General features: G+C 39.8%; 1 protein-coding gene across 2 annotated transcripts; it reads right to left on the reverse strand.

Moving 5' to 3' along the window:
• Positions 1-61,862: 61,862 nt before the first annotated feature.
• PLOD2 (procollagen-lysine,2-oxoglutarate 5-dioxygenase 2) lies at positions 61,863-121,550 on the reverse strand. Of its 2 annotated transcripts, XM_034063757.1 has the most exons (20): positions 121,148-121,550; positions 104,730-104,821; positions 103,132-103,268; positions 97,503-97,666; positions 96,138-96,250; positions 94,071-94,134; positions 93,264-93,361; positions 89,882-89,983; positions 80,757-80,882; positions 79,870-79,991; positions 73,591-73,695; positions 72,147-72,272; positions 70,858-70,999; positions 69,623-69,685; positions 68,137-68,250; positions 67,671-67,736; positions 66,618-66,722; positions 64,486-64,632; positions 64,128-64,253; positions 61,863-63,074 (listed from the first exon to the last, which is right to left on the reverse strand). In XM_034063757.1, the coding sequence occupies exons 1-20, from the start codon at positions 121,266-121,268 to the stop codon at positions 62,919-62,921; spliced, it is 2,289 nt and encodes a 762-aa protein (XP_033919648.1). In that variant the 5' UTR covers positions 121,269-121,550; the 3' UTR covers positions 61,863-62,918. The 2 variants fall into 2 exon arrangements, with proteins under 2 accessions (XP_033919648.1, XP_033919649.1); XM_034063758.1 differs by lacking the exon at positions 69,623-69,685.
• Between the last annotated feature and the right edge of the window lie 346 nt (positions 121,551-121,896).

The following is a 121,896-nucleotide window of genomic DNA, read 5'->3' on the forward strand; positions in this document are numbered from 1 at the left end:
AGCATAGCATTTTATTTTTATGAGCAATTCATCAATAGGGATTGAAGTGTGCAAGAAATATCAATACCCACAAGTAAGACAGATTTCCTGCCTGTTTTTTCCTAGCCTGTTTTTATGGCTACTACAGATCACCTTTTTCCTGTGTTTCCAAAGTAGCTGTCTTCTAGCAACTCATTATTCAGATATCCAGTGGAAAATGGAACCCCACCCACTGTGATGACAGCTAAATGAATATGCAGTATAATGCAAATAGCTCCACATGTTAGCTGGAACAAAATAATCTATTCCTATATGTGCCAGGGTATTTTCAAGAAGGTTTCACCATTACAGCAGAACAAAACCAGTAATTCTTTCTCATAGTTGAAAAAATATCAAATGAAATTTCACCATAATACCCTCAAAGTATTTTACGTAGAAATCATGTCTTGACCAAGGCTACAGAAAGCAGAAAGACAGCAACACCCAAAGGTTGAAATATCAGTGAAAATAAGGAGATAGTCCTTCCCTGGGCAGTACATGAGAGGAAAACATGGTCCTTGTACTTGTACTGCTGACACCCGTTTTGTGATTATATGTATTTTTCTGAACATGAATTTATGCTGGGGTTTGCTTTCTTCTGATTTGGCTGTGCTAACAGTGTTGAACGATCACTTAAGTTTTAACCCTTTTCTGATTGACTCAGAAGACAGAAACAGCAGTGCAACTTCCCTACATTGCAAAAACACCGAAGCTTTAACCATGGGAAATTGTGGAGCATTCAAAGCCTTTGACATCTCTTCCCTGCTGGAGTGGTGCATTTACACCTTATAAGTAATGCCAGAAATTTATGACCAGATACTGTGCTCATTTTTCTCCTCAGTCTCAACAATATAAAAATAGAAATAGAAATTCTTCCTATAATAAGAATATTTTGGGTTTTGTTGTTTCAGTTTTTCATAGGTTCTTTTTTCTCATTTGTCAAGAAAAAGCAAAAATCAGGAACATAGAAAAGAAGAAAATTTAAAGAACCCAGGGGATGTAAATAGAAGAGGAAACACAACTGTTTTGGGGGGTTTTGCTCCTAATACTTTTCATGTTATTTTTTTCTGGAAAGTAATGTTTTAAACATTTCTCCCTCTCACCCCTTTTCATTGATTTCCAATTTAAAAAATAAAATAATGAAATGATCAAGCAAAGTATCTCCACAAACATTACTACTTTTGTTTCTCTAACTTCAATTTATCTTCAAATCTGATCTTCGGGAGAAAAAAATAATTAATGGAATGATGCCAGAATTTTCCCAACATTTTTCATAAATATCAAACTGAAGATTGTTTGATTTAAAAAACTGCTCATTCACTGTTCAACAGACTTGAGCAGACATGTCTACATTTTCATTGTATTTATGGTTTTTAACTTTTTGGCTAACAACTAAAATACAGAGGGGTTTTGTTTTTCTTGGAAATAAAGGAGATTCTCGTATTAGAAAATCCCTAGAAAAGTAGAAACAGCATATGCTGTGCTGGCCTATTCTGAATCCTGCTGTACAACAGCCTTAAAGAAAGACTTTTCCTTCTCTGCATAATGGGAGAAGGAGGATTTCCATTAACATCTCTCACAAAAGAGACTAGTGAGCAGTATCACACTAATTCAAAGGATATCATTCGTGTTGATAGTATTGTGGCCCAGTGTTTTTCAGGAAACTATTTATGATAGCTATTCTGTTATAAAGTAATTCTGTAGCTGGAAATTTCACAGGAGACAGAGATGTATTCAGTTCTTTGATTTTCCATATATAAAAGTTAGTGACCTTGAAGCCCAAACTTAGTTTTCAAGACTGGATGCATCCAAATCTAAGTGTGTACTGCCCCATTTATATCACCAGTGTGAAAGCACCCCTGGCTGAGTTCGGCATTTTCCTGAGGAGGTCAGTTGACTTTATAACAGTGTCTGAATACACCTTAGAAAATACTGACCACAAGCCAAAAAGAGATGCTAATACCTGACTGGGAAAAGTGAAGTATAAAAAAAGAAATCTGCTCTACAATTTGAGTTCTATGAATGGCAGGGGGTGGGGGGGAATCAAATCATGGGTGGATCTAAAACCAGTGAGGTATGCAGTATAGTTCACCTTAGAATGAAATTTTGGTTGTAATCCCAAATCTGATGAATTCAATGGAAGGACTCATATTGACTTCAAAGGATGTTGAACTGTGGCATGGTTCCTCAGCTGCCTTTGGGTTATGGAAATCACAGGAACATATGACAAAATTTCAACCATCTGCTGAAATCATTGCTGCAACAGAAAAGTCAAGGGTGCATTTTAAACTATTTTCCACTTAATACAGAACTGTTTCATACAGAGTGCAATCTTTTAAATAAGGTGTCAAAAGTGACTTTTTATATGTATCAAAGAAATGTCTCCATAGAAATACATGTCAAATTTCAGAATGGCACAGAGTTGTTCTTCTGTTTCAACTTAGAAGGTTTCACAGTTTTTCTCCAAAGTACTCATTTATGTCTTAAAAGTCACAGACTGCATTTAAGTCATTTTGACATTTGGTCTTTTTTTTTGTGAATGTATAAAGCACATTTAACATAGTTTTGAAAATTTATTGTGTGGCTGGCTTTGACTGTAAATGATTTGTTTCTTCTGCAAAAGTAAACTATACTGGGATGTACCTTTATGTGTGTTCTGCAAAGCTCACTTAGTTTTACGACTTTAGCTTTTAACTGCTCCTGGAAAGAGGTCACAGGGAGCCTGTTCTCTGCCCTAAAAATAAAGACAACTGTATGTAAGGGTCAGAAGTCTGTATCCAAATGCTAAACTGCATGCAATTAGATTGAAACCACCATATCAAATATCATTTTGGTTTATATCAAAATGAGGACTTTGGAACACTAATCTACTATTTTAATAATAGTTTCATCACAGAATCAGCTAGGTTGGAATTAAGATTAATATTATCGAGTCTAGCTGTTAGCCCAGGAAAATTAATATAACTAATATAATATAAATCTACTAAAGTATAATATTACCATTTTGGAGCCTTATATTAACACTTTGAGCCTCAAAGTTAACATTATATGGACATGGTGAACATGACTTTGGTGAGGTAGCTGGTCCCCATTTTCACTTAATATGCTTCCAAGTATTAGTAAAAAAAGACACAGATACTGTCAGAAAGTAAATATGGGAGCAGGTAGTTAATTCTGGTTTTGAATCTAGAACGTATGCTTCCAGGCCAAATTATATCATTTAGTGGAGCCATTGTTTTTCAGTTTAAGTGTGTTGATTAAATATGCATTGGTTTAAATATCAGCTAGTGGGGCAGAGCTGAGGTGCTGCAGTCCAGATTTCCTATTTTAGTGAATCAGGCTTTAGACAGAAGAAACTTGCAGCTGTTTGCAGGGACATAAATATATGATTTTAGATTTATTTTAAACCTTTAGACATTATAAACTTTTCACAATAAACCCTTCTTTGGTTTGGGAGGAATCTGCCATAGTTTTAGCTTAATGATCAGGTTCTTTACTCATTTAGCCCTTTTGATGTCTCTTTTACTCTGTGGGAAGTTTTGAAAACCCAGAGAAAACAAGAGCAGTTATTTTAAAAAATAGTATGATTTACAGAGCTACCTCACAGTGAGAATGAAGAATGGCCATCAACCACCATGGATTTCAAATCAGGCATTTATGCACAAATCATTTTTTTTTCCAGGCTTATTCCCTTCTGCAGATTGGATTTCAAGCAACTGATCACCGATTGAATTCAGTAACATGACCTCAATAAATTTCTGTCTGAAACCTGAACCATTCAGTTAAGTTTTTACTGAAAATCAAACTTGAAAACTGCTCCCATGACCTATTTCAGTGGAATACCAAATGATGCCTCAGTTACTAGGTACTGGTAGCCCCAGACACTTTTTTCATGCTCTTTAACACCATGCCTGGTCCAACCCAGGCCTGCATTGACTCCCATCTTGTGTTACAGACACACTCCTTCTCTCACCAAGCATTTAATGTTTCGTGAATTGTATGTTTTCAAAAAGAAGTTTATGATATCCAGAAGAAGCTTCCACTACTGCACAAACCTTGTAGGGTTTTAAAGGAGGCAGTATTTGCTGCATAACCAGCAGAAGGGTAGTTTAATGAAATGGGTGACACAGCAGCTGTGAAAAGGGAAGCAATCAGGTCAGGGTTTATATTAGTCTGCTGAAGAACTGTTCCTGGGATTTTTCACAGAAATTGTCACAGACAAGCTGAACATAAATGACTATCAAATCTCTATTTCTTAACTTTTGTTTTCTTTTACATCCGACTTTTAATTTCTCATTCTCTAGATATAGTGTTCCATCTTCTGTGGCTGTTACTCTGTGTCTTGAAAATTCTTTTCTTCTGTTTGTTAAGAAAAGCTATTATGAAAAAAGCTATTAAAAAGCCCTATAATTTTGAAATTATTGAAGTTTCAGCCTTTTACAAATGTCTTTTAATACCTCAAAACTATGAACTGTTATTAGTAGCTCTTTACTTGTTATGAAGTCCACCTTAGTTGTCACTCTTCACATCTTCCTTAGGTCTCACTTTTCTCTCTAGATCTAGACATGCTCACTGAGCAATATCCCCTGGAGATGAGAAGCACTCACTAATCAGATACAGTAGTGATTGGGACTATATGGGTATTTTTACTAATTTATTTCATTAGCTAGCATGGGCATCTCAGTAGTTGTTTCATTTTGTGATATTCTACAATTCTTATATTGTGATATAAGACTTCAAAGAATTATAGCTGGCCATTAACTATTTAAGCTTGTTTCATTAAAAAATATCCTTGGCCTGAGTCCAGTTTGTCTGGAAATCTTCTTTGTTTAAGATCACTGGCTTAAAGATACTATAGGCCTCAAGCTTCCCAGGTGGTAAGGCAGCAGAGCAGATCATATTGGCCAGTTTACAGAACCATGCTCAAAGCAGAAGAAATGCACGGCTGTTTGCAGGAACCTAAATATTTCTGGGTTGGTTTGTTTCAGTCCTTTGCTCCATTACAGAACCTGGACAATAAATAGTCCTTGGTTTGGAGTGAGCACTTTTTAAATCACCTTCATTAATGTCATCAGATGTTTGTAACAGAAATGTGTTAAATTCAATAGGACAACCTGAACTAGTCCATTTAGTTAGAGAAGGACTACAGAGCAAGTGGCCTGCTCTGTGGAACCCCATGATCCCACTTCCACACTGATCAAAATAAGGTAAACCTTCCTTCACTTGCTCAAGCAGTACACCCTGTCAAACCACCTGCAGCTCATTGATTTCGCAGCATATACTGAAAGCGATGAGTCTTGTGTGAGGCTTCCTGAGTAACTATTCAGGAAAAACTGAGCATTCTTTAGTATTTCAATAGTACTGACATCAACAAAACCATGAGATATATCTTTGCGTTTAGTGTGTTTCTTAATGTGCCTTATTACTTGGCTTTGTATCTCAAATGGGCTCTTTTTCAAACAGAATAGCTCATAGGTCACAAAGTAATGTGTTTAGATAACAGAATATTTCTAATGATCCTGTGTAATAGCCCTCCCAGTCCTCTAAACTGTAGCTGTCTCTGGGGCTCATGTTGGGGGAACAAACTCACTTTGCATGTTTCATATTTCCTATTTTGGTCAATTGAGTTTTATCATTAAAAAAAAAAAACATAATTTTCAGGTTTCTAAAAAGCTACTCTAAACTGATCATGTGTTAAAAGAAGTGGGACTAGTTTGCAGAGGGACAGAATATTCCCTGATTGGCAAAGTTTCATTTTGGTTCCCCTTCCCCATTTTGGATTTGAATCAGCTCAACACATAACAAGGCGTTGAAAACAGAGATCATATGCCCTGGTCTGTCTTCTCCTAAAAGACTGTTGGACAGAGAGAAAGCAATTGTCTAACAACAATCAGTAACCTCTCACACATGGGTACAGTATCATTGACAAGTGTAATAGTATACACATTTTTGCTGAAGCGCTAAAATTTTGGCACATTCTCCGTAACTTGTGAGTTCTAGTAACTCTATAGCGGGTTAGCAGATGGTGAGCTGAGTGAGACAGTGTGCCGTGACTCATATATTTTTAAATAAATGAGAAACATATTCTCTGTTAGTAAAACAGAGCAACAATATTTTCATTTGAGGCAAATTCTGGTCTTTCTAAATGACAGCATGTTGACTGAAAGGAAGGAGTAGAAGAAAATAAGACATTACATAGTCCCTACATCACTCAGGAGCACTCCATGGGCTACTACTCTATCTTAGCTTCAGCATGCCAAATCACATCTTTCCAGCATTATTCCTTATAATCCTATTCATATGACACTGACAGGCTTTACAGACTGTCACTGACTATACCATTTTCAACCCTACCTTCTCAAGTACTGAAAAAAATACACTGTTGGTGCTATACATGTGTAAACATGCAAGGGGCTACAGTTAACCCAAAGTCTAATAAAAATATACATTAAAAATATACTTCACTGTCTTTTGAGACACCAATATGAAAAGCTGTTAAAATTAAATGCATGGGCCAACTGTTTAGACAATAAAGTATGTTAAAGGAAAGTGTCTTGCCAAATGCTTTAAGAAGAAACACTGGCAATATAATTAAATAGCTAAGCATTCATCTTCCCATACTTCAGTGCCTAAACAACTTGCTTAAAAAATTAGTAAATATCAAAATAAAGGCATAGTATGGAAGTAGCAGCTTTCTAAAGTGGGTACAAGAGTACATACATCCATGTCATGGGTTCAGCAGTAGCTCATGCTCTGCCAGGGAGGAGGGAGAGATAGGGCGCCTGGTCTGGGCTAGTCGGGGAGGTATTCCATACCACAGCATGTCCTGCTCGGGGAGGGGACTGGAAACTGGTCAGAAGGGAAGGGGTTAACATTCCTCTGGGCTGGGCTCAGAGAGGGAACTGGAAGTTGGCCAGGAGGGGAGGGGTGAGCTCTCTCTTCCGGGCTGGGCTCATTTCGGTGGGTGGTATCGTATTCTCTCTCCTTGTTTATTTCCTCTAACATTGATTTGTTAGTGGTAGCAGTAGTGATTTGTGTTATACCTTAATTGCTGAACTGATTTTACCTCAATCCGTGGGAGTTGTATTCCTCCGGCTCTCCTCCCCATCCCTCCGGGAGTGGGAAGGGGGGGGGGGGGCTGACTCTTGTCAGCCTACCTCAGGGACAGCTTAGCATGCTGTATTATAAAGTTCCCAAAACATGAGAAAAGAATGAATTCACATAGCTCAGCACTGGTCTAAAATGTTTCAGACCTGAACAAAGTAGTGAGACAAACAGGTCTCACAGTCTTTTGAAAGAAATACATTTTTAGCCATTTCAGTAATGTTCTGATTCAGACAAATTCAGTCTGTTTGTTTAAATAGTTCAACAAATTTAGTAAGAAAGTTGAAGTCTTTCTACAGAGTTTTAATGGGTACATAAACCTGCTGAAGTACAGCATGATAATCATTAACTAGAGAAAACAGAAAAAGCAGGAAAATATTCTAAGAAAGAAAAGAGCTTCTCTTAAAGAAACAGAAAACAAGGTGGAAAAGGAGATAACAGCTGTGACAAAGAATTGCAGACCTTTGGCAGTAGAGTTTAATCTACTTGGTTGCAGTCTGAATCTAAAGCAGACTCCTTCAGGCTCATTGTGAAATATTTGCGTTTCAGGCCTAGCTAAGCCTAGAAGTTGCTATTATACATATCTGATTGGCAGCTTTCACAGCACAGGGAGTAAATCAAAACAAAACCCAAGGAAAGATAAGTAGTGTAGATGTTCTGCTGCTTTTTATAATACCCCTGTGTAGAAAAGAATTATTTCAGTGCAAAAAATTGAATCAAAATTAAAACATCACAAAATAATGATGAATTTATTGTGTTGTCTAGTTGAGTATCATTGAAAAAAAATGCAACATTTTCCAGTAAATTATTGGGCTATTTATTGCTGCTACTATAATTCCATGTACTCAGAGATTTCCTACAGAGGATATAAAGCTATCACCAAACCTCACCAAAGGCAGGTAGCCCAGAGAACTTCACACCAAAAGACTCTACTTACTTTCTCTTTGTCCTCCAGCACCTCTTCATATAGCACAGCCTAAAATTTGTCATAAGAAATCCACAGCTCTGTAAAGGACTTTCTCTCTGCTCTCTCTGTAATGCTGAATATATAGTGTATGCATAAGCAGGCAATAGGCTAGTTAACATTTCTGCTTGATACCAGTATTGTCATACATGATCAACCTTTCATAACTTTCAGAGCAGCAACACTATGTGATAATGCCAAAACAGGAAAGAGCTAGGAAGGAATAAAGATATTTGTGTAAAAGCTGATGCACTGGCTCCTGAGTCCAGTGCACTCAACGGTGCAGAAAAAAAACATGTTGAAGAACAGGTCAGCAGACAAGAGGCAAGCAGCTAAGTAGGAAGAAAAAGAATTTGGCAGACCAGACAACTTCAAATAACTAAAATAGAATATGACTCCTGAAGTGAAACTGTAGAAGACTCGTAAGTGAAAAAGCTGACCATGAAATAGATGGTCTTAACTGCTCTTTACTGTATGGGCCAGAAAAGTAACTAATGTGATATTAAGTAAAAGATCAGGAAAGCCCTTATGTCTTTAGTATGACAGTATTTCTGTATCATGTTTTGCATTAAACTGAAAGTGTGAAAAGCTCTCTGTGATGACAATAAAGATAATATTCATCAGTGTATAGTTTGCTGAACTTAGATACATTTAGATTGCTTACTCAGGCTCACAGAAAGTGAATGTCAGCATTAATACGGAAGCCCAGGAGATAAGACTAGAGTGATATTCAGAGACTTCAGACAAGATGACTGTCCCTTTGCCTCAGGTATAGTGTAAGAAATAACAGGATGTTGGGACTTGGGATATGGAATCACAAAAGGAAAGTCTTTCTAAGAACACAAAGAAATCACAGCCCCATTTCTCGGTCTTAAGAATTTCACAATTTCATATCACCCCTGCTGTACCTTATTTTGTTACATACTTTATTCAGATGCCTTCAGGTAGAACTCAGTTGATGACTTTTCTACTGGCCTTTTCTTGGAAACCTTGTTTCTAAAGCTTTTTCTTTTATATTTTAGTATCTACCACAGCAGATCATGAGAGCTATAAACAACAAATTTGTTTTGAGAATGTCAGGTGTGTTCATGAACATTTCAAGAAGATACAAAAAGATAATACTATGTAAAATCATGTCTTTGCTGTGTGTTTTAGTGAGAAGCAGGCAGTCATCTCAGGTACAGTGAGAAGAGCATACATCTTTACAACTCTGACATTTTGCTGAAGAGTTGCTTTTGTGAGGAGTTATTCTAGTAACTGCTGGCACCAAAGGGCAGGTCCAGCTTTTGAATACACGTCTTTGTCTGCTGGCCAGAGGACACTGGTAAGGCCAGCATAATCCTTGGAGGTTATGCAAGGATAAGATTCATGTCCTTAGCCAACATCCAGGAGCTGTAATACTGGAGAGAGTAAACAGTATTTTCACTAAAAAGAGACTAATTTTGGTATCTGTTTACAGCTGTCTCACTTCTCGGTAAATTCACAAACCTCAAACCTCTCCTGTTTCTCTTCAGCCTTTTGCAGGTGTTAAAAATGAGCAATACCTTTGCAGCTGACAGGATTTTGGCATGAGTACATTCTAAGTCCATTGGCTGAGTCCATTCTGTCAGGCTTAAAATATTTATTGTGATTATTTTTTAAAAATAACAATTAATTTTTATGACCAGTAACACATGGGGGTGGGGGGGAAATTGCCCTCTTTTATTGTTTATTTTCATAACTCCAGAAAGGCTATTTTTAGCAAGAGGACTAAATTTTTTAGAAAATTTTATCAAGTACTTTACAAACAGAATTCACAAAAATGTCAACTTTTATAGTATAGCTTGTACCTCTCCATTTCTATTACAAATGCAGTGCGAGCATGTCTTGTCATCTTTCTCAAAAGAGAAAGAGAAAACACTTGCAAAAATATTAATTAGAAATTTAACTCCTTAGTGAACTGAGAGGACAAATATTCCCTGTTTAAAAGAGCCTTAAATTTGTATTCTGAAAGCTCTGTCCTTGTCCATTGACAAGATTAAAAAATTAATGTTTTTCTTATTTTCCTCTGTTTATACTTAGTGAAATGGTATCCAGCAATTGCATATAAAAAGCATTTAGCTTCTGTGTGCCTTTTCTACAGCTCCCCTTTACTGCTAATATCCTGTTGATTTTCATTTTCAAAATGAAAAATATATTCAGCTGCTTCTATGTAGTAAGTAAGTGCAAATTTTCAACAAATATATGCAGGACAATGGCTCTGCTGTACTTATGAGTCTTGTTTAAATTAGTGTGCAGGTAAATAGAGACAGGCTGGAAAATAAAGTATTCAAGTTGTAATGGACAAAGACCAAATTAATAAAATTAAGTTTGCCAAAATTCGTGGTCAGGTTGAATTTGCAAATTCAGTTTAAAATGTGCATTCTGAAAGGGTCATTAGACAAATAAATAGAAAAAAAGAAGCAGGAAAAAAAATGAAGCAGAACTGTTATACAGTAAGGATGGTAAAAAAAATGAAGAATTTTAAGTCAAAAATTAAATGTAACCTATGCTTACATTTTTAATAAAGATAATAAAGTAGAATATGGGGACAAAACTGTAGTTGGCTAATGAACTGCAACTATAGAAATTAAAATTACCATATCCATAGTTCATCGAAGGCTGAAATTTATGTGCTTGCACAAGGAATCTTCATCCAGAATACTAAAAGAACTGGCACAGGGTCAAAGAAACATGTCATGATCATTGAAATTAAAATGTTCATCCTTAAAGATGTGAAATCAAGGAACATTCACCTGTATCGGGAAAGGCTCTGTAACTGCCATGCCATATCCCCTACTGTTTGTAGCCACAGTGTTTACATAAGAATGGGGCAGCCTTGGTTTGCCTCTGTATTCTGGAGGAGTCTCCTGGGGCTGCTGAGAATGCCTGTGGAAACCAGGAGCATCCAAGCCAGGCAGCTGAACTCTCTGCATCCATCTGCTCTTAGGTCTTACAATCTCCTTCTTCCATGCTGGGCAGCTCTGCAGATCTGTGAGGGCTGCAACTTCCCTGTAATTAGAAGAGAGAAGTAGAAAATGGGACCACTAAGATAAACAAAATTGAAGAGGTCATAGATACCATTTAGCTATTGGTGTATCAAAATGTATCAAATGTATCAATGTATCAGCATGTATCAAATCCAGAGACTTGTAAGATTAAATTGTGTTGTGACACTTTGTGCATATTGAATAATTTTAGCTTTCTTGACCTTTTATTTGTATGTAATATGTGGAAGATACAGCAACTTCTTTTTAAAACCCACAAAACATAAGCTTCATTTCCTCTTACTTATAAAAAGATCTTGGTTCATCCACTTCTATGGAAATACAGTGTTCAGCTTCCTGCTACATTCTTACCATGCTTCTGCCAACTTCATAAAATGTTTTCCTTCAGCCTTGTTGACTGTGAAAACAACTCCAAACCAAATCCTGAGGCGAAACACACTGAAATAGAACAGAGGTTAAAAGTGGCCAGTAATTCATTTTAGATGTTGTGAATGGACATATATGGGCTTTTTTCCTAGAGGAGTGAAAGCCATCAAATCAGACTGCAGGAAGGGAAAGTCTGGCCCTGCCCAGCAGAAACCATTTCATGCATTAGACAATGAATTAAACAATTTTCTGTGGACCATAAGCCCATCATTCCTGAGAAGCCTCTGTCAAATCTCCTGTAAACTGCAACTGCATTTCCTAACTAAAGACTCTTAACCTGGTGCTCTCCTAGCATCAGGGTAAGCACAAACTGTATGAATTGATGTCCTTCATATAAAGTTCATATATGATGGACTTTACTATGGGCCCTGTATCATAGCTTCTCAGCTACTGAAGTTTACTGATGGGGTAGCTCTCCTAGGGTCATATATGCAGTATGCAGTATTTTTCATATGGTCAAATATTTACAATTACACTTGCACTGAAACCAATTCATTTTTTCTAAGTAAGTCTTGTCTGTGTTGGGGTCACCATCCCACACAGGGGATCTACTTTATTCTAGTACAAATGAAAACTTAATATTGAAATACTCATGGACATGGGAGAGTGTTGGCAACTCCAACTTATGCTATTTTCACTGCCTACCCCTATCACAATTTCTCACAACTGAAGAAACAGAAATGAAGGAAAAACAAACAAACAAACAAAAAAAAAAAAAACTTAAATTCTGCTGCCCAGATAGAGGAGGGGGAAAAAGAATAAATAATTCCAAGATCCACAAAAATCTTTGATGCTAAGTTTGGAATAACCACCATTTTCTTCACCCCTGACGTAGTAACGTCACTTTTAGTGAAGTTGCTTCTTCCTCTTTTTTCTTTACCAGACGCAAACAGTGAGTTATAGCAAAATAAAACCAGAGCTTTTTCTACTTCAAGCCGTTTTTCCTGCATGCTCCTTCATATGGTTTTATTTTTAAATATTTTCTCATAAAGATGTAACTTACTTTAGGGCTTACTTCGACAAGTTCCCATATGCTATTGTTTAACCCAGAACAGCTGATCTTTGTAAATCAGCAACAGACCCAGCAGCAGTATCTGACTGTAATAGCTTGATGGGGTTTGCCTATTTATAACACAGTTTAATAATGAGGAGCTGGCAAGAGGCACAATGCCCCCCAGACCTCATTAAATAGGCTTATTTTGGCATGCTGAAATGTTACCTCAGGACTTGAGTACAGAGGCTGCAGAAACGGAGTTCCTGTCTCACCAGTGGAGGTGGTGTCCTCCTGAAGAGTTTTAAGTCAGGTTTCCTGCCTGTCACTGTCTCTCTACATATGACATAAGCATACAGTGATGACACTAATGAAAGTAAGTTTCACGCAGAGGCCTGTCGATGTTCACAGTGAAGAGGCTCATTCCCATCCTGGGACCCACTCTGCAGTTACTCCCTCTGCATAATGACATGTCCCCACACTGGCAGTCTCCAAGCATGTGCTGGCCCTCCTGAGGCTCCTCTGCTTTTCTCTGCAAAATTGAGCAGTTTTAAACTTACTTATTTAACAAACTGCACAGACATCTTCCCAAAGTAAGGGAAAATACATAAGTGGTAGGGTGCCAGCAGAGCCCGCCCTCACCACACTCTGCCTCTGGGCAGGGCAGCCTCGGGGCTACAGAAGGGAGAAAGGCACAGATGCATTAATGTTACACTAGTCAAAACTCATTAATCAGTTGTCTCAGGTATGGTGGGAGTCTGAGAGTGAACTGCAGTCATTAGTGTTTTCCTAACCTGCTCTCATTTTCCTAAGCTGTCATGTCCAGGTTTCCATTTCTAGATCAGACATGCTGGCAAAAGAGATGCTTACAAAATGAAGCTCAAGTGCCAAGTCCAAAGGTCCCCTGAGGGTGCAGATTATTTTGCTTGGAGGCTCATCTCCACTCTGGATAAGCAGAAGAGTAAAAATAGCAAACCCGATCAGTCCTTTTTCAGCCCACAGGTATGCAACTTCTGCTACTGTAAAAACCAGAAATCCAGGTTCCAGTTGTGCAAAAACCTCAAAATCAGTTTAGAAGGGAAAGAGCTACCTGCAGGAGCACTTGAGCTGTAACAGCAGTGATTTTCACCCAGTAAAGGAGAAAAATTGTAGACACTCCATCCCATGCCAGGGTTTGATGCACAGTGCCTGTTGACTGCACCGCTAGTGGCATGTGCAGGAAGCTCATGTGAGTATGACAGGAGTATTAGGCTAGTCAGGGAAGCCTTTGTTGAATTCTGACTCCTCCCATGTTGAGCAATCTCTGGGACTCGTACAGGACTGTCAGCAGATGTGGCCTTCTCTAGTCAGATTTTTGCTTGTAAGTCAATAGGTGTTGGATTGCACCCAAAGTTTCAGAAGTATTTGAGAAACAGGAAAAAGACTTAGGATCATAGCCACAGATTTTCATTAGCAAATATTTTGAGAAACAGGAAAAAGACTTAGGATCATAGGCACAGATTTTCATTAGCAAAGATTAACAGCTACTGTAAATTAGCCTAAATAGAGGCTTTACTTACTAATATAGCGTTATACATTTCCAAGTCCCTCTAAGTACAGCTAGAGGTGCAGTCAGCTGCTTTGCCTGCATGACTACAGTTGTTGTCTGGAGATTGCCTGTGACTTTTTGTTGATGCAGTGGGAGGTTGTTAGGCAGGCTGCCGCAGGTGGTTCACAAGATGTCCTGCTGCTTAGCTATCACCATAGAGGCAGATTTATTTAAAGGGATATATGAGACATGTTTTTCTAAATTAATAATGACTTTATTAATCTAGACAGGAATATTCTGGTCATGGACATCTAACAAGAAATGACAGTACTATTTTTGTTCTCATGGGTCTGTGCAGAAATACATTTCATAATGCTGGTAGCAGCCAGCTTGCCGAGACATCCATCAGAGGTGCTGAAGCTCATAATTACAGTGGAACGTTTGTCCATGACAGCACCCCGAGACACCTGGTTTCTTTGGGAAGTTTGCATTGCTTGCTGGCTCAGTGGGGCACAATACTGGCTTGCTGTTGTCATGGCCCTGGTTTTGCTACCAGCTCCATCTAAGCCTTTATTCATTTGATTGAAGCACGATGTACTGAAAAGCAGTGGTGAAATCTCAAGCTTTGTGGTGCGCCTTTTTTGACAAAGCTCACAGCTCTGCTACAGCTCCAGTTTATCAAGTAACTGGTTCAGTGTACACAACAGGGTGTTTCTTTTTCCTTTCAGTCTCCCTTGTTTCTGATTTATTGTGGATCCGTTATGTGTCCCTAGGAGCTGTTCTCACCACATTTTCAGCAAACATGTCTTGCAGTAGATTGAAATTTAAAGGTGAGCAGTTATTCCTATTTCAAGATTTGCTGTGAGAAAACTCCCATAAATGAAGGAGAAAGCTGAGTGTATACAGCTCCTCATGTTCAGAAGTCAGACTGGAGAGATAAGCACACTCCTGCCTTCATAGTCTGTGCCATCTGAGAGGCTTCATCAGTGTTTTCCCTGGTTCTCCCCATGAGGTGGGGGGTGGGACAGTGGCTCAGGTCCAGTGTGGCAGTCCCACATCTGCTCAAAACAGAGAGAGAAAGACTGGTTTTGCTTGCACTGTTTAATTTATGATGGAACCCAAACCAATGTTTTCTGTTCCTTACATACAGTTCATGTCTTAAATACAGAGACAAGTAATAACCAATATTCCTTGAACTCACTTGCCCTTATGGACTCAATTTCTTTAGAATCAGAACTTGCCCTTATGGACTTTTTTTTTGTTTTAATGTAATTTTAGCCCCCAGCCTCTTGACTGAGGAGGATTTAAAAAATAATAAATACAGGGATATCATGTCTCTAGCACTTAATATTTCTGCTTAGCCTGAGATAATTTTCATCCCAGCTGTCTGGGTTCAGCAGTAGCAGTCATTTTTCTCCTTCTTAGTAGCTAGTGCAGTGCGGTGGTTTTGAGTTTCAACCTGGGAACAGCATTGATAACACCGATATTTTTAGTTACTGCTCAGTAATGTTTACTCTGACCAAGGACTTCCCAAGCCTCATGCTCTGCCAGGGAAGGAAGGGAAGCCAGGAGGAAGCACGACAGGACACCTGACCCAAACTAACCAAAGAGGTATTCCATACCACAGGATGTCATGCCCAGTATATAAACTGAGGGCAGTTACCTGGAAGGGCTTGATCACTGCTTGGGTCAGGCTGGGTATTGGTGGGTGGTGAGTGGTTGTATTCTCTCCCGTTGTTATTTCCCTTATCATTATTACCACTGGTGGTAGCAGTAGTGGTTTGTGTTATACCTTAGTTACTGGATTGCTCTTATCTCAACCCATGGGAGTTACGTTCTTTTGATTCTCCTCCCCATCCTTCCAGGAGCAAAGGGGAAGAAAGGGGGGAGTGAGCGAGTGGCTGTGTGGTTCTGAGTTACCAGCTGGGCTCAAACCACATCAGCTCATTCAGTTCATTACTGGGCAGAAGTCAAGACTGACTTTTGCTGTTATTGATTTCTGTTTGATGAAAGACTACTTGTTAACAAAGCTGCATAGAGGTTTTAGAAACATTTAAATGCAGTATTAGAAAACCACCTCACAGGTGTCTATAATTTGAAAAATACGCTTTTGTCCAAGTGACTCACATCTGATGTCTGTTATCTTCATAAAATAAAAGCAAAAGTAGAAAAGTTCCATCAACTCAATTCCTAATATAGGGAAGTTCCCAAAGGACATGTAAGGAGCTGTTGCTTTCTAAAATTTACCCATCAGAAGTGGAATGAAGTAGACAGCTAAATTTTTGCTTGGGCCCTTCTGTCGAGGTACTGACGCAGACAAAAATAATATACCTTAAAGAAATAAGTAGCAAGGGCACTTAAAAGAGAAGTATATATATGTTTACAGTGGTCTCAGCTATGTAAATTTCCACTAAAATTCAAATCCAGTGGTGCATTTCCCAAGCTTACTTATAGAACCTAACCCACTTACTTACAGAACCTAACCCACTGCTTGTACTTCATCAAGACTGGGTATTAATTGCTCACATCCACAACAGGGTAACACCTTGATCATTACTTAAAAACTTTCATGCTTTTTGTTCACCAAAACCCAGTTGTGATGCTAAATTATATTACTGGTTTAATTACATTACATTAGAATCTCTTCTGCTAAAGTTTAGTCTCTAATAACTTTTACACATATTCTCTGTAAGATTTCTCCTAAAATTGGCAAAATTAGTTTAGAGTCTCTTACCAATCTTGACTGGTATATATCTGAGGATCATCAACACCCTGCCAGCTGAAAGTGTATAAATGCTGAGTTGCAAAAATGAAACTGTAGGGTTAAACCATGCAGCAATACTCACAGCACAGAATGCAGGGAACTGTGAAAGACTGCAGAGTTCCCCTTGCCATGAGATCCTGAACTGCCAGGAAGCTTCCCAGCCTGCCCAGTTCTAAGCTGAGGGGAAAAACTTCCATGGGTTTTCCTGAAGTAAAATTACAGTGGTTTACTTCTGACAGGATCTGTGGAAAAAATGACAGCAAGAGTAATTTAAATAACTGTTTTAAAATACTTTTGCCTGAGAAATATCTTTTTAGATGAACTCTCTCAATAGGAGAGTGACTTCAGACTGAACTGGTAAATAGCTTAGTTCTAGATGGGACCTAGCACTACCAATGCAAAGTGTTTACACTTCAGCTACAGTAACTACGTCCCAGTGGAAATGTTTATTCCTAACTACATCCTTCAAGCAGGGAACAAAAGGGTAAAGCTGAATTATTTACCTTCCATTTCTATTTACTGTATCAGTTAAGCTGTGCAATGGATCCCAAGAATCATTGATCTGTTTAAATAAACAATATGACACACGCCAACCTGCAAGGGCCATCTGACACCGAGTTCTTTTGTTTCCATTTGTGGAGCAGGCAAATTATATATTGTAGAGTTTGAACAAACCTATCCATGTGATTTTCATCAAAGATCTTCATTTGTGGCAGTAAGTTTCACCACACCACTTGATGGTCTATTTTTCATAAATGGAAACATTTCTGTCTCTGGGAGGATGAAGGAGATGACATTTCAGTTAAAAGAGTTGGTACATGTACATTTGTGGTTCTCTCATTGGCATAAAGCTAGTAAATGCCAAACTCACAGGGTTCAGGATTGTATATATGTTAACCACAAACTTGTTTCTCCTCTGAATGAATTGAAAAGAAGCTTGCTAGAAACAGTTTTCTACCCATTTGTGATACATTTTTGTCAGGGAACCAATAAACTGAGGCCAAATAAGATTTATCATTCAAACTCGATTAAAGCTCCACCAACATTAACTACAGATTCAGGATGCCACACGGATTTGTCACTTCACTGCTGAATCTTAGCATTTATGGACAATGATCCAAAATGCACAACCACTAACCTAAAAAGGGAGGGTTCTCAACCCAAATTCCTCACTCCTGTCTGCTGGCTGCACCTGACAGGGCTTTTGTCAGAGCAGGTATACCTGCTACACTTTTACATGTTAGGAATGCCAACTTTATGGTACCATTCACTCTCATTCAGCAAGATTGTTTACATAAGTGGCACTATTCCCTGGCCTAAATATACATTAAATAAACAGACTTCTTGCAGCCAGAGTTAAAAATTGCCCTGACATTGATTGAGCAATTGGGCCATTGTTTAGCCCCTGAGACTGGAGCACACTGGGTTCTGGGAGGAGAATAGGCATAGATTCCATTTCAGGAGCATGTCTCTCCCTCACAGCAGGAGGGATGCCTTGTAACAGAGGGCTCCTATTTCTGCCTCAAGAAAGTGTCTCTTAAGATGCCCCTCACAACCACCCAGAGGCCACCCAGGTCCAATAGACTCGAGTAAAGGTTGCACCAGCCCTATTTCCTTCTTGGCCTTTAGGTTCAGGTACTTAAGTCTCTGGATTTGGCTTGTGTTGCCAAGCCCCCAGAAACAGCAAAGCCAAGCTCCTACAGGCAAAGCCTCTCAGTAGCCCTGAGTGAATGAAGGATAGAGGAAAATTAATTGCTCAGAAGAAAACTTGTGAGGGATCTCCAATGGCTCCCTAAGACCAAGACTTAAGAAGCCTAATGCCGGGTTCCAGCTGGTTATACCATCCTCAGCAGCTCACCCAGTCCTTTCGCTATTCAACAGTGACATTGAATATGGGGAAAAGTATTTGAAGAGCAAAGCTTAAATTTTTCTTCGATAACACTTTTTACATGCCAGAGAAATTTTTATATTTACAAACAAGGCCTTACTGCCAGAAGTGTTGATATTCAACACAAGTACTTTGTCATTTATTATGATGAAATAAAGGGTAAAGTTTTTCTATGTATACTTTATTTTGTTTTCTGACTGTTACTTTGGACTATTGGCAGTCTAACTGCCTACTATTAATCAGAAATCTAATTTGATCAATCCCACAGCAGGCAGATCCATGGCCCTCCTCCAGACAATATTGAAAAAGCTGGTTTAGCACCAAGGAGGTTATAAATCCACACTATGCAATCAAGCTGAAGGTGCAAGGAACAGCTATATTGAAAAATAACTAGTTATGTTCTTGCTACAGCCTTGAGAGAATTTCTAAGCTAACTGGTCCCTCTAGAGTCTGACTTCATGCTAGATAAGCATATAAACTCAAGCAATATTGTAAAGCAACCCCATAGACTTCTAAATTTTCTAACATTTACAGATAAACATATAGATTTTCAGAGCAAATTAAAAAAATGTTTGAGAGGAAATGAAACCTTCTGGGCCCCGGAGATGTAAAAAAAAAAAAAAATTAACTTGCCCATATTTAGACATCCCACTAGAGTTTTCAGTCTATGTGATTCCTGCAGTTGGGAAGCCCTTGGTAACCTGGGAGACCACTAAATGTGACTTGTGTTAAAGATCACATGTTCTGTCAGTATAACTTACTTTCCCATTAACATCCTCAGGAATATTGTTTTATCTTGAGGACTGATGTGTGTGCATACTTCTGCTTGGTCTGACAGAAGCTGCAGGAAGGAACTGCCCACTTCTGGACAGAGTTGCTGGTAACTTCCTTGCCTGCATTGCATCTCAAGTAGCAGGCTCTCTTCATGCTATGATAGAGGTGCTAATTTCTATGTGGAAGTGTTAATTGATAACAATACATAAGGTCACCTCTCTACAGTTAAAATTCCTTCCCTATGGAGAAGAACAGATAGTGGTGCAAAAGAGCACACTAAAGCCACTGTGAATATAATGAATATTCACAGGAATAATACTCCATTCCTAGAGCTTCTCTCACAAAAATAAAAAATGAACTATTTGGATGCTAGAATATAAATTCTCACAGATTACAAGCACAGACAGGTCCTCTTCTGCAGAACCAGCATCTCAGTTTACCTAATAACAACTTACTGATTTGTAGGAAAAGCTTGTAAGTTGGTAACTAACACAGTGGAAAAGGAATGCAATAAAAGTCATGTAAAAAAAATACATGAGACAGTGTACAACTCCTACAATTCTCTGAGAAAAGTGCTTGCAGGACAGAAGAGGAAGGAAGATAGTAATCCTGTGGAATATGGAAAGCAAGGTTTTCCTTAAGGACTCCCTAGACTCTGGGATCAGTTTTCACTTGCAGGAATTTGTCTTCAGATCTGCCTTCTCAAATGGCTTACCTCAGTCAAAAATTAAACTCAGGAAGGATGGTAAGAAATTACTTGAGAATGTAATAAAAACTATGAAAGAAAGGTACCTTCCCTGGTCTCTTCTCCTGGGTAAGAGGGTACTAAATCAGGTAAAAGAGCAAGCAGAGACCTGGCTTTGTTGAATTATGTGACAGAGAAAAGAAAACCCCCTGTGTAAGCAATTTTTCTACAGGGTGAGTCAGGGAATTTACGTCCCATTATGTGCTCAGCAAGAAGTGTAAAAGTACAACTCCTTCAAGCAAGTGTGTATAGATGCTCAGTATCAATCTCCATGATGAAGTGTCTGTCTTCAGTATCCCATGTGATAGACCTTCACATAGATGATGAGTCAGGAAAGGCAACTACAAAAAAAATTAAAATAGATTTTATTTTGTCAGATCTGTCATTTTGTTATGTCAGATCTATGAAAGATGGATGATCTCAGACTTGTAAACAATATGATGAGAATATCCTATTATATATCTGCCACTGATTTTTGTTGCATGATTGAGACAAACAGCCAGAAAAGCAGTGGTGCTGCCAGCAAACACGAAGATGATGATAGGTGAGGAAACTCTGTGGTCTGGAGTTAGGCTATAGTCAAATTACTCAGTCTCTCAGTTTGGAGAGACATTTAGTCACCTCTTTTGTGTGGATGTCCCTATGTCCAGAAAGCAGCTTCTTAGGCACCAGGCACCCTTCCCCACGTAGGAGCAGCTGGAAGAGCCCTGCAGCCCATATGAGACTGTGCCTGGTATGACTCTGTGTTTACCACAGAGTCACAGGTTTTGCATGCAGGTTTGACTTACGCAACTCCTGAGCAAATGGAGTTGCAGCTCCTTTATCCATAGTGTGTGTTAGCTGTGCTGCTATAGATCCTTGTATTGAATTTAGCCCTAAAGCTATCAGAGTTTCACAGGTACTAAATTCTCCAACATCATTTTTAGAAATATAAAATAAGGCAGTAAAGTTGTTAACTTAGAGCTCACTTGATATATTCTCAGCTCGAGGCCTTTCTAAGAAAACCCATGGCAGAAAAGCAAAACAAAACTAAACAGTGACATAAATTCTGAGTTCATAGAATGTTCAGTGCAATTTGCAGCATTGATAGTTGTTACAGGGCTGTCTTATACTGCCAGGAAGTATTTAAACTTACTTAAATATATATGCATGATCCACCCTGCCAGACAAAATATGTGCTACATAAAGACAGATGGGAACAAGCTGTGTATTCTGTACTTGACTGCTGGATTGTGTCATACTAAGAACAGTTGTAATTATAAAGTTGGTTCATAAAACTATTCATGTTTATCTAGAAATTCCTAAGACTGTTACTGAAACAAAAGTTCTTACCCAAGAAAACAGAGAGTGTGAAAGTATCCGAGATCCCCTGGAAGATGCTACTGTAAGCAAAGCTTGCTTAATTTTGCCTTCTTTTCAGTTGCACAGGGAGATCGGTGGACTGTAGATGTCACTGGACAGAAAATAAAACAAAGCACTCAGTGCTGGGAGCCAGACCAATACAATGCAGCAAAAGTTGGAGGAAAAGCCTGTGAATAATTCCAGAAATAAAATGGTAGGGGTTTAAGCTTTGGACAAATCTACCCAGCAGTAAAAATATGTGAATCTTCATCAAGAAATAAATCTCAAACAGGATTATGTTCTTAAAGAATATCAAAATTAAATACCTCTGTCGGCCAGTAACTCTGGAGTTTACAAGAGAAGTATAGACCACCTGTTCAAGAGACCAGTAATACAACCTCTGCAGCTAATCAGCACGATAGCAGTAGGAAATGATTTCATAGGGGCCTATTACATCTGGTTTTAAAACTAGTAGACTTTTTTTATTTTTAAATGCCTTCTCTGAATCTCTCACAAAACCTCTTTTCTGATATGAGTTTAGCTTTAGTAGACAGCTAAACCAAGTACGTGGACATTCTGCAGTTGGAAACTGAATGTTATTTTCTTCCTGACAGAAAGGCACTTTGGAGTATAGAAAATTGATTTAATTATTTTTTGGATGTATGAACTTGAAAAAAAAACCACTTGAAAAATCTGTTAATAGAAAACAGACCTTTTGATTTCACACAAAAAGTAGTAGGAATGCTGTTGTCAATAGCAGTATATGTCAGTAAGTTGGAAAGTCAGCATGACCAAATGAAAATATAGCAATGTGTTTTGCAGATTTATTCCAGCAGAAATATTGGCTCTGAATACTGTGTCTCTAGATGTGCAACTGGGATTTTTATGAGTGGCTTATGGGATTTTTCACCTAATTTCTCTAAGTCATCATATCTCAAAACGGCTAAATCAAGCAGGAAAGTTAAAGAATACAAAATAGCTAATCTTTCATATGCAGCAAGAATGGCAAAGCAGTAACGGTTACCTAGAATAAATAAATATGAAAGAACTGGAAATAATTGAATGACCTCATTATTGAAAATACTGTTTATATATCTTGGTCCTGCATTATTATTATACACAGGATTTTTTCTCCTTTCACACCTGAAGAACTTCTCCTTGTGTTTTTTCTGGCAGCATGAAGGAGTTAATAGTACTCAAAGTGCTTGGAGCGCATTGTGGTCTAATAGAAAAAAAGAAATACGTGCTAGGGAATAAACTAATGGCCTTCCCTCCCACACCTCTGTGCTCATGCCAGCAATTCCCCAGCAGGCTGGAATTTACTTTTCTTGTGGAAGCTAACCCAGAGCTCAGAACTCCAGCCTTGGGACCAGGACATTCCTGTGTCATCTGCTGAAGTGTGGCGCTTACACAAAGGGCGACTGCTGTAACCTAACAGGACCCAAGAAGTCCCGTTTCTCTGATAGCCTTACGAGTTTATTCCTTTCCTCTTTATTCCACAGAAAATAAGACCAGAGGAGACTTCTGTCTAACAAGGTCTGCTCCTTTGCTGCTGTACCTTAGCAAGCTCTACCATAATGATAACTTGCCTCAGTTCAAAGGTGATCAGTCTAAGCAGTTAGTGTTTCTAATGGGGGCATTCAGAGTAGATATTGACGTGGTTCAAGAAATTTAAAGATCCATACTTATGGGATAGGGTTTATTCTAGGGCCTTATGCTCCTTCCCAGAGAAAACTAAACACTGTCATTGATGGATTTGGAAGCAGGACTGCATTTAAGTATTCTGCTTATCTCAACGTTAAAATTCTGGTCAGTTCTACTGATAACAGGGATGCAGCTGAATCTGTAAGAAAATCAACAGGTCCCTGCTAAGTTATAAGCCCAGTAATGGTGAAGTTTCATCCAGGATAGTTTGTATTATTCATGAAAACAAATTTGACTTGTTTGTTATCCTCATCTATTTACAAATGGTGTGTGCTGTCAATGTATTGACTGCACTTGCTCCAAACATATGAATAGGCTTTCAGGGAGAGGTTTTCTGCAAATGAACTCCACTACAAAGCAAGGGTGGCCAGAAAGGATCAATGTACCATTGCAATTTATGAGCAGTTTTCAATTAGCTTAATTTAGGTGGTCCTTGGACAATGTAGATTAATATTTAAAGCCATCCTAATAAGGTTAGGCTAATTTAATTAATTTTGAGCTACAGATACTGAGTTTTAATAACAGACCATTGATGTGCAAGAAAGTACGTTTGGATTTTGATTCCAGATCTGATCTTTGCAAGATGGTGCCTAAGCAGGGAACTCCTGAGATTCTCATCTATTTTCTGCTCCCACCCTCCCTTATCCTTATCATAACAAAAAAATCCATCTGTGAACAGTTTGAGGACTGAGTTGTTTATCGCCATTGGTCTGTAACCAGGGCTTTAAAAAATACGAATACAAACAACATGAAGCTTACACAGAAAAATAGATCACTTAAACAATATAAAATCAAATAGCAGGAAAATGTAAGTGCAAGGTCCCTATGTTATCTACCAAATTACTAGGACTTCAAAGTGTATTTAGCAAGGTATTAAGTGCACTGGGGTTATAGAGTTATGCCTGCAGGTCAACGGATATAAGCAAAGGACTTAATTCTCCTCCCAGCTTCCCTCCACTAAATTTATTGAAGTAGTAGAGTAGCTTCTGCAATGCTAGCGTAAGCTTCAACAATAATGATGCAGTTTAGTAAGTATAATGACAAAACCTGTTCGATATCTAGGCCCAAAACTCAGGTTTCTCAGATTTCCTTGCAGATTTCTAAAGGTTATTTTTTGTAAAAAAAAAAAAAAAAGAAAAATTTGAATGGTTGAAAAAAAACAAAAAACCATGATTTGTAATTAGGCACTTCCTGCTACATTTGCAACTAATAATTGCATTATCACATAAGCAGCATAGAAGGGCACGGATGACAACCAGCTACAGTGGTCATCACTGAATTCAAACTGCCATACACCTATTGCCTCTGAAATGACTATCCCAAATACACATTGCAGATACACAGAGGTCAATATTTTAGATCTGCACCTAACTTTTTCAAGGCACAGGGAAAGAGGGGATGTTTTGGCACCCATATCAGAATGCAACACTCCTGCATTCAGAGAGCAAGACCAACCTCCAAAACAGGGAGATGCTTAATTTGTTTTTAGTCTCAGGTGTTTTTCCAATCTGTTTTTTTCCACACTGAACACCAGGCAGCTCCTCAGGAAGAAAGGAGTAATGACTCTCCTTCAAAAAGAAAGTGCTTCAGGTAATGATGTGGTTTACTAGACATTGTACACAACACAGAGTGCCTTCTGTCTGAAGATTTTCAAAGCAAGCACCAGATTCCTTCTCAGCACTGCAGATGCTTTAGAGTGTCCAAGTGGCAGCACCTAAAAGTAAAAGTGAATCACTGTAGAATATTTTCCCAATGCTGCATAATATCACCTAACTTAGAGTATAACATAACTGCGTAACTCACTGCTGCAGTGACAGAAGCTGTTTGGCTTCAAACAGTTCATTTACAATATTGATCCTGAAATAAAAGGTTCATGTTTTAAAGCCTTCTTACTGCAACCCTCTCAGAGTATTTCAATAAACTTTTTATACTACTAAAATAGACCTAATATGTCCCAGCCTATTGATCAGGTACTGAAATTGCTGTATTAGGCAGTTTGAGGACATTATGATGCTTATTTGGTACCTAAGTGCTATTTTTTTCACCATGATAAAGATTCTGTGCTTTGACTCTATCTTGTCTTCGTTATTAAATAATCAGTAATTCTGTCTGCCACAGAATCCACCTAAACATTATGAGCTTTATGAGCTGTAGGTGTGCTAAAGGAAAAGCAACAGACATCCACAAAAAGACATTTTACTGATCCTTTCTACTGTCATGGAAACAGTGATGGAGCAATTTGCATAACACAGGATCACTGAACTTCTGTGGCAAAACGAGCAACATAAAGAATAGATAGGGCAGGGAACAGTGGGAATAAATGTATCTTTAATACTGTCACAACACTTTTTATCCCACCCAAATCTTCCTAGAAAGCTTTATGCAGGAAAGAGGATATAGATTTCAGAGCACAGCAGGTTATGTTACAAAAAAAATGTATTCTGTTCAACAGCAATACAGAGGCTTTTTGGGTAGCAAGAATTTGCTTCTATATTTAGGAAGGCAGTTCTGAAACTGCAGTAATAATGTGGGAGATGATTGAGAAAACTAGATTATCATGGGATGGTAGCTGGGTTATGTTATGATAGCAGGGAATGCTGCCCTGCTGGTTTCAGACACTTTTCACTAGCTGGCACCACCATTTCAGCAAAGGAGAAGTTTGCACTAGGTGGACTTACTGCTCTTAAGCTAGACTGAAAAGAAAACAATTCTTACAGTTAAATGGAACACCATGAGACAAGATGCATACCTCTTGACATGTGAACACTTTAAGACCAAGATCTCTTTGTTTTGCCACAGAAGAACCTTCTCATAAGGGTTCTGGCCAAACAGCAAACCACCTGTGGAAATGAAACAGAAGTCTCACCAAATTAATGATGTATAATCATCAAAGATCGCAGAGCAATTTCTAAAGACAAAACTATCTGAAACCTGTCTTTGTTTGGCCTCAGCAACTTCACTGCTTGTCAACAAATGAAACTCAACTTTGCAGCTTTTGACAGATTTTTGATATTAACAGTGAAAGGGTTTTACAAGCATCATCCCCTGCAGTTTTCTAGTCTACTTTTGCTGTATAGACCATGAAGGTTAATAAGCTAAAAATTTTACTGACAAGCAATTTGTTTCCATCAAGAGCTAAATTATAGACAACTTCTTTGTAATGAGCATGGCAAATTAAAAAAAAAAAAAAAAACAAAATGCAAGAGTGATTTGAAATATGAGCAGGTCTACGATGTTTTAATGTACTCTGGAAAGTTATAATTGCAGAAATTTACTCTAAATTAAGCATGTATATATATATATATACACATGGATATAGATCTAACTGACAACATTATAGTTATAAATAACAATGCTAGGAAACCCCGTGATTCAAATGAGGAAAATCTGGAAAAGCAGCACTCAGGTTTTTCATCTCTAAAAGATGTTGAAATCATGTACAACTTTTTTCTTTTTCTAAAGCCAAGGCTTTTATGACTTTTCAGATTTGCCTGTGTCTGTCCTTAGGTAACCTTGAGGACAATGAAGGGAGTCAGAATACCTGATTGATAGGTTTTTTTTGGACAACAGCTATTTTTTCTCACCTCTATCAAGAATGGTAATCTTTTAAGACTCCTAAATTTCCTTTGCCTGTAATATTAAAGACTACATCCAGGAGAAAATTTTCCTGCTAAAATTTCCACAAGTTGTTCATCAAATACATGTCTGAAAGTCAAATAATACAAGTAGTTTCTAGAAACTTTATTCAAGAGAATGATTACTTAACAGTTTGCAAAAATAAAAAAAATCAAATATGACTTTTCATTCTGAAACAGAAATAAGGACTCTTTTACTCATTTATTTAGCTACTTCTGACTATATTCAGATTACACATGATTGTCCTGACTAGAAGAAAGTATAGCAGGAGACCTCCTTGGATGGATAAGGAGCTGCTGAGAAAAATTCACAAGAAAAAAGAGGCTTATAAAAGGTGGAAGCAAGGACAGGTGGCCTGGGATTAATACAGGGATGTTGTCTGGGTAGTCAGGGACCAAGTTAGGAAAGCTAAGACCCAATTGGAGCTAAACTTGGCAAGGGATGTTAAAGATAATTGGAAGGGATTTTATAGGCATGTAGCAGCTAAAAAACAGACTAAGGACAATGTAGGCCCCCTCCGGAAGCTTTCGGGACAACTGGCTACACAGGACTTGGAGAAGGCTGAGGTTCTGAATGGCTTCTTTGCCTCAGTCTTCACTGGCAAAGGCTCTGACCGCAGCACCCGAGTCTTGGAAGGCGGATGCAGGGACTGTGAAAACCTAGACCTTGGGCCCACTGTAGGAGAGGATCTGGTTTGAGACCATCTTAAGAACCTGAATGTACACAAGTCCATGGGACCTGATGAAATCCATCCACGGGTCCTGAAGGAGCTGGCAAATGAAGTTGCTAAGCCACTGGCCATCATATTTGAAAAATCATGGCAGACAGGGGAAGTTCCTGATGACTGGAAAAATGGAAATATAACCCCCATTTTCAAGAAGGGGAAAATGGATGACCCTGGGAATTACAGACCAGTCAGTCTCACCCCTGTGCCTGGCAAAATCTGGGAGCAGATTCTCTTGGAAGGCATGCTAGGGCACATGAAAAACAACAAGGTGCTTGGTGACAGCCAGCATGGCTTCACTAAGGGGAAATCCTGCCTGACCAATTTGGTGGCCTTCTATCACGGGGCTACAAAAGTGATGGACAGGGGTGGAGCAGTTGATGTCATCTATCTGGAATTGTGCAAAGTGTTCAACACTGTCCCACATGACATCCTTGTCTCTAAATTGGAATGTCATCAATTTGATAGGTGGACCACTTGGTGGATAAAGAACTGGCTGGATGGTCGCACCCAAAGAGTTGTGGTCAACGGTTCAATGTCCGGCTGGAGACCAGTAACGAGTGGTGTCCCTCAGGGGTTGGTGTTGGGACCGGTCTTGTTTAACATCTTTGTCGCTGACATGGACAATGGAATTGAGTGTGCCCTCAGCAAGTTTGCCAATGACACCAAGCTGTGTGGTTCTGTTGATACGCTAGAGGGAAGGAATGCCATCCAGAGGGACCTTGACACACTTGTGAGGTGGGCTGATGCCAACCTCATGAAGTTTAACCATGCCAAGTGCAACGTCCTACACCCGGGTCGGAGCAATCCCAAGCACAGCTACAGGTTGGGCAAAAAGGAAATTCATGGTAGTCCTGCGGAGATGGACTTGGGGGTGTTGGTCAATGAGAAAATGAGCATGAGCCAGCTTCAGTGTGCGCTTACAGCCCAGAAAGCCAACCGTATCTTGGGCTGCATCAAAAGGAGCGTGACCAGCAGTTCGAAGGAGGTGATCCTGCCCCTCTACTCTGCTCTCACAAGACCTCACCTGGAGTATTGTGTTCAGTTCTGGTGTCCTCAACATAAAAAGGACATGGTACTGTTAGAACAAGTCCAGAGGAGGGCCACGAGGATGATCAGGGGACTGGAGCACCTCCCATGTGAAGAAAGGCTGAGAAAGTTGGGGCTGTTCAGCCTGGAGAAGAGAAGGCTGCGTGGAGTCCTCATAGCAGCCTTCCAGTATCTGAAGGGGGCCTACAGGGATGCTGGGGAGGGACTATTCATTAGGGACTGTAGTGACAGGACAAAGGGTAATGGGTTGAAACTTAAACAGCAGGGGTTTAGATTGGATATAAGGAAGAAATTCTTTACTGTGAGGGTAGTGAGGTACTGGAATGGGTTGCCCAGGGAGGTAGTGAATGTTCCATCCCTGGCGGTGTTCAAGGCCATGTTGGATGAAGCCTTGGTTGATATGGTTTAGTGTGAGGTGTCCCTGCCCATGGCAGGGGGGTTGGAACTAGATGATCTTGAGGTCCTTTCCAAACGTAAGTATTCTACGATTCTATGATTCTATAATCAGAAGAGCTGGAAGAAATTTTTATTCCCTTGGCTAAACTTGAAGTCCTAAATATGTAAGAGCAATTTAAAAAATTGCCTCGTAGCCTTAATCACTGTAAAGGAGGCCTAAAAAATATTGTGTGACTTGTATTTGCAGATTTTTTTTCTCCTTAAGGAATTAGAAATATCAGCAATACCCATTTTTGAAATTTCAGCATCAAGGATGACTATTACAACTTCAAATCCTGTGTTCTGAATGCATGAACACATAAGAAATTGTTCCATTCTTGATTTCTGGTCTAAAATGTTATTTAAAAAACAATTCACCCTGAATTTTATTTAATAATTTGATTAAAACTCTCACTTGCTCTTAGTGAGTAACAGTTTGTTCCCTAGTATCTCTGATGTCAGTAATGCCTTAGATTTTTAATTAGAGCACACAGCAGAAAAAGAGGGGACACCAAAAAGCCTCTAAGAAAAAGAACTAAGAAAAACATCTTTTCTGGAGCTTTAAGTTCACCTTTAAATTAAGGTCATCTAGCTTTTACCAAGAACATAAATTGTATGTCTTCCTTAAATATAGGCATATCCTTCCTATTTTGTACCAAAATCCTTCTTGGGCTTCAATACACATTACATTTAAACCAAGGTATCAAAAGTAAACAAGCCTGATGATATCTTAAAATTCTGTGCAGGCATTTTTCCTGTAATAAATAATGAAGTATTTTGATTAATCACTACTCTTGAAGCCAATGGGGGTTTATAATCAGTTTGAATTGTAATAAGCACACATCTGAAATTTTAAAACACATTAAATAAGGAAGTTTTAATAAAAAGACTGGATATTTAAAAGCATTTTATATAGATTTCTACAACTGAATTTTTACACTTAGAATAGATGATGGAAAAAGGCTGGTTACTCTCCCAGCTTTGCATAGCTACCAATTCAGATTCCTTTCTAAGTATTCCAGCATGAAAATATTGCAGACTCTGAACATAATGGCTAACATCTGTTTCTTCTGGGCCTTTACATCTCCAGCTCAGAGTTAGAGAATGAGACTACAAAGCACAGGAGTAAGGGAAGGCCACTGCTCATGGATCTCGCAGGACTGTGAGCACTTCTCCCTCCATACCACTCCTCCACACAGTGCTAGACAATCCCCAAATGGTGACATAGGCTTATACATTTAGTCAGACATGTCCATGAGCACCAAAAAGACAAGCTTAGTTCATGGCGGCTTGCATCTTGCCCATGGGAACAGAAAATGGTGCCTGGCAGCAGCAGCATGGTCTGGGGCTGACCATGGGCTCAGTGCTCCAATGCACAGCTTGGAGCCCTGGAAGCTTCCTTCTCTCACTCTCTCACAGCAGACCATGCACAAATAATGAGAAAGAATGGAGAGACTGAGCTTGAGGAGTGCTAAAAGAAGAATAAAATTTGTGTATGTAAAAATCCAGGTTAAAAGTAAAAAAAAAAATATATATATATATATAAAAAAATCTCTGGTGGATTTCCCTGCCTATTCTCAAGCTATTGAGCTGTGCAAGCAGGAGATGTGATATCACACTTCACCTTGGAGAAGAGCAGGATCCGGCTATCACTTTCAGAAACATCTTTCAAAAAGATGAGCCTAGACCCAAAGGCATTTTAACCTGGGAATTACAGAACTGAGAGGAATTATGCCTCAAAGGAAGCCACCCATGTAGTTAATTAGCAATGAGTCCTTCCATGACAGGGTGTTTTTCATAACTTTACTTTCATTGAACTCAAATGAATTGTATATTGGCTTTTAAAATGCTTTGAAATGAAGGGTTTGGGACTTCATATAAATAGGCATAAGAGACTGTAAAGGGGGTTAAAAGTTCAGTAAGATACTTTAGGCAAATAATAGCATAAAATATGTCAGTACATTCTTGAGGTGGAGAAAAAAGCAATGGTCTTTTATGAATGTTTAATGATTTTTACTCCAGGATCAGCAAAGTCTTAATCAAAGCGGGATGCATACTTAACCTGATCAAACAAGGCATGAAGATTCAAACATTCTTTCTGAATACTAATGCAGTATTATACTCACACTTTTAAGTAATCAAGATTTGAAAAATGTCAGAAGATCTCCAGAGCACATTGAAGAAATACATGATTCAGTTAAACATTTTTAATTTCGTGTCTTAAACATGAATATTACCCTAATTGCTGAAATTAAAGTGTCTACTAAACTTCTTTTCAAGCAGACTCAGGAATGCTAAATGCCATTTGGCAAACATAACCTCAGAAAGGTATCTGAATATTCTCTTTAGTATCTATTTATCTTTTCTCCAGAAAGTACAGCAAGCAATAGTAACACATGCACAGAAATGGTGAAAGTTAGGAAACTCCACCCTTCTGCTTTATAGCAAAATCCACTATATTTACACCACATCCAGTTCGCACACCCTCAAACTCTTCCTTCAGTGGGAGAGGTTTCTTTTCTACCTTTTATATGGAATCTGCAATACAAATATACACATTCACAGGTATAGGTCTATAGAGGAAGTCACAAAATCACACATGTGCCTTTAGATGATCATAATACCACGAACAACAACAATTAAAAAAAACACACACAGTTTTTCTGTTCAAAAATCCTCCTATGAAATTTTGTGTGCTATCTTCAGAATAATTCAGATCTGAATTTATGTTCCAGGTTTGTATGCTGACACAGTCTATTCAACCAAAATAATAAACTTAATTTCTAGATTTTTTTTGTTGGAGGTTTTTGTTTTGTTGTCTGGGATTTGGGTTTTTTGTTATTGTTGGTTTTTTGGGTTGTTTTTTCTTTGTTTGAGGAGGAAATAGACTTGATATTAAATTGAAAGCTTTCATAGTTTTGGATTAATCATTTCCTCCAAAAGTACACATGCACAGTATGCAAATCTGCGTATGTGGCTTCTCTTTCATGTCATGAGTTTCACTGCGGAACACTGAAGGTCTCCTGAGTCATACCTCTCTCCAACACTGTCAGATTGTTAGTAGACACAGCCAGGTAGTGGCTTGTGCTAGTATAAGGACCTTGTTCGCCCCAAAAAGATGTGAAAATGGTTATTTCCTGGGAACTAACATAAGTGCCAGGAGAAACATGATGCTGGCTTTTTTTGTAAAATTTTTTTCTATTTTTTTTATTTAATACTTTACTTTCTATTCAACATTATTGCATTTAACTGCAAATGTGACCTACCGGTTTATTAAGTTTTGTAGCGAATTAAGGATAAAGCTACTGCAAATATGGTTTTGACTCATCTCTGCTAAATTGGCTATTCTCCAAACATAGCCCAGTAGGAGTGCTTTCTGTATTCCTGGGCTTTGCTTTTATTATTTTCACTTTTATTACATATGTACACATACATTGCCTAAACATGAAATAGGAATGATTATGAAATCACAGCTAATAGAAACACCACTCATTCATAATTTGTAAAGCTCCCTGTAAGAGCTCTTTATATCGGAAGGAGATTGCTTAATCAGTTTGCTGATGGTCAATAATCACAAGCCAAACTCTCTTTCTCTTCAAACTCTCATACTCTCAAGACATAAGGTATATACAAAGAAAGTCAACAATATTTAACAAACTAGACAACATATGCATTTAGTTTAATAAAAGAGAAGGGCTTGATGCTAAGGCACCAAATGTAGAAGTACCGTTACATAACGTATGTCTCTCACAAAAGCACATTGATATTTTAATATGTATTTGAATTATATCTACAGGAAAAAAAGCATAGCATTCCATTGAAAAAGAAATAATGGATTGAGCTATGCAATTATTTTTAATGAGTAAGGTTTGTACAGTTTATTTTAAGGGGCTGAAGAGGTACTTACGAAAAAGGGTAGTACTCATACAATTTTACTGTAGTGTGACTACCCAAAACCCATTCCTTGCTAAATGTATGCCATATAAATGTGTGGAGAAGATAGATAGCAAGCAGAGAGTAAACTCAGGGCATGTATGAAGACCAATGAAATTCATAGGACAAGTAATCATTAAATCTTAAAATTTGGGAAATGTTTGCCCCTTGTTTACTTTACTGAAGAGACAGGATTAGCAGTTCCTCCTTGTATATACACTGAAATAACATGTCTTTTTGGGAAGGTGACTAGGTTCCTGCTACTAACTAAAATTAATATATGCAGTACTTTCTGCTGTCTCTGCAGAATACTCTGCATTAGGGTTTTTGCTTCCATCCAAAACAGTCATGAGAATTTTGAAATAAATTCTTCTAATATGTAGAACTGCTAGCAATCCATCCCCTTTGGTTGTCCTTTTCCAGAGCCTTTTAAAGTGTTTGCTGGAAATATTTCCACTACTATGATAGTTGGAATGCCTTGCTTTAACCATCATAGCTGTGATGTAAAAAATGCAAACCAGCCATACCCAAGGAGAGCTGGATAAAACCAGAATATTCTGACATTTATGTTGGTGGTATTTCCTTCTACAGCTTGATGGAATGATACATCTTGGAAGTATGAAAATCAACAGCACTCACAGTAAAATGGAAAATATTATGAGAGCCATGTAGCTGAACTTGTCTTCTGCTCCTGGAGGTGGCCCTTTCAAAACACAGCTGAGCACCATTGCCAATGCTCAGTGCCAGTGCTGGTATTGCTCACTTTGTGCATACACTGAACTCACAGTTTCCAGCACTGCTGACATTTGGCAGAATTTTTGAGGAACAGAAATGAAAGAGAAATCTTTTTTATTTCCAATGAACTATCTGAAAAGCAGCTTTTCAAACAGCAAAAATCTAGCACAGCTTTCTAGATTCAGGAACTCTAAACAGAGGCACCTAAGACAAAAGGATCCAGTCAGTTCAAATCAACAGCATGTGGTCCCTACAAGGTTTTCAGGGATATCAGGTTTGTGGGATAGTGGTATTAGTTGTCTAGCCAAAATAAATACTACAACTTACAGTCTGATGGACCCCTTGTTCAATAAGGGAGTTTGGCACCAAATATTTGATCCTGCAGTCAAGAACTGATTTGTGGTTGCCACTCCCAGTGGTTAGAAGAATACCCAGAGAAACACAAACACCAGCTCTGAGGACCTCTGCTCTTCAAGACAGCATTAGCTTATTGCTGGATCTCAAATTTGACAATTGAGAGCATAGACTTATTTATACCTGCTATGCAGAGAATTGCTCCTGGCAATCAGATTGATAGATCATAAAAAAAAAAAAACTTTAGATAATCTGAAATTTAAAATAGCAGTGGTTTTATTTTCTTTTATTATACTTATTAATGAAAAATTGCTTTCTCACCTATCAATGCAGATATTTTGAATAAATTAAAGCAAACATATAGGACCATCTATACTGCTGCTTCCCCAAAATGAGAGTATCACACACTCCTTGTAATCACCATTTCTAGATATACTGGCTCCTTGACTGTTCACTCTAAAATGTTTTCATAAGCATTTTCTCCAAGGTGACATTTCTTCTCAAAATACCAGTAAAAAAGGCATAAGAAAAGGCTGATTTATTATCTGTGGCCCTCTATTGGAGGTTTTATTTTCTGGCCCTACACAAATGCTAAGTGTTTTGATCTTAGAAGAGGTATCAATTATTAACAAAGATGGTAGAGAAAGAAAGCAGTTTTTCATGACAGATTACACCATAAGCACTGTTCCATAATCTGGCATGCTGCATTTTCATCCTTCAGAAGACAAAGAGCAGAATGACTAATACATCAATTTTAGTGCTGTTCCCTTACTTCTGTTGAAAAGCACCTTGCTATCTAGGATCACCATTAATCTACCATATTTTGAAGACAGAAAATGTAATGAAAACATTCATTTCTGTTTTCTGCTAGCCTGTAATAATAAACATCAGAGTAATAGTTATTCTCCAACCACCCATCAATCATTCTCCTACTCCATGCATACTTGTCTGCTCTTCTGACATTTCCTTTACACTACCTAAAATGGACATCTCTCCCTCTGCTTAAAGAAATCACCACTATTGCAGAAGGGAATGAAAGCTCTGAACTCTATGAAGTTAAGATATACAGTACTTTCTTTACACTGATGGCTCAGAGCTTAGATTTGAATTCCTTAGTGCCATTAGGGATTTTAAAATTCCTGGACTGCAACTCATCATGATGCGCCAAGTGCCGAAGTCCCAAAGCAAGAGGTTTGTAGGAGATACGTAGCCAGCCATTTCAGGAGAATTAAGATATTTATTCTCACCTGAGAGCTTCCCATCCTTCTTACAATTAAACAGATTGTCTTTTACCTACATACGACATCACAGCCAGCTTGGGTTCACTCTGCCTGTGCCCTGGAGTGGAAGGACACAAGCTAGCCTTTATATAAAAGCCACCTGCCAACATGAGTGTGGCATAGAGCCCACACTTGTTTCTCCACAGGGCTTATTGGCTCAGTAGTGCCATGCTAATACTGTGATGCAGCTCTCCACTGGATGCATCAGGCTGGGCTTGTTTCTGCTTCGTATCATGTCACCATACTCATCTAGGGAGTAGGCTCCCTGGTTTGTGAAGCACAGATGCTTTATGAGATTTACAAGACACAACTGAGCAACACCAGCCTGTCTTGTAAAGATCTAATAGTGATTTCCTTTTTATCTCATTACTAGGGTCCATGCTTTTTAGCTGCACAAGCTCTATACGCTCTCACTGTTGCCACAAGGTTCACTGTATGAAGCCTCCTACCAGCCAATGTGTCATCCCAAGCCTCCTGCAGCCCTGCTATAAAAAGCTCTCTTCATAATCCCAGCCATTCAAAGGTGTATCTGAGGGTTTCGCCTATAGTCACTCAGTACTGGTTCCAGAATATTTTGTAGAGTACCTGACTCCTCCTCCACAATAGGAATTCACTGCTGCGGAGTAAGTTTCAAATAATTAATGAATGTTCAAAGGGTACAGTGAATGCTGAGCACTTTTCACGGAGAATAACTGCGTGTGCAATGCAGGGGTGACCTGAACAAATTTTTCAGTGACAAAATTTGGAAAAACTGGTTATATTTTCTCATCCTTTCATCTACTACATTGACCTAGTCAGACTCTGAATATCCTGAATAAGACAATCACTACAGCTGTGTGGAATTCTGTCACGTCCTTTGTTAGTGAAGAAGGTCTCAAGAGCAGTGAATCATAGCCTAGCTCTTGCATACATACCACAGGCCCAGAGGCCAAGGAACTAATTGAAATCAGTGAGTTTATACACAAATACACATACATACATACAAAAACACATGCATCACGTTGAAATGCATGAATATTTTTCAATTGAAAAATCCAACCAAGCCAGAAAGTACTCATAAGTATTTGATAGCAGCAAACTACTCGGTTGGATACATCCTAACTGGTACATCTGATATGTGTAGCTTTCTCCAAGAGGCTGTCAGTGTTGATTGTTGTTTAAGATGTTATCTGAAGTTTTTTATTTATCAAAGCTATGGAATAAGGAAAAGAAATCCTTCATGTTTACAGAATCATAGAATGGTTAGGGTTGGAAATGACCTTAAGATCATCTAGTTTCAACCCTTCTGCCATGGGTAAGGACGCCACATACTACACCATGTTGCCCAAGGCTCTGTCCAACCTGGCCTTGAACACTGCCAGGGATGGAGCATTTAATACTTCTTTGGGCAACCCATTCCAGTGCCTCCCTACCCTAACAGTAAAGAACTTCTTCCTTATATCTAACCTGAACTTCCCCTGTTTAAGTTTTAACCCATTACCCCTTGTCCTATCACTACAGTCCATCCCCAGCATTCCTATAGGCCCCCTTCAGATACGGGAAGGCTGCTATGAGATCTCTACACAGCCTTCTCTTCTCCAGGCTGAACAGACCCAACATATTCAGCCTGTCTTCACATGGGAGGTGTTTCGGTCCCCTGATCATCCTCGTGGCCCTCCTCTGGACTTGTTCCAGCAGTTCCATGTCCTTTTTTTGTTGAGGGCACCAGAACTGAGCACAATACTCCAAGTGAGGTCTCATGAGAGCAGAGTAGAGGGGCAGGATCACCTCCTTTGACCTGCTGGTCACACTCCTTTTGATGCAGCCCAGAATACGGTTGGCTTTCTGGGCTGTGAGCACACACTGAAGCCGGCTCATGTTCATTGACCAAGACCCCGAAGTCCTTCTCTGCAGGGCTGCTCTGACTCTCTTCTCTGCCCAACCTGTAGCTGTGCCTGGGATTGCTCCCACCCAGGTGTAGGACCTTGCACTTGTCTTGGTTAAACTTCATGAGACTGGCACTGGCTCACCTCTCAAGCATGTCAAGGTCCCTCTGGATGGCATCTGTTACCTCCAGTGTATCAACCGAACCACATAACTTAGTGTCATCAGCAAACTTACAGGGAGCCTCAAGTTCTCGACAGGACTTGCCCAGGAGCTCAGCTACCGTGAGGAGGTGACTCACCGGGGGCGGAGACAGGAGGCTCGGTGGAAGATTCAAACCAGCGGCCATTGTTAGTCACTTGCTGAGGGGAGTAGCTTGTGAAAGGACGCCTGTGGCACCGGAGCGGAGCCGGGGGAGATCAGCGTCCAGAAGCCTCACCACAGAGCGACAATAGCCACTGAGGGGGGAGCCTCAAGTCCTCGACAGGACTTGCAAAGAGCTCAGCTACTGTGAGGAGGTGACTCACCGGGGGCGGAGACAGGAGGAGTGGCACCAACTGTGAGTGGTTAAAAATCTACCCAGGGAGCGCGGCGACCAGGAGTGCGGCGAACAGAGCAGGCAAACAGAGCAGGCATACAGAGCGGGTCGAGGCAGTTTGGGCGGCAGTTCGCACAGGCAGGCGAGCGGGATGGTGAGCACTCACCGTATGACCAGGGTCCGGTCTGGGAGCTCTGCCCTGGCCACCCCGGTGGTGGCCAGCGTAGGCACCCAGACAGAGCCGGTAAGTGGGGAGGTTGCGGTGCAGAGCTTGGAGTGTAGAGAGTGCCTGCACTGGTCTGGTGAGGGAAAGGTGCAGAATGGGCAGGGCTGCGCTCGCTGCTCCCTGATGGAGGTCCTCCTCCAGCAGGTGGCTGCGCTACGGGATGCTGTCAGGAAGCTGCAAGATGTCAGGGAAGCTGAGAGGAAGCAGGACTGCTTGCTCCAGGCCCAAACAGCACAGGGGCCTCAAGATTCCCCTCTAACTCATGGAGGAAAGAATGAAGCTGTTGATCAGGGAAGCTGGGAATTAGTAACAAAAAAAAAACAACCAAAGGAGGAAGAGAGCAATTAAAAGCAAGGGGGCTTCCTCCTAAATCTGCTGTACTCACCCAGAACCGCTTTGCTGTCCTGCAGGGGGCTGATGAGGAAATGCACTTGCATCAGAAACAGTCGGCTGGTGCACTGGTACAGAAGATCTCTACTGGTGCCGCCAGGAAAAAGCGGCGGGTTGTAGTAGTAGGGGACTCTGCCTTGAAAGGGACAGAAGCGCTCATCTGTCGCCTGACCCGGTTGCAAGGGAGGTGTGTTGCCTACCTGGGGCACGGATCAGGGATGTTGCGGAGAGGCTGCCTGCTCTAGTAAGTCCTACAGACTATTACCTGCTTCTAGTGATACATGTGGGTGCTAGGGATATAGATAGTAGTAGCCTGAGGAGTATAAAGAAGGACTACAGAGCTCTGGGAGAGGTGGTCAGGGGTTCTGGAGCTCAGATAGTCTTTTCGACAATTCTCCAAGACACAAGGGAGGACCTTCCAAAGGCAAGGAGGATTGGACAGGTTAATAAACGGTTAAAAGGGTGGTGTCATAGCCAAGGGTTTGGGTGTCTTGGACATGGGGCCCACATTTGTAGGCCAGGCCTACTGGGGCCTGGTGGAACTGCTCTGATAAAGAAAGGGAAGAGTGGCTTTGCTGGGAGGCTTGCCAGACTTGTCAAGGATGCTTTAAACTAATTGTGTTGGGGGAGGGGAGCATCATTCCATCCCAACACACCTAGTCAGTTGCCAGCACCTATAATAAATACTCTGAGCAATGTAGTAATATTCTAGCCGCTCCAGCCACTGAGCCGGCTTCATCTGGAGCTCGGATCAGATGCCTCTACACAAATGCCCGTAGCATGGGGAATAAACAAGAGGAATTAGAGATGTGGGCTATGGGCCGTACATCTACGGGGCTATGATATAATAGGCATCACGGAAACATGGTGGGATGGCTCCTTTGACTGGAGTGTTGGAATGGAAGGTTATAGGCTTTTCAGAAAAGACAGGCCCGGTAGGAGGGGAGGGGGAGTTGCCCTTTATGTTAGGGGTAGGCTGGAGAGTATGGAACTCTGCCTGGGGACAGCTGATCAGTTAACAGAAAGTCTGTGGGTCAGGGTTAAGGGGAAATCGGTGATGGGACACATTACTGTGGGGATATGTTACAGACTGCCTAATCAAGAGGAACCTGTGGATGAAGAACTCTACAGACAAATAGGAAAAGCCTCACACTCGCAGGCCCTTGTTCTCATGGGGGACTTCAACCACCCTGACATCTGTTGGGGCAACAGTACGGCCCAGCACAAGCAATCCAAGAGGTTTCTCAATTGTGTGGAAGACAACTTCCTTCTGCAAGCAATAAAGGAGCCGACGAGGAGAGGTGCCCTGCTTGACCTTGTGCTCACCAACAGGGAAGGGCTTGTTGGAAATGTGACTCTCCAGGGAAGTCTTGGATGAAGTGATCACGAGATGGTTGAATTCGAGGTCCTCAAGACAGTGAAAAGAGCGTGCAGTAAGCTCACTGCCCTGGACTTCAAGAGAGCAGACTTTGGCCTCTTCAGGAACCTGCTTAGCAAGGATCCATGGGATAAAGCCCTAGAGGGTAAGGGGGCCAAAGACTCTTGGTTAATATTCAAGGATCACCTGCTACAAGCTCAAGAGTGTTGCATCCCGACTAGAAGGAAGTGCAGCAGAAGGGCCAGGAGACCTCCTTGGATGGATAAGGAGCTGCTGAGAAAAATTCACAAGCAAAAAGAGGCTTATAAAAGGTGGAAACAAGGACAGGTGGCCTGGGATTAATACAGGGATGTTGTCTGGGTAGTCAGGGACCAAGTTAGGAAAGCTAAGACCCAATTGGAGCTAAACTTGGCAAGGGATGTTAAACATAATTGGAAGGGATTTTATAGGCATGTAGCAGCTAAAAAACAGACTAAGGACAATGTAGGCCCCCTCCGGAAACTTTCGGGACAACTGGCTACACAGGACTTGGAGAAGGCTGAGGTTCTGAATGGCTTCTTTGCCTCGGTCTTCACTGGCAAAGGCTCTGACCGCAGCACCCGAGTCTTGGAAGGCGGATGCAGGGACTGTGAAAACCTAGACCTTGGGCCCACTGTAGGAGAGGATGTGGTTTGAGACCATCTTAAGAACTTCAATGTACACAAGTCCATGGGACCTGATGAAATCCATCCACGGGTCCTGAAGGAGCTGGCAAATGAAGTTGCTAAGCCACTGGCCATCATATTTGAAAAATCATGGCAGACAGGGGAAGTTCCTGATGACTGGAAAAAGGGAAATATAACCCCCATTTTCAAGAAGGGGAAAATGGATGACCCTGGGAATTACAGACCAGTCAGTCTCACCCCTGTGCCTGGCAAAATCTGGGAGCAGATTCTCTTGGAAGGCATGCTAGGGCACATGAAAAACAACAAGGTGCTTGGTGACAGCCAGCATGGCTTCACTAAGGGGAAATCCTGCCTGACCAATTTGGTGGCCTTCTATTACAGGGCTACAAAAGTGATGGACAGGGGTGGAGCAGTTGACGTCATCTACCTGGACTTGTGCAAAGCGTTCGACATTGTCCCACATGACATCCTTGTCTCTAAATTGGAATGTCATCAATTTGATAGGTGGACCACTTGGTGGATAAAGAACTGGCTGGATGGTCGCACCCAAAGAGTTGTGGTCAACGGTTCAATGTCCGGCTGGAGACCAGTAACAAGTGGTGTCCCTCAGGGGTTGGTGTTGGGACCAGTCTTGTTTAACATCTTTGTCGCTGACATGGACAATGGAATTGAGTGTGCCCTCAGCAAGTTTGCCAATGACACCAAGCTGTGTGGTTCTGTTGATACGCTAGAGGGAAGGAATGCCATCCAGAGGGACCTTGACACACTTGTGAGGTGGGCTGATGCCAACCTCATGAAGTTTAACCATGCCAAGTGCAACGTCCTACACCCGGGTCGGAGCAATCCCAAGCACAGCTACAGGTTGGGCAAAAAGGAAATTCATGGTAGTCCTGCAGAGAAGGACTTGGGGGTGTTGGTCAATGAGAAAATGAACATGAGCCAGCTTCAGTGTGCACTTACAGCCCAGAAAGCCAACCGTATCCTGGGCTGCATCAAGAGGAACGTGACCAGCAGGTCAAAGGAGGTGATCCTGCCCCTCTACTCTGCTCTCACAAGACCTCACCTGGAGTATTGTGTTCAGTTCTGGTGTCCTCAACATAAAAAGGACATGGTACTGTTAGAACAAGTCCAGAGGAGGGCCACGAGGATGATCAGGGGACTGGAGCACCTCCCATGTGAAGAAAGGCTGAGAAAGTTGGGGCTGTTCAGCCTGGAGAAGAGAAGGCTGCGTGGAGTCCTCATAGCAGCCTTCCAGTATCTGAAGGGGGCCTACAGGGATGCTGGGGAGGGACTATTCATTAGGGACTGTAGTGATAGGACAAGGGGTAACGGGTTGAAACTTAAACAGCAGGGGTTTAGACTGGATATAAGGAAGAAATTCTTTACTGTGAGGGTAGTGAGGTACTGGAATGGGTTGCCCAGGGAGGTAGTGAATGCTCCATCCCTGGCGGTGTTCAAGACCAGGTTGGATGAAGCCTTGGGTGATATGGTTTAGTGTGAGGTGTCCCTGCCCATGGCAGGGGGGTTGGAACTAGATGATCTTGAGGTCCTTTCCAATCCTAACTATTCTATGATTCTATGACACCTTTCACTAGACCAATTTACTCTAGGCCCCATGCAAAGATTTGCAGTACTTCAGTTTTAGGCAAGTCAGGGCAGATACTGTGCTCATTTGAATTAATGTCTTATCTACTCTTGTGTTAACCTAGGGTTTTGAGGTAAATCACAGAGTGAAAGGGAGGACTTTGCAGGCCTGGGGTTGCTTCACCTATTGTAAGCATGTCACAGCTGGCTGAGGACTGGCGGCTGCCTCTGTTATGGGGACTCTCATGGCCAGAGAAAACGCTGTGCTGGACACAAACCTGAGCCCATAAACCTACCCATCCGCAGCATGTCCACACATGCATATTTCCATGTGTATACCTCTATGTGCTTTTTTTGCATCTCCCACACCCTTTTTTTTCCTTCTCCTTGATTTGATATACTTGACTGCTCTTATCTTTATTGATAAGTCCTCCTCCTGTAAAGATGGATGGAGCATCTTGCTCTTACTGGATTTTGACAAAGCAGTAGGATGAGGTAATATGGATTGGGACAACTCCCCTGAAGCTTTTCTACATAAACCATCAAAACCAAGTCAAATGCATATGCAGAAACTAGAATTACTTTCCCTGCTAAGCACCTGGACTTGTTTGGGTTTTGGGTTGTTTTATTGGGTTTTGTCTTTTAAGTTATTTTATTATCATAATTGAACTTTACATAACACTATGTGTTTTTACTATTTACCTTGAAACAGACCATTCTGATTAATAGTATCTGTACTTACCCTTTATTGATAATGAGTTGAGTAAATGCATCTGAAGACCTACCGTTTTTACTGGAAAGGTCAGGACAGCATAAACAAATCCGCTGTTACACAGCCCAACAATACAAGGCAAACAGAGGAGGCCACATCACTTCCAGACTTCTTTTTTTTTCCCTTCATTAAAGCCTAATGATTTGGAATGGTTTGCAAATGTGTTTGTCTCCGAAGTATCCAAAAGGGCATTTGCTGTTAAAGAAAGAAATGGACACAGGCTTTTTCTTCTACTTGAGTTTTTCTGAGTCTTTGCAAGGCTGCTAGTTTCCCAAAATGTTAATCCACAAAGAGTGGCTATACGAAACTATGTATCTGCCTCTGGCTAAACCAGAAGTGATGCACATCCAAACAATTACTTTTCTAATAAAATACTAGAAGGTATCCTTCAAACACCAATTCATCTTCTAAAACGTCCCATCAAAAGCTAGTTTAAGATACGCCAATATACTTTGGGAGTCCATAAGGGAAAAAAAAAAGGGGAAAAAAAAAGGAAAAAAAAAGGGGGGGCTGGGCAGGAGGCTTAGCACATTCTTTCCTGCTTCAAACATCAGAAAGGGACTTGAAATATTACCCACTTGCAGAATGATGGGACTTGGCACAAAATCCACACTTTGTTACAGACTCCTGGGTTTCACTTTCAAAAATGCTTTTACATTATATGGTGGGGTGGAGGGTGAAGATCTTCCAAACTATTAATTTTGTTTGAATTGGCAACATGTCCCTATGAAACTGCAAGGCACCTCACTGAAGATCTTTAAACCACATCATTACCTCACATCGAATATGGGAGTAAAACCTGAAAGCTCCCTCCACCTGACTATGGATCAGTTAATCCAATAAAAGACACCACTTTTTAGTAAATAACTTTGCCTTGTTTGTCCCCCCAGATCATTTTGGATAGTTAACACCAATGTTATTAGCTCCTGGTAAACCACAACCTCCACCTCAGTCTCCACGCTCCTTGCAGAAAAAGGCCTGAATGTTCAGGCACCCTAGCAATTCCTCTGGCAAAAAAAGCTTCACCAGCCAAAGAGATACAGCAGAGGTGAGGTTTGAAGAAAGGCTTGTACCTTTCCTTTTGCAGTCACTGGCCCTCCCTTTCTTATCTCTCACCACCAGCTCAGCCATCACCTGAGGCCCAAGCATCCTTCAATGGAAATGGATTCCAAACTCTAGAGGAAGGCCCTGCATATCACACCTTCTTAGGCATCTCCTTACTAAGTCTTTTGTCACTTATTTTTTAGGATTTTTCCCCATTTCATCTATACAGAGTGGTTGTGGCAATAATGGTCTTTATGTACCTTTTTTTAAATAAACAAAACACCCTCAGGAGCCCTCTTCATTCAGCCTGAGGCCATGGCTCATGGGTTCCGTGCTTGAAGCAGCTTGTTTGTCTTGCCCTCCTGAAGGCCTCTGCACGCTTTCATGTATCAGCATGATGCCCAGTGCTCTCATTCCACCTGGCCAGCACAGAACTTCAAGGTAGGTAAGGTTCTGTACATGCTTCTTAGACTATTCTGCTGTGCTCCAGCTCTGAGCCTACTCACCCCTGTGTGTAATGCAGGCAAAGGTACCAAACATCTGCTCCCATTCCTGACCTGATATGCCTTTGCACTTGCATACTATTTCTAGAATGTTACAATGCCTGTACAGAGGAAGAAATGTTTTATTTTACTTACTGACTGCAACATGAAAACACCACATATCCAGAGTCTTAGAAAGCATGAGTGCCAAGCTCCCTTTGATCTGTCTTCTCAGCCTCTTAGGATCTGGATGTGTACTAATGTCTCAGCTCCTCTGGAGTCGAGCTTCTCTCGAAGTACCTAGATCCATACTTTGGTCAGAATTTATGGAGATACAGATTATTGCAAAACAAGAACCCTTTGTGCAGCTACATTTGCTATACTACCATGACTACTGAAAACTACCTTCATGAAACACTACAGCTGATGTGTTGCTCAAATAACTTCAAACCATTAGCATCATGCAATTCTCAGCCTGCAATCCTTCTAACATAGTCCGTAACATACAAGTACTCTTAGGTAACTCAAAAATTCAAAAATCATAACCCTAATAGTCCATTTTCTTCAGCACAATACTTAACTAATGCAATACAGTTTGGGAAAGGAAGCATGAAGGAAAAAACAGAGCTGCCATCTAACAAATATCTTTGCCTTACTCTTCACAACACATTCTTGTTGGCCACAGATGACAAAAAGCAATGCAGGCCAATTACAGATTAACCACAAATACAACAAAACACAAAGAGTGGATGCAGACAGACACACCACTAAATGGCCACAGTCTATAACATTTCTGAATCAGCTAATTTGTTTCAATTTATTAATTCTCAAATTAGTAAACTGTACATCTGCTTTGGCAAAGCCTATTCGTTTCAGCTGCAGCTCGATGTTGCCCTCCTGTGGGCCAAAAAAAAGGGAGAGCTGTTGTGTTGATTCACACCTTCACCGTATCAAGAGAAATCTGGGAACGGTCCACTCCTTTCCAGCCGAGACAGAGTAAGAACAGATGAGTTGCGTCACTGTAAATCATGTAAATGTAACATTGTTCTGCACGTTTAATCACTTCTGGACTACATCTGGTAGAAATTTACTCCAGATCAGCCATAGGAATAAACATCTGCATCTTGCCAAATGAGCCACAGCTTACACTAGCATTCATGCTGACTTTCTTCCAGCTGGGGTAAGAGGTGATACATGAAGTTTGCTGGAACAAAAAAAAAAAAAAAAAAAAAAAAAAAAACCAAAAAAAAAACCCCAAAAAGCAAAACCCAACTACGATTCAGTTATTTCAGTAGGTTTGAATGACAGACTGATTTTTATTCTTTTTTTTTCCATCCTTTGCCTCATGACAGTATGGGTGTCCCACAATAGGTCTTCAGTCTTGAGGAACCACAAACAAAAACTATTTTTGCTTCCAGTTTGATGAATGCCTCTCCTTTGCCTAGGCTGGGATGGATTTCTCTGCAACAGCCTCATTATAATGCACTTAAATGTCTGTCATTCATACAGTTCCCATGTTTTTGCCACTTGGGAACTGTAGGTCCCTATTTCTGTAACAGACTGCATTTGGGACCCATGTGAATTTTTAATTGTGGCTGAATTGATTTGGGGATGGCAGGTATTTAAGTTGGTCTCCAGCTGATGCTCCACTTCATAAGGATGGGATAAGGGGCAAATTCCCCACCAGCAGGAGGTAGGAAATGCTCCAAACCCAGCAATCTGTGAAACACAGACAGCACTTAAATACTGGTAAGCTAATAACTGATCTCTTCATGCTTGAAGCAATGGCCAGGAGACAGGATGGAAATACCTGGGCTATGTAAGAAAAAACAGTACTCCTTTTCTTGTGCATGATGCACAACTAGTGAGAACCCTGATGAACACAGGAAGTAGGGCTTGTTTTGTTATTTAAATTGATAATTAATCATTTGTCCTGCATCAAAGCACTTAGGGAACTTTTCATAGTGCTGTCACTGCTGTCACCCCAACAAGGTTGACTCCCCATAACTCTTCTAGGACCTGCAGCCTGCACAGTGCTAAAGGAAGGAAATGGTGCTTGAGGCAGCCACAGGCAGAAACTGAGCTTCAGTTCCTGTTATCAGAGCAGCACAGCTCAGTTCTGTGCCGATGTCACTGCAAAACTCAGGGAGAGATGGTCTTACTTCCAGCCTTTGAAATGAGACCGTTCTCCTTCCCAAGATGACATGTATGGCACCCTGGAGCATGGAAAGGCTCAGATATCCAGGTAATTTATTTTTACTGAAGATACAAGTTTCCCATAGCATTGCTCCAAATGAAAAAGGGGGTTAAATCCTTAGCAACAGTTTGACTTTACATGTAGCCAACACAAAGCAAGAAGTTGAGTAGTCTTGGATTACTGGCAAAATGAACCTTTGAATTCAGAAATGAATTTGTGGCTGTGTTTGACTGTTGGTATAAGTCAAACCAACTTCTCAAATCCAAACATAACCTCAAACTGAGGAAACTGAGGTCAGACAGTTGTGGCTTGGGTTCATGTCTAGTTGCTACCAACTCAAAGGCTTCTCCTCTCGAAAACAGAGTGCTAATGATCAAGCAACAATCCAAATGCAAACAAGAAAGAAGCAGCAAGAAAACATCTGGAAGCAATACTGGTAGGAAGAGAAAACGAAGACGTGGCCAAATGCTTCACTGCCAGAAAGGAAGAAAAAAAATATTTTATGACAAGGGGCTTTTCCCTGCCTGTGTTTAAATATCACCAACAGAGCATCTGTGTAGAATAAAAGACTAGGAGAGAAAGTACATATGTGGTTTCCAAATGAGGAAAGAAGAAACTGCTAGAAAAACAACTCCAGAGTAGCTAAGGAAAAGGCAGTTGATTAGCATGCAGTCAGCTGTGATCTCCACAATAAATAGCATAATCAACATTCATACACATCTGTCCAATAAGGCCTGTAAGAACCACCATTTTTCCATAACAATAGCCAAGTTTATATTAGAAATAACCATGCACCAGCAAACTAGTAAAAAAAGTACAATTTCTGAAATCTTTCTTGCCACAATCAATCTGTTGATTAAGCATTTGGATAATGCGAGTAGTCAATGAAAGCCACTGGAAACTTTAACGCTCAGGCTATGGTGGCTGCTGACACAATGAATTTAAATGAATTCCAGAGACCGTCTGGCAAAGAAAGTATGTTGAAGCAGATGGAAATTTTTAAAGCAAATCTTTGCATTTCCTGAAAAGGTAATTCTGCTCAGGCAGTGCAGGGGGAGGGGGGGAAAGAAAACAGCTACATTTCACTCTCCTGCAGCAGCTTCAACAGTACCATTGCTTCATATTCCCCAACCAGTTCTTACACACACATCCCTTCAGGGCAGACTTCCAAACATTAGGAGATGACAGAGATACAGCACAAATATTTACTCTGTTCTGCGAGGCAGAAAGTGAGGAGCAGTAAAACGGAGGCCTGTTACGTGTCAAAAAAAAAAGAGAGACTCATGTTGCCAAGAGCAGCCAAAGCTTGGTTTCCACTTCGCAGATCCCAACACCTTTCTACAGGAAGCCAAAGCTCCCATCAGGGTGGGGAGAGCTCCCATCCAGCTGCAGGCAGGGCTCATGGCAAGTGTCCAGACACACATGCTTTGGCCATGCCTTTGAGCTAAGATTCTTCCTCATGGGCTGCAAATACTGGAGCTAAGACCCCACACAAAAGTCAGGATGCAGGAAAATATGTTGTCTATACAAACCGCTTTTAGAAAACCTGGTTCTGCAACTGAAAGTCCTTTTAACCTACTGTCAAATTATATAATGGAACTAGGGACAAATTACTCCCTCTTTCCAGTCCTGCTTCAAGTGAGTTTCACAGGCTTTACTCTTCCTCTGAATCACTTCAGCTCTAGGAGAATCTTCCAGTTAAAAAGCCATTTCTGAAAATGCCTTCAACCAAATGACAATTCAAATACTACATGCAGACATTTATTTGTCCTTTATAGCACCTGCCTTGATAGATATATACTTCCCATACATCTGGGAAATAAAACCTGACCAAAGAAGTGAAGAAATTGTGAAGAGGTGAGATCCAGTAAATAAGCAGCTGTTTTACTAGCAGCCATACAGCTCTTGATTTAGAGGCCTCATTCACTCAGAGCTGAGCATCACCTCTGCCTGGTGTTATACATGTCAGTCAGGACTAAAATAGCAACAGGACATTTTTGTTGTAGCTTCCCAAACATGCCACCCGAGTTCAATGAAGCTGAATGGGTGACAAAGTGGATCCTCTGGCAGCAGTGTAGCAGTCCTGTCCCTCACATCCACACCTCCTCCTTTGCTCCTGCAGCAGGGATGATTGCCGAAGGAAAGCAGAGCCATGAAAACAAATAGGTTTCCCAGTGACTGACCAGCAGCCCCACATGCACACCAAGCCTGCTCTGCAACTCTAAACTTTCCACTGATTTGATGAAACCCTGGTTTCTCCAGAACTGCTTCGTACTTTCAAAACTATCTGGATTATAAGATCAATATTCATTCCTGGCCAAGAATGACCTCTTAAGATAAACACAGCATGACTTACCTGGCTGACAGCCCAATTGTGGTTGAAGAGTGCTGTAGGATAACCAGAGCATCCAGTGGGACACTGGAGAAGACCAGCCGTGTGGCCTCTGTGAAACAGTGCTGACACGTGGCACAAGAGCAACAATACGTACCTTCAAATTCCAGCAACAGTTATTTCCTCCTTACTCCAGAAGTCTGCTTTAACCTGACTCAGTACAAGCAACCACAGAAGTCTCTGGGTAATTAAAAGATACATGCTACATTTTCCAGTCTTATACAAAAGGTTTTTAACCCTTTATGGTCCTTTGGATTTTAGGACAGTTAAAAGGAGCAGAACTTTAAGTAGCCACTAAACAAGATAAGGATGTTTTGCTGTATCAGTCTCTAAGGCTATTTTACAATTTTCTCTGTTTTCCAGTCAGTATTTTAAAAATGCTGTTCCTACTCACACCTAAAAAGGAAATCCCACAGCACAAAAAGGCTCCATGTGGGTAGAAACAGTAACTTTTCAGCTCACATAGAAGAGGAAGTTAATAATCTCTGATAAGAAAACAATTCTGCAGCTGTATTTTCTGATCTGTCACACCCATAAATTCAAATGGCAATAAAAAAAACTTGAACTGGCTTTATTCAGTGAGAAACTGCCTCTTCTTCAGAGGACTTCGACAATAAAATTATATTGAAATAACTGAACTCTGCCAACAGAGAATTTATGAGATAGAAAGTGAAATCTCTGTGCTATCAGAGTCGGCAGCTTAAGATCCAGTCCAGAGCAGGTGAGGGAAACAGAATGATTATTAACAATTAATAGTTATAAAACATAATAGCCCTAGCATTTTACAGTTTTAGGGTGTAAAATATAAGTATTTTTTCCATGTTGTCTTTTCCTCTGCAGCCTGCAAACCACATAAGCAGTTAATATACTTACTGAAGTATATAAAGAGTTTCCATTTGACTTTTCACTATAAAGTTGGCTAAAAAAAACAGTTTACTACTCATTTTGACTAAAATGAGTAGGCAAACCCATCAAATTAGAGCTGATAAAAATGGCTCTATCCATCTACCTCTTGTTGTTAAAAGACTTCAATAAATGGTTCTGTGCAAATGCATTTTTAATAAGGTCTTAAGAAGTTCTATATTCCTTTTTTGACCTGGCTTTGCAACCAAACATATATGTCAGTTGTCACTTGGAATAGTTGACGGTGATTTTTCAGGACTAGAGATATCAAACCAGGAAAAAAAAAACAAACAACAAAACAACAAAAACTAAAACCTGGGTTTGAATTTTTGGAACAATAAGCAATTTCAAAGAAACAGAAAGGATGACATTTTAATTCCAGGCAGTAACAGTTATTTTGTCACATCTAAATAATTAGCATGAAGGCTTGGAAAAGGGGTCCCCTCCTTCCAGGTATTTCATACTTAACCACCAGCACCATACTGAAATAGCATATCCAACTGACTCCTAGGAAAACAATAAGCAAGTTATTTGCTCCATCATGTAGTAAATCAGCCTCTATATATTAATATTCAAACAACAGTACACGATTCAGAAATAACATTTCATTAGAATGTCAAATGTGCACAAATTCCAGGTGTAATAGAGATTGTGCAGAACAGGGAGATGGAGGGCTCCCTGCAGAAAAGACAATGGAAGGGATGCTCCCACAGCATTGCATTGGCTGGCGTCACTCTTGGCTCCCAGAGTCTATGAGATCTTGGTTTCATACCAGAAGACAGTTTTAGAAACACACAGAATAGGACCAGGGAAGAGAGCCCACACGACATCAGTTTGTTGGGAAGGTTTTGTTTTACTATTTGCTCTGCACATCGAGCTAGGAGAGAGCTCTGTCTGGTATTTGAAATATGTTCCCCCTTGCTGCCCCCTCCTGTCATGCTGCCCCCAGACTGGAGGAGGGCTGCTGGGAAGGTGGTCTGATGAATCATGGATGCTCGTCTGGCTACTGAGTCACTCAACCAGAGGTCAAAGCCAAGACTGTAAACGGAGACTCTGCAGTCTCTTCCCAGATCTGTTGCCAAATGGCATAAACAAATAAATTTTCTGAGCCTCAATTTTCTCATCTACTTGCAAAACACTTTGATGCATTTAGATGAAAGTCTATACAACTACTGCCCGATTACCAGATACTTCCATTCTCTCTCAGGTTATAAACTGCAATTTCTACTTAAAAATGAGGGCGTACATAGTTTTTTATGTATACATGTACAAATGCACACAGGCAAATATAAACATTACTAGACTTGAATTCTAAAATTATACCTTAAATATTATGGCTTGTTGCATCTATTATTTCTATCCTAACTAATTTTTATTATCCATGCTCCATTCTATCTTTAATAAGTATTTGTAAAATTAGATTTTGGATGCAGGATGGCAGACAGAGTATAAAGACACTATTTTATCTTCAACTTTCACTCACCAGGGAAGAAGTATATACATATATAAGGCAAAGTATTTTTTCTTTCCACTGTTTCCATTTGTTCATACTTTTATTAACTAGGTTAAATACTTTAACCTCCCCAGCAAATTATGGAAGAGAGTTTATAGAACAGACATGTCAAAATTTAAATTGAGAAAGGGCATTTCCAAGGCTCAAGTCAGATGTGCAGAAATTCAGCAACCTGCAGGCATGGCCCTACAACAGATCTCACAATTTTATTGTTCATACATAGCACTATTTTAATTATGCTACAAGTAACGTTACCTCTGTTTTATTTAACAGAGTTTTAAAAATCATTCTTGCAAGCAGCTTTAAGTAACCACGAAACAAATTAAATTATGTTGTTGCCATATATTTAGTCAGTACATACCCAAGATAGTAGAATAAATGATCAGAAGCTTAGCAGACAGAAGGCTATTGTGGGACTACCCAAAATTCACTCCTAAATTACAAGCATTTTTTTGTTGCTGTTATTGTTGGTTTAAGTTCAGTGAATTTGGAATTCTTAACAGATTCTTAACAGCCTTCTGCCCCCAGCTTCTAAAGAAAATGAATACAGAAAGAACCATTAAATACTGTAGAAGGCTTTCTTTGAGCTTTATGTGTTATCATTTAATCAAACCATAATGCACTCCAATTTGTAGAGGGCAGCAGTACAGTTCAAAGAGTTCTAATGCTCCTTCAAATAATTTCCTGAGCAATAAATAAGTACAAGATTGACACTGTGCAAATTCATTAGTTCACTGCCTATGCAAGTCCTTACACAGTCCTGGATCGATTAGTATTCTAAAAGGGAGAGGACAGTTTTTCCCTTGTATTTAGTTTCAATATATTTATGGCTGAACTGAAAGAGGGATGGAGACAGAGAGTGGAACTGGAGCTTGAAGAAGCATACCATGAAGAAAACATGTTCCGCATTTAAGTAGCATTTATATTGCCAATGGTACTGGCTGTGCTATTGGAGTGTTTTCTGTTTTCCCACAACACTCTATTATAAAGAAAAACTTTCGTAATTCAAAACTTAGGAGGAGCTTGGAAAGCCAGCTGAAAAGGATGAATATCCTCTTTATCAAGGTTCATTTTACACAGAGGGCTACCTACCACCATGCTGAACTAAAGCCAGGCAGGAACACAGAGAGAAGCTCTGTATCTACAACCAATTTCCAGGAATTCGAGAGGAGAAGTGAAATGTTTAATAAAGTGGTAAGGAAGGACTACAGGCATCTCTGTAACCGCTTTACCAGTGGACCACAGGCATTTAGGAAAATATTGGATTCAAGAAAGAAGTTGGCAAAAAGTATGGATAAATGCCATGTCTGAGTACTCTGCTTGTACCATGAGACATTCCACCAAGAAACACACACAGAAGGCTGCACTGTGAAGTCAGAAAATAACAAAAGTTATCTAAAAGCTGTTGACAAGGAAACTTAAAAAGTAAGCTTAAGTTTGGGGTAGGAGAAAACTAGGAGTTCCTATCAGTTGCCTTTCAAATAATCCTGTGTTTTGTGTGGCCAAATGTGACAAATGACAGCAGAGACGTCTGTTGGGAATTCAGCCCCTTAGAGCAGAAAATAGAAGACAGCAACATACCTGATCACTTCTAACATGATCAATGTATTTCATTGTCCATTATGGCTTGGCAATGGGATTGAAAAAAGACACTACACTTAATGCTATTTTTATCATGAATCATAGACCATAATATGTAATGTTGTCACTAGCTTTACTCAATTCCACTGCCTTGCACTTCTTCTAAACTTGTTACCTATACATGAAGATTTAAACTTTATTTTGTGTACAATCACTTAGGTCCATTATGGGGAAAATAGTTTTACTTCTTTCCTTGTGAAAAGCAAAACTGAATCCCGAAACCACTCTTCTTCGGTAGTTTTTTTCAGATCTGCAAACTTCATTTGCAGAATGAAAAATGAAAACATGATTAGCAATAAATACTCTTTATCTCTTCTTCAATATTTAAAAAAGATAAAAAAACAGTAAAGTTTGCTATAAATTTTTAATCTGAGCAAATATGCTGCGGAAGGCATTCAGTCTGGAAGAGCTTCCTTAGCTTGTCTTTGAAGTAGAGAAGTAGCATTTTAACACAGCATGCCCCACGTAAAATCTTCAGCTTGAAGATAAACACATCAAACTGAAAGAAGTATTTTTACATACAGGAAAGATAAAAAACAACCCACATTTATAAAATAAAACTAACTGCACAGTGGCGGTCTTTATGTATGAGTTCCTTGTAATACATACTAGGGTATCCTTCTCTAAAGTTTCTTTGTGAAGTAAGGAAATACTTTTCAGCCTTGTGAGACCAATTTCTTTTGCATTAGCAAAGAGCTACAGTTTTATTTTGTGCATATTTAGCTCCATTATTCAAAGAATTTTTTTTTCTGGAAATTTCCTTACAGAATTAATTTTGCTTACTGCAGACCTCTTATACAGGAAATTTATATTGGAACACTCAGATTATGTATTTTATCTATTTTCCTGAAAGAAAGAAATGTCCACTTCTCATGTATTAACGCATTTCTGTAATTCTATTGATTTACATTGCTCAAGAACTGTATTAGCTTTCCTCATTCCCCAAGTTAAAAACAAAGAAAAAAACAGAAAGGGTGTGGTAGAACACTCCAGATCAATGCTGTGGAAGAACCACACAGAATGCGCTATCAGCCCCCTCTTTCTCAGGGACTTTGATCCATATCAGTGCCTCTACTTGGATATGCATCAAGCCTACAGCTATTCTACAGTTGCCAGGCTGCTCCTACACAGAAACAGATGATGTTTCTTGTGCATCAAAAACAGAGTGCTCTCACTGGATTTCTAAAATACTAAAACAAGAAAAGCTTCAGTCTTGCCCATAGGCAAGGAGGATGTCAACCTGTAAGAGCCAGGTGGTATGTCAGCATCCTTTGGGATAAGTCTTTCATTCAACAACTGTCTTATTTATCATAAATATGGAGCTTGTCCAGGAAAAACAAGAGAAAATTATGGTGGACATATGGTCTCTCAATCCTTGGCCTCAGTGGTTTCAACATAAAATTGTGAGACCTGTTTTGAAAGGAGATAAATTAGCTCTTTAGGTAGCAAATATTCTGCAAATTTGCTATCAGCTCTCAGATATGTGCAAGCAAAGGATACTCAGAAGTCAGACACACATTCTCATTCCAGCTGAAATTAATACTTACATCAGTAACTTCCATTCACAAATGCAGTAAGTTTCAATTCCTACATGAAATCTGTCAAAAAACTACTTGTTTCTTTCCTGTTAACTTCCACAACTTAGTTGCCATAGAGTTTTAATGCCAAGCATAAGACTTGGCAGGCATTAGAGTTACATGCAGTATTGCATGCTGGGGGCCCTCTCAGCTAACGATGACTAGGTTGGAAGTTTGGCCTTTTTTCTGAACATATATGCTTTAATGTTACCTTTCATTTTTGATTGTACATGAAGAAAAGACCCTTCAGGAACAAAGTCTGCAACTAGGAGCTCTTCCCATTTGTTTCTTTTTTTAGTATAAATAATGGAAAGTTAAATGTGTACTGAAATTAAAATAGGTCTTCAGGCTGCGGTATTTTGAAGACATTCCTCAAGTGCCTCTTTGGGGTTCTGGTCATAAAATACTTCATGTAGCGAGTAGTTTTGTTGTCTTAATAGCTGCAAAGCTTTTCTCTCCTCTGCAACATAATCTCAATTTATTTTAATTTTTTTAGGAGCTTCTGATTCGCAGCATTTGAATGCTGCTATAGCTTTATAATGTGATTTTGCTCCCTTCAGACTAAAAGTAAGTAAGAATGAAAACAACTTGCCAAAAAATGGATGCATTTATTTGCTGAACCAATATTTCAAGAATACCTGCACAGCTATTTTGGAAACATACTGGTATCTTCATTCAGCCTTTTAAGTTTGTCTTATCCAGTTTCAGGCAGATTATGTCTACCTAATGATGAAAAATGTATAGTGTTTCCCATATCCCTGTGTTCAGCTAAAGAACATCTCATTTTCCTACTTTTGTCACCTGAATGACTTATATAGATCAATTCAATTCATGGAAAGTTCATATTTCCTTTGTGTCAATGACATTTAGAGAAAAATCAAGCCTTGTCTGTATATTTTTCCATGCACCATTATTTTCAGAATAAGGGAAACACTTTTTTTCAAGTCAGAGCAGCTCAATGAAAAACATCTGCTTTGTACAGCAAGGCCAAGATACAGACAGGCTATGAAAAAGATCAAGCTTCAGTTTGTGTTTCTACACACACACACACATACACATATATGTAATGATGAAGGCTAAAAAGCTCTGATTAAATACATATGACAACAGCGAAACATTGCAGCAGTCACCTGCTCCAAAAGCCACCAGCCATGCCACAGGTTGGGATGAAAGACTCACCTGTGGGATCTGAGAAACTGCACTCGCCAGTGGCCCTCTATCTCCATCTCAGACCATTGGCTGTATAAACTACAAGAAAAAAAGTTTAATTGGGAAACACAATCTGTGCTTTTTTTACAGAGCATAACTCAGTTGTATGATATGCAACATCTCCCTAGTTCTGATCCTAAGGCACCTCTCATTACCACTGTAGTTTAAAATTTACACTTCAAGAACACTTTAAAGTTCCCTTGTCTCTGCCTTTCCTGCTCCTGCCTGCATTTATGCAAATGCCATTGGCCAGACCTGCCTGGGTTTTGGGTTTTTTTGGCTTTTTTTTCATCCCTGCTGAAAAGCTGACATTTGGCAAACACATGAGATGTGAAGGAAGCAATTTGGATGGAAAGTGACATTGCATGTGTATGTATGAGTGACAGGGGCAAGGGCAAGGAGTCTAGAATAAAAAGTTCATACCTCATATGGCCAAAATGCTCTCATGCAGATTAACATATGTGATTGGAAGTACAAGAACTCAGAATTTCCTCTTTTTGCAAGCAATGCAAAGATTCTTTGCAATGCTGTCACGATCTCCATTCTACAATTCATGTTCACACAGTGAAGGCAAGTCTGAGACAGTTGGATCTGGAAATTTTAAGGCAAAGCACTGTTTTATATATGAGGACCTGTCCTACTTTACATGGCACATGTTTTAAAGAAGGACCAAACACTTGAAACAGTTCCCTGGTGAATCAGTTTGCAAAAGTGATTCAGAGATGACAAGTCTCTAAATTTGGATGTGCCAGAAGTTCATTGTTGCATTGTGTACCTTCCTGCCTCCTACACTCACTCAGTACTTCCAAAGACTAAAAACTAGCTTTTAGCAGCTTATACATAATACTTTTTGCCTCAGCTTCTCATACATCGTGTTTATGTTATGCTAGAGAATTTCCCTAAAATGATGCACTGGTCTTGTGCTTCTGAGACTTGAAACTCATTAAGGGACACCAAATCTTACAGAAATGGCTTCAGTTACCACCATGTCAAAGTTAAAAGTCCTTCAGGGTGGGTGGGGAGGGGAGAAGGAGGAGTTAAATCCCCCCAAATCCTTATCTCCTGTAAGCTCAGAGACTTGCTAGAATTCAGGAGCTAAAATACCAGAGGAGTTCATCGTTAGAAAGCACACACCATCTCCAAGCTCTTTACACACATACTGGAAGCAAAAAGTCGGAACCAACAATTTCTCTGTAATCAGTGTGGCAAGTGCAACCTGGGACTAGAGCAGGATACAGCTGGTCCTCTCAGGTATACTCACCAACTCCATCTCTCCATCCTCACTGCTGCCACAAGAGGATGGACAGAGACCTATCATTCTCATATTAACAGCAGCAGTTGGAAGCACCTTCCCCTTGCAATAGAATAACAACTGTTATCAGCCACCAAGTTACTTTAAGGAACAAAGACCTGAGCAGATATTCTGCTAGTCTGTTGCTGTTACACACTGAGAAGACAATTTACTTTATATGCATGGAAGAATATCCTTTAATTGAAAACTGGAAATTACTTCTTTATAAACAAAATGGAAAACAGTGAGGTTGCAAACCTTTTCACACACTGCCAGTGGATGACTGCATGTTATGAAAGATTAGCAACCCAAGTCTGAGAAAGCTTAAAGCCTTAAGTATTAGTCAAACACACCCTGACAGGTAGGTCATGATATCTTAAGGTATTAAGGATGGTAAAACATCTCAAAAGCATAAAGTACTGCTCAAATTAATTGCATTCCAAATGAGACGTGAAAATGCAATGTTTTCATGCCCTGTCTGTACTACAGATTTTGAAGTAAGAGGCTTATACTAAATTTGCTTTGCTACCTTCCTCCTCTCTACTCCGGGCTCCCAAAAGAGTGCAGAAACAAAATGGTATAAAGCAATTAGCAGCTGAGCAACTCCTTTCCCAAGTAAGCAAAATTCTTGGAAATCGAAGAATTCTAGTTTCAAGCCAAAAGACTAGATCCTGAAAAATCTGTTACTATGCAACTACGCACCTTCCTTGCCAACTTCGGACACCCTGAGACATTCAACAGCTGTAAACCAGTAGTAAGTAGTGCAGGCAAGCGCAAAGGGAACAACATTCAGAACCCAAAACACAAGTGATTTTTTTCCCCCCCAAGAAAATGCAGTTTTCTTAACTGCAGAGTTGCTGTGGCATCACCCAAAGCCCTGCCTGCAATACGGCAAATATCCTCCACACTGGCCAGGCTCTCAGCTTTGCTACTTCTGAAGTCACATTGATGCCAATAAAGCTGTAATCATGATGACTGAAATCCTACTTTTGAACTGTTGCCTTACTCTATGAAATATCTTAAAACAAAAATGCTTTTGTTAGATCACTGACCTTGTATTTGATACATGTGCAAAATAATCCCAAGGGGCATAGCTTTAAACACTGCCAAAACAGCTTTTCTGAAGTGAAGCTTTAACAGCTCAGTGTCCACGTGGAGATGAGCAATGAGCAATGTTCCCTCAGGGGGAACCAATCCTGTTCAACATCTCTGTAGGTGACACAGACAGTGGGATGAGTTGTTGAAGTAAAATGCAAGGCCTTACACATGGGCCGAGGCATTTCCAAGCCCAGTTACAGGTTGGGCAGAGAAGAGATTCAGAGCAGCCCTATGGAGAAGGACTTGGAGTATTGGTTGATGAGAAAATGAACATAAGTCAGCTGCAGTGTGAGCTTGCAGCCCAGAAAGCCAACCGTATTATGGGCTGCATCAAAAGGAGCATGACCAGCAGGTCAAAGGAGGTGATCCTACCCCTCTATTCTGCTCTCATGAGATCTCACTTGGAGTATTGTGTGCAGTTCTGCTGTCCTCAACATAAAAAGAACATGGAACTGTTGGAACAAGTCCAGAGGAGGGCCACGAGGATGATCAGGGGACTGGAGCACCTCCCGTATGAAGACAGGCTGAGAAAGTTGGGGCTGTTCAGCCTGGAGAGGAGAAGGCTGTGTGGAGACCTCATAGCAGCCTTCCAATACCTGAAGGGGGCCTATAAGGATGCTGGGGAGGGACTATTCATTAGGGACTGTAGTGATAGGACAAGGGATAATGGGTTAAAACTTAAACAGGGAAAGTTTAGATTGGATATAAGGAAGAAGTTCTTTACTGTTAGGGTGGTGAGGCAATGGAAGGGGTTGTCCAGGGAAGATGTGAATGCTCCACCCCTGATGGAGTTCAAGGCCAGGTTGGCAAAGCCTTGGGTGACATGGTTTAGTGTGAGGTGTCCCTGCCCACGGCGGGGATGTTGGAACTAGATAATCTTAAAGTCATTACCAACACTAGCTATTCTGTAAGTCTACTGTGAGGGTCATGAGGCACTGGAACAGGTTGCCTAAAGAAGTGCTAAATGCTCCGTCGCTGGCAGTGTTCAAGGCCAGGTTGGACAGAGCCTTGGGTGACATGGTCTAGTGTGAGGCATCCCTGCAACCAGATGATCTTAAGGTCCTCTGCAATCCTAACCCTATGGTGCTATGATTCTTGGCTCAATCCGGCTCCCAAACTCTCCTGAGCTTTGATACTGCCCCCTCCTCATTTCACCCTCCCCCTTCAGCCATGAAATGCACTGAAAGACAGCCATCATCCTGTAAGTGGGATGTATTGCTACAGGCGTTAAAAGCTATGCCAAATGGGAAGATAATTACAGAAAGAAAAAAATACAACAGAATGTTTAGCTGAAGATATAAGCACCTCTTTCCAGTTGTGTTTAAAGACTGAATAGTATACAAGAACAAGGTTCTTCAGTACTGCTGAGAGAGACTATCTGCTTCATTAGATTCAGAATACCTTTTTACATTAAGACAAAGAAAGTACTTGGGAAGCCATGTTGGAAAGTCATTTGTAGTGACACTTCTACCATATGGGTACAACAAAATCCTGCATCAACAGTTCTCATTTCAGTTTTAGTGTTGGCTGGAAACTTAACTTTCTGTCAGAGACCATCTTTCTTGGCACAAGCTAGAAGGAAGAAACAGAACAACTGTGACTTCCTGGCAGTCATAAATCAATTCCTTATTCCTGCAACACTACTGTTAACTCTACTAGCACAAATCTCATCTCTTAGAGTTGCCAGTATCAATTCTACAGATGCATTTTATAAGGGCTCTGCCCTCTAATTCATGCTCTGCTATGGAATAACAAAAAAAAAAAATCCGTAATTAAAAACAAACAACTGTAGTCAAGTAATTTATCTGACATCTTAGTCACGGGGGGCTGCTGAGACAGGCACTGTCTTCCCTTTCACCCACAAAAAGAGCAGAGCAGTCTACTCTGCCATGCAAGAAAGTGAGGATTCAAGGGAAGTGAAGATTCAAAAAATGCTTCTTTCAGAACTGAATCCACTGAAGACCACATCAGAAACAAATCAAAGGAAATGCATATATTCTTTAAAAAGCTCATTACGGTAGCTGAAAAGAAAAATCTGAACAAATCCTTTTAAGTAGAATAACAAAACAAAACCAGTACTTGCGCATGGGAGGAAGGAATTATAAGGGTCCTTTCTAGACTTTTCCACCTCTTTAAATGTCTTGGTCTCCTTATGGCTTTCAGGCTGCAAAAGAGAAACTGTTGTGGAGGTCCTGCATTCAATTAATGTTTATTTAATAAATACAGTAGATGTGGGGGGATATCCATTAGATAAGAAAAAAGCATAATCAAACTCATTTCATTATTATTGCCTCACTGAAAATAAATCTTTTTGGGTTTGTCATAGCTTTACCCGAAATGAAGTGACAAATATATATCAAAATTATTAGTTGCACAGTGATGTTAAAAAGAAGATGAAATGTGTAAAATCTACTCAATGCCCTGAACATTGTTTAGTAGTAGAGTTGGAATTGTTCATGGATAAGAAATAAAACCAAGCTGTACTCAGTTTCTTTTAGGTAAAAACTATTAAGAAATCTTTTGCTCTTTCACCTTTTACCCACACCACAGTCTCTTCAAGTACTTAACAGTGAATAATAAAGTTAGATGAAAGTGGAACAAATCAAATACTTTAAAAACATCTCATTTGTTGTAAAGCACCTTTATAGCCTTGTACTCCAGAGGTTTCTCAATACACTGCTGAAATTAAGGCTGCTGCTTTCTTCCTGACAGAGATACCTTCATCAGGAAGGTATCAATGGCAGGGGGAGGGGGGAAACAATCTGCAAAAGAACTTCCCATGTGCTACAGGATTGTATTTTTGTGGAGTTTTTCCCCAAGAAAGCTCCTCATAATAGTAAACTAAAATATTATTCTGTTCCGAGTTAGCCTAAGAGATCAAAAGCAAATGCTCAAAAAAGAGATTAACAAAGGTCACATTCATTCTGAAGGCCTGAAGATCTTCTTATCTGTACATTTACCTAAGCACAGGCAGCACACAGAGAGACATCCACTAAGAGATGTTCTATGTCTGCAAAGACAAGGGATATCAATCTCCAAATATTAGCCTGAAACAGAGAAAAGCTAACAGTATAAACAGAAATTAAAACAAAGCAACTTCTTGTGAAAAGCCATTCCTTTTCAAGCCAGCCCATTTTAGTACATTATTGAAGTTACTACATTTTGACACATTTACTTCAGCATAATTTCAAGTATAATTACAACCTCTTCCTCAAAACAGCATAACAGGGATATATGCAGACCCTTATTTATGGTAAAAGAATAATATTTGAACTCTGCTCTGAATCCTTCCAGCTCCAAATAAAGCTTCTTTTTAGGGGATGTGATACAAAGCTTCTTCAACTATTAGCAGGTAAAAAGTGAATTACTGATCATCAAAAAGCCTCTATGTAAAAAAGAAAGGTTGGTATAGAAAACAAGAAGCATTCATCCTGCTGAAGTAATTTTGAAAGTGTAATGCAATTTTGGTATGCCAGCACAAACTCACGTAAAAAAAAATTCAAGTAACACAGCAAATAAACCAGGAACTGACACTTAAAGAAACCTCCAATTTAAATGTATCAACACTGCCTTAAAAAGTATTCATCAGTAAATATTATTGCTGTAACAATGGCAACATGCAAAGAAACTACCTAATACAGCAAAATAAAAAATACCTAATAAAGCAAAAGCTGTTATATTAATTTTAAATTACCCTTTATTTTTCACAAGTTTTTTCAACACACTGTGCCTTTTGGCACAGTAGACTTTGAGATAGTCAGCTTCAAGTTTCTTTAAATTACAAACAGCAGATACAGTAGGAATATTTAAAACCAATTTCTTTAAAATAAATGGCAAGTTAAGACCCTTAGCTTTAAAACAGACTGCAACCATTTCATTTTCCTGATAAAAAATTCAAGTAAGTTTAAGTAAGAGTAGAAAATTGTCTTTATAAAGCATCCTATTATTAAATTTTAAGCAACGTTCTTAAAATAAACATTAAATTTCAGTATCAGTTGGGTGCAATTACACCTTTAGAAAAATAATTAATTTTAAATGAAGGTCACTTGGTGAAGATAAGTAAATTTTCAACATGATGAGTTGTCGAACAAAAAGATAAACCATGTTTTCTTAGCTAAATTATTTAATCCTTGCTCCATCTATGCAATTAATTTTTTCATGTAAAGATATTAAATTCAGTATTGAAAATTAATTAAGAAAAAGGGCTTAATGTTATTTTCCCTTCAACATGTACCAGCGTATGACATTATTGCTTATCCCCAACAACTGCATACAAGATTCACTTGATTTTGGTTTTATGTGTGGTTTTTAATTGGTTGGTACCAAACATATACACCACAAAAACTTTAGCTGTATTACTTTACTGAATGAAAACCACAATACTTTTTTTTCAGATAATTTTGTATCTACAGTTTATAGGGGTTTTAAAACAAAGAAATTGATTCATTATAAAATGTTTTTCCATTTTCCCTCCTTACCTACTCTTTAAGACAGCAGAAAGGAAAACCAAGCAGGACATGTTTACATCGTAACTCAAGGCTCAGAGCAGATACTGAGAGATCTTCAAAACATTTTGGAACATTTTCTTTTTTTTTTTTTCATTCTTTTAGACCAAAGTAACTTTGTTGTCTAGGAACAGAAACAGTTTCTTTTATCACCATCTTCCAGAAGAAATCTATAAATAAATGTTTATGTAAAGAATCAAACACTGTCGTTGAAGAGGGCAAAAAACAAATTAGGGATCAATAAATGATACTGCAATGTATCTTGTGCCATTCAAGATAGGAAGTCCTTCATGTAAATGAGTAAGTCTTCCTGGATGCATGAAACTCCATCCTTTCCTGGGAGACTCAATGGAGCAGTTGTACCTAAGAAATTTACATCCACCTCCCTGTAGTAAAAATAGAAACAAAACAAAACCCCAGACATTTACTTTGTGTTTTAATAAAGTTCCTTTTTATTTATCCACAACTTGAAACATTTTGCTATTATTAACAGGCTGCTAAAAATTTTGTGTTTTGTTTTTTCTTTACTATCCCTACTAAAAAGGTTGTTAAAGGACACCATCTTCAGAGCAATACGTAACAGACACACATTTAAAATCCCATGCTTTGTTTTAGCAACTTATGCAAGCAGCAACTCTTGCAAACAGATCTTCAATAACTTTACTGTGGATGATACCAGAAACAAGCAAATCATGTTCACAGGCCTTGTTCCAGGACTGCAATTCTATCCTGGGGAGAATTTAAACAAATCTTAAATAAATTTATCTGGCTATTGCTTTCAAACTGAAGGTGTGTTTTCTAAAGTAATGTTTGACAAATACATTTATGGGTGTTAAGTAGGACTGTGAATAATACAGGTTTATAAACAAAACAGGTTAAGTTTCTCTACTAGTCAAAGCTGGATATTAATGCCACTGCCCTGCTTTGCTCTATCCTCTGAGGACTGTTTATTTGAATAAGAGTAGAAAATAATTTATATCTCAGGAAAAAAACCTCAAAAAAAAACCCAACCCAGGAACAGATGAAAATTTTCATTATGTGGCTGATCTTAAAAAGGAATAATTTAAGAAGTTGTAAAGAAAAGGTCTTTTATTCAATTTGGGACTAAAGTGTTTTGAAAAATTTGTTTTCACTGTGCAGGAGCATGTCAGTAATGTTAAAAATGAAATGGCTAACATTTCCGAAGTTTTTCTTTAACCCCTTCTCCTTCACCATCTGAAATCATTTTGACCAATTCAGCCTGACTGCATCAACAGTTCTGGTTCCTGCAATTGAGCAAATCTAGTGCTTATCAAAAGAAAAACAAAGAATATCTCAATTTGTGATACACATCTTTTCCTTTTCAACTTGGTCTTTAAGTCTCCATTTGGGCTTTAGTTTTGAAATTATATTAAGCACTCAAAAGACATCTTTTTTAAGTCAGCAAGTTGTCAACTTACTTGGAAGTCCTCTCCTACTTTGTTGAGAGCAATGTTGATTGTGAATGTTGATGAGTCATGATGAGGTCTCAGTGACCGCTGTCTGTCAGGGCTATATTTCACTACAAAATTCAGTAAAGCAAACCCCTGAAACAAAACAGAGTCAGACTTCAACATGTGAACTTCCACATCACATAGAGAATTCTTGAGTTTGGTTGGGTTTTTTTGTTTAAAACTGAGTTTATAACACAACATTCATCTATAACTACTGCTTCATCATGCATGAACTCCCCAACCAAACCAAATAACGTATATTCAATAATATATTAGAATCAGTCATGCCATGCTGTAATTACCTATATAAGTTTTAAACCCATACCTTGGTATAATAGCCAGCAAACACTTTCAGGGTTACAGGTGCAATGAACTCTCTTATGAAATGCAGCCATTCGTTATCCAGTCCAATTTGCTTCATATGAATATCATCAGTTGGGACATTTTCATAACCTCCAGAAATACGGCTGTCCTAATGAAATCACCATAAATAACCTTGAAATATTGAAAGGGAATGCTTCCAGCACTTCCACAAAACTTATTCGAAAATTGCAACAAAGCAATGCTTTAGCTGGCATATGTGCACTTACTGTAAAGTAATTCAATAGCTAACAACTGTGGGAAAAAAAAATGCTAAGCTATGAGTGAACAAAAACTGGAAATTTTTTTAAAAGGTGAGTCAATATGGGGATATGTTGCCTGTAAATAAGGGCCTCCTGAGGTAATGATTTTATTTACTGATGTGTAGATGTCTTGATATCTGATATAAATGAAGTTGTATCAGAGATCAAGACAGTACAGGCCTCAACTTGGCAGTTGAAGATAAAAGTATGTTAAAATGCTTTCTGGAGGCTCCTCTTTGCAGTAAAATAATGAATGTAATTTATCTCATTTCCAAGGTACCACATTAGTGAATACAACAAACATTCCTCCAATTTCAGTCTTAGTTAATGAGTACCTTGAACTTTCTGCAAACACAAACACAATAGCTTGTAACATCTGTAACTGCCCAGGGAGATGACTGTGACATATTAGTACTTAAGAGGTAAACAAGTGAAACTTTTCTGGACATCTGTCCAAGATCAGCCTTGGATAACTCTCAGATAACTACTACAGCGAATTCACAGTGTCTGAATTTGGTCTGTATTGGGGTTTTTGAACCAAGGTCTGTACTGCGTTTGCATGCCAAAGTATTGGCAGCAGGGGAGGACTATAGTAGTGGCTTCTACGTGAATCTGCTAGAAGCTTCCCCTATGTCCAACAGAGACAAAGCCAACTGGCTTCAGGATGGACCTGCCGCTAGCAAAGACCAAGCCCATCAGAGACAGTGACAGCACCTCAGGTTAGGCTGGGGAGTAACAGGACAGTGCAACAACTGCAGCTTGGGAAAGAAGTAAGAATGTGAAAGAAACAGCTCTGCAGACACCAAGGTCAGTGAAGGAGCGAAGGTGATCCCGGAGTTAGGCAGAGCTTGCCTGCAGCCTGTGGTGAGGCAGGCTGTCCCCCTGCAGCCCATGGAGATCCATGGTGGAGCAGATATTCACCTTCAGCTAATGGAGGACCCCACACTGGAGCAGGGGGATGCCCAAAAGAGCCTGTGACCTCGTGGGAAGCCTGTGTTGGAGCAGGCCCTCAGCAGGACCTGTGGCCCTGTGGAGAGAGGAGCCCATGCTGGAGCAGGTTTGCTGCGGAACTTGTGACCCCACGGAGGACCCACGCTGGAACAGTCTGTTCCTGAAGGATGTACCCCGGCCCTATGCTGGAGCAGTTCATGAAGAACTGCAGCCTATGGGAAGAACATGCACTGGAAGGACTGTCTGCTGTGGGAGGGACCCCACAGTGGAGCAGGGGAAGGGTATGAGGAGTCCTTCCCAGAGGAGGAAGCAGCAACAGAGATGATGATGAACTGACCACAACCCCCATTCCCTGTCCCGCTACACTACGGGCAGGGAGGAGGCAGAGAACACAGGAGTAAAGTTAAGCCTGGGAAGAAGGGATGGGTGGGGGAAAGGTTTTTTAAGACTTCATTTTATTTATCATTATCCTACTCTGATTACACCGGTAATAAATTAAACTGATTCCCCCAAGTTGAGCCTGTTTGGCTCATGACAGTATCTGGTGAATGATCTCTCCCTGTCCTTATCCTGACCTATGAGACTTTTGTTGTATTCTCTCTCCCCTGTCCACCTGAGGACTGGAGTGACAGAGCAGCTTTGTGGGGCTCTGATGTCCAGCCACGGTCAACCCACCACACAGTTCATTGAGGAATGTCTCTAAATCTACTGAACAAGCAGCTACATGGTATACTAAAGTACACACTGTACACCATGAAGAAGATGTCTTGGGTCATTGGCAATTCTTGGAATACTTGTTTGCTGCAGTACACTGTGAACTGCAAATTTATTATTATAACAGTATTCACTAATTAGGGTCGTGTTTATATAGGCTGACACTTACTTGGTGTCTTCCACCAGACCACTGTCCAAAATGTTCCATTTCTTCTACCAATTCATCACAGGCAGTGTCAGAAAATATAGGAAACCAAAACACATCTGGACAGGGCTACAAATGAAAAAAATATATATATTTTTCAATTACATTCATATTTTCAGTGGAGTTAAGCTTTAACAGCTTTTATTTTTTAGCTGCTAAAAAGGACATCTTCATTTTTCTTTTTCCTTAGAGAATACCAGCCATTCTCAGTCAAATCATAATTGAGATATATTTAAATAATTAAATTTTGCTTTGATCCACAAACACATTCTCACAGAATGAATCAAAAGCTATGAGCTACCTTGTAAGCCATGACCGAATATTAACAGCTGTATCAGTGTACCCACATATTCTGTGCCTTGGTTGCCCTAAATAACAACCCTCATCTACATTTACAAGCTATTAAGAAAAAGTCTAAAACTCAACATTCCTTTAAATATAAAACCAATTTATCACAGCTTTTTAAGAAAGCAAAATTCATTAAATCACCTAATTGACACAGAACAGATCATCCACAGCATCGGTACAACAATTACCAGCTTAGAAGGGCTCTGTTCAGATCAGTTGCATGAAAACAAGAAACAAGCTGCCAAGAGAGTGAAAAAAAAAAAAAAAAGCCAGCAAAAGGCCTTTACCTTATATTCCTGGTTGTCAGACCTTAGAAATCCATAGGGAAAGGCAAACCCCAAGGAAAGAGTCTAGATGAACTTTTCTTTACCGGACACCAGAAAACACAGTTTTGTGATACAGAAGTTTTATTAGGCCTTCTGCTAGTGGTACTAACTAGTTCAAATAAATAAGCATATCCGTGTTCTGGTGAAGGCAATTACTTTGACAACTACTACCAATTATTTTTTGGACTAGCCTCATCTAATTTTCAAAATGGCAAAAGTTACGTTCCAATACAATAAGCTGTTCAGCCACAAGACCAAAAAAGAATCTACATGGAAACAGTTACTGTATGCCAATTTACTATCAGTCAGGCCCACAAATTTTAAGAAAACTATTTATACCCACCTGTTCTACTATATTATCGGTGAAGATCTTTGAGTAGTTGGGATTTATATAGGTTTCCTTCCAGTCCTAAAATACATTATTTTAAAACATTATAACCAGAATAGATGAATTCATAAATGACAAAACCAAATTCATATTCTATTCATTTGCTATACTGAAATAATTCAAAACAAACAATTTCTTACAGCGATAAACGAACTGGTTCTCAGCATGTCAAAAATAATGAAATTACATCAGAGCCATATCTCCAACTCCTTACACTTGTCATCAATTGGCTTGTTCATATGATATATTGCCATTTGCTTAAATGGGTGGTAGAGAACATCTTTTAGTACACAACCAATATTCAATGCGTAAGAAACAAATATTCTCCATGTAGTCTTTAAATCCCAAGTCCTTTATAATACACAAATTTTACATTTTTTTTCAAACAAAATGACTGTTTCATCAATGATAAGATGCGTACCACAGGATTTTCAAATATCTGCCAAAGGTCGTTGTTGTAGTGAGAAGTATTGTAATTGGCTGTCGAAATAAGTCTTCCAAATTCATGTCTGTTGGTGATGTACATGAAAACACCCTACCAAGTAGAGAAAACGTCATTAGCAAAACTGTCAATCTTGGCACAAATGATGTTTTAAAAATGTTTGCTTATGACTGCACTTTCATGAACTCTATCACACACCTGTACATGCACATTATACACATACTGTTCATTTAGCATCTTCAATTTTCAAATGGTTAATTATAATCACCAACTAATGTTCATAATTTCTTCTTTACAAGCACCTGAATTTATTTTGTAAGCACATTAAACCAAAACATATATTGTTCATACCACAAACCTACATACAGTTATAGAAAGGAAAAAATAAGAGAAGTGATGAGATGATTTGTTTTCCAGAAAACCTATGCAGACACACTGGAGGCACCTGTTCTCAAACTGAAAAAGACTCATACAAGAAAAACAACATCTAGGGTTTAGTTTCTGGTCAAAAACTGAAAGAATAAGCCAACAATAAGAGCTAAGGGAAGTCAGAACAAGAAATTTATTTCAGAGTGTTCACTACACAATCCTTCTGGTGAACTGGCCTGAAATAAAAAGATAATTGGCAAATACAGCATATAAGAATATTCAGATCAGAGTACAAAACAGTTGAGCACTTCCAAGTATGAGCACCTAAGAAAATGTTGCAAAGTATTTGCAATACATCAAATATGGTAAGATAAAGATTTATTATCAAGCTATTAAGAGAAGATACTAAGAAAACTATCTTGATTAGAAATAGTAGCAGGAAATAGCCTTTTTTAAAAGAAACTTAGGTTTGGTGGGTTTTTTTTTTTTAGTTTACTGTTTTTCAGACTAACACTTCATTTCTGAAGTATTTGTGACTTTTGGATTTACAGCAGATAAAGACATTACCATTTGGATACTTTGGTATTCCTATCTATGTTTTCATCTGAAAAACAGTTAAACTTTTAATAAGATAATTATTATGTTAAACTTGTGCCCAGTTTTGGGCACTTACAAAATCATAAAATAGCTGCAGCAGCAGGGAGAATAAGGAGGGTCTGGGTCAAGAAAAACAGCTTAAAGTGACTGCACAGTCACTGGACTGTAAAGGACAGAGAGAGCCTGGCAAAACTGCTCACTATTTGAGCTTTAGTTCTTCCTAGGAATACTAAATCAATTTTAGCTACGGAAGCACAGCTTTGGCACACCTTGAGCTTAGTAGCACTGAGAAACCTCCCTGAGGAAACAACAAGCCTGTCTAAGATGCTTTGAGCTGGTCATGAAGAGCCTGTCCCTGGCAAAACCTTGAATCTTAGAAGACTGAAGAGAAAGCTATAGCAGTATTTTGTTAAAGTAAGCGGACAGAGGAGAAGTATCTTCCTGTGGTAGGATAATACTGCACATAATAGTAACTAATTAATAAAAAATAAAGCAACACCTTTGGGGGTCTGAGCATATGGAATGTTTCCGAAGAAGGGGAGTCTTTTTCCCTTTGTAAACTCTAAAATGAAGGAGAATTATCACATCAGTTTTCCGTTACATAATTTCTCTCTGTTTTTCCGACTACTATTAAGTTTCCACAGTTACATTAGGAAAATAGCAGCCTTTGATCTAAAGCTGATATGCCTTTACAGACAACATGCATCTCCAAGCAAAGCTCATAATCCACATGTCAAAGCTGTTTCCACCAGCCCCTTCTTATCTGCTGCAATACAAAAACAAGCACATACCAGACCATCTTGCAGCACAGACTGAGAAAGAGGAAGAGAGAAAGCAATATTCTGATGAGCCAGTCAGATTAGTTTAATGAGCGCACGGGAAGCACAGGTTTGCAATAACTGATGCTGAAAAGGTTTGAGTACAACAGAATTGGATGAGGATGCTCTGAAGAATCAGTACAAACAAAGGAGATCATGCCTTGTTACGAGGGAATAAAAAAATTAATACTTGCCAACTTTTCTCGTTCAACTCAGCAAAATTATTTTTCAATGCTATAGTGTCTGGAAATAGGTCTGGTTTAGGTCTTAAATTTGTTTCTGTGCTGAAACTAGTGTAAATATCAGTAGAATATGAACATGTAAATTACCATATTTTACAATACAAGTTTTCTCTCATTACTTACAGCTTAATGCAAGTAACAAATTTCCAACACAGTTTTAATCTATCTGGGAAAAATAATGAGCTATTCGTGCTCCCCAAGAAGATTCCTAACATTTCTTAAATCACTTAAGGCTTTTTAATATCAGCATTGCCCATCATTAGTTTAAATACGTATCTACTTAAACATAAAATTGCAAAACATTCCAACTTCAGTCTGCTACAAGTTTCACACTGTATAAAAACATGCATAACAGAGACACTCTAACTGCACTGATAAGTTTGAAGTCATCTGTTGAGGTTGTGCCAATGAGGAAAATATTTTAAACTCAACAGGAATTTCCAGTTAATTTAACTAAAAACCACTATGCAACCAGTGCACTGGCCTTGCAAAAAAAACTCTGTTCTCAACAATTTAAAAGAAACACAACCCAGAGTGTTCTGTGTCACAAAAATTGGCTAGTACTTTGAATTGGAAGTAAATATATAATATTTAAGATCAATCAAGTGAAGCAGTCAAACAGTAGTAAGACACAAAGAAGTCTGTGTGTATTTAAACACATAGATACACCTTACCATTTCCCTGGCATTCCTGCAGAGAGCCATATCAGGATCCAACTTATCACGCATAAAGTAGTTCTTTTCTTTCATCTCCAATCTGAGAGTTTCTCCCTTAATTAAGTATATATTAGCCATATATGGAATATTCCACACTCCTCTTAAAAAAAAAGGGCAAATAGTTTAAAGCCATGAAAACTGATTTACTGCTTATTTATCAAAACAACATCTCTGTATTTGCTAAGAATACGCAAGTTTCTATGAAATGAAGCTGAAAGGTTCCCCAGACATTTGAAAAACTACAGCTGGACATTGTGAGTATCTCAAACATAGGCATAATTCAACTTTTATGAAGTATTGTTATAAAAAACAGAAAGCTCAAATTCTCTAGAGAGTTTTAACTACAAATATTCTTCATGTTTCCTAAGTTAAGGTAATTAGTCAAAAACTCTTTTATAATATCATTCTACACTACTAGATGGAGAAAGCAATCCGAAAAAGATTTTTAAATGAGCTTAAAGACTTCACTGAGGCTTTTACACACAGCTGGTCTGACCTCCTCACACAAATACTCGCAGACCACAGCAGGCCACGTACTTATGTGAGTTGAGCCAATAACAACAAAAAAAGCGTTGCTGTCATGATGCTCACTCTGCATATTTCTTCCCACCCAGCGCCACAAGCACATCTTTCAGTGTAATTGAAAATGAACTAGTTCTATTCAAGCACTCAATCTGTTTCAGACCTTTTGTTCTTGCAGGGCAATGAAGCGGCATCACCATTGGGAAAGGCAAGCTTAGAACAACTTAAATCACATTTGTTTAGTGGAAGGACAAACCCAAAAGGCTTTGTGACAAAAGTATTTCTCAGGCGCATCTTGGTCTCTAACAGAATATACAGGAAGAAATATGAAGAAATTCTAGCTGTTGATTAAACATTTGTCCCAAAGAGACCAAGAAGTCATCTGATGAATGCAATAATCATAGCTTTTGACTGAGGTTCCGGGGATATAGGTGTTTGGGTCTGCTATTTGTCTTGTTGCTTTCTGTATTATGCACTGCTAGGGTAACCAGACACAATCAGACAGGTACTAGCAATGACTATGTCTGTCTTAAACACTGCTTTTTTATTCAGATTATGAATGGGAAAAAACAAATGGGAAAACATGTCTATGAAATAGAAAAAAAAAAAACAATATAACTAACCTAGGCTCTTCAGGAATACCACAGTACATGAAAATGTAAGAATATGTTGCTAGCAACCATACTATGTGCCTTAACTCTAAAAATCAGCTTACAGTTACTTACACTCTGTTCCCTTGGACAATATCAACATAATCTTCTGATCGAGCATAATAGCCATCTGGGCTCAAAGCACCCCAGAAATTGGACCAAAGCTTCCCATGACGAGTTACAAGTGGAGCAATTATCTTTCTGTGAAGCAACATATTGAATAAGAAAATATGGACTGCTGGACACAGACTAAAACATCAAAACATACTAGTCTTACGCAGTTTGGAGTACAATGTAGTTGAAACACCAATGACTGTCAAATTTTGCAAAGGCTATTCTGAACTAAAGCTGGACCCACTGCTCTCAGACAACATCATGCAACAAAACCAAAGATCCCTATAAATTTGAGGTGGCTTGATTTTTCACTCAACAAAAAATACTGCACATACCATAGTGACAAAATAAATCCCAGAGACATGTTAAAAAAAAGGGCAGAAAAAACAAGACAAAAAAAAATACCAAACCAAACAACAAACAACACAAACAAATCACCCACTCTGCTTACCCAAAACTTTGTAAGAGTAAGAAGGGGAAATCTAAGTTGACCAGAATAAAAAGAATAAAATTGCACTTTGTTTCAGAGGATACCTAATGGTAGATATATTTTTGCAAAGCTTCTGTTTCTTCCACCTAATGTACCTGGCTTTTAGCCTTTTTCTGTAACAGTAAATATTACAAGGAATATAACGCAAATAATTGGCAGCCAGATCTTTACTTGAGTTTCAGCCCTTGTCACTAGTAGATTGAAACAGACATTGATCATTTATCTTCCTGTGATGGACCTGAGATGCCCAGATGTGTTATGAACAGGCGAACACCCCCTACCTACCTCAAATGTAAATTTAAAAATTGGCAGGAGGAAAGTGTACAGCATTCACAGCAGGCCCAGTCCACTGAAAGCTACTGATGATAAAGTCACAGCTTTGTACACCTTAAGTGATCATACTAACATTAGATGAAACTGGTCAGTACACCTGCTTCATTTCCAACGCATTTCCACTATTTTATTGCATCTATGATTTAAAAAGAACACAATAATACCGTAATACCAGAGTAGTAAACTCTAGGAGTTTTCGTTAGGTTTTGTTTTGGGGTGTTTTTGTTGCTGTTGTTTGGGGTTGGTTTGGGTTTTGGATTTTTTTTTTGCTATCCTTTTGCGGGTGCCCAAACCATTAGTCAGTGAAATCTTAACTCAATTCATAAAACCTGCTTACACCATACCATTCTCTTTACAGCAACTTTGAAGCATCTGAAATTCAGGAATTGTTGTCTGACAGGAACAAAATGCTTTGCAAATTGTTGGCCTCTGAGCCAGTTATGAAATAATAGTAATCAAATACCACGGGTAAGCAAAAAGGACCAAACTGCAAGAACAGACAGGATCCTACTTTCTCTGTACAGCCCCAGAGAATCCTTTCAAGCTAGAGAAAATTCTGTAAAATTAAGAGATATACTACACCTGTTCTGTTCCATCAGTATTCTTAAAGTTTTCGGGTTTGTCAGCACAACATCTGCGTCTATGCTGAAGTAATATTCACATGCTTTATCTTGGCGACAAAGGTCCCTAAAAAGTCAAAAAAGAATGGTTAACTTGCACATGTCTAGAAAAAATTTGCAAACCGAAAAGCAAAAACCTCAAAAAACCCAAATCATAACCAAGTACTCTACTCATGCGTTGCATTAAAAGCCCTCTGCAGTATAGTATTGTAAAAGAAAGGTGCCTTTAGATCATAGCAGTGTGATAAACTAAAAGATTATTTAAAAACATGGATCAGATGTCTTATTTATTTAAAAAAAAAAAATTAAAAGGAAAAATTAGAAGTGATCCCTAGTCTTTACCAAGTTTAGCTAGAGCTACTATGCACTAAGTTTTGGTCAAAGTCATAGTCATTCACTGATATATTCAACAATCTGAGAACTCTTTGAAAGCATTACTGCTTTCAAATCTGATTTTAACCTCTGTAACAAAGAATATTATATATGTAAAATTATACGTAATACAGTATGTATAAATAATATACACATATTAAGTACGTGTTTATATTGTGTGTGTGTATATATATGTGTGTGTTTGTATACAGATACAAAAAATCAAGGCTACTATTCCGACAGTACTTGGACTCATTTTTTTTTCCTTATTTCTTCCTACACAGCATTGAAGAATGGATCAAACTGCAAAACTGTGGTTGAAGCATAATTCTCTATATGTTTACAGATACAAGTCACAATGTCTAATGTGAAGTTTTACCCTTGCATTTTAAAGTCACCAACAAAAACCTCTACAAAATCTTCATGTTTCAGATATACAGAATTATAACAGTTTCTGTCAAATGTAATAAAGCAAGCCTACTCTTAAGAAATTCACGCATTTTCTCTTTTAGGCTTTCAAAGTTGCCAAGTAGCTTTCCTGAGGAGATAGAAGTAATCCTGGGTATTCTCATGCTTTAAAGTATTACCTTCTTACAGTGTGTGCTAACCTCGCCAGATGCAGAAATACCAGATTACATATGAAACTACTATGCATATTCAAGTTGCAGCAAGGAACAAGTGGAAAGTGCTTTCTAGCAAAACTTACATATATAGTAACATACTTCCTAATCTAAATTGAATGTCTAAAACCTTTCATCTACTTGCTTTACACTCCACCTGCTTATAAACTAAGACCAAATGAGGAAAAGAAAGCCATTCTGGTGGCTTTCCTAACAAAAATTTAGAAGACAACTAGCGTTTTTTGTTGGAAATGTGAAACTCAGCAGATCAGTTTGAAGTATTCTGCAATCAGAGCAATGTTTAATCTTGCTTACAAACCACAAGCCCATCTAGAACAGTGACCTCATTTGAAAATGGAAAATGTCACTGCTCTTCATCAAACTTTCCACTGAGGTATTCCAAGGGTCCAGCTGCTTATAGTAGTAAGACATACAGTTTACTCACTTTCTGTACCCTTAAGTCACTTACATTTTTATTTTTAGACAGTTTTAATTTGCAATTAATGCATTTATCATTTTTATACCCCTCGCAGTTTGAAAATACAATTCTAAATGTGAACTATGAGCCCAAAGAGAAAGCACTCTACTTGACAGACCTCTGAAAGAAGAGGACTCAGATACAAGTCTGCAACACTCACTCAAAGACTGAGTGATATGGCCTGCCATTTAGGGCTACATTTTGCATCTCTCCAGATGGCCACACAGTATAAAGAAACTCTTACCAACAATCACTAAAACCAAACAAATGTAGCCACAAAACAGATAAAGCACTAATGTTTAGTTTTGCATCTTGGGCTTAAGTATTGTTACCACAGATATTACAGCCGGAAGCTACTGAAATCAGATATGGGTGGGAAAGTTGTTTTTCTTCTGCAACACTCAGAGTTCAAAATATTCCTCCTCCATCTGAGGCTGAAACCTTAAACTGCTCAGGTGTTCAGGAGAAGCAGCTCCAGAAAATCCAAGACTCCCAACAGAAATCACTTGACATCTGGGAGACAGCAATTGAATCCCTGCCTTTCCTTCAACCATAGCCAAGATACTTACCTTACTCAAAGGACTGAAACCAGTCCTCAGAGTAAGGCAAGTCTCTGGGAGCTCAGAGACAATGACTTAACATCCTCTTTCATAAAACACATAGGAGAACCCAAATTCAGCTCAAAATTCAACAGTGAGGTCAATGAACTCTGTAACTGATTCTGATCTAGCTACTGTTCTTCCCAAAACCTCTGAAAGCTTTCAATGGAGAATTTCATTAAAATATATGCATTCCCCCTAAAAGTTGAGGTAACTGTCATTTTATAAAAAGTCCAGAAAAATTCCTAACCAGTTCTATTAGTAAGAAAAAAACTAACACCCTCCATCCTCCCCCCAAACAAACAAACCCACCCTGAAGTCTGTAAGTACTGGGGGAAAAAAGATTACAGAAAACAAGCTTTCTATAAATAAAGCCACAGAGAAGTGAATGAAATAAATTCCTGTATTTCCCCATCTTCTGTTATTGCCTGAATATATTTCATATTGTTATTTTACATTTTCTGTCATAACAAATTCTGTAACAGCTGGCTGAAATCTCATCTCCAAAAAAAAGCAAACTCACAAATTTTGTTTTTTTTTTAAACAAAAAGAAACCAACAGTAAGAACTCTAGTACAGTCCTTGTAGACAAGCTAGGGAGGGAGGGAACACGACATGGAAATGCTATTTTAGGGTTTCAAGTGATGTACAAGCAGAGATAATACTCAGACGACATGCAACTAAACTTTCCTTCTCTTTACACTGCTTTATTTTCATTCCTTTTTATTATGTTTCAGCCCACAGTGACAAAAGCATTGCACTCCTGGTTGCCAATATTATTGAATTGCAAGCTAAAATGCTAAGTTTTAAATTAAAATCACTGTTAATGGTAAACGAAAATGTTAGGTTATAAGTTGGGACCACTCTGCTGAGAGCAAAAGGTGCCGGTATGGCCTTGGGGTACATATAAAACAAGGGTAGCCCCTGAAGAAATGAGTGACCAAGACAGATAGGACCAGTTTTTCAATATAGAAAAAAAATCAGAACTGACCTAAAACATGGGCGCAGTTGTTAAGTAATTCTTAAGTCTTTTGTAAATGTGCAAGCAGAGGTCAACCAGTGGATACAGTGAGGGAGACAGTCCTAACCACCAGAGACCCCTCAAGACCACCACTCAGCAAGGAAGAGCATGAGTAATTAAAATGCAGATATAATTAGTTCCAGGAAATCTAGTGAATATGTAAAGCATCTCCCAAAAAGGTTGTAAATATGTGTAAGTTGCTGGATATATGGATGCTGCTTGTAGACTCCAAGTGGCTCATCTTTGCAAAATTATTTGCATGTGTGCCCAGCACGGCAAAAAGGAATGCCTGCTTTCTAAACTCCTTTCTAAAAATCAAGTCTTAGACAGTTTCTCTGACCATCTTTTGCAGTAACAGAATCATAAGTTTTTGCTGACTGCACAATTTTGAGTCCTTTCCAATGCTATCCCTATCCAACTTTCACAAGTGCAGGAGCTTTCCATGTCAAGGCAAAGCAAGAAAGTAAATGCTTAAATTATTCTTTGTGTGAATGAGAAAAGTAGACAGAGGCTTGCTGCATGGCTATGGGTGAAATTAAAAAAAAAAAAAAGTTATTTTCTCACATTTATGTTGACATCAAAGAGTCTCATTTACTGAGAACCTCACTGTGATTTGTTACCGCTTTTTACTGAGCCAAAATGGAGAGGGACAGGGAGGAAAGAGGCAAGAAGAAAGAAAACTGACCCAACAGCATTATGTACTCAGAAGTATTCTTCTGGAAATAAAACAGGCCTTCAATGCCTACAAGTTGAGTTTTGGCTTTTTTTCTCTCTCAGCCTGTTTTGCTGCTTCAGATAAACTGCAAATTAACAGAGAAATGCTAAAATCAGCTAATTTGGAGAAAGAAGGAAAGCAAGTGTTTGAGGCAGATGGAACAAAACTATCAGTCAATAATGTAGATAGGGGCAGGAGAAAATTAATCAGAAGACTGAATATATCAATCTTGGCACATCAAACCATTAAACAGCTTTGAAGAATCACTCTTTACAAGTTGTTCCAATCACAGTATTAGTGAGAAACAAATTAGGTTATTACATTGGAAGCAAGCCGAAGGGTTGAAAGCTTTTGCCATGAATATCCTGTACTTCTGTTCCAGAGAAGTTTGTAATGTTCACAAAAGCTGCCAAGCACAACAGTAGTGCAAAGGAAACAGCAGATGAACTCAATCCGCTTCAGTCAAATTGAAAGGAGCTATCAATCTATATCCACATTGTTCACATCGAAGATCCTACTACTAACACATACTTTCTAGACAAATCAGTATTTTGGCAAGATCTGATTCCACATGTGTCGTACATAATGTATAAAGAAAACATGAGGTATCTCTTTAAGACAGAATCTTTATTAAAGAATCCTTTTAAAGCAGGAGCAGTATGGGTCAAATTATACCCAGACAATGGATAGCAAATCACAGTGTAGTGTATCCAGTGGAACACAAGTGTGATTATCTCCTGCCTTATGAAACAGAATTTGAAATTATTTTGTGCAAATATACATTGAAATTACTAATTTTTATCCACAGTTCAAAGATACAACATATCAAAACCTGTAATGTCTTAAAATCAGTAGGCTCTATCAAAATATGACAGGTTTAAAGATCTTTGGATGACATTTAGCAACAGCATAGAAATTAATTACACTAACGATTATGCCTTATGCTGTCTATATAACAAAGACAAAGACAAAAAGGCAACTCCAGAAATTCCACCTTAATTACATGTAACATATACTACTACAAAAAGTTTGAAAAGATGGTACATTTGCTCTAGAGATTATTAGAAACAAAGAAAGAATGATTTATAAATACGTGAATGGCTGCCTACACTAACACAGCCAAATATAAGTTTCCCAGTGGCTTCAGCACAACAAAATCCCATTCAAATGAATTTTGATGAACATCATGGGGAATCAGGACTAGACGTTTATTTTTTTGACTGATGCCATGAACACCCTATGCTATGCTCTTAACCTCTTAATATAAAAGAAAAGGGCCTTTTGAAATTAAATTCTTCACTCTGACACTCACGGTACATTTGGGAGAAAAGAGAGTGGAAGAATTATGTGAGAATGAAGCCTGCTCAAAAGTCACAAGCAAGGTCTTCGTGGTCTGTAAAACTCCACAGTCTGATGGATATACTGGAAGAACCATGATCAACTCTGGTAGTAGCCAGCCCTACAGCCACTAGAGACGCTTTAGACAGGCAATCTGACACAGGCTATATACGCCTATGTTCTGATTAAGCCTGGCAAGTGTAAGGTATAAAAGATAAAAAAGGCAAGACTAAAGATAAGATCAAGTCAGTTGCCTTTGCAAGTCCTTTCTTCCCCCACCCTCCAGAAAGCAGAAACTTCCAAAGGATATTCCTGTCTCCTTGAGCTGCAGAGAGAAATACAATTCTCTCCTGTACATTCAGATCAAGCTTTAACCATGTTTTTACTGAAATGCAGTATCATTACAAAAATCCCAAAGTGAAAACAAAACAAAAAACAAAGGAGGGACTAGGACAACAACTGCGCAATTGTTAAATGCATGTTCAATGCAAGAGGTACTTCTGTGAAATCTGAAATCACTCTGTGAGATGAGTTAATTTGAAAAGGTTTTGGATAAAAAAATAAAACACATTTCAATACTTTTTTTCAGAATATACATTGCAATTAGGATTTCTATTTCCATTTGCACACACATTCTTTTTTAAATTACTGCTACATACAATTTTCTGCACATATCTCATAAAAGTTTATTGTATCGTACCATCTATTTAATTTCAATAGCATTCTTAAAAAAAACTTGACAGTTTATGCTCATATTTTAATATCCATGTTTAACTATAATGTAAAAATAACCTGACACACCTTATTTCTTGGTAGCCTACTACTGTCTGTGCCTTCACTAAAAGACAAATGACAGACCATTGAAGTAGTCCAAATCAGAGATGTTTTCACAATGGCCAACAGCTTTTCACGTTAGACAGAAACCATAAAATACTCAACAGTCCATATCTTGTATCTAGGTCTTGTTCAACCACAAAAGCTCCCACTTTTGTATCTTAAGATGCAAAGTTGTTAGTGGTTAAGAGGCAAACAATATATACAAGATGAAAAAGATGTTAATGTATGCATCATTATAACAGATGTATCAATTAGTATTTACATTCCCATGTTCCGGGCTTCTGCTTGACTGAGATTTTCTTCAGGTCCAACAATTTTTATATTTTTGATGATGTTCTTGGCTTTTTCCCAGAATTTCTTGATGTGCTTTTCATGGTAAACCTCCTGAAATTATGTTAACATTGTTTACAATGAAAAGTACAAGTTGCAGTGAAATCATAAACATAGTGTCCAAGAGCACATTGTATTCTATCCTGAACAAACAGATGGCAAACAGTATTTGAAGATATTTCAATATATGTAATTAAAATTAAGCTTATGTCCAAAATTTCAGAAAAATAACCCAACCCATCAGCAATGTGAATCAAAGCTGTACTTCCAGACCAATGATGCAGGGTTCACAGGCTGTTTATGCAACATTTTTTCAAGATACTTATTTTACAATCTTCAGAACCTATCCTACAACCTCAGTGGCACACAGGAGGTTTTTACACCAGTCCAGAAAGGCACAGGGGTATCAATAAGCAAATCCAATGTCAATTACCATATAACAGTCATTAGCAATATGCTATGCGACCTTTGGTCAGTCCTTAAGTGGTCAGGCAGTTGACCTAGATGATCTTTGTAGGTCCCTTCCAATTGGAACTATCTCATTCTTATCCTATCCTACTTGTTTTGAGTCAATCAGTACTTCTCCCAGAAGGACACTTTTACATACAATCTTTTTCGTTAGTAAAAGAGAAAGAATCTATGCAGTTTCTTTAAACAGATTTCAGCAAGCACTGCCAGAATTTGTGTATTTTTTCCACTTCTGCATAGTAAACTCTGAAAGATCCTCTCTTCTTATGCAGTTTATATTTCTTCACACACTTTTATTTATACCATAATTTCCAAACTTCAAGCTTTGCAGAATGGTAACATCATACTTACATTATTATGAATGAAGATACTGAGTGCCTCCTTTGGGTAATCCAGAGTCAAAAGTCTGTCTAAAAATTTAGGTAGGAAAGGAGTGGGTTGTTCAATGAAAACACCAATTTTTACTCTTGGATAGTCCTTAAAAAAAAAGAAAAAGAAAAAATTTGGCACAACCTGTAAGACTTGACTCTTTCTAAGATTTGTCATAATAAAAAGTAATTAATGTCATGCTGTACTAACTTAGGCCACACAGCTTTGAAACAGTTAAAACCAACTAGCTCAAAAATGCTGTGCCTTTTCTTTAGTTTTACTGACTTCAGTAAACAAGCAAATTGATTCATTATTGCTAAAAAACTCTGAATTCCAGTAACAGAAACCAGAAGTAGAAAACAGCGTCTCATGTTTTTAAAAATTCTTATATTAAAAATTATTAAAATGACAAAAAAATGTATTTAAGTAAATATGCCTAGAACAGCAAGGCAGATTAATTTTTTGAAAGCATTCCTATATTTTCTTGCAAATGTAACATACATACCTAAGACCACATTTTTAAAAATAGTTTGAGGATAAATACCACAAAATATTGTGTTGTCCAACCTGGAGAAGGCTCCAGGGAGACCATATCCTTTGGCACCTAAAGGGGGCCTAGACGCAGGCTGGAAAGGGAATTTTTACAAGGACATGTAGGGATAGGACAAGGAGCAATGGCTTTAAACTGGAAAAAAAACTAGATTTAGATTAGATATAAGCCTTAGATATAAGGAAGAAGTTCCTTACTATGAGGGTGGTGAGACACTGGCACAGATTGCCCAGAGCAGCTTTGGCTGCCCCATCCTTGGCAGTGCTCAAGGCCAGGCTGGAAGGGGCTCTGAGCAGTCTAATGTTGTGGGAGGTGTCCCTGTCCATGGCAGGAAGGTTAGAACTAGATGTTCTGTAAGATCCCTTCCAACCTGAACCATTCTATGAGGTATCTGTACTTTAAGCCAAAGACCACAATATCTTTCTATACACTTACATTCATTATTTCCCCCTGACCATTACAAGCGGTCTGAGTAACTTCCCGACTCACTGACTTTAATCAAGGCCTTTGATGAATTAACTAGAGCTTCTTTCTTTGCATCCAAGGATACTGAAGTTTCATCCACTTTATTTTAATGTGAATTCATGTGTTTTGAAAAGTGGTATTAATTCACGGTTTGTATGTGCTTGATATAGGGATCATGACCACTAAAACAAACCTAGACAGCACTTCTGTTTATTCTTAACAGTATTACATTATGCCAAAGAAATTTAACTTTCAAAGGCTTCACTCCTACAAAAAGAAATGCACTGCTTGAACAAAAAAATTTTCCACTTCTAAAACACTTGGTATAAATGTCTAGCTCAGAGAGAAATATGAGTATAAAAGGCTGCAAGTTAGCTTTCCTTAAGCAAGCCAACAGCCACTTGAAAAGTGTCTGGATAAGCCATCAGTGCTTGTTGAGATTTCACAGTGTCACTGTCTATATCGGAAATCCAGAAATATACTGGCAAGTGCATCAGATCAGAAACATTAGGCACCATTGTTTACCCTGACTACCTCTGCTTCACAATTTCATTTGCGAACCTAATATGTACTCATGCAGATAGCCCAGTAAGTTCAAAATAGCTGATAAAGACAAGTACACTGAAGTGTCTTGAAAAAAAAAAAACCAATTGCAGTATTCTCTGGCAAATATGCCAGCAAGGCCAGTGTCATGGTAACTGGTACCACTGATTCTGGGTAACGAGAAAAGCAGCACATGCGATTGGGCTTACTGAGCTGAACATGCACATGTGCTACCAATACTAAAACTGCTGCAATAATTTATTTTGCATATTTCTATAATTCTAAGCCATTTTCCCCTTATTCTCTAGGATAAAGAGAAGCAAATTCTGGCTGGATCTGCAAAGATTATACGGACAATCAGGGATTAGTATCACTCCTTCAGTACACCAAAATGTGAACCACTTGGCTCTACACTAAAAAACCAGCACATCTTACCCCTCTTCAGCCCACTTTAGCCCACTTCATGTCTCTCTAGACCACTTCAGCACAGTTAAGTGCAATTTAGCACAGTCCAGCCTGGTTTAGCCCAATGCAGCACAGACCAGTACAGTTCAGCCCAGTTTAGCACTTTCCAGGCAATGTAGCACACTTTAGGCCAGCTCAGTCCAGCCCAGTTTAGCCCAGTCCAGCCTATCCCATGCCCAATTTAACCCAGTTCAGCACAGTTTACAGCCCAGCCCAGACAAGTTTAGAACAATTAGATCAGGTTTAGCACAATTCAGACCGGTTTAGCTCAGCTCAGGCCAGCCAAGACCTGTTCAGATGATTCAAGCATACTTTACGCCATTTCAGCTCAACTCAACCCCGTTTAGCCTAGTTCAGACTAGCCCAGCAAAATTTAGTCCAATGCAGCTCAGTCCAGGCCCATTTAGACAAGTTCACAACTGTCCAGCCCCGTTCAGACCAGTTTACCCCACTTTCTCCAAGGCCAGCCCAGTTAACTCCACTCCAGCCCACTTTAGACCAGTTCAGCCCAGTTTAGATTAGTTTGGCCCACTCCAGCCCACTTCAGCCTACTTTGGCCTAGTTCAACACATTTTACCCCAGTTTGGCCCACTTCAGCCAGGTTTAGAGGGATTCAGCCCAGTCCATACCTGTTTAGCCCTTCCCAGACCAACCCAGTCCATTTTAGCCCTGCCCAGTCCATCTTAGTTCAGCCAAATTAACCAATTCAGCACGGTTTAGCCTGGTTCAGACCACTTCAGCCTAGTTCAGCTCCATTTATACCAGTTTAACACAGTTTACCCCACTTCACCCCAGTCCAGACCAGTTCAGACCTCCCAAGCAAAGCCCAGCTCAGTTTAACCCAGTTCAGAACACTTCAGCCCTCTTCAGACAACTCCAGTGGCGTTTCCAGTTTAGCCATGTTCAGTCAAGCCCAGCCCAGAGCGATTTAGCCCACTTCAGCACAGTTTAGACTTCCCCAGCCCAGTTTAGACCAGTATAGCCCAGCCCAGCCTCCTTTAGCCCTGTGAAGCTTTCTTTGGCCCAATTAACACCAGTCCAGCACAATTAAGCCCAGCCAACAACAGTTTAGCCCAGTCCAGCACATTTTAGCCCAGTTCAAACCTGTCCAGCCCACTTTATCCCAGTCCAGACAAATTAAGCCCAGCCAAGAACAGTTCAGCCTATTTGAGCCCAGCTGAGCTCAGTCCAGCCCAGCACAGCTCAGTTTAGCACAGATTAGCCCAGCTCAGACCAGACCAGTCTAGCCCACTTAAGGACAGTTCATTTAGCCCAGTCCAGACAAGTTTAGCCCAGTTCAGCCCATTTTAGACTTGTCCAGCCAAGCTCAAACAGGTCCAGCCCACTTCAGCTCAATGAAGCCAAGGCCAGCCCAGTTTAGTCCACTCCAGTCAACTTTAACCCAGTACAACCCATTTTAGCCCAATATTGCCCACCCCAGTTTAGCTTACTCCAGCCCAGCTCACAACAGTCCACGTCATTTTACCCCTGCCCAGCCTGGTATACACCAGCCCAGCCCGGTTTACACCAGCCCAGTCCAAACCAGCCCACTTTAGCCCACTGCACATCACTACAGCCCACTTGATCTCAGTTCAGACACTTTACCCCACTTCAGCCCAGCCCACTTTAGCCCTGTCCACCCCATTCCAGCTCATCCCAGCCCGCTTAGCCCAGCTCATCCCAGCGCAGCCAAATTTAGCACAGTCCATTCCAGCTTAGCCCAGCCCAGCCCAGTTTAGCCCAATTCAGCCCACTTCAGCCCTGTCCACACCAATTTAGCCCCACACAGCCCAGTTCTGCCCACTTCAGCCAAGTTCAGACCAATTCAGACTTATCCAGACAAATTTATCACAGTTCAGCAGGCTTTAGCCCACTTCAAGCTCAAGAGGTGTGACCGATGCAAAAAATTAGAGTAAAAATTCCTCCAAACTGCACCCCCTCAAAACAGAAAGTCCTCTGCTACACCTCCCATCTCTGCTTCATCCTTGCAGGGATACCCCTCTGATGCATCTCCCACTGCATTTCCTTGAAGAAGAGAGCTCATCAATCTAGACCCTGATTCACCAGACTATAAAAAGTTGTCACTGCATAACCTGAAACTAAGTCACAATGAACAATTTTAATAACCAGCATTTTGAGTATATGAAATCAGAAGTTTTGGTTCTTCCCAAAATACTTCAGAAATACCCAGTCTGCACCAGGATGTTATTTTTTTAAAACTGATTTTCTCATTTTCACTAAGGTCATACATTTTTGCCTTTTAAAGTTTACTTTTTCACAAGCAGTAGTTAAACATACAACATTTCTTTGGAAGAAATAGAGGACAATGTCTCAGTACAACTACAAAGAGCAAACTCCAGGAACTTTTGGCACAAGAGTTGCCAGTGAAGCAAGAAGATGAGCAAGGTCATCCTTTCCAGCCACACCAGAAAGTCTCCACATCAGTAACAAGCATTAGGATTTAAGATATGCCTCTCAGGAGATTAAGTCAAATTTAATTTGGGTTTTTTTGAAAACAAACAAACAAAAAACGGGAAAAAAAATGAAAAACACAAAACCACAAAAGAAACACCTTAAGTAATAAAAATTTACACTTACTGAGTCAACATGAATTCCTCAATTTATTTTTCATTACTATGTTTTGACCTGGACTAATTTGGGGGTGGCACAGGCTGCAGACATTAAGAGAAGACAACAGTTACTGAGCATTTCCATATCCCAGCCGTGTCCTGCTTCTGTAGACAGGACAAGGACTGAGCAAAAGACTGTGTACATGGCACTCTGCTCCTTCACAAGTAAACCAGTGAAATGCTTAACTTTTAATAAGCCACAATCCCAGCATCTCACACTGATTCAGGTTGTGCTTTGGCCTCTTCTGCTTATCCATCACAAACCAAACTACATAATCCATGGCAATGGTTCCATCCATCTCTGCCTTGCATACACCTACCCCTGACCTTCACAGAAGAAAGGATATCCCTATGCCTATGATGTAAAGCAGTATTATTTTAGCTACAGTAGAGCTTATCTGTTTTATACTGGCTCAAGTCAAGGTGTATAGGTAAGCCCAGCCCAAAACACTGACTCTGTAACACCTATGATAAAGACAAGGACCAATTCATACCAGCATTCAACAAAAGGGACTCAAAGCCAAAAAAAAAATAGATGGTAGCAACTAATCCAATTCTCTACTTGCTTATGAAAAGAATAAGCAAAACCCTAAGATACAGAATCATAAAATTATAGTTAGGGTTGGAAAGGACCTTAAGGTCATCTAGTTCCAACCCCCCTGCCATGGGCAGGGACACCTCACACTACAGCATGCCATGCAAGGCTTCTTCCAACCTGGCCTTGAACACTGCCAGGGATGGAGCATTTAATACTTCTTTGGGCAACCCATTCCAGTACCTCACCACTTTCACAGTAAAGAACTTCTTTATATGCAATCTAAACTTCACCTGTTTAAGTTTTAACACACTACCCCTTGTCCTATCACTACAGTCCCTAATGAAGAGTCCCTCTCTGGCATTCTTGTAGGTCCTCTTCATATATCAGAAGGCTGCTATGAGGTTGGGGCTGAACAGCCCCAACTTTCTCAGCCTGTCTTCATATGAAAGGTGCTCCAGTCCCCTGAGCATCCTCGTGGCCCTCCCCTGGACTTGTTCCAACAGTACCGTGTCCTTTTTATGTTGAGGGCACCAGAACTGCACACAATACTCCAAGTGAGGTCTCATGAGAGCAGAGTGGAGGGACAGGACCACCTCCTTCGACCTGCTGCTGGTTGGCTTTCTTTTGATGCTGCCCAGGATACGGTTGGCTTTCTGGGCTGCCACCTCATGTTCAGATTCTCATCAATCAACACCCCCAAGTCCTTCTCCTCAGGGCTGCTCTGAATCTCTTCTCTGCACAACCTGTAGCTGTGCCTGGAATTGCCCCAACCCAGGTGTAGGACCTTGCACTTGGCTTGACTGAACTTCATGAGGTTGGCATCAGCCCACCTCACAAGTGCGTCGAGGTCCCTCTGGATGGCATTCCTTCCCTCTAGCGTATCAACAGAACCACACAGCTTGGTGTCATCGGCAAACTTGCTCAATTCCATTGTCCATGTCACCAACAAAGATGCTGAACAAGACCGGTCCAAACACCAGTCCAAGGAACACCATTCATTACTGACCTCCAGCTGGAGATTGAGCCATTGACCACAATTCTTTGCATGGGGACATCCAGCCAGTTCTTCATCCACCAAATGGTCTATCCACCAAACTTATGTTTCTCCAATTTAAAGACATGGGTGTCTTGCGGGATAGTGTCAAACGCTTTGCACAAGTCCAGATAGATGGAGTCAACTGTTTTGCCCCTATCCATCAGTCCTGTAGCCCCATCATAGAAGGCCATCAAATTGGTCAGACAGGATTTCCTCTTAGTGAAGCCATGCTGGCTGTCACCAAGCACCTTGTTGTTTTTCATGTGCTCTAGCATGCCTTCCAGGAGAATCTTCTCTAAGATTTTGCCAGGCACAGAGGTGAGACTGACTGGTCTGTAGTTTCCTGGGTCTTCCATTTTCCCCTTCTTGAAAACAGAGGTTATATTTCCCTTTTTCCAGACATCACTAACTTCACCCGACTGCCATGATTTCTGAAATATGATGGGTGACTCTGTGCCTTTCAAAGCAGTCACCCACTACTATGACACACCGCTTTCTCCTGGAAGCACTAGTAGTGATCAACTTTACTGTTGCTGGGGAAAAAGTTTGCTGGTTGTTCATTTGGTGTGGTGGCTCCTTCCTCATTAGCCCTCTGCAGAACTGTAAAGCAGTTCATGGGGACATTGGATTTTGGAGTAAGCCCCTTGCCTTTAATTGTCCTTTTACTCCTTTGTGGTTTTTTTTTCTTACTAGCTCCCAGCTTCCTGCATTAATGCCCTCCTTCTTTTCTGTATGTGTTATGGTGAATGCTTGTGGCCCCTGCACAGTTTGGGCCTGGAGCAAGCAGTCCTGTTCCCTCTCAGCTTCCCCTGACATCTTTTAGCCTACTGACAACTCTCCTCCAGCTCAGCCCCAGCTGCAGGGAGACCTCCATCAGCACTCACCAAGTGCAGCCCTGCCCATTGGGCACCCTCCCCTCACCAGACCGGTGCAGGCACTCTCTACACCCCGAGCTCTGTGATGCAGCCTCCCCTCTCATCAGCTCTGGTGCAGACGCTGCCACCACAGGGGCAGCCAGAGCAGAGCTCCCAGGCTGGTCCCTGGCCCTGACCCCAGTGCTCACCATCCCACTCGCTGCCCACTCTCCCTGCCCTCCCCTGGCTGCCGCACCTCACACCTCTCTCATTGCCATGCTCTCTGGGGTGAGTTTTACCCACTCAGGGCAGTGCTGTCCCCTCTGCCACCACCCCCTGCAAGTCCCTGATCCCCTCAGCGGAGCTGCCAGATCCCGGGCAAGGCCTGGCGAGGGCTGGAGGCTCCCCCTGTGGCTCAGGCTGCTCAGAACTGAGGCTCCTGGCCGCGGGGTCTCCCCTCACTCTGGTGTTGAAGGCTCCTCTCTGGAGATACCTCGACTAATGAGGTGTACAAATGCAGATATGGGTGTATCAATGCAGAAAGTTAAATAAAACAGTATGGTAATAATTATTAGAGGCACAGAGCTAGTATTGCTCTTCTCACTGAAGATTTCTTGTTAAGAACTATCCAGGCCTGAACAGAAAGCACGTTCAGAAAATTAATACTGCCTGTACTTAAAAATGCCTAAAGTAAACACTTTCACTGAGGCCAAGGAAAAGTCTCTTATTTCTGATGGTAGAGGGAGTGAGGCATGAAGTCCAAGGAACGAATTACTGTCAGGAATACACATTCCAAATAGATGTACATAAACTATAGGAAGCTATCCAGTAAATCACTGCAAATTACTCTCTATTACCAGCTTTAGTATTTAACTGCTCCCCAGTCATGTTTTAATTACCAACACCATGAGGAAATACAGAGTTTGTTTCCCTCAGGTAAATGTTATGCTGGGGGTGCAAACATTATTTCAGTACAGCACTGCATGAATATTGTATGTTCAAAGCAAAATTAAAAACAAATAATCCGAAAGTTACTACAATTCCAGCAATAACTTTTAAATTTATGTTCTAGTCCATAAGCTACTTACGGTCCAGAAATTCTTTGACTTTACCCTTTCATTGCAAAGATAAGCTACTACTCATTTCATGCTATCCTCGACTCTACCTTAAGACCTGTTTGCATTCAAATCTTCAATACAGAACAGAAATTAAACAGCTGCTAGAAACAGCCTCTTGAAAATAATCAGAGTATTCTTTTAAGTACAAGCCTTACATTTATACATGGTTATTTACTCTGCCTAATATTTATTGAGTACAAGCTGAAATATTCATAAAGACACTAAAGACATCATGCTTAGTGCCAAAGAACCAAAGTTCCCAAATATACACACACCATATGTACATGTATGTTTGTCCTATAAGAATTCTGAAGGCTGAATTAATATACGATCTTAAATGCATCCATTTTATTCTACATAAATACATTTGTATATACAATACAGGTATCTGTTCCATTCCTTATGAAGAAAAGTAGATCTTTTAGAAAATAGTAACTTCAGCCATGTTACAGTTAACTATTAACTTCTATTTGTAAAATATTGTTAAACCAATGCATATGACACATATCAAATTTTTTGTAGGTCTGCAGTTAAAAAATCCGGAATATCTAAAGTTTTCCTACCTCCCAAAAAAATCTAATTACTCGCTTCAATCTTGCACAATTTAAAAAGTTATTCATTTACCCCTAGTGAACAGAGGTAAGGATCTGGAGGCTTTTGGTGATGGGATCATCTGCCATTATACTGGGGAAGCCCATATCAAACTGCGTGCATAAAATCATTTCTAAAAGTACTGGTATTTCCAGTACATTAAAATTCCATCCTTATAGTTTCATATAGCAGTAAAAATATTCTGATGATTCTGCAAAACATAATACTGCATACTGAAGCCACTTTGCCTCAGAAATCACTATACACCTATCAAATGCATTCAAAAGGGATTTTGTTTTAGTGAAAATTATTCTTACCGTTACTGTTGACAGGTCTAGTAAGTCTAAATCACAAATACTGCAACCAGTTTCCCGTGTCCAAGCGTTAGGAATATAGTTTCCCAAATAATTCAAGTGTATCTGGCAAATAAATGAAAGATTCAGATCAACTAAAGGTGCATGCACATGGTGATTTATTGAAAGAGTTCATGCCTACTCACTGAATCTCTTACACATAAAAGCAATTGATTGTTTTGGCTTGTGAAATTTAAGATAAAAAAAAAACAGAAACAAAAATAAACAACCCTAGAAAAACCAACAACAAATAAGCATATAAAATTAGGTGCTAGGAGACTTTCTTCTTTTACTTACAAAACAAAAACTATATTCTCCTAGCATCTAAATTTATTGCTTCAGTTAAACCAGAAATTTATTGCAAGTATAACTACCACTAACTAAACGCTTGTATGACTTCCAAGACACAGACTACAGATCATTCAGCTCTCAAAAGCCGCTAGGCATAATTTCAAGGAGAAATTCTTTTCCCAAAGCCGAGAATCATCAACACTTTACACAAAACACAGACATATGAAAAACACATAGAAAAATGCAGAAGACAGATGCCCAGATGATGCATTTTTGACAAGCCATGTCAAGATTCAGAAGCCAACCAGGGGTATATATTTTAAAGCAGCATCTAGCTTTTTCACACATTTTGATCTGGCACTGAACGAAGTATGTACTTTTTTTGTTGATGGGCTGCCTGGGCTGCCCTGTCCTCCTGGATTCCATAGAAAAGTTTGCGCAGAACTTCACTCCCCTCTACTGCCATTTGCAATGGTTAAAGGATCTCTTCTGCCAGGGAAAGGCTGTCTGAGGGAAGGCTACTATTCATTCCTGCTCTACTGCCCTCAAAAAAAATGGAAGGATAAAGTACAGTTTTGCATAGAAAACACATTCCAGTCCAGTACTCAATTTGCATTTTATCACAGTCTGGGTGCTCACTCACACATACTGAAAATCATTCTAGACATTATAAACAGAATTGCTGGAACTTATTTCGTAAACTCCATAAAAATAAGTGTTCCACAAAAAAGCCATTGAACTTGAGGAAAAAGAAAAGAATAAAAATATTGCATGTTGGGATAGTTTAGTATCCATTTCAAATAAATGTCTCTGACCAATGCTATTTAGTCATCTGTAAATTGAAGATAGTAAATACAAAAGAGAAAGTTCTTATAAACGAAAAACTTGGAGTTAATTTTGGGAATTACTTTAATGCTACTTTATTTACCAACTAGAGAAAACTTTTTCCAAACCTATTATACTATTTTCCTCTTAATTCTATGTTTAAAACAGAATAATCTAATCATGATGACAAAATTATATATATAGCAAGAGTTCCCTCTTTGTTTTAAAAACATGAATATATGCAGAAATGGAGTTTTATTTAATGCAGCGTAACTCATGGACTAGTATAAGGAGTTCCAACCTAAACTGCTTACCCAGTACCTTTCTTTTCATTGGCAAAGTGTCAGCAAAGCCAGTGATGATAGATAACTTGAGAATTGAGGCAAAAATAACTACAGCAACATGGAAGAAACCGATCATACATTTCACCACTACTGAGTAGTTGTAAGCCGAACAGATAAAGGCATCATTATACTCTCTAATTCCAGAGATGAAATACAGTGCAAAAAAAAACTATGAAGCAGCAGTCATTGGGATATTAATGAGTTTTAAACTTTATTTCATTCTCCTGGGTGAGAAGAACTTTTCTCTCTGAAAATGAGGAGCTACAGTAAGGAACATGTATTCAGAAGAAGTAAGGAAGTACCATTCCCAATCCTTCATCCAACAGAGGCTATTACAAATTATACACCTTTACACTTCTTTGCCATATAATAATTGTGCTAGTTGCTCTGGACTACTGAATCCTTACACATGCACAGAATCTGTCAGAACAGCTACTTCACAGGGCAGATGGTGCTCTACCGCGAAACCAAAATTCATGAGTCATGGGTGTATTGCGAGCAGTGATCAATGACACTGAAGATGCAAAAAGCCAGCCACAGGTGTGTATATACATTACACTTTGTTTTCACAGTTCGTTGTTTTTTTTGCCTACATGCAATTTCTAACTATGTGTATACAAACACACACCAACGTCTGTGGTAAAATCAGATGTGCTACTGTTTCATGCCCCAGCCTGTCATTCTTGGTTAGATTTTTCTCCCCCTAAAAACCTATTCTTCCAATTAGTGTTTAATAACCAGATAAACATTCTTCACTAGCTTCAAAAAATGTTTTGTGACAGTGAACATGCTAACAGAGGCTTACTCTTTTCTAATATCCCATGCTACAATGAATTTGGGAGCAGAATGAACTGTTTCAGCATGGTATCAAGTTACAACACAACATCCTTGTCTCTAAACTAGAGAGACAAGGATCTGATACATACACCACTCACTGTATAAGAAACTGGCTAGATGGCTGCACTCAAAGAGTTGTGGTTAATGGCCTTATGTCTGGGTGGAAACAAGTGATGAGTGGCATTCCTCAGGGGTCACTGCTGGGACCAGCACAGTTCAACATCTTTGTCCGTGACATGGACAGTGGGATTGAGTGCACCCTCAGCAAAGCTGCTGATGACAGCAAGCTGTGTGGTGCAGTCAACATGCTGGAGGGAAGGGATGCTATCCAAAGAGACCTTGACATGCTTGAGAGATGAGCCAGTACAAACCTCATGAAGTTCAATAAAGCCAAATGCAAGGTCCTGTATGTGGGCTTGAGTAATCCCAAGCAAAAATACAGGCTGGGTGGAGAATGAACTGAGAGCTGCCCTGCGGAGAAGGACTTGGGGTGTTGGTCAGTGAGAAGCTCAATATGATCTGGCAATGTGCACTTGCAGCCCAGAAAGCCAACCATATGTTGGGCTGCATCAAAAGCATAACCAGCAGGTCAAGAGAAGCGATTCTCCTCCTCTACCCCACTGTTGTGAGACCCCATCTGGAGTCCTGCATTCAGCTCTGGGGCCCCAACATAACAGGAACACAGACTGGTTGGAGCAAGTTCAGAGAAGGGCAACAAACATGATCAGAAAGCTGGAGCACCTCTCCTACAGAGACAGGCTGAGATAGTTGGGCCCATTCAGCCTACAGAAGAGAAGGCTCTGGGAAGACTTTAGAGCAGCCTTCCAGTGCCTAAAGGGACCTACAAGATGCAGAATGATACAGTGACAGCAGAATAACATGATGGAGAAAGCTATCGGAATGGGGGGTTTACCCTTGAAATTCTTATTGACATCAACTGGAAATGAGCAGTGGTGGTGTGCTATGATTGTTTCAGACTCTTCCATCATTATTTATTTCTCTATTAAAGTTGCCATCTTTGCACAGAAGTAAAACAAATTGTCACTCACTTTAGTTGGACCATTTCCATGGATAGTGATTGGTAATGTGTCGTACACTGAATTCCTTGCTCTTACTTTTCCTTCTTCAAACTTCAAAAGGACTTCATCTGCAAATCACACATCATAGAGTAATAATAGTTTATAACCAAAAGCTATAGTTTCAGAGTTTAGTTCTTGATGATACAATATACTTTGGTGTTATCACTGTCAATGTTATTTATTTGGAAGCTTTTGTTCATTTTTTTTAACTAGATCTTTAACCTAACCAACTTTGTGCAAATAATATTTATAGACAAATCATAGTTATTATCATAGTTATTTCAGGTATGATCTTTTTTTTCATATTTAAAGTTTAAATGTAAGAAAGGAAGTTTTCACAGATGCCATCTTCAGTTTAAATTCATGACAGCTGAATAAAGGAAATCCTGCATTATTCCACATTCCATGTCATTATGTATAGTCATTTGGTTTAGAACACCTAAAATGCAATTTTCATTACTAATCTTACTCCTATAATTAAGTTTGTGAAAGGCAAAAGGAAAAATGGTTCTTAACTTTGTGTTTACTGCTAACGTCAGTTACTGCTAACATCAGTTACTGAAAACTTTTTTTCTGTTTTTAAATCAAGTATTTTATCAGTGGGAGAAAACAATTAATACTAAACCCAAATGACCTGTAACTAATCCGGCAATCGGGTTTACCCACCCAAATATTTCATTAAAACAAGCATATGCTTAGGGAATTATAAATATTGTTAAGCAAAGGAAGTGTTGATAACATTTAATACAACACACAACATGCAAATCACACACTTACCAACAGCTCCATTTAGGGTCTGGAAAATTGCACACTTGTGGTCCAAAGTAATGTTAAAACGTTCCTGAAATAAAGTTCACAGTTATTGAAGCATTCTAAAAGCCAATGTTTTTTACAGCAATGTTGCAGTTACATTGCAGTGGCAGCAAGTAATCAGGCAAAACTTCTCTACATACTTAGCTCTCAGATATAATTATTAATTTTATACTGTTAAGTTTTTCTATATTTCTGAGTTGTGTAACTGTATAGCAGTCAGTTTTATAGATGCAAAAAAATTATCTATACTTAAAGGATAGAGGTCATAACTCTCCAAAGAACCTACAATTTGGCAATATAAGCCAAATAAAATTTGTGTCTTATCCTAAAAAATGAATAAATTAGCAAGTCTAGTCTTAGCCAAGCAACAAAACATACTATGTTTCATAATCTCAAAAATATAAAAGCCAAATCTAAGTATCATGTCAGAATAGAAAACACCAGTGGTTTTAGAACATGTTCCTAATACTGTATTATTACTCCTACCTAGATTTTTCTTTAAAGTATAATGTTTTTAAGTTTTAACATGTTGATCAACAAGTATATAACCTTTCAAACACACTTAAAAACCCTTATATATGTAACATATTCTGGTTTGGTCTTCCAAAACTTGTTACAGCATTAGACAATACTGTAGAGAGAACTGGTGCTAATGTATTAGTGTAGTATCCCAACCTAAGCACCACGGAGGCATTTTGAATCTACTGCACTGTAAAGTACCCTTTTTTTTTTTATAGAAGACAATCTCTTTTGACAGGTAATTATATTACTTTTGACTCGGATCAGCTTTAATGTCTCCACACCCTGCCCTTTCAATTGCATATGCAGCATCAGACTTAACTTGCATAAAATCAATTTAAACATTAAGGACTGAAACAAATGTCCTACAAAGAGCAGCTAAGTACTTTGGGTTTGTCTGGTTTGAAGGAAAAGGGGCTGAGGGGTGACCTCACTGCTCTCTACAGTTTTCTGAGAAGGCGAAGTGAAGAGAGAGGTTCTGAACTCTTCTCCCTGGGATGTAGGGATAGGACACATGGGAATGGTTCAGATATGCACCAGGGGAGGTTTAGACTGGATCTCAAGAAGCATTTCTTTACCGAGAGGATGGTCTAACACTGGAACAGGCTTCCTAGAGAGGTGGTCAATGCCCCAAGCATCAGGGTCCAGTTTTTAAGGGACAGTGCCTTCACAACGTGCTTTACCTTTTGGTCAGCCCGTACTGGCCAGGCATTCGGACTAGATCATCATTTCAGGTCCTTTCCAACTAAAATGTTCTGCTCTATTTCTGCACTTTTATCTAAACATGCCTGATGTTTCAGGCATAACTTAGTGGAAAAACATACATGTAATTCAGCAACTTCACATCCGCCTTAAGCTTACAAATGCTCAAAATCAACCTCAAATTCAGCAGTATCAGCTTCCAAAGGTTTTTCTGCATCAATACATTGTTAACTTTCCTTTTTCCAGCATCAGCGCCATAGCTCTGACATCCATCATGCTTTAATGCTCCTACTCAGCAGAGAACTTTGTTAAGCTAGGGGACAGAGAGGTCTTCACCAAAAATTTATGACGCAGCTTTACTGAATGTATCTGCACAAAAAGCTTAAGAGTCAGAGACAGCTGCAGGCAGGAGCTGAAATGGCAGCAAGCCAAAATATAAAACACTGGATCAGCAAGTAGTTCAGTGACACCCTGGAAAACCACCATATTCTCTGGCTGTCAAACCACCAAGTACATGGGACCCTCATCGAGATGAATGTGCCTGCTCATATACCTCAGAGCTATTATTTCTAACAATGAAGCACAACCTGCCTGGATCTGCAGACAGCCTGAATAATATATCAAGTCATGACCCTTTGGAAGCCTGTTCATCACTCCGACAGGAGGAACCTCCAGAGGACAAACACAACTGTCAATATGGCACTCAGGAATAAAGAGACAGCATTCCTTTTATTTTTGTCTCCTGATTTTTTATGAGGAGCAGCATGTTATTTCAAGCAGAAACAAATTAGAAAGCCAGTCACTACCTACCCTTGCCAATGGGTCAACATAGATTTTAGTGTAAAACAGCTGGTCATCATCATTATCCTGGAGATTCCATTGCTGCACGATACGATTTATATATGGAGCATAACCAATAAATCCTGCAATATCACACACACATAAGTTATTTCCATAAAAAGCACTATTCTGCCAATGCTGTCTGCCAGTCGGGAACTTCATTCTTACTGTTTGTTGCTAGCAAAGGAGAAGTATGAAATTCACACAACTTAGCTCAAAATCCAGTTTTCTTCCTGTCATATGTACCGCTTCTGTTTTAAAGAATTCACAATTAAGGATCATTTTTACACAAATGCTATTTTAAGCTAAAAAGTAGGGAACAGATATCTGTTTTGTATGGCCCGAGAGCATCAAAGCATTAGATTACATTACCATTATCCCCAAGACCCCATATGTGGAAAAAAAGTTTCATTTTCATCAATCACTTCTTGCTGGCAGAGGAACCTAAATCTAATACTGCCAGGACTACAAAGAGAATTCACCTCAAAACTAATATACGTTATGTTTAAGCCAAAATAGCAACAACAAAAATAAAAAAATTACATACAAGAAAAAACCCAAACAACAACAACAAAACCCAAACAAAAAAACCCAACATGCAGATAGGTGAGATAAAGAAGGGAAGGAAAGAAACAGGAACATTCCCAGATCTGCACCTTGTCCATGTACCTAGGAAATGACATACGCTGTGCTCTGCAGCAGTTAAACAGTATCAGTGTTAGTGCATATCTTAACTGCAAAATTATTACCAAAGCTCACATTTAAATCGAGGAGGATTCCAGAATTAACACATCATTGAGATTAACTGGAGTAACTAGTATTTCTCTTGGAAAAAAACTGCCTTAGCCATGCTGATGGGCCAGGCAGGGCTACCAACATATCTGTAATGTATGCAGAGATCACCAGGAACAAGGTAGCCAGGTCAGGAAACTGTAATGCAGCTAAACTGTACCTATAAATGCCATGTACTGCTTTGACTGCACTTGCACACTGGATTGTTTCTGAAGTAGATTCAGTCAGTGGCAGCTGGGTCACCCCTGTACAGCACTTCATTGCAAGACACAGCTGCTTGCTCGGCCATGACTTTATTTACCCGCTTTTTACAAGTTATTGACAGCAGACACTATGTAAGTTTGAATGAAAACTGTTCTTGAGCACAGAAGAGGAGCTATTTGACTGGGGAGGAAGACAGCAAAGAGGAGGACAACAAATCCAGTCCTCAATTTTACACTTGGGGAATTCAGGAACAGTTTTCCATGCAAATATATAAAATAGGTGACAGAAATAAGTCATGCTGAAGTTCAACGATTCATTATATTCAAGAATCACACTTGCCTCCTGAGTTCAGGAATCGTTTTCCACTCCGGACAACAGGATACTTGTCAGCTAGCCTTTTATCTGGCCAAATTAGCCCATCTGCTGCAAACACCACTTTATGATTAATTTCCTGAAATTTCTTTAACAGTTCTTCAGGACTCCCCGCAAAAATAACATCATAACTGAAAACAAAGAAAAGATACCCATTATACTAGCTTAATCTTAATACTTCTATGTTCAAAGTAACAAGTGGTTAGACTATTCATGTTTTTTAAAATCATACAAACAGCCCTTTGATTCTGAAAAATTATACTAATCATGTTTTACCACCATGTATTTTTAAACCTTACACATTTTAGACATTCTTTCTCCTTCAGATTTAGGCAAATCGATTTTCACATATCATGTATTTCAAGTAAAAAAAAAAAAACAAAACCAAAAAACAATCATTATTTTTTCCTTTGGAAAACTTTTCATGTGTTCACGAACAACTACCAAGGAAAAAATAAAAGCAAAAATCAAAACTCAGCAGATTAAATACAATTAGACCGAAAAATAATTTAGGTATCTCTCAGAGACTCTAGATGATCTTGTTCCAAAACACAACAGCACTGTCTTCTGAAAAGTCTTACCAAGAATGTACCTAGATATTTCTTAATAAAGTCTAGTTGCCCATAAACTTAAACTGTGTTATATCCTGTCAATATATAGCTTTCTCCTTCAACCTCTTTAATGTGCTGAAGTCTTCAGGAGGCTTTAAACTTTACAACTACTTATAAAAAACTCCACCTGCCTTTATGTGTTTGTCAGATTTGACTCCCACATCCTATTGAGGACAAAGACCTAAAGTTGGAGGGCTCATCTATAAAAACAGCAGCTACCCATAGCCAAAGGTCAACATCACCTCAAAACAGAAACAAACATGCATGGGTTTGGCATGGGTCATGAAAGAATGTAGTACCACAAGTTTCTCTGTTTCTTCTTATTGAAACATCTAAATCAATGGGTCTTGAGAGATGAGAGACTGGAGAGATAACACAAACCTCAAAGTATGCATACATTATTAAATTATTCAGAGTATAAAGTTAATTTATTTGTGCTTAAGATCTACATATAAAAGCATTAATATGAAAACTACTTCAAGGTTCATTTTACACAACATGAAACTATGACAAGTAATATTGGAATTATGTCCCAGATTAGACTCTGGCTGAGGAAGCAGAATATTTAGATTGAATGGCAGCATCTCAGCCCCACAGCCTCCTCATCTGAATGCAGGTATATTCATCATATTCCACACATCTACCTTATGAACTAAAAACCATAAGCCCTGACAGAGGGCAAAGGAATGATACAGCAACCAGTAATGGAAAGATCTAACCCTGACCAAGATTTTGTCCTTGCAAAGTCTTTCAGCTGGGTTAAGGAAGACAGCAGTACCTTCACCTGCAGTACATAGAACTTTTTGCACTGTGATTTATTAGCCAGCAATAGTGCCAACAGACCAACTACTACTGACTTTTGGTACTTCTTTATTACAGTTTTGAAATTATTTAAAATGCCTTTTCTTCAAAGGGAATTTCATGCAATTGGTCTAAGAGAACTCAACACCACCTGACTTACAAATGCAAAAGAGAGCATTTCCACTGCAGAGAAAAGAATGAATCCTGGAGAGGAAGTGTGTTATGTAGTCTATATAAAGAAAGGGGGTTTCTGAAAAATCACTGTTATGTTTTTCTGTAACTTTGGCAGAAGAATGCATGAAAAAAAATATTGTACATTTTGAAGCTTCGCCAACTTTGCAAAAACTGCCTGTTTCTGCCCAAATATACAGGAAAACACTTCCCTCCCTTTTTCCATTCAATTGGTCTAACCTGATTCAAAGCCAGTATGAGCCTGAAGAACAAGCAAGAAATAGGAGACAAGTGAAAAACAGACAAAACCAGAAATCTGTCTGAGGCTTTAACTTAATAGCTTATGGCAGGCTGTGCTTCTCCTCTTTGATCAGGTTAGTGCTGCTGCTGCAATGACTTACAGCTGGAATATTGCTTCCAAGGACTGCCATTCTGTAAAAGAAAGCCAAAGTTGAGCAAAGTGCTGTGCTAGCCACAGGATCTGCTTGTGAAAGGGATACACTACTTAATACAGCACAGTCTATAACAGAAACACAGTACAGAGCTACTAAACTGCATTACCAATTATTGTAAACTTTACACACTAATGGATATCATGCAGGAGTAAGAATCCTGCATGGACACAGGTCTACACCATTAAATCCATCACAAAATGGGCTCCAGGACTATCCTTGACACTTTATACTGTTACTATGAGTGATCCAGAAAGAATCATAAAATCACTATGAGTGATCCACAAAGAATCATAGAATCAGCTAGGTTGGAAAAGACCTCTGATATCACACATCCAGCTGTTACCTCAGGACTGCCAAGGCAACCACTAAACTGTGCCATTAAGGGCCTTGCTCAAAACACAGGTTTTGAACACTTCCAGGGACAGTGATTCCACCACTTTCCTGGGCAGCCTGTTTCAAGACCTGGCTAATCCAGATAATTTAATTCACACAATCTTAAACTGTAAATATTATAGCTATACTCAAAGGGAAGAAGACTATACTAGATAAGACACACAAGATGAACTTGCTACAGATCAGTTCTCTTCAACATGACTTACTTTAACCGGGGCTTCAAAATTTTACAGGGAAGAAAAAATGTGGATTTTTCCAGGAAAATGCAAGCTGGAAAAGCTCAGACAATTTTTTATTTAGTCTTCATAAATCCTTCTGATTAAGTTGAAAGCAAGAAAAAGAAAGATGGAGGGCCGGGGGGAAGAAAACAAAGTTTCCACAACTCCAGTCCCATTTCCTGAAGCTCCCAGATGGCAGATGTTCGGGGCTAGAATCCACCCATCCCTCCTCCTCTTGCAGCAGCAAAGAATCCCCAGCTACACACCCAACAACACAAGGTAATGTCAAAGATGGCTTAGGTCCTCTGGAATTGAAAATGAAGTTTTTTCACCCACAAATTTTGTAACAAGGACTTGTTACTACTGGGGCTGCAGGTTAAGAGCTCAAGATACAACTGAGAGAGGGATTACTAGTAACCAGCAATTCAGGTCCTTTATCTCATCTATTTAACTGGACTATTCAGCCACACGGCCATTCTGTCACCTATACTGTATCCTCATTGGCATGACACCTTAACCGCTTCAAGATACGTATAAAATGTAGTTAGCCCTTACTTTCTGAAAGATATTTAAGGGGAGGGGAAGGAATTAAAAAAAAAGGTCAAAACAGAACAGAGGCTCCAAAATCTTCCAGAACACAAATAGATGGCTGTGAGAGTTCTGGATGATCAGTCAAAGCATCAACCATTTTATCCAGTTGTCGTGGTTTAAAACCAAGTCCACACGCAACTCGTTCATTCACTTCCCCCCCTTGCTCCCCCAACTCCCGGAGAGTTAGGAAGGAGAATCCAAAGAATGTAGCCCCCACGGGTTGAGATAAGCACAGTTTAATAGCTAACGTATAACACAAATCTCTCCTGCTACTACTACTACAAACAATAATGATAAAGCCAATAACAAGTGAAGAGAATACAACACCTCACCAGCCACCGACTCATAACTCACCCCACCCTGCCTGACTGAGCACCGACCGATACCTCCTCCATCCCCCCAGAGCTCCAGCCCTTCCGGGTCTCTCCCCTGGTTACACCCTGTGTATGATGTGCTATGGTATGGAATACCTCTTTGGCTAGCCCAGGTCAGGTGTCCTGTCTCTCCTTCCTCCCAGCCTCCCTCCTCCCTGGCAGAGCATGAGCTCAGAAAAGGCCTTGGACAAACCAAACATTTGAGCAGTAACTCAAAACATACTTGCTATCAGCAACCGTTCTCAGCTCGAAAGTCAAAACACAGCACTGCACCAGCTACCAAGAAGGAGAAAAATGACTGCTACTGCTCAAACCAGGACACCAGTCTACACTGGCCATTAGCCAGTTCAACCTAAAATGGTCCAAAGAAAACCAGTAGTTAGCTCTTGCAAAAACAAGCCTAATTTAAATAGCGGTCCATCTGCAGGCAAAGCATTTTGCTATCTGCACCTAGACATAAGCTACCCACAGAAGTTGTACGAACTTTTTCCAGAATTGTGAGCCATGTAAAAAACTGCTCAAAAAAAAAGGCAGGAACCCAAGTTTAAGTAAACAGTTCGCTAGAATTTACTTGCCTAGTTACAGTAAGCAAACCAGACATTTCCTCTCCCTGCCCCCAAGATTAATATTCCAAATGCTTCACCATGAATATAACAAAAAACACGTGAAAAATAAAGGAAGTTTGCTATATTTGTCTTTTCCAAAGTTACAAACCCTTGATCAACCTTTAAAAATTGTGAACTAGGATTCCTAGAAATTAAAGAGCTCATGAGAATAAAAATATAAAGCTAGAATCAGCAAACTATTTTTTCTATCTGGAATCAGTTCCACCAACTTTAAATCAATATGTACTTGGGATTATAGACCTCAAGAACTTGGGTGGCCTTAAATCCTGTGATTCTTCATGACAAAATAGATTATGACATTTGCACTTCAACACACATGGTCCTTTGTACTCTCTCATCCATGCCAGCAGACAGCCTGCCTCTCAAGAGAATAAATTATGTTGGAGAAGAATTTGATCTATACCCAAATTTGTTTTAAAAATTTGCACATTTTACCATATAGGAAAAAAACAGTGATGAATCAGGATAATAAATTCAAAAACAAAGACATTTAATGTAAGTAGTAAATATCTGATTCATCTGAGCATTAGTAAAGAACAAAACTATCTCCCAAATTGATTTTAAAAGTGTCAGTTATTGCATGACCAATTACACCGCACTGTGAACAAACATGCAATATTTACTTTTAGAAAGATACTTTTCCCACTTACCAATTAGGAGGTGGAGGGAAAGGGGAAGCAGAGGAAAGCAATGGAAAAAGTAGGATTTGAACACGTTTGAGCCCCCTGTTCTCTGTGACAGGGAGAAACCTATCTGGCCTCCAGTGAGGATGTTCAAGCATAGCTGTTCTATGAGCTATAATCTGGCACCTACAGCAGCACTGTCTCCCCTTCTTTCCAACACACATATCTGGCAACACATCTCTTGTTTCAGTTCTCTAACATGTAAAAGAAGCTTTCCTGTTAAATGTTTCCCTCAGAGGCCCATTTTTGAGCTTCCTTCATATCACTGTTACTTCATGGAACAAGATCATGCTCTGGTTCCTACTAACCACTTTATTTCTGGAGCTGCTTTCGTTCCCCTCCTCCATTCCACACTCCTAGCCTGCAGTCACATCCAGCTCTCACTGCAGCAGAGAGGACAAAGGCTTGCCTAAAAGCCTGTCAGCTCCCAAAAACTAGTCTTCCAGCGCCTCAAGACAGCAGAACTGTGAACAACTTTTACATCTGTAAATCTGTTCAAAAAGTAATGATTGCTCTTTGAGCAGCCTACTATTTTTATAAATGGAGAAAAATGGAAGCAAACTCCCAGGCAAACAGTAAGAGGGAAAAGCAGCATGCAACTTTCAGCATATCAGGCAGCGACTTTTGCATGCCTACGCAGACTAAAACGTAAAGACAAGCCAAGTTTGCTCACCATTCAACAAACATTACAACCAAGTCCTCCTGATCAGCATAGCTTTCTATGCCTTCCTTCAGTAACCGAACTTTCTGCCCTCCACCAATAGAATTAGGCAGCTCCCCACCTTTCCACTCTTCACCTTTTCCAAGTACCTGGAAGAAGGAAAAAAAGCATTTTTGCTAGTATCCAAAACCAAGAGGCTTTTTGAAGCAGGACCCTATTGAAAACAGATGTTAAAGCAGAAGCAACATATTAAAGCGTAACAAGCCAGCATTTCCAGCATCATAAGTTTTCCATGTCTGAAGTAGCATTCAGCACAATGACATCACTCCAAAAACATGAGACATTTCTTAACCAAGTAAGAATTGAGCAATTGCCTGCTACCACCGTTTATTCAAATGAGTCTCCTTCTGACAGGGGCTAAAAAAAAAAAACAACACAACAGAAACAAACACTAATAATGGTTTCAAAAGCTGTATTAAAAACCGTGAGTGAGATCTTTAATGCAATCACTTTGGGAACAGGAAGCTTAAGAGAGCTTGGTGGATCAGGGTGTTACTAATCCAAATCGCAAGCTCCAATCTTTCTCAGATCCCTCCAGAACACTTTCCTATATGGAAAGAATAAGTTCCCCTATCTGGTGGTTGCCAAAATCAACTAAACAAAACTCCTCCCTAGGCCAGCACTATAGCAAATTACAGCTCAAAAAATAACAAAAACACTTAAACTTTTTGTGGGTTTTGAACATAATGTTTTTGGAACTCAAAACCTGGAAGAATCACACTGCATGAAGCTTTGGACAAATCTGCAAATAGATATGCCCAGAGCTCAGGCTTCTTGTGTGGCTCAGTACAGCCTTATCATATTAGGAAAGGTTCTCTCAGTCTCTCAAGGTCAGTGGTTCAAGTCAAATTTCAAAGACACAAATAATTTCCTATTTATGGTGGAGACACCATCATAAGTGAGCAGAAAAAATTCATAACATCACCAATTCCTGGATTTTCTCTTGCAGACCAATTTGTGGGGAAAGTTTAGAAGAGGTTTAGTGCCCTCCCTTTTTCCCAAGGTCATGCAGAGGCCAATCTCAGAATGTGACGTGGAGATACAGAGCAAGAATGATAGAAACATTTTGTCCTCTCAGAGAATTACAGGTTCCTGGAAAACACAGGAACTTTCAGTTGGGATCCTCCTTCCCCACAGCAGAGATCTGGCTTTGTTTAAGAAGGAAGGAGACTTTCAAAGCCCTTTGAGAACAGCACTGCTTCCAGAAGTATTAATACAAACAAAATCAGCCACACTGAAGAGCAAGGCTGTATGATAAAGCATGACAGAACCTTTAAGTGACTGAGGACACTGATCACAATAGCTACTGATCTTTAAAACAGTTCCTCAGGCAGTGAAAGAAGCTCTCTCTCACGGTGGTTCAGACAGGAACCAGCAGGTAAGTAACAGGGAGAGCAGCATGGCCACATGCAAGTGCCCTAACTGCCCCTGAGCAGCATAGTTGGGTTTATTTTGCTGCAGCATGCAAGGAAGCTAATGCAACTTCAGTTACTACTGCACTGTCTTAAAGGCTGTGTCATATGAATATCTGGTATGAAAACATACAATACCTTTACTGTGTAGTTGAAGTGCTTTGCAGTTTGCATGAAACGGTGGAAGCCATCAGGTTCTTTAGTTGCTACAGTAAAAACTAGTAGTTTATCTGAGGGAGAAAAACATGGAACATGTATTAGTATGTTCTCAGGCTACAGTTTATAACAAAAAAATGCACTGGACATCACTGCATCAGGGGACTTGCATCTCATTCCAAGACAGGAGGCAAATACACAGTCATATTATAGGCTTGAGACATTATCAAACAAGAACTACTATTGACAAGGATGCTATATCTAAAATTACCCGCAGGAAGAGGAAGCAAAGAAAGCTACCTACTCTTGTAAACAACTAACTCAAGACATTAAAATAAAGCTAGTATGACTACCAGACAGGAAGGGATCTTCAAAACAAAAATAACTTGTCCCTTTTCAGTCTGAGCTAATCCTGTGATCTCTTACCACAGGACTGAATGGTACCAGAGAAATTACCCAGCCTCAGTAATTCCCCTGACAGAAAGTGTTCATATTCTTCATAAAAATGGGGTGAGGGGGAAAACAAAAAAACAACTATAGAAACCAGTCCCCCCAACAGGCAGCATTTAGTGCTTTTAAGTCGTTGGGCAAGAGAAAAGAGCAAGGGTTGGTTTTTTTTTTATTCAGAGCCTCTGGTAAATTACAGCAGTGCCCTCTTACTGCACACAGGCAAATGACGGCAACCAATTCCTTTTCATATCCCAGGCCTTTTGACATAGTTCAAATGATGCCATGCATTCCCGCTAACCAGCTTCCCAATTAAACTACTGAACATTTAGCACCCTGTGCAACATACTGCATAATCAAAGCATGCAATTCAAAGCTGAGAAAGACAGTACCACTATCCAACATCAAGTATTTAATCAGACCAGCCTGGATCCCAGAGCACATTGCAGTTCCCCAATTTAGTCTGAGTTCAAGCAACAGCTGCCCTCTAAACAGAGCCCATGAGATCAGTCCTTACAAGAAAGTAAAATTTATCACCTCTAATGAACATTCCAGATACAGTGCCCGTTGTTGCCTCACTTTCCTAAAAAACATCTTCTGAGTGTATCTTCATCAGCACAGTACCGTGTGCTAAAAGCAGTTGCTGTGAAAAACATTTCATTAACCCTTCAGCCTTGTCCACCACCACAGATGTAGCAGACTAAGAATTCTGGTAAGACAGTTTTAGAAGATTAACTGCTCCATCTTTTTCCCACTTAAGTGGCAGTAGTCTTTTGTAGGTGAGAATCAGAAGGAAACCCCTTGAGTTCACTGAGGAGGGTAGGAGGACCTCGACAGAGGATTCCTGTGCAATACATTCACAGACACACTGACTAACGAATAGACTTAAGAAATCCCTTGAGCATATCTCAGGAGGGTAGGAGGACCACCACAGAGGATTCCGGTGCAATACATTGATGGACACACTGACTAACGGATAGACTTAAACACAGCAATAATGGTTCAGTACCTTCAAAATCATTTATTCTAAAGGTCATGCAGTTTAAAGTAATTCTACAGGAGTCACCACAGAATGAATAAAGAACATGATATCTTAGGCTATCACTAAAACGGAAGTGAAGGCAGAGGAGAGGATTTTTCTCTATGGAACAGGTTAAGTTATGATTAATTTTTTGCCAAGCACTGCATTTTCAAATTACAGGGAACAGGAAAAATCTGATCATACCAGACTGTATCACCAAGCCAAGTGAATCCATTACTGAAAGTTTCCATGATGAGAGACTGAAAAGTCCTTGATCCAGATGACCAACCAGTCAAGCACTGACTATAACCATGGAATTTGGTTTGGAGTAGACATTTCACACCTACACCTTCCTGAGGAATGCTAACAACGAAGATTTCAAAACTGTATTTTACAACATAATGCAAATGACAAAACATGGACTGCATCAGATTCCTCCTATACTCAGTAAGTCAAAGAAAGTATTAAATCAATGTGCAATTACAGTTTGGCAAGCAAAAAATAATCTAATGTTCTTTACAGGATATTGTCATTCTCTTTTCACGCCATCCAAAGTAATTCCACCTACACAAGTATTTCAGGATTCACTATGCATCCTGGTATGTTACTTGAGCTTTGTGGAATAAGATGAAAGATAATGATGTGCCAAATCATAAGGATTTACAACCTGAGCTATATAAATGGACAAAGATGAACAGACAAATAACACCCTTTATATTGACACAAAACTGCAGAAGAACCTGTATTACACTCACAGCCAATGAAGTGATCTAAGTAGGCTGCCTCAGTTACGTCTGCAGACAGTCACAAAACAGGAAGCTATTTTTATAAATGTATGATTCACATTGGAAATGTTTCTTTTAACTTACTTGCCAATGGTCTATTTTTTAAAATTACAGATGAAGAGGCTGGGAAACATCAAAAGGAGTGTGACCAGCAGCAAGTCAAAGGGTATGATCCTGCCTCTCTGCTCTGCTCTCATGAAACCTCACTTAGAGTACTGTGTGCAGTTCTGGCATCCTCAGCATAAGACGGATGTGGAGCTGTTGGAGCCAGTCAAGAGGAGGGCCACGAGGATGATCAGGGGACTGGAGCATCTCCTGTATGAAGACAGGCTGAGAAAGTTGAAGCTGTTCAGCCTGGAGAAGGCTGTGTGGAGACCTCATAGCAGCCTCTGACTGGATGGCAGAGAGGGACTTTTCATCAGGGATTGTAGTGACAGGACAAGGGGCAATGAGTTTAAATTTAAACAGGTGATGTTTAGGTGAGATATAAAAGTGAATTTCTCTGTTGTGAGTGGTGAGGCACTGGAACAGGCTGCCCAAGGACGTAGTGAATGCTCCATCCCTGGCAGGGTTCTAGGCCAGGTTGGACATAGCCTTGGGTGACATGGTCTAGTGTGTTCCTGCCCATGGCAGGGGGGTTGGAACTAGATGATCTTAAGGTCCTTTCCAACCCTAACCATTCAATGATTCTATTTTCATGTCTCTTCTGCACCACAGAATTCTAGGTGCATGTGACACCTAAAAATTATTTTAACTGCAGCAGAACTGTAATTATAGCATTTAGAATCCATGTAGAATTAGATTTCCTTTGTAGACTACTACGTCGTTGTTGAGGTTTTTTGGGGTTGGTTGTTCAGTTTGATTTTGTGGTTGGGTTTTTTGGTGTTTTGGTTGGGGATTTTTTTTTGTTTGTTTGCTTTTAGTAAACTGTGCCTGACCAAAGAGCACAAAAAGCATGCTTTTTACTCTGTCTGTAGTGAGTATGGACAGACAATGCAAAGTGCATTAAGTTATAATTACCTTGGAACATTACAGAGGGCATTATTAACCAAATGATGAAGGAGCACTGTAGTCTTCTAGCTAGTAAGACATTACAAAAATATTAACACAATTCCTGTAGGCTCCCGTGACTTTATTTAGATGCAAGTGACAACTTGCACCATTTTACTGGCAGAGTTCCACCAAGCATAGCATGGGAGATAAGTGTTTCTTCCGGGCTAAGTGAGGGAAGAGAATGCTTCTGCCAACCAAATACTTCTGCTTATTTCTTTTTAACCTTTTAATTTGATTCACTTTGAAATACCTATGCTTTGTTTTCTACATTTAGGTACAACAACCTCTTATAGTACACTTGTCCCAGTTGTGTCTCATAACATAAATCTAAAATGACTTTCACATACAGGAGTGTCAACATGCAAGTACAACACAGATCCCAGGGGAGTAAGTTCATCCAAGTGCCATTTCCATTTCAGGATGTGCTCAGCTACATCTATTTTCGCTGCAGCCACCCACGGTGTCCCTGCTGCGCAAAGCAGGTTCAGTCACACAAAGAGCCCCACTGGTGCAGATGTTCAGTGTAGCACCACAACCCTTACCACAGGCTGAGTTGCATGCATATGTTGCTCTGAGCAGTTGAGTGACAGGCCCAGAGTCCCCTGCAGTATCAGTGTGCCAGCGCCAGGGCTCCAGCTGTGCAATGAAGACCTAGGCCTAGCAGTGGAAAGCTGTCTGCAATTACTCAGACCCCAAGTTACCACTGTGGCCCAGTACCCCCAAGGAAGCGAGCCACAAAACTCTCTGTTTGCAAAACCCCATGATGAATTCTAGCTGCAGCTAGACACTGTTCCTGGTTCACCACCCTGTTTGGCACAAACCCCTGCCCCAGCCTCCATGTAGGTGTCTACCCTAAGGAGCTGTGCTGCATGGTGTTACATGTAGTCTTGAGCTATCTTTAAGTCTGCCTATCCCCCCCCACGAGAGGACAAATCCACACTTCTAGTAATATTTTTCAACAAACAATAACAGCATCCTCAAAATGTAAACTTACATGAAACAAACAACACAGCAGGTGGTCACAGCCCTCCACACTTGCAGGGCACTGGGATGCCACAGAGGGTACAGACTGCCTGGCAAGACTAGGTTCTCCCAGCATGCAGCCTGCCAGAGGCATCTTGGCAGGCACTAAGGGGGATTACCAAGCTTGGCATTTATTTCCACATGTAAAGTCAGTTTGTGTAAAAAGGAAATGAAAACCCTACACTGAAGTTCAACGGGAAGGCATGAAAAACATTTCTGAAGAGCTTCATGCCAGGTATGAGTATGCTGAAGTTACTAGAGTGCAATTATTCCAGACAGCTTTCCGATACTTATAGTCACAAAACAGCTGTTCCATTTTGAAAACAAGCCTGAAAGAGCATTCATTTGGCCAAGAAAAGTATATCCAGTGACAAAAGAATTCATTTTTACATGCAAATTAGGAAACCCTTTAGCACTCAAGTTGTGAAAGACAACACTGCATAGAGAGCACATGCAACTTACTAGGAAATCCAGTGAAGGGTTATCAAAACATCTCTTATTCAGTCTTTTGTGCTGCTACCATGAGGGATCTGACTGAATCATAAATATTTATTTCCACATGTAAGAACTACAAACCAATGCCTTTGTCATCAGTGAATTGCCTGGCAAGGTCTCAGCCAAGAATTGACATGGCAAGATTGCTTTAAGTAGCAGTAACCCCTCTTCTTGTACTTGGGCAAAGAAGTAAGCAAAGAACTGCAGTCATTCCTCACACACCCACATGGTTCTTATTTATCTTGAATGAACACTGACAGAGATTACTGTATAATTTCTACCAGGGGTTGTGGGCACTAGTACAGTAGATTCAGAGCAGCCAGAACTGAGGATGTTGATCACAGCTGCATGGGAGCTGACATTTAGTCCTTGGATTCAAGCACCATGGACTTCTCTGGAGCAGGAGTAAGCTGTAAGATCATAGGACATCTGTGCATGGAACTACGTTATGCCATTAAAATCTATTTCTACCTTCAAAACTAGTCGTTTATAATGGTAAACAGTTTACAGTTCTAGTATCCATATAAAACAACCTACTTTCTCCTTTGCAGATTACACTGCTCTCAGAACTGCTCAGTGGAGTAACAATTGTGCATCAACATCACCTTTAAATAAGCAAAGAGGCATACAACTGCAAAACAATTCACCAAAGGTTTCCAGCAAGCAAATAAACAAACTGCTAGAGAACATGGAAAAACCTAGGAAGTATACTAGGAATATCTTTGTGGCTTTAAAAAACAGAAACAAACCAGAAACCCATACATGCACAGTGTCAAAGGAAGGTCAGGTAGTAACTTTGGCAGTGATCTGCATGACCTTAAGGCACAGTCTGGGCACATACCTGGCAGCGAAGATGGAAGAGATTGATATCTGGAAGAGGCACATGAATGCATCCAAGTCCATTAATTAAGCAATGTAATTGTGCCTGTTATTATGTCTTTTACACCTCCAGAGATGCAGCAGACCAACAGGTTATACACACACACCCCAAAAGGGGAAAAAAACCAAACCAACAACCCAACCCGTAGACTGGATTTACCTTGCCTTTACACCAAGCAGGAGCATCCTTCTCCATCACCGGAAAGGCACACTAACACACAATACAACTGAAAGTGTTTTCAGCCTGGATTCCTCCCGTTATGCTTCAACAGCACAGTAATGAGGACTGTTCAAGACTAAGTGGAACAAAGAGCAGATGTCAGAGTGCAAATTAAAGTTCTCATATGGCTGTTTACTTCCAAGGCAAGAAACCTACCCATGTATAATCATCTCAAACTTACAAGTCCTGACTTGCCATGCCACCTTCCCTTACAACTTTGTACTGTGCCAGTAACCAGTAAGTGAACTAGAGAAATTGCCCTCAACAAGTTCTATTTTCCTTCCTTAAGCAGCTCACCTAAAGCACATGCTCCATCAAGAAAACTCACATTGTGAGACTTTTACAGTAATCTCATTAGAAACAAAATGTAATAAGGAGTTTCCCCAACTTCCCCATCCACTATATTCACCTGAAAGGGGAATATTTTTGTGCCTGGAAGAGAAATTGGCCCTCAGCCTAGCTGCTTGCACACCAGAAGCTCCTCGTGGGAGCTTTCCAGCATGTCACCAGCCCTGTTTGGAGAACATGCCATTTTAATATCACTGCCCTGGTAAGCATATTGAGTTAGTGCAGTTTGAGCTGTACATGGGTCAGCTTAGAGTATGCAAAGGCATAGATCTGTAACAGGCATGCAGTATCTAGTTTCTCATATCCTCATGATAAAACTGATAAATTTTGGAAGAATAAAACTTTAAAAACTATTTAGGAATATAGTGCTGCTATACAACTAACCTCCTGTAATTTCTCTAACAGATGAGTTGTATTTCTGGAAGATATCCTGGAAAATGTAGTGTATTCTACAGTATCTTCTGGACAAGATGAAGCTTACCAAGATCCAAAAAAAGTGTGTGATATAAAGCTTGTTGGAAAATATATTTATAGAAGCAATTGCTGCTTCCTCCATAAAACTGAATAACATAATAGTCCAAGTTCCCAATTAATTGAAAAACTGTGAAGAGCTTTTAAAGAGAATACAGCACAAGATTTAAGCCATCAATAGTAAAGAAAACATGAAAAAACTGAAATGGACCATTGGGCTACACAACACTATATGGAGTCAATATAGTCATGATAGCCAATTCTCTACCCATGCAAGTTTTGATGACTGTACTAAAAACAACTTTTCTATATGCTTGCAAGCTATGCTGAAGCTCTGCAGATAGCTAGAGGATCCCTGATGGTGGCAACAACAGCTTCCCTATTTATACAGACTCAGGCTGTATGCTCAAAACCCAAAGAATTGTTAAATAAACTAAAATGTTTAAATATCAAACAGCACTTTTAAAATCCAAATTTTTAGCACATGATCTTCCACTTATCACTCAAGAAGGCAATACAAGGCTCCTCGAAAAGTAGATTTTTATTTCCCTTTTAAACAGGAGTTATAGCCTAAACTTCTATGTCAAATAAAACTTGAAAACTCACACACTCTGCAAAGATGCCAAACAGCTGAAAATAAGAGAAACCCATCATATGCAGTGTAACCATGACTGCTAGTTATACATACATATACTTGGTTAATGCAATCCAGAACACAAAAATGATCTTAAGAACATAACCTGAAAAAGACAAACCTCAAACATATATATCTACCCACTGTCAGTTTCTATGACATGCATATGGTCAAAGAAAGTAGTAAGCCAACAGAAGAATTTGTGGTCAAATAAAACTTTTGGCATAGAGAGGGAAAACACAGAACTATCCAACAGTTATTTATTTCCCCCAGGATTCTTTAGATACATGACAATGTGCTGAAATAGCAAATATGGTCATCTTCTTTTCTCATGAAAGAAATGTGCATTACACTGCAGGAGGGGGAAAGATGAATGGAGCATAAAAAGTACTACTTCATATTTGGAAGTTCTCGGGCTTTTTAATCTGATTTTTATATTATACAGTCAATTTCTGTTCTGCACAACATTTTGCTGCACACCTCCACTCATGCCACATCTAACTGCTTCTCAAGAGAGACAGACTGATTTCAAAGTCCCATTAAGAACTTCAGGAAAGCTAAACTCCTGACAGAATCAAATCTGGCCAGGGATGTTAAGGTTGACAAGAAAAACTTCTACAGGCAAATCAGGGATAAAAGTCAGATGAGGGGAAATGTGGGCCTGCTCCAGAACAACATGGCAGACTTGGTTACCCGGGAATGAAGAACTGCCCTCTGTAAGACAAAATCAGATCTGAAACCACCTAAGCAACCTGAAGGTTCACAAGTCCATGGGATCTGGTGAGATGCATCTGCAGGTCCTGAGGGACACTGGAGGATGAACTGGCTAAGCCACTGTCCATCGTATCTGAGAAGTTGTGGCAGGCCCATGAAGTTCTCACTGACTGGAAACAGGGAAATATGACCCCCATTTTTAAAAGGGAAAAAAGGTAGAACCAGAGAACTACAGGCCAGTCAGTCTCACCTCAGTGCCCAGCAAGAACATGGAGGAGATCCTCCTGGAAAGTATGGTAAAGCACATGGAAAATAAGGAGGTGACTGTGACAACCAAATGGTTTCACAAAGGGCAAATCATGCCTGACAAATTTGATGGCTTCCTATGACAGCATGACAGCATTGGTGAATAAGGGAAGAGAACTGGTATCATCTACCTGGACGTGTGCAAAGCTTTTGACACTGTTCTTCAGAACATCCACATGTCTTTGACAGATGGACCACACGGGTGGAATAAGGAATTGGCTGGATGGTTGCAGTTTCAGTTACTTTTGAGTAACTGGTATTGTTGCAACTTCCCCAGCTGGAGTTAAGTGTTGCCTGTCACAGAGTTCTCCCTCTTCCCATGTGTTTTATGGGAACAAAGAAACTGGGTTAGCAGAAATGCATGATTATATTAAGCAAGAGCTGCTTTGAATTTTCTCTTAATACAGAAATTTACCCTATATTAGCACTTGCTAACACAGCCACTGAACAGGATGCTAAGTATTCTCGCCCCTTCCCCAGCTTCCCACCCCTTTCTGCTAACTGAATCCAAACTAAGTTTTCCAAGACTTTCAAAGAGACTTATCACTCAAGACTTATCACACCATTACTGTCAAACGCCATCTGCAGTCTAAATTCATTTATGAAGAGGTGAACAGTGCTGTAGAAACAGTGCATTTCAGAATCTAAAGTTTGTTAGGAAAATACGAAAGATTTCTCACATGAAAAAAAAATCTCTCATGCTTTAATTCACAGCCCACAGGGATGAAAACAGGTATTAATTTCTTCCATGTGTACTGACTGAAACAGCAAACCTGTTGAACTGCTGTCTTCTGCCTTTTATCACATCATTTCTGATATCACTCAGATAGAATATCTAAAACGTTTACATGGAAATGATTAACCATTGAATAAAGCCAGTTCTAAAAAATTAAACGGCCTCCAACAGTAGGGAGTAGTTACAGTACTCTGTAGTAGTAGTAGTAGTAGTAGTTACAGTAGTAGTAGTTACATTATCTCTGTAACTACTGTATATGCACTCACATGCTTTGAAAGATGTTACTGCCAACATTAATCCACAACTTATTTCAGAAAACATCTGAAAGCTGATTCTGTCTCAGCTCTCAATTTACTCTTTTCATTTAGTACTACTGAATATACAGTCAACAAGAGCTCATTAAGACTGGTATGTGCACTCATCAATCACCCATGTCAGTCCTGGGTGAAGCACTGAGCAGTGCTCAGGCCCACATCTATTCTAATGCAAAATTTCCTCCTTTTGATAGCTGAACAAAACCAGATACAAGCAGCAGCAGTCAGACCCTGTTTACTGAATCAGTTATTCCATAGTAAAGCAAAGATAAGACACTTTCCTTAGTTCCCAGATAAGAAAAGAATTAAAGTCAGCTGTTTGTAGATGACATTGCCATGCATGAGGCAACTCCTCCAACAAGAGCTTCCTAACTTCCTGACAAGCAGGGAACAGATCAGGTTACAGCTGTTTATTAGTATACAGATAGCAATCAAACCACAAAAATCTTCTTGAGAGTGGGAGTGGATGGAGTCATGGCACAGGCTGGGTCTTGCCTGAATGCACAGACTGGATGGCCCTGCTATAAACTGTCATCAGGGCTGTGCAGCTGAGAGCAGGACACAATTAACATCAGCTGTCTAAGTGAGAAAGTTTACTCAGCTTCTGCCTTTTTGCAGCCTTGTCCTCCCTCTCTCGAATTTATATCTAGAGAAGTATGCTGTTCTTAAGCTGCTGTTTAGCAACTCCAGCTGTTTAAAGTAAAGTGGTCAGGCACAGCACTAGGCATTGTTGAAGTCCATTTTCTGACAGCTAATCAATCCATCACTGAAATTCAGCAGGTAACATCTGCAATAACAGACTAATTAGTCTAGTGTCTAATAGCACTTAGATAATAATAATAGTGTCTAATAACACTAGTGGCTGATAACACTTAGACTAGTCTTTACTTTAAAAAAGAGAGAGAAAGTGGAGCTGGAGTCATCCTGAAAATGCGTAACTGTCGATGCCTGCACCATGGTTCCTGCTGTCAGCAGATGCTACCACCCGGATTAGTCAGTTCATTTGAAAAAACTGCCCTGCAGCTTCACATCTGGCCCTATGTCCAGATACTAGTCATGTAAAATTCTCTAAACAGAAACACAGACCACGCAACCCTGGAAAAGAAAGAAAACATCCTTTTCAAAGATCCTTCTGTCTGACCAAGCGACTTAAACTCCACACTTGAGATATGTGTAGTGCCCCGATTTGAACTACTCAGTCCTTCAAATCATGCAATTGCACCAAAAACTTCTGTGACAGGAGACACCATGAGACAGATGCATATTTAAAGATGCTTTTAACATCAAGCACTTGATCCAGCTTAAGTTTATGTTTAAGTTTTCTTAAGTTTATGGGCCTGGTTCTGATCTAACATGTACAATTGCTTTACAGTGATGTAAAATAGAATTGGTAAACCGCTTACAGAATAGCCTTAGGCAACACATCGCTATATTAGTTTCATGTGAACTACAAAAATAGAAAAAAAAAAACCAACAAAACAATTCTATCAGATACTGATTATTTTCTTTCATCAAGAACCCCTAATAGACTCATTCAGTACATTAACACTTAGACCCACGGCTACATAATCAATTGTCAGAGGAATGGCATTTAAATGCCAAACCTATTTTTGTTTCACATTTTGCTGCTCTTTCCCCTTACAGTTTGCCTTAATTACAAATACTGCCTATGTCAGCTTTAACAAACATGCCTGCAGTTACATTGCAAAAATCAGTACTATCACCACAAAGAAATACCCACACCCTTGCCTTTATTTTTTTTTCCCCGTGTCTGTTTTCTAAAGAAATCCACAGTGGATTGATAGATTTGCTACTTGTCTAAGAAGAAACCCTGGAATAACTTCAACAGGAAGACCATAAAAGCTTGTGAGTCAACAAGGGTTTCTTCAGAACTGATCTATACATTCAAATGGAATGTTTTAAGCCAAGGAAGAGTCATACTGCTTAACCTTAAACTATTAAGGAAATTGGTCTGTAATTAGTACTCCATTAGAAAAATAGGCATGCATTTTAAAAGAAATTGTACAGTAATCCACAGTACCTTTAATTTTGGTTCAAGCTGAAGCAGAATGAAATAATTAAATATGCCAATTGCATAATTTGTCAATAACTTCAATATTTCAATAATTAGTAGGCACCTAAGCTTCTGCAGTCTCAGTGCCGAGTTGGTACCATTACCATTAAAATATTATATTAAAAAAGGCACACGGGCATGTATGTGCACTGAGAACATGAAGACAGATTATGCTGATCATCAAATGAAAGATTTACTGTTTCCTTAGAGGACTTCTCATTTCTTTGTTTTTCATTTGTTCTTCCTCCTGCAAAGTGTAAATTAAACCCTAGTTCCCGATTCAAAAAAATAAAACAAAAAAAAAAGTGAAATGAATCCACCTTGAGGAAATACTCCAGAAGCAGTTCCATTAAACCACCTAAAGCCAGTTGTGGAATTGGGCTGTGCTTGCAAGCACGTACTCCTTGATGATTAACTGCCGTTTATTCTCTAGAGCTACAACATTCCCGCACATACAGACACACATTCCTGTTACTCATCTGTTTGGTCAAGTTGCGTTTTGTGCTGGAAAGAAACACTCTCTATGTATAAATTAAGAGGGAACAAAAATACTCTTCACTTTTGAACTTCTCTGGTCTTGCAAGTGGTCCCTCAAAAACTAAGAAAAATTGACATCATAAATGAAAACAAAAATGCCCTTATCACAACCATACTTAATTCTTCATGACAAGGGAATTCACTTGAGCAGTGTGTCAAGTAATTTGCATTTTGGACTAGCAGCTCTACACAAATGGAAAGATACTGGTTTTGATTACACAGTGTAATAGTGTTAATTCAACAAACAAAACACTTGTCCATGAAGAGACTAAGTCACTCTTGCTTAAGTAAGCAACAGTGAGGAAAAAAGCCAAGAACTTGCATATAAATCATTACTTTCCATAACATGGCACCAACATTAAGAAAACTTTGAGAAATAATCTGTTAGTTTAGACCAGGAATGTGTTTCACACAAAACCCCCCTGCCTCATATATCCATGGTGGTCATTCCACTGTACCTTTACACTGCAATTTACAGCATCAAATGCTGACAATAAAGGTCACAACGTTTACCTTTTCTTGTTTTTAATTAGAAATGCATCATAGTCGAAGTTGCAGTGATTTTATCCAACCCTCTGCATTATCTCTGAGAGAAGCAATGTCACATTCACCACTGTGGTCTACCTCTACAGCCTAATTATTCTGTCACCTAAGGAAAGAAAGAAAGAAAAGCCCAGCAAAAAAAAAAATAAAAAACAAACAAAAATCACCACTATTTTTTTATTATTATTATTTTCAACAGAGATTGGCATTGCACATTCTCTAAACCTGATGCCTTGAAGAATTCAGACTGCCAACTCTAGCTGTCTTCAAGGATGCACTTTTCAAAGGAAAAGCCATGGAAGAATGACATGCTGTTTTGCACCTCTAAGCCACATTTGATTACTTTTAACAAATTTCCAAACACAGACATAGCCCACCACACACTGTTTTGTTTGTTATTCACCATTTATTTCAAAGGTGGACCCTAAAGGTATCTACATCAGTGACAGTCTCTGAAGGGGTGTACGCTGATGCTACATGCATTCCGAAAGAGCCCCCAAGGAGTCGGGGTGATGATGCACCAAAACACAGCTCAAATGCTATCTCCTGCTGTGTTGGGTCCTGGGTACATCATTCTGCCTTTACTCTTCACCTGTAAGGGCAGGTGGCAGCTACTTCATACAGTCCTCACATAACGAGCACAAAACTCCCAAGTGTTCTAGAGGAGGCTTTTCCCCAGCACAGGTTTATGCAGCAGCTTTAGATACTGCACTGACAAGATGGGACAAAAGTTGTATCAGAGAAGCATGAAAATTGGGCAGAGAAAGGGAAGCAGGTATACAAGTGTTATACTTATGGCCCCTCCTCCACCAAGCAGGCCAAGTCTTTTAGTACTTCTAATAAGTATGTCCAGATGGTTGAATGACCAAATTCCCTTGTTTGCACACAGGTGCCTCAAAAGGAAAGGCATATCAATCACTGTCACTCACAGCAATCATTTTGGCTGAGTCCAAAGAAGTCAACAGAAATGGCTGTATGTGCTCCATCTCCAGGTCCTTGCACAGCTAGACCAGTCAGCAATTACTTCCTAAAGCGCTTGTGACCAGCATCAGATACCAGGGTAGAGGAAAGCCTGCTGCTCCCACTGCCTGCCGCGCTGGCTCTGGACAGCCACCTGCGCTGTCTGGCCCTGCTTCCTGACAAACCCTCTCCTAACCCATCCTCCCCACCCTCACATTTTGGAAACACAGAGATAGAAATGATCCACAGGGCCCACCTCAAAACCTGCCCGTTTGCCACCGTTACAACCTGCGGCCCCGACGCCTCAGTGCAGCCATGATCCAGCTGGCCCAGTCCCCACAGCTGCTCTGGGGAACAGACTTCAAGGCAGTGAGGCCATTTCCTGTGCCAACAGCTGACTAGTAAAACATTTTAGGTGGGAACATTATTTGCATCTGTTGCCAAGAGCAGTGTCTGCTTCTAGCACAATGACAAATGTCTTTTCCGCTTGCTCTCTTGTATGTCCTGGACTACATTACATGATAAGCAACATACATGCAGCAAGTATGGTGCAACAGAGATTTTAATGCTGTTCTTTTAACACAGAAGCTTTTACATCTTCACCATACAGGAGTCAGTGTTTCAAAGCTCAATGACCCTCTTCTCTGTGACTGCTTGAAACACAAACCTGCAGAAAAGGAGCACAGGAGGGATTTTGGCAAATAGTTTACCGCAGGGTCCCTCTGGCTGCTCACTGTTCAAGTAATCACTGCTATGCAACAGCCCATTCTCTTGCTCTAACTTTTCCAAGCCTTTCTATGTTAAGCAGCAAAGCCTTATTCAGAAATATAGATGCAGCTTGGCAGTTGATTTCAGATACTCTTATTACAACTTATTTCTGAAGCAAGCAATAACATTAATGAACTGCTTTAAAACCTGACATGTAAATTATGTCTTTGCCTGCTGCTTTACATCAAGTTGCACAAAATATCAAGAGACTAGAAATTAAAACCCAGATTTCTAGAACTGGAAGCAAATTAAGTACTGGCCTTCTTCAAGCAAGAAGCACAGACTCCGGGAAAACATTTAAGGGTTAAAACTGGAATAAAAATAAGTAACACAGCAGGCAGTGTCTGGGGTCACAAAACTACTCAAGGAGTAGTTTCAACCCAGAGCCTTTAACAATTCATGTTTAAATTAAGATCCAAGATCTTCTTGTGTGAACATCTACATATAAATGTACCAGTGCTTCCTAGCACTGTAATTTTTGTAGCATATTTATTATTTATACAGATGTAGCAGTCTATGTTGGGGTTGCTGAATTGTACAGTGCTGTCTGGACTACATGCTATACTTTTCACACCTTTAAACACCAGCAGGATTAAAGAAAAATCCTTAACATGCTAGCTATTATTTGTATCAGCTTGAGGTCCTGCATCTCAAGTATGAGGTTGAAAAAGATGCATTATTTTAATAGATATGTTTAAGAAATCATAACTGTGATTGCAGTAACTGATTTCCAAATGAGCCTGACTTGCAATATCACTGTCCTGAAGACAGAAGCTCAACTATTTACCCAAAACTCTCCCCTTAGGCTGCACCACCAACGGATAGTGAACACTGATCCGTAATGCCCACACCCCTAACAGACCACGAATCACAGCACATACCACAACCTTCAGAGAAATCCTCTGAATGACCAAAAGCAGCAAAATATTCAGAAAACTGGGAATAAGAAATTCATTCAGTGGAGTCTGGTCTCCATCAGCACCTTTATTTTAATTTTTTTTACATTAGTTGTCAACCGAGTCAGCACTTTTTCTACCAAAATGAGAACTTGCTTTTCCCAAAATAAAAAAAAAAGGTTTCTCTTGCACATCAGAAGAAAATTAATCTCAGTATTAAAAATAACTTGATTACACTCTTGAGTAGTTTACTTGAATAGTAAGCCAAGAAATTAAACTATTTTGGATTTCATGTGGTAATCATCTAGAGGGATGAAATACCTTTGTATGAAATACAGATTCTAAAACAGCATCAGAGCAAGAAATATGTTCTGGTATACAGGTGGGCATACATGTTCTTGGACACCTCTCTGAGGGAATTTCCTGTATACATTCTTTTATTTACACAATGAAGATAAAATTTCCCTCTGTCTTTTGAATCCTTGAAATTAAAGTGACTATAAAACACAACAAGCCTCTACGGGACAGGAAGGTGGACCAAAGCCTTCAGCTGACTTTTGCATGAAGTAGGAAACTTCAGCAGCGTTTGCTACAGTTCAGAGAAGAAGCGACTGACGGTATGCTTTTCCCAGCCTTGGAAAAACATGTTCATCAACACCTTGTGTCTCAGCGAAAGGGAAGAAAAGGGGGAGGGAGAGGGAGCGGGACGGGGAAGAAGGAAAAAAGTCATGGACATTCACTTCCCATTATTTTATTTATTTTCTTCCCCCAGGGGGATTATGCATTTAAGACCCACCTTGGCAGTTAAATCACCTTCAGCCAAGCGGTTTCTCCCGACGGCAGCCGAGGAGCCCTGCTCCCGCCGGCGCCGCAGCCCCTTCCCGCACCGCTGGGCCCCCTCCCGCTCAGCATTTTTAAGTGCGGGGTGGAGGAAGCGATCGGGATTAAAAATAACTAACTGGAAAACCGGCGGCTCCCAGTCAGTGCACCCGAGACGGGAGGGTTTTCCTTTCCTGGCGGATGTTATCGACCCGGGAGGCACAAAACCGCCGGTACCGCCCGGCCGCCAGCGCATCCCCGCCGCCGCCACCCTCACTGCGCCCGAACGCACCTCCCACAAGCGACCGCGCCGCGGTACTCCACAACCGCACCCCCGACCCCTGCATCGCGCCTCACCTGCGGGGCCGGGGCCCTGCTCGGGGTGCCTCTCCGCCGCTACCAGCAGCGCCAGGGCCAGCAGCAGCAGCGGCGGCGGCGGCAGGAGAAGGCGCGGCGACCGGGCGCCGCTCCACGCCATCTTCCCCTCCGCACCCGCCTGCCTGCCGCCGCTCCCCGCGCCGCCACCCCCGAGGGAGGAGGGGGGGAAGGAGGCGGGGGATGGAAAACGAGGGGGAAAACCCGGTGCCTGGGTAGCCGCCTCACTCGCGATGCCACTCCTCCTCCGCAGTGGGTAGGAACGAAGAGCGCTGCCGCCCGCCACAGGCTTTATACGGCGGTGGGAGGACCCGGGTAGCGAGGGCACCCGGCGGCGCAACACGAGCCCCTTGTGGCGCCGCTCCCGGTACACGCTGCTGCTGCCGCCGGGGGAGGGACCAGCGGCCAAGCCCCGCCCCGGCCTCCGTCGCTCGGGCAGCCGCCGTAGGTGCGCGGCGCTACACGCCCTCCGGCCTCCGCTGGGATAGAGCGGAGTGGGCCAGCGCTTAGTATCGGAGTTGGTCAGGTCTGGCTCGACCCAGCGCGGTGCTTCTGCTTTCGGTACCTGTCGGGGTGAAGTGGCCTTTCCGACCCGCTGCTGGAAACGCTCCCGACGTGCTGGCTATGTGGGGAATACTTGCCTTCCCCTGCAAGCGTTTTGTCAGGGGTTCCGTTGCCCACCATTATGTCCTGATAAACATATTCCTGAAAAAATATTGTTCGGGAGACTG

The sequence above is a fragment of the Melopsittacus undulatus genome, chromosome 6 (assembly GCF_012275295.1).
Source record: "Melopsittacus undulatus isolate bMelUnd1 chromosome 6, bMelUnd1.mat.Z, whole genome shotgun sequence".
Taxonomy (NCBI): domain Eukaryota; kingdom Metazoa; phylum Chordata; class Aves; order Psittaciformes; family Psittaculidae; genus Melopsittacus; species Melopsittacus undulatus.

Coding starts and splice junctions, on each gene's coding strand:
- PLOD2 (XM_034063757.1), bottom strand. CDS start 121,268: ATGGCGTGGAGCGGCGCCCGGTCGCCGCGCCTTCTCCTGCCGCCGCCG. Junction 89,984..93,263: donor ATGGAAATGGTCCAACTAAA/GTGAGTGACAAT, acceptor TTTATTTGCCAG/ATACACTTGAATTATTTGGG. Junction 71,000..72,146: donor ATTGTCCAAGGGAACAGAGT/GTAAGTAACTGT, acceptor TTTTTTTTTAAG/AGGAGTGTGGAATATTCCAT.